The sequence below is a fragment of the Rhipicephalus microplus genome, unplaced genomic scaffold (assembly GCF_043290135.1).
Source record: "Rhipicephalus microplus isolate Deutch F79 unplaced genomic scaffold, USDA_Rmic scaffold_189, whole genome shotgun sequence".
Lineage (NCBI taxonomy): Eukaryota > Metazoa > Arthropoda > Arachnida > Ixodida > Ixodidae > Rhipicephalus > Rhipicephalus microplus.
Window position 1 is genome coordinate 52,657 of NW_027464760.1, and position 144,179 is coordinate 196,835.

The 144,179-nt window shown below is 45.4% G+C and overlaps 2 protein-coding genes across 3 annotated transcripts; one reads left to right on the forward strand and one right to left on the reverse strand.

The window, feature by feature from the left end:
• The first annotated feature begins 10,585 nt into the window (after positions 1–10,585).
• Positions 10,586–60,623, forward strand: LOC142791804 (cytochrome b5 reductase 4-like). Of its 2 annotated transcripts, XM_075885548.1 has the most exons (15): positions 10,586–10,784; positions 12,907–13,071; positions 19,966–20,066; positions 21,906–21,990; positions 25,031–25,099; positions 25,206–25,251; positions 25,499–25,732; positions 28,484–28,638; positions 30,243–30,275; positions 32,307–32,432; positions 42,452–42,592; positions 43,617–43,760; positions 47,370–47,517; positions 53,937–54,023; positions 60,318–60,623. In XM_075885548.1, the coding sequence occupies exons 1-15, from the start codon at positions 10,724–10,726 to the stop codon at positions 60,538–60,540; spliced, it is 1,818 nt and encodes a 605-aa protein (XP_075741663.1). In that variant the 5' UTR covers positions 10,586–10,723; the 3' UTR covers positions 60,541–60,623. The 2 variants fall into 2 exon arrangements, with proteins under 2 accessions (XP_075741663.1, XP_075741664.1); XM_075885549.1 differs by lacking the exon at positions 25,499–25,732.
• A 26,084-nt stretch (positions 60,624–86,707) lies between these two features.
• On the reverse strand, positions 86,708–96,442 carry LOC142791805 (chitotriosidase-1-like). Its single transcript, XM_075885550.1, has 7 exons — positions 96,158–96,442; positions 94,863–95,115; positions 94,489–94,537; positions 91,927–92,335; positions 90,690–91,007; positions 88,229–88,404; positions 86,708–87,674 (listed from the first exon to the last, which is right to left on the reverse strand). Exons 1-7 carry the CDS (start codon positions 96,440–96,442, stop codon positions 87,173–87,175), a joined length of 1,992 nt encoding a protein of 663 aa, XP_075741665.1. The 3' UTR covers positions 86,708–87,172.
• Between the last annotated feature and the right edge of the window lie 47,737 nt (positions 96,443–144,179).

Sequence of the window (144,179 nt, forward strand, 5' to 3'; positions counted from 1 at the left end):
TCGTTTGCAGTTTCAATTTGCGCGGTCGTGTTTCGCTTTTCTAAAGGCTGACTGCCTCTCTGTATAAGCGCCCGTAACTCGCGGCAAAACGTGAAACAATTTGAGAGTTCTGAGATTAGCGTGTCCTTTATTCCCGTGAACAGTCGAGGGACGCTAACACGTGGGCATACGAGCGAACGAGGGTGGTCATTCAATTTTACCCAATTTTATAAACGTTGCATATGTACTCCCATGATACAACCGTCGTGTTGGGCTAATGTCAATTGTAGTTAGGCGCCATCCGCTGTAGTTGAATTTCATAGCATTGTCCAGGGCTACCACCCTCGCGAGCACCAGTGTTTCATATCAGCTTACCACTTATGGTGTTGCTAATATCCATGTTGCTGTTGGCATCGTTGCGCTACCGTAAACAACTTGTTATATAAAACATGTGGCTGTTTAACCTATGCCTGTGCGTGTATTCGTAGATATATTTAGCGCCACCTCGTAACGTGTCGCTTAATAAGAAAAATTACTACACAGTGAGCTTCCATGCACATACTTCGCATAACATCGATTCTGAAGATACGTGGAATCTGCCGATTTTTTTTTTTTTTTTCAGCGGTCGAACGCTTCCATCATTACGCTTGAGCGCTTCGATTTCTGTTGGAGGACAAAAGCGTCTCCCAATGATTCCCAGTTCACCCTATAGACCTGGGGAGCTGGTAGAATTTCATTCCTCTGAGCTTCTTCGCTTCGTCTCTTCACCTAACTCCTCCGCCGCGGTGGTCTAGTTGCTAAGGTACTCGGCCGCTGACCCGCACGTCGCGGGATTGAATCCCGGCTGCGGCGACTGCATTTTCGACGGAGGCGAAAAGGCTGTGGGCCCGTGTGCCCAGACTTGGGTGCATGTTAAAGAACCCCAGGTGGTCGAAATTTCTGGAGCTCTCCCAGAGTCTCTCATAATTATATGGTGGTTGTTGTATGTTAAACCCCACATATCAATCACTTCAATTAACTTGCTGCCGTTCCCGGCTGCGTTTATTTTTCCTTGGTAGCCGTTCCGCTGCTCCAACTGATCCCTGGTGTTCTGGCCTAAGCATCACGCGGTCGTACGTGGTCATTTGTTTCGTAACCTTTAGTCGGCTGGCTTCCGATCTCTTAACGCTCGGCTTGTCATTTCTTGCTTCATTGAGCGCTGTGTGAACCTTGATCATTCTTTATTTTTTCTCAGTTTCTCTTTAATCATCCTGCAACCTTGAGCCGTGCGCTTAAAGCTTTTCTTTTTGTCTCGTTCGCGGTTGAGCGCGGAATGAGAACAGGGCGCACATTTGGACCCATAACCTGTCGCACGAGTATACATAATATACAAGCTATCGATAAGCGTGTTACGTAGATGAGAAAATACGAAAGCGAAGAAGCGCACCGCCGCATCGGCACCGCGCTGTCAACGTTGCTCCTGTATGAAAATTTGCATTTCACGAGCGCCCATATACGCTCAGTGGTTCGCGCTTTTATTTCTCGGTCTCGCCGGTATCTTATCTTTTTGTCTTTAATCGCGTGGCAGGCGTGAGAAATGAGCGCGGGCCATTTTTTCGCCGGCTCAAATTTGATATGTCACAGAACGAACGAAGGGTGAGAGGCGAAACGCGCGCGAAGCCGGAGGGCTTCCCTTGCTTCCATGGAATGAGGTGCTGCTTTCGTGTTGACCTTTCGAGCGAATTGTGAAATTTGTTTGGCGCCGGGACCCATCCATGCGTGAAATTTTTGAACGCCGTGCTTTGATGAAGGAAACGGATATGCATATATGTTTTTTTTTCTTTTCGTTCGCGCCTTTTTCTTCCGCTCGTGTATAATTTATCGTTTGTGTTTGTTTGCTATCGGTCGTATCATTTTCTTGGCTTCGTGCTTACGTTCATGCACACGTTTTGTATTGACGTAGTCCTTTTTCTTTATTTTGTTTTGCTGTTTGTTTGTCGTAGGGGCGCAGTGGCATCACACGCGTTCCACCGCTACACATGCTTTTGGGCTAGTTGTCTTTGTCCTACCGTATGTGTACGCATAGGCTTAACGCAGACAACAAAAGAAAGGAAGGAGAGAGAGAACAACAGAAGGTATACAAGAGGTGAGGAGGCAAGAGAGAGAGAGAGAAAATGAAAAATGAAGGCAATCGGAAGGAAGCCCCCGGGGTGTGAATGACGTTGCGCCGGCGCCAAACCGATGAAGAGAACGACCGAGCGACGAGTGACGCAAGGTTCACTTCCATCAGTGTGCGACAACTCTCGTAGCGCGCGGGGTTCGCGTGCTTGCTGCGCGTTGTACAGGAACGCGAAGGTCTGCCTCGCCGTCCGTGCCGCGATGGGAAAGGATGAAGCCGGGTGTGGTGTTTGTGTAGCGTGAAAAGATTTTTCGGGTGTAGTTTACTTTTTTTTTTCGTTTTTGTGGGTGCCTCGGTTCTTCGCCGCTTCGCGGCGAGGAAGCCTACGTCCGAGTTTCAAGGTGAGGAGAGTCGATTCGATTGTTTTCGTGGTGAAGTTCGTTCTAGCACGCTTGCTTGTGTCAGCGGTGACATAAAGGACGTTTGTAGCTGCACCCTAAGTGGAAATGCGAAGTTGTTTCGTGTTGTTTTTATTCATTTCTTCACGGAAAGAAGTGAATTTTCTTACGTCACGAAATATTTATTACGGGAACGTCTCACTATAATGTACTAGAAAAAAGGGCAAATTAATAATGCGCGTCTTACCTTCGCGTCCTCAGTCGCGGAGCATTTTCACAGTTTCATGCGACCTGTTTCACTTCAGTTAAATAATTTATTTGTTCTCAGGGTGTACTGTTTACTAAGGAATGTGGGGCCGCAACTATACGTAAGCATAAAATACCAGGCTATTCACAAACTAAACAACCACACGTAATATAATCTGTAACGGCTGTCTTCAATGTTATGAATGTTCGGACGGGTTTCATTCGGTGCTTGGATTTGTTACCGATGATTAAGTTACACCTTGATGACATTCCTGAGAAAGCCGCGCCGCGGTGGTCTAGTGGCTAAGGTACTCGGCTGCTGACCCGCAGGTCACGGGTTCGAATCCCGGCTGCGGCGGTTGCATTTCCGATGGAGGCGGAAATGTTGTAGGCCCGTGTGCTCAGATTTGGGTGCACGTTAAAGAACCCCAGGTGGTCGAAATTTCCGGAGCCCTCCACTACGGCGTCTCTCATAATCATATGGTGGTTTTGGGACGTTAAACCCCACATATCAATCAATCGACATTCCTGAGAAAGCCTACCTTTAACTTATGGTCCCCGCGAGAGGAATATTATGGTTGCGGCAAAAATAAATAAGTAATTAAGTTTGAAATTTTCAAGGGCGCTTGAGCTTCGCCTTCAAGAGCAGAATACGATAGCGTAATCGGGCCCCGTGGTCATCGTCTTCTTGATTGCTAGCCTGGTTTAGATTCTCGGTGCATACCTCAACCGTGCCTCAAAGAAGCTAATGTCTGTGTGCATAACATGGGCTGTTTTAGACTAGCAGCCTAGAATTCCAACTTCAAGCACAGTTGTGGATTGCCCTAAACCACAGTACTTTCTCTTGAAAATCAATGAGCGGCCTACTACGGATGCGTACGGTACCATGCGAACCTATACGCATCGGCACCCTTTACAACCTCTGGAACGGCCCAACGAAACGACCATCACGCGGTTCTTCCCTCGCACTGCATGGCTATTTCTGATAGAGGTGGCTGGAACGATTGCGGCCGACTATAGCTTCTGTGCATTGTTACATATGCAGCAGCTCTACGGCTGGCGACCAAGTAGCAACTCGATGAGAGCGATGTGTGACCAACCCATCTGCTCGATTTCGATATTGATTTTATTGGATTGATATGTTGGACTTAACGTCCCAAAACCACCATATGATTATGAGAGACGCCGTAGTGGATGGAGGGCTCCAGAAATTTCGACCACCTGCAGGGGCTCTTTAACGTGCACCCAAATCTGAGCACACGGGCCCATACAGCATTTTCGCCTCACTCAAAAATGCAGCAGACGCAGCCGGAATTCGATCCCGCGACCTGCGGAGATCCATCGGCTAGTTGAAACATCGTGTCGTGAATATGTTTACTTTCACCATCGTCGACTGTTAAAATGGGGAAAAGTACAGCTTTCTAAGCTGCACTTCAAGCCATTTAAAATACACATTTACAAAAATAAATGAATGCTTTGGAATGGTGACCTTCTTATCGGCGTAATTATGAAAATCATAATTGAATAGTGATTGATTACTTGTGTGGACAGCTGAAGTTTAGCTCCTTTGTGTCAGACTCCGCTCTGTAGGCTGTTTTCACTGCTGAAATATTGAAGGCTTCAGAGGTATTAATCTCGATACATCGTCAATGGCAAATACCCGCGGTGATTTCTAGGCGCTTATGGGCAATGCGCTGCTCAGAATAAGGGTGCGGGTTCGATTCTGTGGCAGGCCGCTGCGACTACATTTCTATGGGAAGCAAAACGTTTTGGGGCGAAGCAGTGAATGAAGTCGATACCAACAAAATCGAATGTCGCCCCGCCGTGGTGGTCTAGTAGATAAGGTACTCGGCTGCTGGCCCGCAGGTCGCGGGATCGAATCCCGGTTGCGGCGGCTGCATTTCCGATGGAGGCGGAAATGTTGTAGGCACGTGTGCTCAGATTTGGGTGCACGTTAAAGAACCCCAGGTGGTCGAAATTTCCGGAGCCCTCCACTACGGCGTCTCTCATAATCATATGATGGTTTTGGGACGTTAAACCCCACATATCAATAAATCAATCAATCGAATGTCGTACGAAGTTAGGCCGTCGCAGCGCCCTCATTTAGTGGGCCCGCCTTGCGTAACATTGACAAAACGGTGGCGTGAGGAAACGCGGACACTGCTGCGAGCACCACAAGCTTTCCGATGAGAACACAACAGTAGTGCAAAGATGTGAGCCGGGTTCTTAATTATCACCGTCAACATACGGCTCGCGCAACCGCGGTTGGCTACGCCCGGTCAATCAAAGTATACGCAGCTCCTGTCGTAGCCATTCAGTTATTTTTCCGCGACCTCCGATACGCCTTTCGCGCGACGGCAGTGGTCGGTGCGTTTCCTCTCCGCGATCTTCGGGAACTCCTCTTACGCTTTCAGTCGCACATACGGCAGGCTACACGCGAAGCGATGTTGTGGTCTTGGCCATCATACGGACTCGCATGGCGATGGCTCCGTTTAATCTCCGTGTAATTGCTATCGCGACAATAAATCGTTAACGTGAGTACTGTATACGTTCGCGTGAAACCACAGAAGTCATATATAACCAAGCAAACACTATAGCGGGCGTGTGTTTATGTGCTGTCGGCTGCTGTTGTCGTTCACGTTCGTAACGAGGAGCATAATTTCCAGTTAGGCGTAACGTAAAACATGCTCTAGGTAGTTTGCCATCAGGAGAGCACGTCTTGTTATTCGTTACGCACCTTATGGGCACGTTACATCTAGTGTCGTTTCTTGGCTAATGCTCCGTGAACGCGATACAGATAACAAAGCAAAGAAAGAAAGAAAGAAAGAAAGACGCTTACAAACGATGCCACACGTATAGCCACGTACGACACCCTCGGCACAGACCTTCCATTTATTTAGCCGCGCAGCGTGAAGTAGAATTATGTTCGGACATTTTTCTCCGCCTCTTACGTGTCTCGGGGCTCTGCAAAGTGTCATTTGTCTTCGCACATACGTATCTTCTCTGCACATATACGCAGTAATCCCGAGTCTCGTTCATGCCTGCTCCATTCTTTTGCACGCTGCTGCGGATCAAGGAGAGAAACCTCTTGAGCAGGAAAAATGGTCGCGAACCGTTGTCTTCTCTCTAACATTTCCACATTGCGGGCGTAAAGAAATAGGCCTCATCTAGGGAGCCGGGGAAAGAAGCGGGCGAGTTTTTTCTATTGTCGAGTTCAGCGAAAACGGTACAAATAGCGGTGCTTTTTTTGTTAATATTGTTTTTTATCCTTACTTTGTGCACGTCGCTTCTGAAATAGAATGACCGTCTGTGTCCTGTCCCGCAAGATATATATATGCTGGTGCAGGAGCGTGAAGTTTCTTGTGTCATGTAGACGAAAACAGCGCCTAAATGCGAAAGTGAGGCGCGTTTGATTTGAAAAGTAGTATAAACAAGTAGGACAATAGTAAGTTCTGATGTTGTTCAAGTCAGTAAAAAAGTATATATCGCCGCGAACAAACTGAAGTTTCCGCGGCGTCTCACCATGAGGCTGCATGAGAAAGTGTACATAGGAGGCATACTTTTATGGCACTTGAAGCCCTCATGAGCCCGGCAAGATGATGCGAGATTGCTTTATGCGATTAAGATGATTCAAAGTGCATAAAAAGAACTGAGTTAAAGAGGCGCATAGTTATGCTCAAGCACCGTGTCGCGCTTTTATCTCGTGTCTGTCTGATCCAGGCAAAGCAGTCCTGTTTCTGATATTGCTTATATACGCTATTCAAGCAATCTTTAGACATTCGCGGACTTGATTAAAATAACGAAAAGGTACGGTCGGCATTCAGTATAACGCCGCCATTGTCTGTGACATGTAGTGTTCTCCAGAACATCATGGTGCTGGAAGGGTATTCACGTATCTTATGTGCGCCGACTTTCTCATTTCCGTCACACTTGGGGATTCTCGTACTATCGTGGAATGCGATAGACTTCTCGTAGCAATCGTTCTGCTGTTATAACATACGAACTATAGGTCGTCTGTCTCCCTTTCTAAACTCCCTGCCGTGGTGGCTTAGTGGCTAAGGCGCTCGGCTGCTGATCCGCAGGTCGCGGGATCGAATCCCAGCTGCGACGGCTGCATTTCCGATGGAGGCCGAAATGTTGTAGGCCCGTGTGCTCAGATTTGGGCGCACGTTAAAAAACCTCAAGTAGTCGAAATTTCCGGAGCCCTCTACTACGGCTTCTCTCTTAAACATATGGTGTGTTGGGGAAGTTAAACCCCACATATCAATCAATGTCTTTCTTGCATTCTCTCGGTGTGGTGTATTCTGAAATAAAAAAATGGTGTTCTGCGAGTGGCAGCTATTTACAGTACGAAGTATAGTCTTCGCCGTTGATGTTCTTTATAAAGTCCGAATGCGATAAGATTGTATAATGTGCCTCATGTGCGAGAGTTATCAGTGTATACGTGCAGCATGCCTTACCCTCCAGCTGTAACCCGGCGCCGAGTTTCGATAGGTGGCCTGCTGGCCGTATTTTGAAGTTGATCTGCGGTGAGCGGCGCAAAGGCGTCCATTCGAGCCGTCGAGATGGCTGATGACGTACAGGGTGGCCATCGCGTCGTGTCAATGTTTCAGGTACACTTCCAAGGAACATGCCTTACAACAATCGTCCCTTTCTCCTCTGCCCGGACCGTCAGTCACGCCATGCAGCATTGTGACAGGGATCATTCGCTGTAATTGTGCAAGTTTATTGATTTTCAGTTTTTCCCGTCCGCGCGTGACACAGTGCTAATTAAACAGGTTAGCCAGTACTTGTTTCCACGTATACGGTCGATAAATGCATGAGCGTTATTTCGCAGAGTTGCCCTATATATACTCATTACAACTGCTTCCTGTGCTCTGCCTTTCGGGCTACAATTTGACATTTTTCTCTTAATGGGAACTGTATCTATTAATTACCCCCATTCTCTCTCCGGTTTAATCCACTGTCTCCTGTTCGTTTCTTAACGTCACGCTGAATATTTGTATCCCTATCGCTGTTAGTACGGTAACGAAGCAGGGTAAATGTTCTATCCCCACATAGCCTGTTCCTTTCAGTCCGACGAGGAAATCATTTCGTTTGTCTCGTACCAGCATGCGTGAGATGAGGCACGCCCCTTCATCGTTAAATTCGCGTTCATATATATATAGGCGCTGCTTCTTATCTGTATACAGCGCATTCCATTCTCTGTGTAGTCTTCTGAAGGCGCTATACGTAACAAAAACAGAGCTACTTATGATATCTATGTTTTAAGATCTTACCTCATCTCGCTCGTTTTTGAACTATTCGTTACCATCAGGACAGTATAACAAAAGACAACGCAATAATAATAGAGAATAATTATCTCCATCCGTCGCCTGAATAGCTTCTTCGAGTGTCGATACCGCGAAACCTACGTTTATTTTCCGTCGTGTTGGCGTAAATGAATTCGCTCTTATACGCACCGTGCATTAAACCTCGAACCTAAGCTGGACTTACCCTCTTTTCCATCAGCCTTGAATTCGTTGTCGCATTACGCCTGAGGCGTGCCGTTCTAATACCATGCGCGAGTTCGTAATTAGATATCTGTGTTTGTTTGTGCGTCTCTTTCAGGCGTTAAGCAGCGCATTAGAGTTGTGTTTTGGCAAGGGCCCTGATGTTTGTTTTTGATTAACGGCCTATACACAACTTTCTCAACTTGCACAGCACTAGGACGCCTGTAAACATTCGGACGAAGGACGTGGTCCTAAAGAAGGACGACATGTCTTCCGCAGCCTCCTCAATGCTTTTGTGTTTTTCTGTTTCTCTTCCATCCAATGTACACTCCATTCGGGCCGGGCACATGTTTCGCAGAGATACATTTGCGGCAAGTGCCATGATTTTGGAATTGTGAAAGGGTTATCTACTAATGGGAAAAAAAAATCTTTTTTTTCTCTCTCTCTCTTTAGTGTCCCTTGAAGAGCCGCTGAAGGGGCGTTCGGCCGTGGAAGTTGTGTGCGCTCGTATATTACATTGTACACAACTTCGCACAAGCTTCCGTGATAGGCAGAATGAAAACGCACTGATAAATTCGTACATCCCGCCTAAACTGCCGGCCAGTCAGTCGAGGTCTCATGTTCTCCGCGGCATAGTGACGGCGCGGGCGAATGTGAAGCGTCCCAGCTGGCGGTCTTATAGGGCTATACCGAATTTTTATGAGCGAAGCTCCTCTTATTCTAACATTGTTATGCGTCACGCTTAACCAAGATAAGAAGAGCTAGACGAGAAAGAAAAGAAGGCAGTATATCCCGAACAGTATAATAGACGGTGCTGTCTCATAGAAGTACAAACTGCAGTTGAGTGAGGATATTCTAGATGGCGCTGTACCGCTACTCTCCGATTGATTGCTGCGCGGGCTGTGCCTGGGTACGCAGAGAACGAGTGCCTTTCTGTCTCCTGGATAGTCGCCGTACGTGGCGGGTCGTGGTGGGGCATGAACGAAGCAGAGTGGCGGGCGCGTTGAAAACGCTTGCGCTCAGCTTCCTTGGCTCGCGTCTCGTCGATGTTACCCGTGCGCCGTCTGCATTCTCTAACGCGATCGGACGCATGCACAGGTGGATGGACAGACGACGGACAGAAGGACACTAGCCCCACTCATCACCATTCACTCCGTGGATATTCTGTGATTTTTTTTCAGTACTTGACCGCAATAGGCGCTTAGCTATATACTTTGCTTAGAAGCAACTGGCTATTGATCTTAGAAATGGTATTATTCCGCATATTAATAAATTCGCCATCTTGGCGTGCAGTTCTCGTATTGGTTCAGACAGAGACTGCAACCAGCCTGGTTGATCCAAGTGCCGCCATATTACGGAATTTGACGATATTGTGGAAGTCCACAATATTCATAATAATGCCTCTTGACGTGTTTGATGAGGGTAGGAAGCTTGAATATGTGAATTGTGTGACAATTTCACACTTCGGCTACAGCGAAACGCCCCGTTGAAGAACTTTTGGTCTCTTCATGCTTCGACTGTAATTATTTTGAACGTCAGCCTAATTATAGTTGGTGACAACCTAACAATAAATATAAGCTCCGCCCATAGCTGTCTAAATCCCACCCAGTCTGAATTTGCATATACGTCTCACGGAATATTAATCGGTTATTTACGTGACGTCAGGCAGATTTCCCGGACTTCCCGCATATCACTCGCCCATACAGGCTCGTGTTGATTTCACTAGTTTTCATTCAAAAAGTTTTACTTCTCCACAAATTTCTTTGAAAATTCCTACCGCACAGCTCTGCCAAACACAACTTTTCAACAAAGAACGACTGTCCCGCCGCGGTGGTCTAGTGGCTAAGGTACTCGGCTGCTGACCCGCAGGTCGCGGGTTTGAATCCCAGCTGCATTTCCGATGGAGGCGGAAATGTTGTAGGCCCGTGTGCTCAGATTTGGGTGCACGTTAAAGAACCCCAGGTGGTCTAAATTTCTGGAGCCCTCCACTACGGCGTCTCTCATAATCATATAGTGGTTTTGGGACGTTAAACCCCACATATCAATCAATCAACAAAGAACCACTAACTTTTAACTTATATACCTTATATTATGTGTAGCGTTTGCATGACCAGTGAAAAAGATCTTATGGCTAAAATGTAAATCGCCAATGATTGCCCTGTTGCACAGATGAATGACAGGTGCGTTGCAGAACTGGGGGTAGAGCATATATTATTAGGTTGTAACCGACTATAGTAATATATTGATCTTTCACCTGTCGCCTCTCCATAAAATCGGGGTTCGTTTTAAGTTCTAAAAAAGCTAATAACGAGTTTGTATTGTACCCGCACGCTTAATTGCATACTTTTAATTACACCTTCACACAGCTGGGGTGCAACGAGTCCCGGTGCGTGGCCTGCCCCGGCAAAAGAAAGAACAAAGTTCGCAGCCAGTTACCGCAGGGGGCAAAGGTCGATGGAACGGCATTGCAGCAGCAGCAGCAACTGCAGGGCACCAGGGCGCCAGACCCTATGAGCACCAGTGCCAACAGCCTTGCGCCCGGAAATCCCACCATGTCGGCCACTGGCTCCGGTATGTGGTGACCGATTCTCAGCCGTGTACTTCTCGATTTGCTCAGCACTGCTACCCGTTGTTTTAATAGTGCCTAGGTATTCCTAGGTGCCTTTACATGTGCGTGTTACACTTTGATGGGTTTACGACTGACATTCTTGTTAAGATTAAGAGTTTCCTATGTTTCCGACATTTTCGGAATGGAGGCAGCCGAGTGGGACAGTGCTCCTCCCTCTTCTGTTTTGTGACAAAGAATTTGTCTTTCTTGATAGGGGAGATTGTATTTCTCAAGTGTGATTGGCATCTTGTTTTTGAATTTCCACTTTGCTGTGTCGTAATATGTGTTGGCCGTGTGCAATACATTACTAGATTTTGGGAATACCATGTCTCTGCCTTTTTTCGTGTTACAATTTGCATAACAAACACTTAAAATAACAACTTGCCTAGGTATAATCTGTGCTTCTCATGGCCAACTCTGCACAGGCATTAAAGCGGCTCTGCAACTCTTATTCAGCATGGTCAGTAAAACGCTGCCGATAGGTAGTCGAGGCTCCTGAAAACACGCTACACAAACATTATAGCACTGCACGAGACCTGTAATTTACAATTAATTCTCGAAGTCAGCTGGAAATCGCACTGCCTTCCCTCTACAGATGTCTTAACGGGATGGTGCCATCACATTTTGAGGCTAAAACAAGCCTCTTGTGGGTTTCTTCTGCAGGCAATAGAACAGTCCAGTCGAACGGTCAGACACAGCAAAAGATTAGAATATATTGTAATTCAACTCTAAAGTGTACCTAAACGCTCATTCTCTCGACCGAAGCGCATCGCAAGCGCGTCCAGAACCGCCGTAGCTTTCTAGAAAGGCTAACGAAGTTGCAGTGACGTCTTACCAAATCTGCAGTGAGCGTAGGCGTGCGCAGGTTTCCCCTTCAAAGGGAACAAAGGTTCATCGCTGGCTTTGCTCCCCCTCCCTAAATCGTGGTGCCCCCTTTCTATTATGTCAATGTGTGCGGCTGTGTTCGCACAACCTCCCTTGTAGGTGACTGTTGGAGTGCCCCCCCCCCCTGTCCTGTGCGCACGCCTATTGTAGTAAGGGAAGTGACCTCAGGAGACCTCCGCCACATACGTAGCGGCAAAGTGTCCTTTCTGCGGCACGATTGTTGTGCAGGTGCTTGTGTGGCACGTGTGTGCGCGAAAGCTGCACTGCAGCGTCACATCACAATTCTGCACCCTCAAACCGGAAATGGTCCACTTAAAGAACCGATATTAATTTATTTAGCTAGAATAAAGGAATGTTGGTAACTGTATTGTGCTTACTGGAGCTATAAGTAACGTCTACAGCATATAACGCGCAAGCCACAGAAATGCTGGCACCACTCGTTTAGTCTGAAATTATCACGCGTAAGCAACAAATCAATGGACATTTGCTGATTTGAACATTGTGGGCTGTATGCTTACCGTGACCGCCGCTTGATGGCGCCACGTGGCCACTCGCTCGCTATCACGTTAAAAGTAAGCCGTGAGTTTTAGTAGAAAGTAAAGTGCTCAAGGTCATGACATGCACTGACCAAAGAACGCAGCTTTTTTTCCCTTTCCTCCCAGTCTCTGCATAGCTTCCAGCGCGCTCGCTAGTGCGAAAGGAGAGAGAAAGCGCTTGAAGCGTGCAGCAAGTCCCCGTAGCTTCGTTCGTACTTTACTGGATTCTGAAAATTTTTTCGGCAGTGGATTCGTGAGGCAATTATGTCCGTAAACCAAACATCATCACATTATACAACGGTGTTACATATACAATGGCATAGTATACAATGTTTAATATCGTGTGTTCACTCCCCCACCCGCCAAAAAAATGTTTCGAAATTTTGTGTATTTAGGCCTATACACGTGTACATACAAACACATGCACTCGATCCTACATAAACATGGATCCCCCCCCCCCAAGAAAAATTCTTGCTACGTTCCTGCATTCGTATACGTTGTTTCATGTGGACTGCTCCTTTCAGCTGATGCCATTAGATGTTACATAGGCATCTCTCATAATTATATCATATCATGGTTTGGGGACGTTAAACTTAACATACCATCATCATCAGAGGTTACATAGTGTGTGTGCTTCACGACCGTATACAAATGTCTCTTTTAGGGCGTGTCAAGGTTTCTCTCGGTCCTGGCCGATCACTAATGGACTGGATCCGGTTGACCCATGCCAATCCAAACCTCTCTGGAGTCAACGGCCGCTTTCTCGAGGTCACCTACGAGGAGCTGATGAAGCACAACAAGAAAGACGATGCCTGGATTTGCCTGAAAGGTAAAAACAGTATCCTCATGAAATTGCTAGCTGTGGCACATTGTCGTAGAGTCGTTTATAATATTTACAATAATAATTTAACTGGTTATTTGTTGTAGTGTTTTTTTTTACAAGCACGTACATGAGAAAGGATGTGTAGTTTCTCCGCAATGGCGAAATAATTAACGCAATAGCAATACTTTCAAATATAATACAATGTAAGAACGCCGACTTCAGCGGCTATGTGCATGGTTTGCGCTACAGTACTGTCTAAAACTTTGTTCTGTTATAGATGCCTTCAGGCGAGCAGGAGATAGTGCTTGGGGGGGGGGGGGATGAAAGCAAAAAAAAGACAGGTGTATTGTGCTTCGCAACCCATGCGATTATCTACCGAACGTAGCCTCCAACGTTTAGAATCAGCATGTGTCATGCACAAAAATTTTTGTCTGTCTGTCGGTGTCTGTCCAACGATTCAGCCAGTCAGAGAAAGTTTAACTCCCTTGCTCAACGTCCACCCATTTTGATCTGGTTGCTACGTTCATACTTTTGAACACTGTCAATGAAAATGCAAGCATTACGCATATATCAGGAGCAACATCAACACGTAAGTGTTAGGCAGTGTGTCTTTCTATTTATGAAATTCATAGATACATAATTTTAAAGACTGAAGTGTTCATTGCGCTGCGCTGGTAATGCGGCGATATGAACAAAATGCGGGTGTTTCGTATGCTAAATAATTCAGAAGCTTTAACTGAAATGACCCTGTGCTGCCATCTAACAGTAGCTCTGCATTCTAAAAAACTTTCGTTTCTTCACGTATTACTGCCAGATAGCGCCATATCTTACATAGCGCCTCCAGACTGAACACCGACATCTCTCGACGTCCTTTGCAGCAAGGCACGGAGATACGCGATCAATTTTTTCTTCAGCACGACTAGCGTGAAGTTGCTTTTTGGCCAACATTGAGAGGATATGCGAGGGGCACGTGACGAGCACATACGAAAAGAGAGAGAACTTTGTATTTAAAAATATATATAAGCCAAACATGTGAGAGGGAACCCTTCAAACATGTGCGTGAAATCTGCATGAAATCATCCGCGAGAACCGTTTCGCTGGCAATGGAAAAAAATGATTGATGTTATGAAACATATATTGATGGCCATTTATGCAGTGTCTGTTGGGAAATGCACTGATCATGGGCTTGTAAATAGCCTGTAGCATGTTTAGATAAATTAACATTGACCAGGAATGTGCGAATAGCAAATTATTGGTTCGAAGTGAATGGTGATTTAGTCTAGTAATTATGAATCGTTTGCATGTATCGCATATTATTAAGAAAATTGGCATACTTGTTATGACCCAACTTAACTTCACAATATATTTTAAAATTAAAACAAGGCATGTGCAAATGTCATTCTTTTCGGTTAAGCGGAAGCAACGTTGTGGAAGTAAATGCAGGATTTTACTTTCAGTGGAATGCAAATGATAGCCTAAAAAATGCGTTACGTTTTAAAGTTTGCTTTTGTCTAGAGTATGTAAGTCGGTATAACAAACATAAAAACAAAAAAAGTCACATTTTCACCAAAAGGGCAAAGTAATGAATGCGATAGCAACATATTCGAATGTTTTATGAAGCAAAGCTAGCATTTTTAGAAGAAATAATAATTATAGTAAACATGCGCTTGCTAAGTAACCAAGTTTCCTGTGGCCCGGCCACAGTAGATGACCACAACGAGGCTTGTGCGTAGTGACAGCATTGATGAGAAGCGCCTCCCGTGGGCAGCGCATGTTCGTACTAAGGGCTATACGTCGTGTGTCGCCACTGGTGGCAGGTTGTTATGGGTAGAGTGCATCTATATGTAGACGGCCGCTCCAGGTACACTTTTGGCACCATTTTTTTGTCTTGAGAGCGTAGCCTGTAGAAGCTCCCACATGCTGTGGGGGCAAAAGCCGCACCTTGATTATTGCCGCGATAGTGCAGCTTCCATAAGCGCTCTCCCCCCCCCCCCCCTCTTGTTCGCTCTCGATATAAGTGCGCGCGCACACGACTCGGCCAGACAGACGATGTTCGCAATGTTATATATATATATATATATATATATATATATATATATATATATATATATATATATATATATATATATATATATATATATATATATATATTGAGATCTAACAAAAAATAATGCCATGGAATGTATTGGGGAACCAATGTAATGTGAATAAGAAGAAAGAAAAGTGGGTGAAAAGACAACTTGCCATGAGCAGGAATCTCATTAATATTGTGTCAAAACAAGGAAAAATGAGCCCTTAGGTATACACTTCTTTTTCTTATATATGTATATATATATATATATTTATATTGATACACAACAGCCGGCACAGCCTTGCTGCATGAAAGAGAAAGACCGCATCGGTTGCTGGTTGTTGATGAACTGTGGCCATCTTGTTCTCCGAGCATGGTCCATCGCATATAATTTAATAAATAAGTTACTCGTAACATTATTAGTTAAGGTGGACGACTCGTAACACTATTAGTTAAGGTGGACGACTCCCGTACCTCGATAGAGACGCGCAGTGGTCGCAACGCTGGGGACTCTTCGGCTACTTCAACTGCCAGTGCCTCATCACCACCGACCTCTCTAGCCGAGTCAAGAACCTACGTCATCCTGTTACTTCTGCGGGATCCTGGCGCTTTCTCCGCTGACGGTACCATCGACGTTGACTCCTGGCTGCACTGGTACGAGCGTGTCAGTGCTACCCACCACTGGGATCGCACAATCATGCTCGCCAATGTTGTGTTCTACCTCGACGGCATGCCACGGACATGGTTCAAAACCAATGAAGCAGAAATCACAAGCTGGGATATCTTGAAAATGAAGATCCGTGATCTTGTCGGGGATTCATCTGGTCATCAGCTCACTGCCAAAAAAACTCGCCACTCGAGCCCAGACGTCTACTGAATCGTACGTCTCATACATTCTTGACGTCTTGGCGCTTTGTAGCAAGGTCGACCAGCACATCTCGGAAGACAAAAAAGTTAATCACGTTCTCAAAGGGATTGCTGACGATGCCTTCAACCTGCTGGTTTTTCATAATTTCACAAGCATCAACACAATCCTGACAAAATACCACCTTCTAGAACAGGCTGAAGCCCGTCGCGTCACCCACGGCATCACGTGCCTGCCAAATACAACTGCTTCTTCCTCTTGCGATGACGCCGTCCGCCAAGTTCCCCGATGTGACACGGAGCGTGAGTGTCTTGCTCTTGTGTGTGCAGCCGCCAAGTTTCACCCATACTTATACGGGCGTCCATTCCGGGTAGTCACTGATCACCACGCGCTCTGCTGGCTGGCCTCACTCAAGGATCCCACTGGACGACTCACTCGTTGGTCCCTACGTTTACAAGAATACACATTCACGGTAACGTACAAAACAGGGCGGTTGCATCAAGGTGCAGATTGTTTATCATGCTACCATGTGGAAGAAGCTGCCCATACTGACACGTTTGCAGACCTGTCTGTGACGCAGCTACTCAACTTTGGCCACGAACAATGCCGGGATACTTCCCTGCGAACCATCATTGACAAGCTTGAGTCAATGCCTCGCGATGCATCTCTACAAATGTTCCTGGTCAAAGACGGGATCCTGTATAATCGTTACCTCGATCCATATGGCCATGACTTACTCCCCATCATACTAGCTCATCTTTGTGCGACTGTCCTTAACCAACTTTATGACGCTCCTTTGGCGGGCCACTTGGGCGTTTCTCGCACATACGACCGTATAAGATGTCATTTTTTTTGGCCTGGTCTTGCGCGTTTTGTTCGACACTACGTCGCCGCTTGTGAGCCCTGCCAGCGACGCAAAAAGCCATCCTCCTTACCAGCTGGATTCCTTCAGCGGATCGACATTCCCACTGAATCTTTTTTTTGAGTTAGCCTCGATCTGCTTGGCCTATTCCCGATCTCCAGCTCAGGCAACAAATGGATTGCTGTCGCCACTGACTATGGGACACGGTACACTATCACATGAGCACTTCCGACGAGTTGCGCAACTGATGCGGCGGACTTTCTGGTATATATTATTTTAGTACGCGGAGCTCCACGCCAACTTCTCACAACCGGGGCCGGACCTTCCTATCAGCTGGATGAAGTGGAAAACTTGGGCTTGGCACTCTTGCTCTGCCAAGCACAAGTTTGCCACTTTGTACCACCTGCAAATGAACGGTCTTATGGAGCGCCTCAACCGCACCGTAACCAACATGCTTTCTAAATACGTGGCGGCCGACCACCAGGACTGGGACGTTCATTTGCCATTTGTGACATTCGCATATAATTTGTCACGTCACGAAATTGCCGGCTATTCGCCATTTTATCTTCTATACAGCCGAGAACCCGCCCTACCCTTTGACACCTTGCTGCCCTCGGTCACTGAGTATGCCGGCGAAGCCATCGCGCGAGCTGACCACGCACGCCAACTTGCCCGCAGCCGTCTGCAGGCCTCACAGGAGCACCAAACACAGCTCTACGATTCTCATCATCGAAACATGCACTTTTCACCAGGTTTCCTTGTCTCTCTCTGGTTCCCCACTGGGCGTGTAGGTCTTTCTGAAAAACTGCTGTCACGCTACACTGAACCATACCGCGTCGTTCGCGAGGTGACTGACGTTAAATATGAGATCATTCCAGCCGATCCAACGTCAGCTTCGAGCGACATTGTGCACATAGCTCGACTCAAGCCTTATCACCCTCTTTCTATCGCATACAAGTAGCTCAAGCACCGAAACGGTGCTTATACTGCCGGGGGGTTATGATGCACAACAGCCGGCACAGCCTTGCTGCATGAAAGAGAAAGACGACGTCGGTTGCTAGTTGTTGATGAACTGTCGCCATCTTGTTCGCCGAACACGGTCCATCGTTTAAATTTAATAAATAAGTTACTCATAACACTGTATATATATATATATATATATATATATCTGTGTGTGTGCGTGCTTGTGTATTTTAAATGAAGGCAGCGGCGATGGCAAAAACCATCTGAGAATGTTCCTATAACTGCTATTGCAATAAAATATTATGAACCGATGCGAGCATATCTTCATTTAACGGTAAAGCATCGCTGCATTGCAGTTTTCCTCTGGACAGGTGTAATGATGAGATGGCACACATCTACAGCAGTAAAACTACCTTTACAGGAGGTTACATGCGATTTATATATATGTAAAAAGTAAGCAGTGTTGCGACCGGCCTTTGCGGCGCCGGATATTCAGGATGAAGATGTCGAAGCAGGAGGAAGTGGACTTATTAGAGAGGATTTATATACAATATGTACATGGCGAGCTATCTCTTACATGGCGAGCTCTCAAACAAGGCGCTCCTCTACATGGCTCTCCTTGAAACAAGCCAGTTGGCTCATTATAAAGGGTATGTTCTCCCCAGATCCCTAAATAAGAGAACGCGTGCAGATGGCACTGTCCAATCACGGATCACACATAACCGGCGAGCGTGACATGCATGCATGGCCCACATGGACGTCCAATATTGAGGCAATGTCACTGCACTGCCATGTGTCACTCACGTGGCTCTTCGTCGTCGTGTGTGTGCCGCTGGACGAGGGGTCTTCAGCTCATGACAGCATTCATCAAAACAGCCGTCGCAACCAAGCTCAAAAGCGTCCGCTGCACTGCTCGTTCAATTAGCAGGTCGATTTGCGGCTGCCGCCACTGTCCCTTCCAAGAAAGATGCTGCATTTGTCGTCGTCTCGTGAACAGCTCACGGCATCGTGGCGGCATGACACCTCACCCTCCGGCTAAGAGGGACAATGCCTGGCGGTTATAGGCTGCCAGCCATTCGGCAACTTGTTTGAGGATCAAACGATCGCCGCTCCCTTGTCAGCCTAGGCGCCAGATGCAACAGCAGGCGTTGTGCCCCTCCAGGTGGCAGATTGCCCGCTTGCTCTCTCCCTCTTTTTTCTGTGTCCTTGTCTATCCGTGTATGCAAATCAGATAATAATAATAATAATAGTTTATTTTGAATAACATGAAAGCTTCCATGGACATCCATCTGGTCGGAAAGAATCATTGAATGAAGACTAGGATGCCTACCACAAGATTTATTTTCTCTTGTGGTCGGCATCCTCCTCTTTTTATTCAATTAATTTTAAATACTTCAAAATTTTGAATTATTTGAACTGGTTTTGAAGCGAATTCAAATACCATAGTATTTTCGATTGCATATTCGAACTTCTTGAATATTCGCGCATCTCTTTTATAAACCATGAAAGTGTTAAAGCCATGCTGCATGGATCATTATAGGACTGCATTGTGCAGTGACAGTTAGCCTCATCACAAAATACCCGATGCTGTGGATCATTAATCTTTAGGTTGTGTGTCTACAGCTCAATGTAATGTATATTCCAATTTTATTGAAGTATATCAGTTCTGTGTACATGGCTATAAATCTAGAGGCACTAATTAGGACAAACACAAATTTTTGTAGCCATTGTCCACAATCTAGTCTCCAAGCAAGTACTCTATTCAAAGATTCTATAGGTAGACTTGACTTTTCAGAATTCTGATTTATCAATTTGTCAAATAGTATGGAGAAACTTATCATATATATATCATCATAATATAATAAATTAAAAAGTCTACTTTTTTCATTGGTTGATTTAACTTGTGATACACTGTCATCTGTATGTTCTTATAGAGTTGAGGACAGCCTTTCTCAGTGTCTGAAAATTCGTGCAAAAAATAGCAACTTGGATGACAAATAAGTCTGTATTGAAACAAAGACTAGTGTTTCTTTTTGAGGATGTTGAGATAACTATTTAAAAAATAAGCGCTCAAAAGACAGGTTTAGTTTCATCAGTCATTGTGTAATGTTTGATTGCCATGTTATTTTTTCCTTACAGGTCGTGTGTACAATGTTACTCCTTACATGGAATACCACCCCGGTGGTGTAGACGAGCTACTCAAGGGTGTTGGGAAGGATGCCACTGATTTGTTCAACCAGGTAGTGTTAAAGTAGTGGTTGTGCTCTTTGTATCATTCCTTGCACCTGGAAAAATGAAACAATAGTGTGTGAAGGTGTGTTCATTTCTTCATGTGATGGAACTGTATGACTCTAAATCTGTGGGTGGATGACTGTAAATTTGGTGTGCGGTGCAATAATACGCATTTATAGTTTCTGCTTGCAAGGATATATATATATATATATATATCTGACCCTGATTTTTTAGAAAAACGATCAAAGTAACTTAGGCACTCATGAATATTAAGAAAATATGCAGAAACACTTTTATTCTACTGAAGCTTAGCCTCTCAAAGTTGTGCAGATGCTTTGAGGGACAACATCATGGCTTTCGAGAGGTGCTTCTAGAACAAAAATATCAGCTACATGACTTTTTTTTGCAAATACCTTTGAGTTATTTGAATTATATTGGCAGAATTTTCTTTAAATTATTCGCTCTCAAACATTGACAGTGACTTTGGCAATTATTAAAGGTTTGCACTAAATTACAGTGAGACTGACAACCTTACAATGGCTTCATGAACAAATTCCTCAGGTACTGTGAAAATAGGGCTTACATATACAACACTGAACTGAAGCTGCCCAGCAGAGATAAAGAAGTTTGGATTCATCAAAATCAATTATGATATTGAAAAAAAAAGAGGCAATAGACACAGCCACGTTGATTGTTCCTTTGACATCACGAATATGACCCTTCCTTGATTGTAAAGCTCTTTTTCTTATAAAACGGTTTGCCAACACGTGACATTCCCCATGACTGTTAGCGGCTAAGTCATTGAAATACTGAGTGCAAAGTTGTGCTTCCCAGTTTTGCAAGCTGAATATGAATAGGGCTGATATGCGAAAACACCTATACGCTTAGACTTGAATGCATGGTAAATAACCCTGGATAGCCGAAATTATTCCATAGTTTTCATTACGTACACTGCACGCTACGTTCATTCCTGCTTTTAATTCATGAAAGGTTAGATTTAAACTGAAATGCTCGAGCTATGATGACCAATAAATTCTGGCAATGGCTTCTGTTTGAACACCTTTTTGGGGCAACTTAGGTGAATTTACTTGCTCTTTGGAAAGAGCATTAATTGCACATTCTGAACTTACAGCTCAATTTGAAAGCATCAGTGCAGCCTTCTGAGTTAGTGAAATGTATGCCATAGTATGAATGAAGGAAAGTTTTAATTTAAAAGCTCGTTTTTCTTTGTTATATGCAATATTAATGAGAACTAGCAGACACCTTTGCTGTATTATGGGTGTTTTATGCAGCAACTCTTGCTGTAGGCGGGGCATTGAATTTAGTAGCACCAATACCAGTACTCTTGAAAAGTCTGTATAGATTTGTGGTTTGCAGTGTTCTGCCTTCTATCGTAATGTTTGGGTGCCTGCTTATCGGATTTAGCCTCCTGCAATGGCTTGTTTCTGTAATGTAAATGTTTTGGAGCAATGGGAAACATTTCAATAACCTGATAGTGGCTGAAGCTAGGATATCACATCACCACTGGAGGATGTAAGACGAAAGGATTCTCAAAGATTCCTTCTAGCCGTGGCTGAAGAGTTGATTCAAATTATTTTTTATTCAATTGAGTGATTGACTGACTGATCAATCGATCGATCAATATACTTATTGGAAAACTGTTGTAAAGACGCAATATATTCTTGTGTTAGACAAGGTTTACATGGTTGAACCCCTAAAATTAATATTATTAAAGCTTTACGTAACTTACTGCACAAACTCTTTCAGCACAACTTGTTTGGTTATGCCAAATTGTGACTTTGGTGTTGCCTAATTTTGGTCCTGCTGTTTTTTTCAACACCCTGCAGGTACACAAGTGGGTAAACTTTGAGTCCATGCTCGAGAAGTGCCTCATCGGCAAGGTTGTTGGCCCTGCCGTTCAAGTTCGTAAATGTGAGTGAGCACAAAAATTTCTTGGTGTTCCTTTTTTACTTCCACTCGAGGATTACGGAGTCAGTGTGATGCTTGGCTCAATGCAACTGAATCACAGAAAAAAATATATACAGGGTCGGCCCATGCACTTTGTCGACATGTTACGCTCTGTATAAATTGAAGGCGAAAGCCTACTGCACACTAGATAATGCATGAAGTTGTACAGCCAGAGACTGCACTTCTTGCGAAACAAAGTTTGTCAACATGTTAGGCTCTGTATAATTTGAAGGCGAAAGCCTACTGCGCACTAAGTAATGCATGAGGTTGTACAGTCAGGGACTGCACTTCTTGCAAAATATAATGAGCCACTGCGTGAGAGACATGTAATAAATTACCAAAACATTCTTTGTAATTTGCATTGTTTCTCCCCTCCTGGAGATTTATGTATCTCACGCAGTTTTGTAAAAACCCTGGGATTAGTGCGTGTGGGGATATCATTGTTTAATGCCAGGTTTTATATCACAAGAATGTCATGTTGATTTCACTCATTTACGTCACATGTGAATGATGTCACATGATGAAATCAAAAGGTGACCTCAACGATGGCACAGGCGACATGGGTATTTTTACCACTCCATTCACCGGCTTTATTTTGCTCAAGCGGCCACTCAATGACGCATTTTAAGAGATTACCTTTTATTGATGTCCATTCAAGCAAGTGTAATTTGTGAAGGTGCATAGTGCCGAGAATATAAGTACCAAAACAGCACTGTTAATGAACACTTGGGAAGAAAATCTTACAGCAGAGCTGTTATGGTCGATGTTGGCTTTGTGGTATAGAAAAAGATAGAAGGGAAGAGAAAGAGGGAAATTGGTAGAAAGAAAGGAAAGAAAGACTGAAAAGATGTAGGGCAAGAAAACGACTACAGAGAGATTTCGAGAAAGAAAGGCATTAAAAGAAAGAGAAGACAAGAGTGGAAGGAAGTGAATCAAGAAAAATAGAAAAACAGAGAAGGAAAGAGATAGAAAGACAAAGAAAAGAAAAGATAGAAAGTCAGAGAAAGAAAGAGATAGAAAAACAAGCTTGAAAAAAAAGTTAAAGAGAGCAAGCCTAGGCATTTATGGTATAGTAAAGCAACAATTGGGAAATAAGGAGATGAGAGGATAAAAGCCTAGCCAAGTCCGGACTAGTTAGTAAATACGGTACATGCTCACGAACTCTGCTGTGCATGCGCTTTGTGCAGCTTAGTGCACACATTTTTTCATTCCTTGTATAAATGGCATATCACACGGTGGACAGTCGCTATTTTTACTTTTATCACTTATTTCACCTGCACAATTTATGTGCTGGTAGGCTGTGTGCTGCATGCTGCATTTGACTGTCTGTGCTTTCTCGCTTTAGTGTGCTGGTTATTGAGCTTGTAATCACTTTGGGGAAATTTGTTAATTTAAGCAGAGACAAATGCAGTATGTAGGTGATAACTTCCGCTTATGAAGGTGTGCTGAAAGAGAATTTTGATGTTAGAGCCAGAAAATTATATGTGAAAAAATGATAAGCTATTACAAATGACAGTAAGGGAATGAAATGGGACGGGCATTTTAGAGCATATGAGCAACATGGAAAATTTGGCAAACAGAGATGGATCAACGAAAATTCACTGCATTTAGAAGTAGCAGTGTCAGAATGCACTTGTGAATGCACTACTCTTTAATTCATATAAATATGTAATAGACAGGTGAGTCAACTCTCATTTCTGTGACCTGAATGCAGAGGCGGACATATTTAAGAGACTGAAAGTTAGGATAATTGGCAATCATGAGTAAAAAAAGCAGGCCGTGAAAATGCCATTTGTGTCTTTGTGTGAAGAAGCATGATAGCATGACAAGCTATCAAACTTTACCGAAACTAGCCCTGTTGACAAGAAATTACCTCCTTTAGTTATTTATGCGCAAGCTTTTCTGCCTTCATAAAAATTCCTCTTCACAGCGTACTCATGGCGTTCTACTTATTTAGAATGTGTCCACGAGGTCCCTCGTTTCTAAGTACATGAAGTACGTTCTGCTATTTAGTACATTGGATCTCCGCAATAGCGCTAAAATGACAATGTTTCGGTTGTGTGTTAAACTTCATGAAGAGGACAGAGTCTAGGGAAAGAAAAACCTGCGTTGTGCAGATGTAGGATTATGTTTGTTGTCTAGAAAGAACTCATGTGTGTGGATAGAACAATAACTTGGGGCATTCTACATAACCACCATGAAATCTCGAGCAAGTGTCCCTTCCCCTATTCGGGAGATTCGAAATATGTACCAATAACCGAGCAAGCGCCCTTTCCTCTCACTTTTTTTTTTCCGCCTGATCTTCATCACAGAATCCTACAGCAGCAGTTCTTAGAAACCCAAGTTCTGAGAGTCTCCAGAAATGCACACAAATTCCCAGCACTTATATAGTGTGATGTGTCAGGGTGGCACTCTGAGCTGTTACAGATTGTCGGAAAATTTAAAGAACATCTTTCTTCCTTGTATGGACCTAGTAATGCACATAATAATTATTTCCTCTGTTATCGTAACACATGAAATTTCACACAAGATTTTCTTCACTGCAATGAAAACATTAAGTGCGTGCATATTCGATAAAGCCTTTCTTTAGACACACAGCTGTGCATTCTTCTTAGAGGCTCTTCCACCGACATCTTGAAGTTTGGTTGGTGACCGAGCTAGAGGCTCCCTCAAAATCTTTTCTCATTATCGTTCACCGTAAGGGGTGTGCTTGCTCAGATTTTTATGTTAATCAGGAAAGTTTCTCATATCACCCTCATATGCAATGCCATGGTATTGTGCTATTCTTTGGAGTGTGGTCTCACATAATTTAGAGGTGATCAGTTTAAATACAGTTCAAGTGTATGTCAGTTTGTTTTATTTAGGACTGAAATAGCTTATCTAACCATGTGACTTTTTTGGTGTTATTGTCTTTGACAGGCAGCTCACAATCAACACCAGCACCCTGCATTTTTGGCTAACATTTAAATTAGCTGCATCGCTTTTTTTTGCCCTTCAATTCCAGCTAGTTTCCCAGTGCCAAGGATACCATTTATCAAGAAACTGCAATGGACGGACACAGCAACCTCAGAAGGTAACTCCGAACTAATGTTTGTCTAGCAATAATGTAATGTTTCACAGATAACAAGGTAGCATTAGTAACATTTTTGTTTTTCTCTCGTGTCTTTCATGCCATTCAGATGTTCCCGACATCAGCGAAGGGACGTCACCTAAACCGGCTGTTAGGTGAGCATGTCCGTCATTCGTAACATTTGTTTCCTGTAGAATTCTCACTGACCTCAATGCATCTTGTTGCACGACCAACGGATAGCATGTTTCAAGACCATAACCTTCTAGCTTTCTAGAAATAGAATAATAGTATTTAGCCAGGCTCATAAGGCGTAGTCGAAACGACTCCGAGCAAGTAAGTGCTTATTATTTAATTCCCATATTAATTCAAAATATTTGTTGTGCCATTCTACTTTTGAAACAGTTTAAATGGGCCCCACAACGGTTGTCAGCAGAGTTGTGCAACATACTACTTGGTATTGAAGGGCATCCTTTCTCGAATATCCTCCTGCAAGAAGTATTTGAGCGCTCTGAATATGAGTGGAATCACTGGCGATCAGTGTTTATCCATCAGACCTTCCGCAACATTCCCGCGGTTTCTGCCACAGTGGGGGTGGCTATGGAAAGGCAGGTCTTTGCCCTTGGTGCTCAGTCCACGGTACGTCACCATGCCGCGGTATTTATTATTATTTTTTTCTCTTGCTTGTATTGTCTTTATGTTTGACACTGCCGGCTTGCAGTCAAGAAATGCCACAAAGATTTTGTGGGGTGGCAGCAACTTCGTAGCACATAGGGCATGATTGTTGATAAAAAATGTTGTGATTATTGCAAGGCCTCAAGTGGAAGAATGAATTTCATTTGATATTATTAATGAGTGATAAACATGGGATGGTCATACACACCAAAAAGTACTAAAGCATGAACAGATCTTTTGTTCCTTGTTATATCATATCAAGTAGCTAGAATTGCGAATAGCTACAAGCGCATGTACACTGCCTGATGTTTCCAGAAAAAGCAGAGGGAGAAATGGAGCCAAGAAGCTTGACTTATCATTTGACCTTGCATCTGTACAAAGCCAAACCCAGAAAAAGAAGGAACAAATTAACTTGTTTATTTTTTCTAAATGTATGCATTACATGTAAAGGAGATATCATCGTTCATCAATATAAGATCTGTACAGATCAGATTCAAGATTATGCCACATCTTACACGTTATGTGTAGGAAATGGGTGAAGTGTTGTGCGCATATTAAATAAGCCGTAGCTCAGGTGCTGCCTCTGTAATGCTGCTTACTTGTCTGCTGTGATTTCCTTTTCCTTGTTACTCCTAGACTTCAGTTAAGAACAGCAAATTTCCCAGACATTATTGTGCACAAGCTTCTTCCTACAGAACTCTGAATATTGTGGCACCAAATGTAGAACGTCTAATTTTCTGCAAATAAACACGCAGCGATGTTGTCATTTCAAATTGACACTAAGCACCATGCCTGTTTATGCATGTTTCATAAAACTCTCGCAGTAACTGCACCGAGGCCTATCAAGATTTTATGCGGTGCATCCTAAGTTCACCAACATCTGTCAGACCTTAAATGATGACTGGTGCTCGCAAAAAAATTATTCATATGACATCGAGCACATGAGAAAAAGATGATGAGCAGAACACGAGCATATGTCGCGGTACATGTGCATTAGAGAGTAAAGGAAATACTTGACCAGATAACAACTGAAAGCCACATTTATGAAATAGATGTGTTTTGTGGTGCCTTCAAATACAGTAACTTTTTATGCACCTACTAAGCATTGTGCTAACAAATACAAAAAACCATTTTTGGTGGAAATTGTTCTTCCTGAAAATAAGAATTTCTGTTAGCTTAAGAAGAAATGCTGCCATTGGTTGTGGGTGTATTGAAATGTTTTGGGAATTTATAGGGCGCTAAAGTGAGGCATAAGTGAAATGCTGATTGTCTGCTTTGTGCGACACAATAATACATCTCTCGGGTAAGCACACAGCCTTGTCTTGCACTTACCACGACTTACTCCCATGTTCGAAATGCATTGCAGAGTCCTTGGAATCCATCTAATTTTATGTATGTGCTCAGTGGTTAAGTGAAATTTATGCATAAGTGCAAGAACAGTCATTCTTCACAGTGTGCAGTTGATTTAGTGAATTGTGTAAAGAGATTGAAGGGGTTGAGGTTGGTTTACTGGCAGTCTTGTGAATGTGCAGGGTGCCCGAATGATAAACTTTTTCAGGTAATAATGATGCAATTTAAATGAGTTTAAAGTTTCAAGATAGGTTTGGACCATCATTGTCATTGAGGATATGAACCACTGTTGTGTTTATTATTTATTACCATAAGAAAGCATGTGTTATGCAAAATGCCTAATATGAGGTTCGAGTTTTCAACATTTCTGTTTCCTAATTAGCATTATTGCACAGTACAATGTACAGGTGCATTGGCATTCATGAAAAAAAGCAGCTTGTACCTGTGACTGCAGTGTACTCAGCATCAAAAAAAAGAAAATTTGTCATGCAGTGCAATGCAACGAGTACTGAAGTGCTTCAGCGGGTGTATCGTAATACGTAGCAGGGAGCAATGTCAATCACTGCTGAAGGCTACCAGTACAACAACATTCAAAACATTTATAACGGAAATATGCCATAAATGTACATTGAGGCTTCCATGTTTTTCTTCCCTACAGTGCAGAACGATGCCGTTTTGAGAAAATTATTGAGTCAACTTCAGAAGAGTTGACTGTTGGGCGAGTTGGTGCTTTGACATAGAAACCATCGTGAGGGCCCAACTAAACACAACACACACGAAGAGACAGACGAGGACAGGTGCAAACTACCAACTGACTTTATTCAAGGAACATCGACACCTTTATTATATCAACACCCTGCACAAGGGCACAACCACCAACCACGAAAATTTAAACCAGACGAGAACCAGACGTCTGGTTTAAATTTTCGTGATTGTTGTGGCAGTGCCCCTGCACAGGGTGTTGATATAATAAAGCTGTCGATGTTCCTTGAATAAAGCCAGTTGGTAGTTTGCACCTGTCCTCGTCTGTTTCTTTGTGTGTTGTGTTTAATTGGGCCCTCATGATGGTTTCTATAGGGAATCGCCATCTGTGCCTGGCTGAAACTACTATTTATAGAATAGGCATCAATTACTGGCCTTACATGCTATTTGTATACCAAGTTTTGGTGTTTGCATCAATTACCATTAATTCCCACATAAAGGCTTCACACAATGCTTCATTAACCTAATTTTCTTATCAGTGGTGAAGATAGGTTCATGAAGGTCGTAATGAATCGGTTTAAATTTGAAGTAGCCTTGTTCAAATTGAAATGCGCTTCGTTATATAAAGGTTCTGTGCCTTCATGATGCTCTCGCTTCTTGCAGCTACGAGTGGTTTCAAGACGACTCTACGGTCACCATCACCATCCAGTCCATGGGTGATGCGATCATTGAAGAAGATAAAGTTGTTGCGGACCTATCGGGAAAGACTCTTCGGATACGACTCCGGCTCTCGAAATATTTTTACTTTTTTCATGTTGGTAAGCCACGCGTTCTTTAAGCACATGGTACGAGTTGTGAAGGTAACACTCATTCTTCAGCAGCATATCAGAGGTTTTATGATTATATCTGGCACACTGTGTAAATACATAAAGTCAAACCTCGATAGAACAAATACGGTTATAGTGAATTCTTCATTAAAATGAATTAAACAAAAGAAAAACTTGCCGTTGATGCAGTGGAATGGACATAAATATAAAATGACTTTTTGAATGGAATGAAGGAATTTCTGTGCCCAATGCAACATTGTTGCAATGAGGTTTGATTACTCAAGTTCAAATTATTTCAGCTGTATTAAAAAATTATTATCCTAGACTACGTATTGAGAAGGCTGCCCACAAAAAGATAGAAGGCCTGGCGAGTCAAAGAATGCTGACAGAAGACAGGGCTTGAGAAGAGAGTAAAAAGAGACAAGAAGAGAAGATTTTCCTTGAAATGGATGTCTCCCTCTTACTGCTCAGTTCTTGGAGTTTAAATATTCCTAAAGGGACAATTAGGTGTTGTATCACAACCCTTAGCAGAAGTGTACTCAGCCTTTTAGTATCCATCCCCTGTAAACTCTTTACTGCGCTACATTTTGCCCTTATATGCAACTTGTTGAAACTCGGGTTAACAAATAAATCGTTCACATCAACACTGCCAGCTTACATTAGAAACGTAGCATTTTGGGCATGTTGGTACGTGATACTGTAGTTTTCTAGCCCACGAAAGGCTAAGTTGCCTCATCGGACAAGCAGGAATGCAAAACCAAGCATAAAAATAGGTTTATAGAGTGCAGTGAGGCAGTTGGGTACAAGCTTCCATTGACATGGGGCAAGGATTATGTGGATCAGAGTGGGTGGTGGATCAGTGAATGTTAAAAAGAACACTGCTACCACGTGAAAGAAAAAAAAGGTGGGTTTCTCGATGCCCACTGCAGGCATTGCAATAGTAATTCAAGTGACAATGCCAGTTCCACGTGCATGCGCATTTTTTATGAGTGGTTCAATCATCGGCACGAACAGAGGTCAGCTGACCCACGAAATTGTCAAGGCTGAAATGATTGATAGGCTGGCAGATAACAGCATTTATAAACCATCGACTGCCCTTTCGTGTAAGGATTTAACCTATCTACGTAAGGATATGTGAATTTGTAAAGTGTATGCAGTCATAATGTTTGAAAGGCAATGTTGTCTATATATATATATATATATATATATATATATATATATATGAATAAGGGAAAGAAGTGCATACATAAGGGCTCGTTTTTCCGTGTTTTGACACAATAATAATGAGATCTAACAGACACTCTGTTAGTCTGTTAGATCTTATTAATATATATATATGTATGTAGATATGGTCACCTTTTTCTCGAATAAACATTGTTGCAAGTTAGCGTCTGTCCCCTCTTTCTCTGTCCATGTTTGTTCGTGTGCTACAAAACTAAATCAAGGCTTACATTGAAGCTCTTGCGACAGTTTCTGCAAGATCTTCTTTTCTTAAATATTGTCTCTGTCCTAATATATATGCTGCATTACCTAAAATAAATGAAGGAAGTTTTTATTGCTTGCTTCAACAAAATTGTTCTTATTCTTCTTTTCAGAATTGCAAGATAATGTTTATAGTAGTTATAATGGTAAGTAGTGATGTGCTCCCCTTGCTTGAAGCAGCATTTTATTTGCATACATATTTACTAGTGGCCTTCATAGAATCTTGCCACACTATTGCACATTTGACCAGCGTTATACAACGGGTATACCAGTTTCTTATCGCTTCATGCTTGGGAAGGTTACCTTGAAGGGCGTGTTGCAATCACGACCTTGAAATAGATTGCGCCGAACGCTGGGTTGTACTAAAGGGATGATGTAGCTAAGTTCAGAACTCATAATCTTTCTGTTAATGGCCATAAAACTTAGCATCACTGTTACATCCAACTGATGCCACAGTGCTCTCTCTGTTTCACTATTTGTGCTAAATCAAACCGGCTGATGTAATGTACATATACCTGAGTAGAGAGTTAAAATAAATGTGTCCAAATGTTATCTTTTTAGATGAAACACTTATGAGGTGATTGTACAATCTGTCATGAGCTTAGAAACGCGGTTCAGTACCGGGTGTGTGTTTCAACTTTACATTTCTTGTAGCACTTCCTGATAGGGAAGATTAACATACCATATTGTCAGTATACGTTCCCATTTATAAAGGAACATGTAACTACACTGTGGTCCACGAAACCTCCACAACATTTTGATTGTTGCGATACATTGGCTTGGCAGCTACACTGTTTCACTGCGGAACTTGAGGTCTCGTGTTCATTTCCCAGCTGCCATGGCCCCATTTCAGTGGAAACATGATGTAAAAACACTCGTTTACCTTGACTAGTACGCATAATAAAGAACCTTTGGTGGTAAAACCTTGAAGGAACCATCCACAATGGCATTTATCAAAGCTAGAGTGCTGCATCGAAACACTTGCTGAATCGCTCAATCGATTTCCAAACCTTTCATACATGTCCCAAATTTTATGCTAATTGAATGAAATAGATTTTATTCGAGCCTCATGAGTCGTAACACTCAGAGGACTCCTATCAATTGCCATGTTGGCAGCGTGGGCAGCCTAATACTAGATGTGTGGGATGGCTTATATTGTGGAGACTTGTGGCCATATTCTTCTCATTGCGAGCATTGTCTGATTTGCTTGTCTCATACTGTGCTTCTAAATGATGATGTGCAGAACATAAGAAGCATGTGAATTTTATTTCTATTAACCTGCTTGAAAACAATGCACATCGTGATTGTATTCATCTTTTCTGCATTTTTCTCATCATTGTTATGGTATCCTTCGTGGTACAGTAAAGACAAATATATATTGTACTGAACAACTGGTGGCATCACAAGCAGTTTTTAGTTTCTGTACCAGAGAGCCATGACATCATGGACGTTTGTGGTACCTACTTGGCTCTGTTGGCAAGTAACATTGCATCATGCATTCTATTCTGGAGGAATCAACTGTTCCAACTGAAATAAGCATGCTTTGGTATTTTTTGTCATGCCAGTAAATCATGCTTTAAAAAATTGTTTAGCAATATGGTCGAATGATGAAGATGCATTATTCAAATAAAATCTCCCATTTATGAAATTTTGGTGCTCAATTTTTCATTTAAGAAAAAAAATTCTGGTGCACTACATGCTATTATGTTATTTTAAACCAACAATCATTCTAAACAAGAGGCACATTTTTTTATAATAAGAAATAAAATTTGCGCTAAAATCAAACCGGCTTAGTGATGCAAAAAGTGTAAGCTAGTAGGACAATGCGAACAATATTTCGATATACAATACATATTATTTATACATGCTATACAAAGCTCTCATTATGTAAAAAATTGTATATGATTAACTCCACCTTCTGCATTAGTGCAATATTCTGGACAAATGGTACTAATGAATTACTATACGACGTACCGTCGACATCAAAAGTTTAGATACAACTAGCTCTCAGAAAACTGAATTTTCCCTAAATTTGTTCAATCGTGCTGTGCCATACATGTTTTTAATGCATGCGCTATCGCGTACCACCATTGAAGGTGAAGGTCAAGTGTGCTCTAAATTTTTTATTGTCTTTGAGTGGCCAGTAATGTAACAAACTGTTTTGTGGTGATGTTCAGTCCAGGTAAAGTGCAAGCTAAAATGCCTGGAAATCCAGCTAGTGAAGGAAAAAAATTGCGTCTCTTGGTCCTCCCTGGGCTCATTTTTAGCCGACCACAACAAGCTAGTGCCTTTGAAAAATGCTGGTAAGTTTATTAATAATATTATTTTCAGGCACCAAAGAATGCTATTTGCTGAAAGCGAAGCCTCGGTATGTTGTGTATCAACAATCATTCAAAAGCAAGTTGCTACAGAAAATGTTAGACATTTTTAATGATTTGGTGAGCCTTTTTTTTTGTTGACAATACCGTACCGCTGGCAGGAATGTCAAAAATCATAACATCGACTGTTTCATGTCTAGTGTACTTGGAAAGCTCTCATTTCACCATTTGACGAGTACACTCTATTTGAAACATTGTGCAACGCAAGGCAGACACAGCTACATGGTGGAAAATTGAATGAACAAATGTTGGCTTAAATTTGTTTTACAATAAAAACTCAGGCATACTATTCAATCGGGCAATAAAAATATGCTCAGAAGCATATTGAGATGTTTGTTACACACATTAAATTTTGAGAAGAATTTTATGAAGGCTGTTTTCTTCGTTTGACACAATCTCAATGAAAACCAGCAGACAAGGAAGCAAAGAAAAGTGAGGGGACGTTCATGATACTGTCTTACATGTATTGTCCCTGCTATTGGCATGTTGTCTTTCACTTTCTTCACATCTATATCACAATTATTACAATACACTCGAAGGGCCTGTAAATCACTTCTAATATTTTTTCAAGCATTGCAAGTAAATGCGCACATCGTGTGCACAATGCTGGCGTGATCAACGATTCTGCGCGTGGCAGCACTACGAGCTGTGGGCGCGCCACAAAGAAACAATCCCTCCCCTTTCCGGGCCTTTCGGGCCTCCGCCAAATATGCTAAATATGCCAAATATGCTGTGAGCGGTTGAGCAAGAGCCTACGACTTGCATTCAGTCTGCAAGCAGCTGTCCGCACTGCTTGTTGTTGTTCGTCGTGTTGCCTGCATGCATGTAACACATGCGGAGAACTGGCGCAATGCAGGTTTCGTACCAGCACGATTACGGCAGCCACGTTTCGCCAACAAGCACACAACTGACGGGGTAAACGGTTGGAGTCGCGGCAACTAGGTGTAGACAATGTTTCAAGCAGCGCGTCAGCGATGGCGTATGCCACGCGGGATCGGGAGCGGCGCTCGTCGAGAGGACAAAGCGGCATCGGAAAGGATACCAGCAAAGGGAAGCGCAGGAAAGAGCGAAAGATGTGGTCGTCAGGGTTTTCATAATTAAACGTGTCTAACTTCGCTATTACTGCTTCGTTTCCAAAAATTCTCACGACTCCGTGTTAGTCGTACATTCGTGCACAATTTCCCCACAACTGACTTTCAACCTCTGGGTGGTTTACGGGCCTTTTAAAACAGTACAATTAGCGTCACCTATAGCTTCTTTTGCTTCATTATGTGCCTAATCTTATGAATAATAACTTAGTTATTTTTGTCGTGGTTTTCGTTTTTCAAGAGCTGTCATGATGTGCACAGCTGCCCAAGCAGCTTTCAAAGAATATTTTTATTAATTTTTTAACCATGTTTTCGGGACACAAGTGTACTGCAGAAGCAGTGCAATTTCAAATGCAGTAAAACACTAAAAGACATTACAGGGCATGTTATAAGGTGATTTTGAAATTCCCAGTGTCATTTGTTACATTGATGGAAGCAGAAAGGTGGTTTCACTCGGTATTGGTTCTTGACTCGAAAGAGTCGTACTAAAAACTAAGGTTACAAGTGAAAACTTGCGGGCCCGTTTTCTTTGTTTGACACAATGCTAATGTCAACTCTTGGACAATAATGCCAAGGAAAGTATAGGGAATGCTATTGGAAGTAATCATAACGAATTTGTGAAGAAAGAAAAGTGCACAAAAAAAATAACTTGCTGTCGGAAGAAACCAAACCTGCGACATTCAAATAACGCATCTGATATGCAGATATGGGGTGTGTATTTCGATGATGAGGAAAAGCACCGCAGCTCCTGCAATACTTGGCATTGTTCAATGAGTACTCGCATGCATTTTGGTTCTACCAGATGCACAAGTACGCACTTATGAGTGCAAATAAGCGCAGCCCCTTAGGAGGCTTGGAGAGGACAGAAGGGAGCTGACATTGGGCCCGTTTCGTCAATTGTGATTATTCGCACTCATAATCACATTGCGCCAACAAGACAAATCCTGCAGTCTCCCAAACACATGTTTATTACGTATGGATGGTGCTTTGTTGGCGAATATCAATATTCAAAGCGCTTATCAGGTATCTTAATCTCGCATAAAGTTTCGCTTCTAAATGGCTGCATCGACATTACTGTAAGGTCATGACGTTATTTGCGAATGTGCTGGCATTATTAATCGGGGAGGCATGCATCATGAAATTCTTGTTAAATTCTTTATCGATTGAAATGAAACTCACTGAGTTTATGTAAATTTGTTTGCAGATTTCAAACGTGCAATTACTTTTCTGGTATAGTATTGTCATGGGGTCGTGACGTGGCCGAAGACAGGAGACTTCGTGTTGGGATTTAACTGTTTATTTGGGCGAACCTGTGCCCGGTAAACCGAAAGTCCAATTACAGCAGCAGTCTCGCACACATAGCAGTCTCGGACTGATAGCGGCGAACGGAGCGTCGGCCTTCGATCAACAACTGACAAGCGGCGAAGCGCCTCGGCATTTATACTCTTGCCGTCGAATGTTCTAGCGTTATCGCTGGCGGCGGCGTAGGTTCCAGAACAATCTGTACCGTTCGCACAGTGGGCGTGATCTTATCGAAATGATCTACTACAGTCCGGAACCTTCTCGAAAACTGCAAGCGCGGTTCGCGCTGAGAATGATGTGGTGTTTTAGGACGATAACAAAAACTTGGGAAATAGAACGTGGCATTGCCCCCCTCTGAAAAAAGGCATCGTCCCGATGCTTTAACTAAAGATGAAGGTACAATAATAATGCTAGAAAGTACAATGAATAAATTACGATACAACTATAATACAAAAAAAAAAACACTGTTTCAGTTTGTTAACGCGCATGAAACGGCTTGAGGCGCGCAACATGTACGACTTCAGGTCGCGATCGGCATCGTTGAGAGTTCGTGATGCCGTCGGGGACAACCTCATAATCAAGTGGGCCGAGACGTCGAACCACCCTGTACGGTCCGAAGTACTGTCGCAGAAGCTTTTCACTTAGTCCACGTCGGCGTATCGGCGTCCACACCCAAACACGTTTACCGGGCTGGTATTCCACGAAGCGTCGTCGAAGGTTGTAACGGTGGCTGTCGGTTGTCTGTTGATTCTTGATACGGATACGGGCAAGTTGTCGGGCTTCTTCGGCGCGTTGAAGGTACTCGCTCACATCGAGGTTTTTCTTCGTCGGTGACGTTGGGTAACATGGCATCGAGCGTCGTTGCCGGGCTCCTTCCGTAGACCAATTTGTATGGAGATATCTGCGTCGTCTCCTGCACCGCCGTGTTGTATGCGAAGGTCACATACGGAAGAATGGCGTCCCACGTCTTGTGTTCGACATCGACGTACATTGACAGCATGTCGGCGATCGTCTTGTTAAGCCGCTCGGTGAGGCCGTTGGTCTGTGGGTGGTACGCTGTCGTCCGGCGGTGGTTTGTTTGGCTGTATGCCAAGATCGCTTGAGTTAAGTCGGCAGTGAATGCCGTTCCTCTGTCGGTGATAAGGACCTCCGGGGCGCCGTGACGTAGGACGATATTTTCGACGAAGAACTTAGCTACCTCGGATGCACTGCCTTTTGGCAGGGCTTTTGTCTCGGCGTAGCGGGTGAGGTAGTCGGTAGCTACCACGATCCACTTGTTTCCGAAAGTCGACGTCGGGAACAGCCCCAGTAGGTCCATACCAATCTGCTGGAAAGGTCGGCAAGGTGGATCAATTGGCTGCAGAAGCCCCGCTGGCCTTATCGGCGGTGTCTTGCGTCGCTGACAGTCCCGGCATGTCCTCACATAACGAGTGACGTCGGTGGTAAGACGTGGCCAGTAGTACCTTTCTTGTATCCTCGCGAGCGTGCGAGAAACACCGAGGTGCCCTGCCATCGGATCGTCGTGCGGGGCCTGCAGGAGTTCTGGTCGCAGAGCTGAAGGCACCAGAAGGAGGTACTTAGCTCGAAGCTGTGAAAAGTTTTTCTTTTGTAGAAGACCGTTTCGTAGAAAGAACGACGCAAGTGCGCACTTGAATAATTTCGGGACTTCGGCGGTCCTGCCTTCGAGGTATTCTATTAGGGCCTTAAGTTCCGGGTCGGCCCGCTGTCGTTCAGCGAAGTCGTCGGTAGTTATCGTTCCCAAGAAGTACTCGTCATCCGGGTCATCGTGTAGCGGTTGGTCGACAGGCACACGAGAGAGACAGTCGGCGTCAGAGTGTTTTTTGCCGGACTTGTAAATGACAGTAATGTCATACTCTTGAAGTCTCAGGCTCCATTGTGCGAGGCGACCTGAAAGGTCCTTCAAGGTGGCTAGCCAACACAAGGCGTGGTGGTCGCTCACAACTTTGAAGGGCCTGCCGTAGAGGTAGGGGCGAAATTTCGACGTAACCCAGATGATGGCGAGGCACTCCTTTTCTGTTGTGGAATAATTTGCTTCTGCTTTGGATAGCGATCGGCTGGCGTAACTAATAACCCTTTCAAGTCCGTCAGCCCTCTGCACAAAAACGGCGCCAAGACCTACGCTGCTTGCGTCAGTATGTATTTCTGTCTCGGCGAATTCATCGAAATGGGCTAGTAACGGAGGCGTCTGGAGGCGATGTTTAGGCTCCTGGAAAGCGTGTTCCTGTGGCGTTTCCCACTTGAACTCCACGTCGGCCTTGGTAAGGTTAGTGAGAGGATCGGCGATGCGGGCGAAGTTTTTCACGAACCGCCTATAATAGGCGCACAGGCCCAGAAATCGGCGCACGGCCTTCTTGTCAGTGGGCGGCGGGAAGTCGGCGATGGCGGCTGTTTTCCGTGGATTGGGACGAACTCCAGACTTGCTGATAACGTGTCCCAGAAACAAGAGCTCCTCATACGCAAATCTGCACTTTTCTGGCTTCAGTGTGAGTCCGGACGTCTTGATGGCTTGAAGTACAGCTTCAAGGCGCCGAAGGTGCTCGTCGAAACTCGAAGAAAACACGACGACGTCGTCCAAGTACACAAGGCAAGTTTGCCACTTCAATCCTGCCAGTACTGTATCCATAACGCATTGAAAAGTTGCAGGCGCTGAGCAAAGGCCGAAGGGCATCACCTTAAACTCGAAGAGGTCGTCCGGTGTTATAAACGCCGTCTTCTCTCGGTCTCTTTCGTCGATTTCGATTTGCCAATAGTTAGTCTTGAGGTCCATTGACGAAAAGTACTTGGCGTTATGGAGCCGATCAAGTGCGTCGTCTATTCGTGGGAGAGGATACACGTCCTTTCTTGTGATTTTGTTCAGGCGGCGATAATCGACGCAGAAACGTAGGGTCCCATCCTTTTTCTTCACTAACACCACGGGGGATGCCCATGGGCTCTTGGACGGCTGGATAATGTCATCCCGCAGCATTTCATCAACTTGTCTCTTCATGGCCTCACGTTCTCAAGTCGAAACCCTGTACGAACTCTGACGGAGTGGTCTGGCATTTTCTTCGGTTATGATGCGATGTTTCGTGATTGGGGTCTGCCGAATTTTCGATGACGACGAAAAGCAATCTTCGTATTGCAGGAGCAGGGCCTTGAGCTGTTCTTGCTTATCCTTCGGTAGTCTGGGATTGACGTCGAAAGCTATGGGAGGGGCTTGGTTCCTCTGAGCAGGTTCCGCAGAATCGGCGAGGGCGAAAGCACTGGTGGCTTCGACAATTTCTTCGATGTATGCGACCGTTGTTTCTTTGTTCACATGTTTGTACTCATTGCTGAAATTCGTGAGCATAACCGTTGCTTTGCCTCCCCGCAGCTCTGCTATTCCTCTTGCGACGCAAATATTTCGGGTGACCAACAGATGCTGACTGCCTTCAACGACGCCTTCCAAGTCAGGTGATTTAGGAGCGCCGACTCAAATAATGACGCTTGAGCGAGGCGGAATGGTGACTTGTTCTTCCAGCACATTCAAGGCATGGTGTCCTGACGGCGTGCGCGGTGGTAGTGCTTCTTCTGTGGATAACGTTATCGACTTTGTTTTTAGGTTGATGACAGCACCATGGAGGCATAAGAAGTCCATGCCAAGGATGACATCTCTCGAGCAACGCTGTAGGACTACGAAGTCTGTAGGATAAATACGGCCGTTAATGGTGACTCTCCCTGTGCAGATTCCTGCAGGCGTTACAAGATGACCTCCGGCTGTGCGGATTTCACGGCCTTTCCAAGCTGTCCTAACTTTCTTTAACTTCGCGGCGAACGACCCACTGATGACAGAATAGTCGGCTCCAGTATCGACGAGAGCGGTCACACTGTGGCCGTCAATAAGAACGTCGATGTCGCTAGTTCGCCGTCTCGCATTACAGTTAGGGCGTGGCGTCGGGTCACGGCTGCGTCGGCTTGATCCGCTGCTTCCATGTTGCGTCGTCAGGCCACCTCCGGTAAGTGAGCTTTCGCCGTCAGGGCTTTGCCTGGTTGGCATTGTGTTCAAAAGCTCCGTCGCGGTGTCGTCGTCGGAGGAGGATCTTCGGTAGTTCGTCGCACAGCAACCGCACCTCCACCGGTTGCTGGCCTTAGTTTCCCGGATACGGGCTAGGAGACCGGCCCCGCGTTGGGCCGGAGTACTGCCGGGGGTGCGGTGACATGTGGCGGCTGGGCGACGGCGAACGGGAAGGACTTCGGGGTGTCCATTGAGTTCCTGTCAGGTAGTCGGCGATGTCACGTGGCCGTTCCCCTGGTTGCGGACGTGGTGCATCGACGGCGAAGCCGCGCAGTCCCATCTGTCGGTACTGGCAACGGCGGTAAGTGTGCCCGGCCTCGCCACAGTGGTAGCACAGTGGGCGGTGGTCAGGGGTGCGCCAAACGTCGGTTTTCCTCGGCGCACTGCACTGGCCCGCTGGTGAACGGTAGGTCGTCGGTGGGGGTGGTGGCGGCGGTGGTGTCCGGCGACGGAAGTGCGACGGGGCAGCGTTTTGGCGTGGACGGGGAGGAGCGTTGTGGCGCACTGCAGCGGCGTAGCTCATAGTTTCTGGGCTCGGGCAGCGGTGTTTGGGGAATTCGAAGTGATTGCCGAACTTCTTCTCGCACAATGTCGGCGATCGAATCCACTTGAGGGTGCGCCGAAGGCAACAGTTTGCGCAGCTCTTCCCGCACAATCGCTCGGATCGTTTCACGCAGGTTTTCGGAGTCACTGGTTTGAGCAGCAGCGCATTCTGGAGTCAGGCGACGATTATACTGTATGGTGCGCATGTCAAGGGTTTTTTCGATGGTGGTCGCCTCGGATGCAAATTCTTGGACGGTGTTCGGTGGATTCCTCATTAGTCCTGCGAAGAGCTCCTGTTTGACCCCTCGCATGAGGAAACAAACTTTCTTCTCCTCAGGCATGTCTGGGTCAGCGTGACGAAATAGGCGGGTCATCTCCTCTGTGAAAATTCCAACCTTCTCATTTGGTAGCTGAACCCGGGTCTCTAGTTGAGCAGCGGCCCTTTCTTTGCGAGCGACGTTCGCGAACGTTTGCAGAAATGCGCCGCAGAAGACATCCCACGTTCGGAGCGTGGACTCACGATTCTCTAGCCAGGTCCTTGCGGTGTCTTCCAGGTAGAAGTACACACGACGGAGCTTTTCTTCGTTGTCCCAGTGATTGAGGGCGGTCACACGGTCGTATGTTTCTAGCCAGGACTCCGGGTCTTCGAACGATGACCCATGGAAAATTGGTGGTTCCCTGGGTTGATGCATGACCATCGCGGGCTGGGATGCGGCGGTTGTCATTGTCGCTGCAGTGGCGGTCATGGCCTTGGTCTTCCGCGCCTTGTCTTCTAGAATCCCGTACTCCGGTGGTAGCCCTTGCTGTCGGCGGCTTGTTCGCTGCTCCTGGTTGGCGTGGGTGTCTTCTCCGCGACGTGGGCTGGGTTTACGGCTTGACGGGGGCGTCCGGTACATAAACGAAGCAGCACCTCCACCAGATGTCACGGGGTCGTGACGTGGCCGAAGACAGGAGACTTCGTGTTGGGATTTAACTGTTTATTTGGGCGAACCTGTGCCCGGTAAACCGAAAGTCCAATTACAGCAGCAGTCTCGCACAGATAGCAGTCTCGGACTGATAGCGGCGAACGGAGCGTCGGCCTTCGATCAACAACTGACAAGCGGCGAAGCGCGTCGGCATTTATACTCTTGCCGTCGAATGTTCTAGCGTTATCGCTGGCGGCGGCGTAGGTTCCAGAACAATCTGTACCGTTCGCACAGTGGGCGTGATCTTATCGAAATGATCTACTACAGTCCGGAACCTTCTTGAAAACTGCAGGCGCGGTTCGTGCTGAGAATGGTGTGGTGTTTTGGGACGATAACAAAAACTTGGGAAATAGAACGTGGCAGTATATAGTCTTTAAAATATCACACATTTGATATCTTTTTTTAAAGCTGTAGTTTGCCTAAGCTTTGAGCGTTGCATAGTAATAAACTCTTCAAAATTACTTAAAATGAGTGCTGAATGCAAGAAAACAAATATGGATATTCTAAACACATTTGGACAAAAGTTATGTTATGGGGATTATTCATAAATGAGTCAATATCGAGGAGGAATTTTACTCACAAATGTTAAACATACCAAATCTGTTGTTCAAACAGGCGTTAAACATTCATTATAGTTTTATTGCATACTGTACTCATTCCAGGCTATTTTAATGGGCTTAGTTACATTATAAGGCTTCTAATTTAGGCAGACTATGGCTCCCAGGGGCACTTGAAACATTAAAAGTACTTGTTGTACCAAAAAAATTAAATCAGCATAAAAATATTCAAGAAATGAGTGAGCTTTGCCTAAATTATTGTAGAATAGAAAAAGAGATGCCAAAGTTTGTACGAAGCTACACAAGGCTTGAAATAATGAAAAGAGAAAAATCTGTAGACTATCTGGTTGCTTCTAGGCTGTTTCTTGGCTTTAGCTAGGTCATGCATGTTCTAGATCACTTTTAGGTTGTTGCTATGCTTTAGACAGGTGATCTATATTTAGGCTGTCTCTACGTTGACTCACAGTGTAGAGAGGTTAGAGTCAAACCAGAGGCAAACATTACACAATTGTCCAAGCTCCAGTGAGAGAAACTTGCTCTGAAACCAAGCATCCGCGCCTCTCGTAGACCTTCAAGCACATTGCCTTTTTCATTCCTTGGCAGCCTCTCATATGTACTCGGGTCAGCGCATCACCATTGCTTCGCAGCAATTTGATGGGCTAACTGCGGCCTTGTTCAGTTTTCACTTACTTAGAACCGTGCGAGTGAGTAGGGTCGCTGCTTCTTGCCGTAGTAATCTCTGCCGAAAACACTGGTGGGCTCGTGCCGTGTTGCGGTGTTTTTATTTTGGTTTTAACGGACCCGTAGTGAGTAGCGGAATTCACAGAATATTTGTGGCATATACCCGTTTATGGTTGCAACAGTTTTCTGATGGGCCGCACAGTGGCTCATACCCATTAAGATGATGATCGTTTTGTGATAGGCCACACATATTACAACTAGCTTGAACTCCATTGTTACGAAAGCTTTTAGGCGCCGTGTCGCACCTTAAATAGAATGCTTCATTTACATTAGACTGTCAGTGAACGGGAAGCTCTTAGATGGAATGGCTGTCTAAATAAAGCAATTTCCTTCAATACAGTTGTTGAAGGTGAGATAAACTTTATTTGGTCCTGGAGAACTTTCATCCATGAATACTGCACCTTGGTTGACCTCTTAGTGTAGGGCTTTCCTGTTACACTGAATATATATTCTTGCCCCTTCAGATTGCACTTAATGAGAGTATACTGTGCTATATGTACTATCACAATATATGGGCTCTTCTATCCAACACCTTCTTCATTCTATTCTATTTTTCTACTATCACGTATGTAAAGGTATTTTGTAAGAGGTTGTAAAAGGCATTAAAAAATGTTGGCTTAGACACAAATAAGTATTACAAATGGAAACTGAATGTTTTTGTGAGTGATGCGTGACTTCTTTTCTCTGCTTCCAGAGAGCTTTTCCCGTAGTTGCACTTTAGTGAATAAAGACAGCGTGACGCACGACACAACGTTGTTCACCTTTGCGCTGCCGCAAGGCTCGTATATGTGGGTACCCATTGGGCATCACGTGACACTTGAGCACGATGTGAAAGGTCAGTAAAAGAATGCTTTTTGTGATCATATCTTGCCTTGTGTTCTTCCAAAAATTGGTAAAAACTTCGCTTAACACATGCTTTTTTCTATTATACTAAACGTGATGGAAATAATGGAAAGGACTATGATTATTGCTTTCTTTTTTTTTGCATACATTTTTTATATGCTCAGACCTCAAAATAAAAAAACCAGGATATAACGAAATATCAGTTTTGACGAAGTAAGTGAAAATTAGTTTTGCTATAAATATAGTGATAGGAATATACCTTTATAATAAGTTTTTGGGTATAACAAACTTATTTTCACATAATTAAAGCTATACGCAAAATTATTTTGCATATAGTGACATGAAAAGGCCTCTAGCATAGTATAGGAATTTACTGGTTATAAAATGATAATTCATACTCTGTAACAAGCTCTGTGCATGCAAAGATTTTATTTTGTGGTTTAGAGCTATAATTATGAATACTGTATTAAGATTTCAATGTGGTTTTATAATACAAAAAAATGACTTGAGTATATTGTTGAAAGTATTATATTCTGTATTATTCACTTCTGGCATAGTTGTTTAATGTCATCAACATGCAATTTACTCTCATGTGTCACTATTTCACTGTGCCTACATTATTTTATAGAAATTTCAGCGCAGCTCAAATGTGCCATAAAAAAATGAAAATGCTAGTTTTCTACATTACTGGATGCAAATTTCGCCATCCTTCATTGGGACATGCATAAATGGAAGATGACTCGTAATGTTGTAATTCAAGTTTTCTGTCACTTTGGACATTATAGCACAATCAATGGCAAATTGTAACAAAGCTTAAATTGACCTGTGTTTTTCATGGGGAATGGAGCGAAATCGGTAGTCCAGAGGACGTTAATCATCACACTAGCTTTGTGATTCCTTATAGCACTCAAGTAGGGCTGTGAAGAAGTGTAGCTGATGATGCCTACGATGCATGATTTCTAGGAACTTGCATAGATGTGAAATACTCTTTTGTTCTTTTGTCGACCTTAACGAAGGAATGCGAATATCTCGGAGCTACACCCCGGTCATCCCTGCTCTAAAAGCCGACGAAGAAGCGAGTGATGGGAAGACGGTACACCTGATGATCAAGATCTACCCTGATGGGGCCCTGACTCCCTTGCTGAAAGCCCTAGAAATTGGTATGTGGCAAGAATTCAGCATCCGGGGAAATTATTTTTATGTTTCTCTGATGTGTGAGTAAATATGGTGTGTGAACGCAAACAGTGACTGGATCATGAGGGTTTTGAAAACGTCTGATATGTAGCGGCTTTTTGACAGATTGATAGAAGAAATTTATGAAGTCTGGGCTTTGCATATAGGATCACAACACTTCTATTTGTGCACTAATTCCATGTTTCATCCTGCTGAGCACATAAAAGAAAAATGAGTTTACTAACTGAACAAAATAAGAAATGTCAGCTTATTGAGTGGCCACTTACATACTTTTCACATAAAAGGAAGGGATAAAATGAAAGGGAGGCACAAATATTGACAGGGAGTTGCAAGGAGAGAGGTGTTCTCTTCCTAACTAAGCATCATGTTTGTACACTGCGCATTTCTATGCTAATAACAATGTATGTATTAAGAAAAATCAAACCACGTTCAACAGTTTAGTACAGAAGAAAGAAAAATTAAGCATTAATGAAGTGCCCTTTTTGTCATTCAAACTGTCACAGCAGAGTTGCTGTTGCAGGCTGTGCAGGATGAAGATCATAAAGTGAACTTGTCAGTACTTGTAAAAGAAGGCACAAATAACCACTGATGATGGTGTTGGTTCAAGTGGCAGTTACTAGAGTTAATGTGCTGCCACCTGCACGTACACTTGACATATTGTGACACATTTTGAAAGGCAAGGCTACCGTAAAATTCTGAGCAAGTGACACCCCTCCCCCCCCCCCCCTGCAAGTGGTGATAATGGTCACGGTGAAGAGGAGGGGGTGCTTGTGCGGAAGTGCTTCAAAATTCTAGTTGGCGGCCGATCGGGTTTTTTCTCTTAAAAAATGATAAAGGCTTCTCACAGTGATGTAGAGTGAACAAAAGCTTTATTGGGACATTTTAGATTATTACTTTATTCACTTTCAAATCAGAGTCTATGTCAGCCCCGCCGCGGGGGTCTAGTGGATAAGGTACTCGGCTGCTGATCCGCAGGTCGTGGGCAGAGATATAGTATGTGCGTATCTCCCAAAGAAAACAATTAATGACATAGTCTTGCCACATTGCTTGCATATGCAGCATTATTTTTCCAAGCATGGAATCCCAAAATTTTTAGTGAATTTCATTTAACCAGCAAGTGTCTGCTCCTTCCTGAGCTCTCAGTTCTCGCTATATGAATGGCGTGCATTGTTTTTACAAAAACACAATGTTCTAATCATGGTAATCGAAACAAAATGGAAACAAACTTTTTTGTCATTTTCTCTTTCTATTAGTAAACATTTCAATGCAGATCGACATAGCTGGAAGCATTCTTTATCATGCTCATTACATTTTTACATTTACATTTTTTTATTAATTGTAATTTTGGAGTCTTGTTATATTGTAGGTGGAGTGTCTGATAGAAATATTGCAAAGCCCGTTTGTCTTACTTCCAGCCAGTATTTTTTAAATTTATGTGGTTATTCCTGTTATATATTAAGTTCTGAATCTGTGAAAGTCGTGTTTATTTTATATTAGGTTACTGTATTAATTAGAACTAGTTCTTGTTATAATTGTATCTGACAAAGAAAATTACCCCTTTTCAAAGTGAGAAAAATACCTGTCTGAATTAGGTCGCACATTAGGCTGATTTAGTTTGTAATTTTGAATGCTTGTGGAAACACATATAGTTCAAGTTACTTTGGCATGTACATAGAAACTTTTCTCATTAGCCAACAGAGGTGGCTTAAAAACTCAAAGTTGAATTACTCGAACTGTGTTTGTTAATACACATCATTGAGCTTCAAGTATGTACATATATATATATTGTCTTTTAAGCCCAAGTTCAGCCTTCCTAGACTAGCACTACCAAAAGTCGCACTTTTTGTAGTCTGTATAACTCTTCAATGGCTTTGCAGTGAGACAAGTGCGAAAACATAGTGCGACAGGGAGGCATACAGCTGATAGCTCCATAGAATGTTACCGTGCTATTGCTTTTCTGAGTGGTCACATCAAACTTGAGTTTTGTGTAACAACTAAGGCATTTACGACAAGAGTATTGTTCGAGGGTCTCACTTTTTTGTTAGAAACAACCAATAGAAGCAACGGACTTAATTAAGCCAAGAAAAACATCAGGAACATTATTTGTTTTTAACACTAGTGTAAAGAATTTTACTTGACTGGAAATAAAGTGGACGAAAAATCATCATTTTCATCAGCAAAATCAGAACCCACAACTTTGAAATTGCTCTTCCGGTGCCTTACCAACAGCATGATGGAGGGTGTTCCCTCGTTCAGTTTCTTTTTTGTATTTATGTGCGTCTAATTCGTGCATGTGTTAGGATTACTTGTAGCCGATGCGGCGAATGAGGAACACCCTTTATGCCATAGGGCGTCGCCTTGTACATGATCGTTCGTTTTGAAATGGCAGCCGGCCAATAAGCACTTGCATGCTACGTTAGGCATCGAGTCTGCTGGGTTGAAGCCCTCACCCTGAAATTACAGTAGACTCGCAATAATTCAAACTCTAATGATTCATACTTTCAATGAATTCAAACAAAATTCAATTTTCTGGTCGGCCCTCTATTTTTTCAGTGCATTTAAAAGCCCCTTAATTCAAATTCCATCATTCAGTCAATTCATACTTTTTGTGGTTCCATACCGGAAAATGTCTGCTACTTTCCCACTACTATTTAAAAATGTTTATGCTTTGTATAATAATATGTATAAAAATGAAAAATCAGGGCCTTAGGCCTTCAAGGAAAAAGGCTTTGCTTGTAAACAAATGTTTGAAACGGAGCATATCCATGGTAAACCGTGATGCTTCTCAACTGGTATAGAGAGCTTTGTGCTGAAGGCACGTATAGCAAATAAGCAGTTGGCAATTCCCGATTTCTTTAAAAGGTTTGATCAGCAGGAAATGGCCAATAAGCTTGTGGACCCAACCCTTCTGCTTTATGTTCATTGCATGCAGTTAGGGTTTAAAAACATAAAATCAATGCATAATCATGATGTGTGGTGTCACCTCACCCACCTCTACACTACGGCGTCTCTCATAATCATATGGTGGTTTTGGGAAGTTAAACCTTACATATCAAATCAAATCACCTCACCCACAGTCATATATATGAGAACTTCTAATAATTCAAACAAAATTCAGAGGTTCCTTCGAGTTTAAATTAACGAGAGCCGAATGTAGTACGAAATGAATCTTTTTCGTAGGTGCCTTCTGTGTATGTGCCCTCAAAAACTCCACAACAGTGCCACCCCGAAACTTTTTTGATGGCTCAACGTTTCTGAAACCTCAGAGGCCATGAATGTGAAGGAAAATACAAGTTCTCACGCTGTCACGTCGACCAGAAAGCCATCAACTATGCTTATGGCTCTTGCCGCTCGGAGTATGTAACTATTGGAAAAAAGTTGTATTTGGGCTTTCAGATTGCACCTATGGAAAGCGTTATTTTCATTTACTTTCTTTCCTTTAAATTTAAGTACTAATCTCTACACTGCAGTTAAAAAGAACAAGTAATGTCCCTGATTTTCCTTGTTGGCTGCGTACTAAGGCATATATGAGGATTCAAAGCTGGCCATTGACTGATATTCTTTGCCTGGTGCAGGTGACAAAGTTGACATGAAAGACACCGAAGGGAACTTCGAGCTGTCGACTTTGCAGAGTTGTCAAAACCTCGTTCTCCTTGCCGCTGGGACAGGCTTCACGCCGATGGTGCGGCTACTGCATTGGGGGATCTTTGTCTCCAAGCAAATGTGAGAAAAATACTTCTTCTTATGTCGTAGAGCACACAAAATGCCAGATTTTGTTGCACGTCCTAATGATCTCAAATGGCGGGTGCATTACCCCTACTCAAAATTTTAACTGGTTGATAACAGTTATCTATGTGAAAATAGGAACGCTTAAGACGGCAGCCTTCAGCTGCGTGAAGCAGTGTATGTGAATTGAGCGAATGTGAATTGAGCGGATGGGGCTAAGCTGATACTTCGCTGAAAGCCATGAATTATTCTAAAGTGCATTCAAAGGCAGACATTTTATAGAAGCCAGCTGTAAAGCAGGGTTCTCAAGTGTTTTCTTCTGTTGCAAAGGCAGTTCCAAATCTCTTACAGGCACTAATGGCTTGCATCTACTACATCAGGGCAGTACATATGGCCAGGGCGTAAAAACAAGAAAGAAAATAAATGGCTGTTACAAATTTCTATCATAAAAAATATTCCTCCATGTTTACAGCAGAATGAGAGCACATTGAGGTAACTACATCGATTGCTGTTGGTTTACAAACCTGAAATGCTTCTGCAATGATTGGTGCAGCATTTTTGAATCAGTGTAATTTATCTTTTCAGTAGGTATACGATCCACTATCAGCTAACTCCATCTGCGTAGTTCAAAACACCGTTTAATGAATTCACTAACACTTTGATTTGGGCGGGTTGGTACATACTCGCCCAAGTCAAAAATACAGTGCTCGTCTGGGTTCTGTATGTTTTCTTTGTCTTCGTCTAATTCGCCCTGAAGCCTATCCAAGAATTCACTAACAAACTACAGAACCAATCTGTTAGTGCAATAAATGAAATGTATCATATTTACTCGAGTGTGACGCAAGCTTTTATCCCAAATTTTTTCTATTTAAAGTGAACTTTCGCATTACAGTCAAGTACCTAAAGTGAAGTTGACTAAAAATTAAATGCAATTATTCACATAATTTTTCAATTTTGTTTTATGTTTTTCTTCCTGGACTCAATGAAAAGTCACCCCCCGCGTTACAATGGTGGTCGCAGTACAGTTGAGTAAATTCGGTAGTCGCAAGCCACAATAATCATCAGCAAATACCAAACAACAAACTTTGATGTTTGTTGTTTTGATGTTTGAACTTTGATGTTTGACATTGTGCTGGCCTCCTTACCAATCTTTTGTGAGCCTTTCATGAGTTGTTCAATTCACTCCCTGTCAGATGATCAGTTGGCCACCTGTTATATGCAACTCCATCATGCTGAGGAGGTTACCTGTGCCATATCCATATTAGCAAACACTGGGATTATAGAAGTGTCGCCTTTGTTGTTGGCTAAACTGTACTTTATCGAAGCAAGCACTTTACACAACTGACTTTAGGTGTGATGGAAATTGCTGGAGTCCTTTCAAGCATGCCATGAGCCCCGCCACGGTGGTCTAGTGGCTAAGGTACTCGGCTGCTGACCCGCAGGTTGCGGGATCAAATCCCGGCTGTGATGGCTGCATTTCCGATGGTAGCGGAAATGTTGTAGGCCCGTGTACTCAGATTTGGGTGCACGTTAAAGAACCCCAGGTGGTCAAAATTTCCGGAGCCCTCCACTACGGCGTCTCTCATAATCAAATAGTGGTTTTGGGACGTTAAACCCCACAAATCAATCAATCAAATCAATCATGCATGCCATGAGAATTGTGTCTATGGGTGATTCCACGAGAGATCGACACGGGTCCAAAAGTTGATATTTTAGATTTCATTGAGTATTTTATATTTCGTGCACCTCTCACCAGGTAGCCCGAATGTCAACTTCGTTTTATTATTAACAGCATAACTTACGAGGAAAAAATATCAAACTTCACCAACACGGAGGCACCAACTTCGTCACGTGTCATTTTCGAAAATTGCAGATGCTATAAAAAGACAAATATTTTTGTTTCAAGGAAGACATTTTTTACCTGAAATGTATGTCTAATGAAGAATGAATTCATATGGTTTCAAGTTCGCAGATTTTTAGAAAATAGCTTTTAAAGATGTCTAATTTTGCCACAGTTTAAAATAAGTTACGTATCCCCCATTTTTTTTCTCAGAAAGTAATGCAAGCAGCGTTTTCAAACTTGACACGTTTTAAGGATATAGTGTGTTCATTAGGTACATAAATTAATGCTGCCATAGGGCAAATGTAAATTTTTATATATTGCCTCAAAGTTCTCATAATGGCAAAAGTGTACTCCACTGAAATTTGAATAATGAAAAAACTCCATCTTCGATTTTTCTTAAAATCTCGTAAATAGACAACCGAAGGCCATCATACAGTAATATAGAAAAACATGTTGCATTATTTTGTTTTTAGCGACAATATTCGTGGTACAAATCAGAGCTTTTCGAGAATGCGCTGATAAGTTGAGAAATCTAGAAATCGGAACGGAAAAGCGGGAATAAGCTTCAAAAGCAAGTAAACGTGACCGCATTTGGTGAAGAAAGGCTGTTTTAGCACTGTGACATATACGTACCCATGAAGGCGCACTTATGCTCCTGATAACACAGCTCTAATGGAGGAAATCTTCGACCCTGTAACTCAGTTGCAACACATCCGTCTATATTTGGAGATAAACTCAAACATGAAAATGTTCCAATGCAAGTGTTGGGTCTCGCTAGAAAAAGCATATGCGCTTGAAGTACCCTCACTGGTATTTTGGTGGTGACTGCGTGAAACAAGAGATGCGCTCAAAATGGCTGCATCTTTTGCAGATCACATTTAGCAGTACGTGACGCTAACAAAACACGACCACGATCAGTGCCCTCAGATGTGCTTAGCCAAACATGCCAAGAACGTATGCCTGGAACACGTGGCAACGATTTCCACTGGCTTTTCTTAAACTGACAGAATGTTTCTAGCTCGTCTGCATTTGCACACAGCAGCTTGACATTCTTGAGCTTCGCGCTCATTTGCTCCAGCATTTGGGATGCTGACGTAATCACAGCTGAGCTTGCCGCCCTGAGGTTGTAGAGCGTAGCCTGATGCTTTAGTAGGCCACGAACGCCGTCACAAGAGTTCTTGCCATGTCCTGTGGCCGAAAAAATCCACTTTGTTGATATATGATCTTTCTGACATAACTCAAACAACTGGTACTTGTTTTTGAAGTGACTGCATGCACCATCAGAAACATAAGTAACATGCGTGTCAGGCTTAAGTTGTTCCTTCATATAGTTGTGGATTATTTGTAGAACAAAACAGATATGTGCAGCATCATGGCATGTGTCATCACTGATGACGGCAAAACTTTGAATTGATTGCTTCCTTGTGACGGCACACGTGAATATAGACACCTGTCTTTTGTGCCAGTGATACGACTGTACCTCATTCGGTAAAATGGCTGTCCAATTTTTGGCGAAATCAAAGTAAAAAATGCAAGATTCTTTTTCTTGGTTCTCTTTCGCCTGGCGTATTGCTGATTCTTGAATGTATCTTATGTAATCATGGGTAATCCACTTCACGAACCATAGACTTAGCTCTCCCAGAAAAGCACTTGCCTGGGCTATTTTTTTTTTTTACTAGATCGCCATTTTCCCATACTGCATAGGTTACCTTAATATCTTCAGGGATTCCTAAACATGTGGCTGTCAGAGCGTCCTCCTTGGCACAATAGTCACAATGGCCAAAAAAACAATCACTTGTAGGGGAGCTGCAGACATAGTTCTTTCAAGAAGTCCGCCGTGTAGGCACCATCGGTGACGTCTTGTAGGGCAGAAACACACTCCGTGGCATTAGCACAGTATATACAAAGGCACACTTCTTGGTGTGGTTCAAGAAGAACCCACTTCGGCCTCAGTGAATAAAACTTTGAGAACCTAATAGACGTGTCTGGATTAGCTTCTCTAAAGAGACGGTAAGCCTCTCGCACCGAACGGTTTATAAACCTTTTCGAAACAAGCTCCTTTTTTCCGTCAATGATAACAGATACTACATCTTTTTTGTTGGGACTCTGCCGAGAGCAGCTATACTCATCTTTGGAGTAGTAAGCCATAGCTGCGTGGACGTCCATTGGGTTGAGCCGTGTCCTTTTTACCGCATTTGGTGCTAACCATATCCCGTGTTTCGCGCGCCAGCGTCGAGATCTGTATATCATGTAAGCTGACAAGTTTGGTATAAGCACTCGGAGTTTTTGGCGCTCTATATCGCTCGGTAACAGTGTCAACAAATGCATGCGCTCTTGATACGAAGAACACGCTTCATAGGCTTTCTTGATGTTCTTGAACCACTGGGCACACACACTGCATTTTAGATCTGATGGTTGAAAGTGGCGGTTACACACGTTACGGTGGCATTTCACGGTTACTGTAGAACTGCTGCTAAGGTGTCTTGGCTCTGCATGAACTTTGCTATTTTGCGCATGCAGCTTCTCTAGTCGCATATGTGACAATGCTTCAGGCGTGTTTACACACCGCTCTTGACTTCTGCCTTTTTCTTCTTCCGGCAAAAACTCATCAGCTGTTTCAGCTGAGAAGCCATTAGACGAAGACAGCATATTTCTGAGGCGTCTGAAGCAGTTCTGGCAGACGTGGTCGTTGTTATGTGCATGGCGGGCAGCTTTCAGCAAAAGCTTCTGGAGGGCAAACAGGCCGATTTCTTCGATCTTGCGGAAGTTTCTTTGATAAAGTATTTTCTTTTTATGCAACATGAGGTAATCTGAACAAAAAGCTCTATCCCGGCTGAAGTGGTCAGCCATCGCCACGCTCCTTAAGACTCAAATTACTGGCAATGCAGCTCTACGTGAAACCAGCAGCACGAAAGTGATCTATCTGTCGTCTGTTCCAATGTCTCTCCCTTTTAATGAGAGCAGACGTAAAACAGCGTGCACAAGTATCTGCAGTGCGAATGCAAAACTGAAGTATAGTACGTTAAAATGAATTTCACAATGTTTTTGTCGATAAAATTACGGGAGGCGTAATCTTTGTTCCTACTTTGAACCATATGATCTAAAGCATTGCCTCCGAGATGCGGCGCACAGCAATTCATCTGTAGAGCAGACGACGGATGACAACTTGCCCTAAAGCGTGTTCTTCAGTCTAATGCAGCAGTATTCGTGCCCCAAATGATAAAAATTTGTTATGAATCGTTTATGAACTCATTCAACATTCAATTCTCTTACCCAACGTGTTGCAAACACATGGTCGTCACAGCAGCTCCATCTGTGTGTCTGTAATGGAGAGGCACCACATCTTAGAAGTCTCAGTGCTCTATGTATAAGAGTGAATTCAGATACTGTAAAATATCGTGTTCAAAATTGTTACTCCTATCTGCTAAAACAGCCTTTCTTCACCAAATGCGGTCACGTTTACTCGTGTTTGAAGCTCATTGCCGCTTTTCCGTTCCGATTTCTGGATTTCTCAACTTATCAGCGCATTCTCGAAAAGCTTTGATTTGTACCACGAATATTGTCGCTAAAAACAATATAATGCAACATGTTTTTCTATATTACTGTATGATGGCCTTCGGTTGTCTATTTACGAGATTTTAAGAAAAATCGAAGATGGGGTTTTTTTATTATTCAAATTTCACTGGAGTACACTTTTGCCAATATGAGAACTTTGAGGTAATATATAAAAATTTACATTTGCCCTACGGCAGCAATAATATATGTACCTAATGAACACACTATATCCTTAAAACGTGTCAAGTTTGACAACGCTGCTTGCATTACTTTCGGAGAAAAAAATGGGGAATACATAACTTATTTTAAACTGTCGCAAAATTAGACATTTTGAAAGGCTATTTTCTTAAGGTCTACAAACTTGAAACTGTATGAATTCATTCTTCATTAGACATACAATTCAGGTAAAAAATATCTTCCTTGAAACAAAAATATTTCTCTTTTTATAGCATCTGCAACTTTAGAAAATGACAGGTGACGATATTGGATCCTCCGTGTTGGTGAAGTTTGATATTTTTTTTTTCGTAAGTTATGCCGTTAATCATAAAATGAAGTTGACTTTCGGGCTACCTGGTGAGAAGTGCACAAAATATAAAATACTCAATAAAATTTTATATATCAACTTTTGGACCCGTGTGGATCTCTCGTGGAATCACCCCTATGCAATTTATTGTTTGTGTGCAATGCAATGCATTGACTAGTGATGATGCGTTCATTCCATGACCACACAGCAGCGTACATGTCTGGCAAAATTCATCACGATGGCTTAGATACACTGAGCCTATGACTGCAAGTTCAGAGAAGTATGTTTCTAGAGTGGTTAATAAGATCTGAACCTTAATGATTGGTAGTGGTGTTTGAATTCGTCTGTGTAGTACCTTTCTTATCTTTATGACACTCTTACGTGCTTCTATTTTATGTTTTTTTCTTTGTTCTAGAACCAGTTTCACACCTGTCGTTGTAACGGCTGTAATTTAATGAATGTATGGCATGTTTTGTTTTGTTTTTTTTCTTTCAGTAACATAACTTTGATGACATTCAACAAGACTGTGAGAGACATCATTTGGAAAGAGGAGTTGGATCGTCTACAGGAGCAACATAATCGGTATGCTGCTTTTCTCATTCTACAGCACAGAGAAAACTCTTCCGCCATATAAACCTTAGCTGCCTCTCTCTTTAATCGGGACCACTCGTTTGCCTTTTGTGTGGAGATAGGTTTGCTCAAGAAGTTCACCCTATGAAGCAACTGGGAAGGAATGCGTTCTCCACTGCTGTCGCGCACAGAGACACTGAGGCTGGGTTCGTGAACCAGCCAACATGACCCAGAAAAGGCACACGAGGCACGTCATCAACAAACACGGGTTCATTAACCAAAAATACAGCACAGTGGGACAATCACGAAATTGTGAGCCGTTAGAGTAGCTCCACAGCACTGATCGAGCACACTCCCCTGTGGTGACATGGTTATCATACAAAGGCAAAACCACTGAAATGCACAAACAAGAAGTCGCTCGCAAAGACAGAGCGTCACTTCAACGTTGCAGGTGTGCCAGCATCTCTTATGCAGTGAGCCGCTGCCAGAGAGCAGCAAACTCAAAGTGGAAACTTCACTGGCAGCCAAGGAACATAGACGTGCACAGAGGCATGTCATAGCATGCCGTGCACCTGAAGCAAGCAGGGCCGGTGCATGCGCTAGCGGGGAACAAGGGGCTATGGGAAAAGACACTCTCGCTTCCCACATTCCTTATGTTTGTTAAAAAACTACCTTAAGTCCCATTTCAGCGCTGTGTCGGCAAGTGGACAAACCCGGCCATAGCGACTTTGTGCACGACGGTAGTGGAAAGCATCACGTCCCTTACCTGAAAGACATAAGGGACATGAAACCTGAAAGATAGAGAGGGGTTACCTGAAAGACATACGTCTACGGTAATCCTATGACAGTATGTTTAAACACGAGGCTCCCAAAGAAAAAAAGAAAATTTCTCAGAGGAAAATGTTCTCAAAGTACAAGTGACGAGGGGCTGCAAGTTGCCATTTGAAAATTATGCTAATTAATTTAACTTAATAAAATAGTTCTTCAATTAAATTCATGTCAACACTATATTATTACAAATTATAACTGGTGCATCTGCAAGGTATGTTCACTTTATTGTATTTTCAGGTTTTCACCAGTTTCAACATATATTCATCCCCAAAGTATGTGCCAAAGCACATTGACATCCTAGCTAATTTTGCACTTCTGTGCACAGAGCCATACTTCATCACAAAAGTAGGAGGCAATTGCAACAGAGTGCTTGGTCAATCGCACATATCTCACTATGTCTATGCCACCCTTGAATTTCATTCAATGTCTGTTTACTTTGAAAACTGTCTGGCTTGATTCGACTAATCCTAATTGGAAGACAGTTTGTGTTTTGGTTATTTGCGACAAATTAATGTGGTTTTAGCATTCATGAACGTCCCCTACCCCTGACAGTCACCTTTCGACAAAATGTTCTTACTAACAGCTTAACAGTTTAAACTTGCAATTCGGCTTCAAGATGTGAGCAAAAAGCTGCACCCATCAGTAATGTCATTGCGCAGCTGCACCTAGTGCGTGTAAGGAAACTCAGTCAATGCACGCTCCCTTCGTCCTGTTCTTTGTGTGCTTTGCTCACATAGAAAAAAAAAAACAGAGTGAAAAATAACCAGAATATCAGCTCCGCTGTTTTTTCAGGCTGCTACTGTGAAGCTTCTTTAAGTTTTTTTTTTTTTTGTTAGAAACCATATATAGTTGGAAACTTTAAAAGTGTTATCTTAAGCACTTCATGCACTTGACAACGCTGCTCTACCCATAGAACAAATTATCAGGATGAATCTTAAGCTTTCCCAAGGGAAAATATGCAACTCGGACTGTAACTGGTCCCAACTATTCCCAGTTCAAATGGTTAATGGAGCAATTCCCATTGGGACTAGTTCGTCCCCACTGTAATGGGTCCCAGCTGGGACCCATTGGTTCTAGCTGCTACCTGGTCCCACAAGCTGATACCAGTTGTTTCCCCACTGCAACTGGTAGCAGTTTTCTCCTCTGCAACTGGTCCCAGCTCACCATTGTAGCTGTACCAGCCTACTAGAACTATATTGGTGTATTGGATCTTATTAGCCAGCTGGAACTATACCCATTGAATTAATCTTGCGCAAGTGTTTCATCGGTGTCCCGTTATCATGCAGAAATCCCAAAATGTAGCAGCACCCCTTCATTGATCATAACAGTGAATGAATGAGGCATATGTTCAAATACATTGTCATCAAAACTACATATGCTTCTTCTGGCTCTTTATGATGGTGGGGACCTTGCAGGTGACTATTTTTCCAAGGCAGCTATGACTTGTGTTTATTTCTTTGATGCTGCAGTATCGGCACAATGTTGCAGGAGATGAACTATAGCAAAAGGTCAAGTTAAATATTACACACACATCAACTGTGGCTTATTTCGTTAAAGAAAACGGTATATAGTCAAAATTTTGCGGTAATGAAGGAGCGAAAATATGAGAGGGCAAAATGAAAACACATGGCTAGCGCCTTGTCCTGTTTGCATGCTTGCAGCCTGCACTTGAGCTGTGCCGAAGTATGAACTGCAAACTCGCCCAAGCTTACACCTTGAGTAAATTCTACGAATAGAAGCTTGAGCTGTGCCCAAGTAAGAACTGCAAACTCGCCCAAGCTTACACCTTGGGTAAATTCTACCAATAGAAACTTACCATTTATATTGGGTCAATTCTACCAATAGATAAAGTGCTCTTTTCAGAGTGTTGTATGACTATCATGCTATGCCACTAAATCTCAACTTGAGGATGGTATGAAGTAAATTATGCCTGGTTATATTCTCTTTGAGGCAATCAAAAAGATATAGCACTGTAGAAAACAACCTAAATTCTATATAATTGTAAATCAAACACAGCTAGTAGTCAGGCTGCAGTGTGTTGGATAACACACGTTCAGTCCATTACACGCTTATGCCTATAACAGCATAATATAATAAATACACAAGAAGGCCTCATGATTTATCATGTGGCCTTCTTGTGGCTCTTGTGACTTTATGTAGAACAAGTATATATAAGCCGATTGGTGCTCACTACAAGACCGGAACCGCATCGACTGGGGTGTTTTCTTAGGAGGCGATAAACGCGTTTTTGGCTAAACACGCACGTTGTGCATACAGTACATAAAAGGTTTTCAAGAATTCAACAGCACGCACGAGCAGGGCGCCAGTCCACCTCAAATCTGCACTCATGTCTTTTTGGGTCTTTTTTTTCTGTGCATACTGCGAAACCGAAAACAAACTGCAATGCTACTTGTGCTCAATAATTCAACTCTATCAGAGCGTCTGAACTTGAAGTTGAGGCTTCACTGGTCCTGCTGCCATTACAAGACAAAGGACTGACTTGTTTTGCCAGCATTTCGGTTTCGTCCCACATTTTTAAAACAAAATTAAAGGTGATATCTAACAGGATTTAAATAGAAGGATTTCGTGCACTCAACTCAACAAATAATCGGAGCACATATGCGCCTAGAAGTACCTTGTTGCTTGTCTTGCCATTATTCTTGGAGCCACTTTGTGGAGCTGAAATCCAAGAAATTTGTGGCTGAGTTCTTAATATGGTGTATGCTGAACATAGCGATACTTTTTTGCAGACTAGTTGGTTCATACTTGAAAAATTTAATTGCTGCACAAACTTGAAGAAAAACAAGGGAGACAAGAAAGAGCACACTCTTTCCTGTCTCCCTTGTTTTTCTTCAAGTTTGTGCAGCAATTCAATTTTTCAAGTCTGAACATAGCCTTTTCGTTATCATCGCGGAAGCACAGTAGAGCAAACACCGTGTAAACGGGCTTATGTGATGCATTGAAATTGCACAAAACATGCACTGAGGCTGTAGTGAAGTGGTGAATACTATTTATTTATTTATTTATCACATACTGCGGACCAAGTATGGTCCATGCAGGAGAGGGCAATACAGTACAAAAATCTTCTACATACATACACTTCCGCTGCAGTATACATTCACTGCAGAACAAAATTCATGTACATTAAAAACTCATGAAAAACAATTAAAAACTCATGAAAAACAATACAGAATGTTTCAGCGTAGCTTGACCACAGGCTCAGCTCGTTTTCGTATCAGGCGAGCAAAGGTTGCGCACCGCGCAAACTTCGCTCGCCTGATACGGTCAGCGTGTTTACGGTCAGCTCGCCTAGCTCAGTCAGCACGTTTGCAGATATCCATAATTTTTTCTTGTTTGTTTTTATAGCAGTACTCGGGATGCTTAGCATAAATTGATATAAAATTTAAGTAACATTAAAAGCTTCTTTTAAAGGTTAGTGCATTGCTTATAGCCTGCTGAACCAAGTAATGTGTAAGAAAACAGTTCAAACATGCAGCATTGCCTTTGGGCACTTCCCCCCCCCCCCCCCATTGTCTCACAGTGGCTGAAAATAAGTACACTTGAACTCTGCTACAATGAACACCGCTTCAACAAAATTTCCGCTACAACGAAAAATTCACGATTCCCCGTCAGCAGTTCATAGGAGTCAATGCATAAATATTGTCGCCACAACGAAAACTTTTTCTTGGATCTTCCCGCTTCAACGAAATTTTATGATGCAATTCCGGGCTCAGATACTTGTTGCTATGCAGTACACCCAATCTTTAACGTTTCGATGCATTTTCAGAGCCTGAAAATGCTTCAACGGAGTCTAAAATACGCATTGGCACCTCCAGAAACTGCCGCTGTTCAACAAGTATGGGCGCCGCCATTGCTCGATAGCAATGGCAATGAGACTGCCTTGCTTTTGCCACTGGCTTATTTTGAGCCGCAGACGAACCGAAGCCGAAGCTGAAGCTCAGTCGCTCAGTTCATGGTTTTCTTCATGCAGCTGCTGGATGCAACCGCGGACCGATGCCTATACAGATTCCGATTCTTAGCATTATGTTCGCGCTTGGCTAGTGTGGCAACTAATCAGAGCGTCTGTTCGTCCACATTATCAACAAAATCAGCTAGCTGCGAGTGATGGATAATAATGATGGCACAGAGTAATGCAAGTCGCCGCTCCACGATACCCTGCCTTCATCTCGGCGTTGTAGGATACTTTTGACGACGGACAGCTGCTGGTGTTCATATGTTAATGCAACTGTTTGGTTTTTTTATGAAGGCGGTTTTAGGCATGTCTCAGCGTGCATTTCACCATGGCCTCGCTATGCACGGGTGAGAATGACGTCGTGACGCTGCTGAGAAAGAATAGGAAGCAGCAGACATTTTTCGAATTTTGAGAATAAATGTTCCTATGTGTTGCTAGCTCTGATCAGCTATATTTTTTCGATTTCACTAGAACGAAATTTTTTCCGCGCCCTGTCAGTTTCCTTGTAGCGGGGTTCGACTGTATATCTCCGAGGATATATTTTAAGCTATTTATTTATTCATTTTCTCTGAGGGTCAACAGATATTACAGAGGGGACTGGTAAAAAAAAGAATAAAGACACAAGTTTGTAAGTACAAAGGGGCAATACAATGTTCCTGATAATACAACAACAGATTATCATAAGCAAAAACAAAAAAAATGAAAATGGCATAGATGAAAACAGTAAATAGAAGAATACATTTTTGTAAAGAAAAGTAAAAATAAAGGCAACATTTCTGAATATACAATAATTGCTGTTACAATTCTACACAAGTAGCCATGAAATGTTCTTAATTATACAAATGTATAAGATGAAAACTACTATCATGACATCATCCAGTCATTGAAATGGTTTTTGATAAATGCACTTAGATTGCTGGCCGACCATGAGTCCACTGCTTTAGATATACTGATTAATTTAACTGCTAATCAACCAGGACCAGCTCACTCCTTACTATTCACCACATATACTAAATGTCACTTGACTATGTATACCAGCCGCAAGCAGTTTCTAGCGCAACCGGTTCGAACACAAATGGAATGAGTTGTGTACAGTACAACTTAAAATAGTTCCAGTTAGATGTTTGTTAGATCCAGTAGATTGCTTTAAATGGGGTTTTCAACTAAGACGATTTTTATCAATTCGCTTCCTGTAGAAGTAAGTCATTCCCAACTAGTACCAGTTGCTCCCAGTCAAACGGCAAATATTCCCAGTTCAAACCCAGCTTCAACAAGTGGATCTCTAACCGTGACCAGTCACTTTAGTTAAAATGGAAATTTTCCCAGTTCAACATTAATCTTGAACCAGTTGATCTCCTACTGGGACCAGTTGTTATCTGTTCAACTGCAAATATTTATAATTTAATCTTAACTTGAACCAGTTGATCTCAGTTCATTCTAGCTTAAACCAGTTTCATCCCCAGTTACACATTTTCACCTGAGCTGTGTGTGGCCTTTCACAGGCTGCGTGTGGAGCACATACTCTCGGAGCCTGACGATTCCTGGGAAGGCACCCGAGGCCGCGTGCGGAATGAGCTGCTAGAGCCCCTGATCCCCGAAGACATTCGTCAGAGTGACTCCTTGCTTGTGTGCATATGCGGTCCGTTGCCATTTACCAAAGCCGCAATGAAGTGCCTGGAGGACCTACAGTGCCCTTCGAAGTCCGTGCACGCTTTTCTCGGTTGAAGGACAGCAAGCAGTACGTGCAGAAAAAAAGCTGGTCCGAAATCTCTGCACCATCAACGTGCCATTAAACGCTGAGCTTGAGATTCTCGTGCCACGAAATATGTAACAGCAAGTGAACTCCATAACTTGCACCGTAATGCTAGGAAATGTTTTTAATGTAATTTTTGTACGATTTGTGAATTTTTGCTCATTTCAACTGTCACTTTTGATGCTGAGATTGCAGTTTTGTGTTTTTGTTTTGCACTGTTTTTTTGCAGTACAATTCCCAGTTTTGCCACCAGAAATTCTGCTCGTGAAAGTACAAGTCACACTAGCTTGAATAAGTTGACATCGAAATGCACTCTTGTGCATTGACATGTATTGCAAAAAAGTGTTGCAACAGTGTACAGAGCTGGCCTGTATTTTGCTATATCTGACGTATTCTGTGAGCTGTAGCCTTTTGAAATCTCTGTTATGTGCTAGTACAGACACACATAAACATAACATACATTTCAGAGTTTAATCAAAAACTGCATTGTAAAATATTACAGTGCACAGATTATGATATGCTTCCATGAAGAAGCCTTTTCTGTGTGACACTTTATGCGGGACTTGGTGTAGCAATTGTTTCTGGTAAGAGAATCTCTATCTCAGTATGTAATACTGCACGCAATGTGCTTGTGCAGTAGCATGGCCATATCTTTGCCGGAACACGAAAATGCAAAATTACTTCGTATCACAGCAGAAATTTCTTTTGTACATTGCTCAGCGAATCCGATGACGTACTGCAGGTGTACGTGAACGTGACCCATGCACTGTTATAACAGTTTTAGAAGTATATTTCGAAACCTGTTTCTGTTTGAATTGTGTTGTTTTTCACTGCACAGCTGCTATACTATCATAGCATTGCTGTCCAAAAAGTGACTTCGAGTGGTGCACTGCTGCAAAATTTGGTACTTCTTATACTCACCAGAAACACCGCATCTGTGTGCGTTGTTCCTTATCTCCAGTGTATCCACATAAAAAAACAACTCCTGCAGAAACCATCGATGGTCATCAACGTTAGTTATAAGCTAAAATAAAAAAAGAGTACACCAACTAGCACAGAATCTAGGTACTGTGGCTACTGAAAACAATTAAAAGCAAGCACAGCAACAAACTGTAAATTGCAGTGCTTTACTTTGACAGTTAATAGACGATCTACAACCGCTGAAGTGAGCACAAACACGTGCTGCTTGCCAGATTAGGGCGAAGGGGGCTATGAAAGATCCGTGTGAAACAACTTAGGTGTGCTTGTGAGATATTGCTACAAACTTGACGAGAACTTCACAGACACACGTCAGTTGCCTAGTCAAGCATATGGCAAGGGCTGTATGAATCGCGCACAGTGCTCTGAATGGTTTAGTCAGTTCAAACGCATCAGAATGACCGTCAGTGTTGATCTGAAGCTTCTACTACCTTTCTCATCAACAGGTAGTGACCACAATGCCTGGAGAGTTTATGCTAGGATCCACAGAAATGGTCGTTTAATCTCTGAGAGGTTGCCGACAAACAGCGCATCAACGCAAGATGATGCCACCAAATACGTGATGACAATCTCGAGATGCCTTGTGTAGGTGCGAAATTTTTGTCTTATTTGTTCAATGAAGATGAGAAACATCGCCGTGCTGGAATCAACCAGGTACTTGCCATTGCTGATGAAAATGAATACTTTCATGAGAACATTATAACAAGTGATGAGATACAGGTGTTTGGCATGGTGTTGAAACTAATTTATAGTCATTGCACTGATTAGGCAGTGTCCCCCAGCAGTAGCATAAGTTCATAAACACCACAAGGGGACACACATGTCTTGAAATGACGGCCATTTTGTTTTTATACATACGATTTATTTTTGATCATATAAAATTCAAATGTGTATTCAAATATGGTAATAATAATAATATATGAATAAATAAATAATAATAAGCAAACATGAATGTTGGCACCTGGTTAGAAAATATAGCACTGAGATTCCAACAGTATATACACCACATCACATGGCTGCCTATATTGGTGTTTTCTCTCATGGTTGACGGCACATTCTCTTTCCTTGCAAGCTGGTAGTTCAGCATTCATCACAAAAAGACTGTTTCCATTGTCAACTCGCGCCGTTCATATCGCCAGACAGTGAGCGCTGAGACAGTGGCACCCTTTCTCTTGCTCTCAAGCAAATCAACTGCCACAACAGCAGCAGAAGACGATGCACGCCGACGCACAGAGACCTTGAAGTGTTTTGGCTTTAAAAGCATTGCACGAATTGGTCAAAAATCCAGGTGATTTCGCTTGAATTCTTTTATTTTTGCTGAAAAGCATTTTTCATCATGAATTAATATCATATGGCATCATTACAAGGTTAAATGGTAAACTAGATAGTTAACCAAAAAATTCTAGCACAATTCAGGGTTGTTATGTACTACAAGAGACCTGAATTTTGGGAAAATCAGGCTTGGATGTTGCCTAAGGACACTGCACTAACTCATACACTGCTTCTTGTCTGGAGCTATTTTCCGAACTTATTTCTCTTACCTCGACGCAAAGCACATTACAATGACATCATTCCTAAATCATATGGGAGATTTAGAACAACGCAACAAGAGGCCTGGTCACCATCTCATAAAGTGTATTCCAGGAAGCTTTACAAAAATAGAAGAAATCATGTGGATATCACAGGCGTGCGCAGAAGAATGTGGGGGGGATCATGGAGCATTTACCACCGCCCTAGCCATCTAAGGGGACGGCTTAAGTTCTATGTCTAATGCTGGAATTAGAAACATGCAGCCCGCACATGACCCGCTTCTGTCTTCATCGCACATTTTTAAAGACTACATATTCGTTCTTGAGATAATTGAACACAGAAATGTTGGCCCGTCACACGGTTCAGCCACCTGGCCAAAGTTTATGCACTTGCTCAACACCCAGCCACATTGAACTGGCATGTCCTACATTCATACTTGTGAACATTATTGATCAAAAAGCAAATATTATGCAAATCTGAGGCACAACATTGATACGCAAGTATTTCGTGAGGAATCTCTTTACTATAAAATACACAGATATGCAGTTCTAAAGACCCTATAGTGTTTCTTATGCTGTGCCAAAGATGCGACGCTATGCACAAAAAAAGCGCTCTGCAGACGAAATGGGGCTGCCTAGTTCAGCACGCGTCTACATTGGTGCACCAGTAGTACACACACACAATCATTGACCCTTCCATGCAATAAAATACACGTCTCGCCAGTGGTTTTTCTTTGCAAACTATCATGCTATACAGTACCACACGCGACCAAAATATTGCTGGCATCTCGTGGAGGTACAAACATATTGCGCACCAGCAGTGATAATGCGGTAAAATAAATCTGTTCAAACATCCTTCATTGCATTCATCATGCCAGGAAGGAAGTGCTAGGAGAACAGCATCACAGGTGGCGGCGGATGTGATCAGGAGAAAGAGAGAGAACCACTTTATTAAAAATAAGCAAACCCCAGTCCGTATCCACTAAAATAAATGCCCATCCATCTAGATGCCCATCTATCTAGAAGACAAAGCTAGGAGTTTCAAATGTTGGATCAGTATCTTTATGATGTCTGGGGAGGAGTCTGCTAGGCACTCCTCCAGGATCGCAGGTCTTAGGTGTATAGGTACGTGCCTGAGGCTCTCACCCATGTCTGCGCGACCATCTGGACAGTCCCAGAGAATGTGAGTGTTATCCGGGAAGCCACCACAAGCCATGCAAGCAGGAGACCCGTCTTTGCCTTGTATGTAGTGCTGAATGTGTGGCGTCATTAAAGAGTAAGTTTGGGCTCGCCTTATTAGGGCTGCCTCGCATCTCATCATGGAGTGAGGAGGATCGAAATAAACCCTGTGATTGTTGCGCATTTCATCTAATCGTTCGTGCCTGTCTGCCATGGTAAGTAATTCGGCGCGCTTCAGTGCATTCACAAAGGAGGGCCTGGGAAATTTACGCTGGACATAGAGTGTGCCACTTCATTCCCTCTCAGTGACAAAGTATCCACTGTATACAAACACGTAACGAAGTGCGGTCAGTTAAGTGCTTCGTAAGTTTGCTGTGATGCGCGTCTGGAACGTCACCTGTCGAGAGGGCTCGACAGGCTGCTTTTCTATCTGTGCGTATCGGTAAACTACGGGCATTTGGGTTGGGCATAGTAACTGCTTCTACTATGACATGAAGGTTACTTTCACTGCATTTCTAACCAGAGGAAGTTATTTTCGCTTGGCTCACAAGCCGACGCGGGGCTGTGAGGTGTATTACCTGCTTGCCACGCAAAAGACCTGGGTTCAACCCCCTATCAGACCCAGAATTTCTTATTATTGCATCTTTCGTGTCGTTTCTGTCACCCACAAGATAATTTTTTCCTCGCAACCGATAGCACTGACGCCGGAGTTGCTGCTAAACGAGCTCTTCAACGCATCTGGCGTTAAAATAGGATACACACACTACAGCAGCATGCAACCGTTATTACCCTTAGGTTCTTGTCACCCTTGATAAGGTTCAACTTTTGTCTGACGTCACGGCGTGTCACGTGGGCGGGCGTACTGTACGTTTGTTCCGAGCCTAAGGGTCCTTTGAGAAGTTGGTTCCCCCGCAATGCATGCTCGAAACCAGGGAAAAATTTTGAGGCCCTTATCACCGATGATAAGGCCCAACTTTCGGCTGACGTCACACCTTGTCACGTGGGCACACTGTATGTTTGTTCAGAGCTAAAGGTTCCCCTGATGGCTAGGCTTCGCTGCAATGAATGGTCAAAAACAGTCGAAAAAGTAGGCTTTTGTCACCGATGATAAGGCCCAAATTTTGTCTGACGTCACCCCTTGTCATGTGGGCGTATTAATGGTTTGTTCGGAGTTCGTGGTTCCCCGGAGAAGTTGGCTTCCCCAAAATGCATAGTGGAAATCGGCAAAAAACTGTGAGGTCCCCAATTGTAATAAGGCTCAAGTTTTGTCTGACGTCATGACTTGTCACGTGGCCGAACTGTACGTTTATTCCGAGCTAACAGTTATCCTGAGAAGATGGCTTCCCCGCAATAGATGGTCAAAACTAGCGAAAACTTTTGAGGCCCTTATCACCCATGATAAGGCTCAACTTTTGTCTGACGTCACAACTTGTAAAGACGGGAATACTTTGCTGCGTTTCCTCCGAGCAAATTGATCCCCTGGTGCGTTGGCTTCACTGCAATGAATGGTCAAAAGCAGTCTAAAAAGTTGAGGCCCTTATCACCCTTGATAAGGCACTACATTTGTCTGGCGTCACAATTTTAGTGACAGGCTACTTTGCGTATCTTCCGAGAGAAATGTTCCCCTGATGCATTCGCTTCACCGCAATGCATGGCCAAGAACAGTCGAAAAAGTTGGGGCCCTTATCACCCATGATAAGGCTGAACTTTTGTCTGACATCACAACTTGTATCGACCGGCATATTTCGAGCACCTTCCAAGTAAATGGATCCCCTGATGCAGTGGCTTCACTGAAATGAATGGCCAAAAGCTAAAAAGTTGAGGCTCTTATCACAGATGATAAAGCCCAACTTTCGTCTGACGTTACCCCTTGTCCCGTGAGTTAACTGTATGTTTGCTCGGAGCTAAATGTTCTCCTGAGAAGTTGGCTTCCCTGCAATGAACGATCAAACCTTATCACCACTGATAAGGCTCAACTTTTGTCTGACGTCACAACTTGTCACGTGGGCGTACTGTACGTTTTTTCCGAGCTCAAAGTTCCTCTGAGAAGTTGGCTTTCCCGCAACGCAAGGTCGAAACCAGCGAAAAATTCGGAGGCATTTATCACCCCTGATAATGCTCAACTTTTTCCTGACGTCACAACTTGTAACGCGGGTGTAGTGTATGTTTGTTCCAAGCTAAAGGTTTCCCTGAGAGGATGGCTTCCCTGCAATGCATAGTCAAAACTAGCAAAGCATTTTGAGGATCTTACCACCCATGATAAGGTGTAACTTTTATCTGACGTCACAACTTGCCATGACAGGTACACTTCGCGTACTTTCTAAGCAAATGGAACCCCTGGTGCATTGGCTCCACCGCAATGGTTGTCCAAAAGCAGTCGAAAAACTTGAGGCCTTTATCACCCATGATAAGGCTCAACTTTTGTCTGAGTCTCAACTTCTTAGGCTAGGTACACTTTGCGCTCCCTCCAAGCAAAATGTTCCCCCGAAGGAGTGGGTTTGCCGCAACGGTTCGCCAAAATGTTGTGTATCAACAAGGTTTATTACTGCTTAGTTACATAGTGTGAAGTCACGGAGAGACCGTGTGTAGCATCGCCTCCGGCTCCGATGTTCGAGGCATGACGTACCGTTGTCCCCCCCCCCCCCCCCCTCTGTCGGAACGCGCACTACATTCTCCCAAGGCGGCAGTTCCATCTATCCGAGCACATCACAACTGCATACACAGCACAAAAGCAGTCGAAAAACTTGAGGCTATTATCACCCATGATAAGACTCAACTTCTTTTTTTTTAACGTCACAACCTGTAGCGACAGGCATATTTAGCGAATTCCCGAGCAAATAAGCCCCCTGATGCGTTTACTTCACTGCAATGAATGGCCAAAAGTGGTCAAAAAGTTGAGGCCCTTATCACTTATGATAAGGCTCAGGTTTATGTCTGACGTCCCACTTTCCAGCGATGAGCGTACTACTTGTACCTTCCGAGAAAATGGATCCCCTGATTTGTTGGCTTCAGCGCAATAGTTGGTCAAATACAGTCGAAAAAGTTTAGGCCCTTATCACCCATGATAAGGTTCAACTTTGGTCTGATGCCGCAACTTGTAGTGACAGGCATAGTTCGCGTACCTTCCGAGCAAATGGACCCCCTGATGCGTACGTGCTGTCGCATACCTTGCGGAACTGGACACAAGTAATGCGAAGAACATTGTGGGTTGGCCATATAGACTTACCACCGTATTCACAAACGCTCCTCGACTCGACTTTCACCCTTCACTTGACAGAATTGAGCCCTGCGTCACCACTCGGCTGAAAATGACGCTGCGCTACTCAAGAATCTCAACAGACTATCGCTGATATGCAGTGACTTGCCGCACCTAGAGATGGCACTCGCATCGGCTTTCTCAAGTGAAGGCGAAGCGTTGAGTGAAGAGAGGTTCTAGAATACGGGTGTTAGATTATGCTGAGCGGCCTTTTTTTTCGTAGAAAAGGGGAAAAAAGTAATCGTTTGTTTTTACAGAAACAGGGGACCCACCCTGCAGCGGCACGAAGCTGTGAGGGCCGGGTGTCCTATGCCGCCAAATTGCAACGATGTAGAGGGCCCCACCTGGAGCGATTTATTAAGCAACGTACTGTCGTAGCGCCCCCTCGAAGCGCACTCTTACCTACCGAGGTGCCGTGGTAAGTGAGTACGCATGAAAAACTGAGCCAGGTCTGGGAATTCGATCTCTCTGAATACGGCAGGCTCCGGTCAGCGGTGGGAATCTAACCCGGTACCTCCAACATTGAAAGCAGACGCTCAACCACTTAGCTGCTAACTTTGGTGGGAATGCCAGTGACAAGTGACTATGTGAGTTTTATCAGGGCGACGAAATGTCAGAGACTTAGTTCTTAAAGTCACTGTCGAATTCTTTTCGGCAATGCGGCCGACAGCGGGATTCGAAGCAGCGCCCATTCGGTTAATAGCTTCAAGCCTTTTCGACTCGGCTACTGCCGCGTACTTGAGCACATGGTTTAAAAGTTGATACGTGCATTTTGCAGCCAATTCCATTACTGAATATTGGATTTGTGTATCTGAGCCTTGATACATACAAAGTTTACTGGCCTCCTTCAAGAATTTATAGGTAAATATATAGCTCTCGGAAGTCTTCACTGTTTGGTTATTGATTGATTGATTTGTGGTGTTTCATCATAATCATCATCATCAGCCTGACTACGTCCACTGCAGGACAAAGGCCTCTCCCATGTTCCGCCAGTTTTGTGGGGTTTAACGTCCCAAAGCCACCATAAGATTATGGGGTACCCTGTAGTGGGGGGGCTCCGGAAATTTCGACCACCTGGGGTTCTTTAACGTGCACCCAAATTTGAGTACACGGGCCTACATTTCCGCCACCATCGGATATGCAGCCGCCACAGCCGGGGTTTGATCCCGCGACCTGCGGGTCAGCAGCCGAGTACCTTAGCCACTAGACCACCGTGGCGGGGCAGACTGTTTGGTTATTCTACAATTCTTAGAATGAAGGGAAATATAATTTATTTGCAATTTGGCGTCGAAAAGGTAAGGTCATTGGAAAACTTCAATCTTTCGATTTCATGAAAGTAGCTAGTGGGGTGACATGATTGATTTGCTGACTATATTTTTATCGAAGAAGGTTTGCTTAGAGATAACTTTTTCTTTTTACTCGCGGAGACTGGTATTTCTTGTTGGACTATCGTCTACCGTAACTGATTGCTCATTTTCTTTACGTGTTTTCACTTTTGTCCTTGCTCGTACGGAGGTCTTTGCATGCTCGAAATGAAACAAGTTGCGAGTTTGCACATCACCCTGTGTCGTCTTTCGTTTTCTTCACTTCCTTTATTACCTGGCAATGCATCACAAAATGAAGTCGTTCAAACTAGCCCCCGTAGCAGCTTTTAACGCGAAAGCGATAAAGAGCTCGTATCGCAGAAATTCTCGCATCGGCGAAGGTGTCATTGGTTGTCAGTGAAAAATCATCATCTTATGCGTGACCGCAAAATCAAGAACGATGCAAATAAAATAAATAAAATATTCATGGTTAGAGCAGGGGATCGAACCCGGGTCGTCTGATTAGCAAGCGGAGATTTTACCACAGAACACCTTCTACCACATGGCCGCGCGTCTGCTTGTGAATAAATTGAAGATAGCTTCCTGTGCTTGACAATTCAATGCAAGGAACGCATCCTTTACAAACACACGCGTCCTGTATACATGCTTCACAACATTGCAGTAATATTGCGTGGTACAAGCGCCCATTGCAATCGGACGTCAGAACATGTGATTATCATAATGACTTCGTGGTTCAAAGCCCGTAGCCTCTACAAAAGGCACTCACGCTACTGCGCCTATTTCCTTAAGGCCAAGTAGTGGGTGCATGGCAAGTTCGAAAAGGTTTCGTGCATTAAGTGTTTGTACTACTCTCTAGGAACTAGTATCGCTATCGCGTTCAGCTCCTAAAGGCGAAACTTTAGGGTCCCCTAATTTCATTAACCTTCATTTAGTCTGATGCGTGCTCTGAGTAATGTGGAGGCCATGTTAGTGTACATGCGTATACTCACCTTGCGTATATACGAAGCCGCCCTTCTAAAGGCCCGCCCCGAGTTGTCAACCCCACCTACCTGATGAAGCATTACTTGCGATATCAAAAATAGTCATGTGTTGCTTTAGTCCCAATTTATGTGGTTTCTCAGTCGAAATAAAATCATAACAGGGCTGTATTAGGGGTGAAGCTCCTCGTAGTTTAACCTTGTCGTGCGTCACGCGTAACCGAGAGAAGAAGAGACGATAAAGAAAAAAAAGACAGTATATCCCGAACAATATAATGGACGGCGCTCTCTCATAGAAGTACATACAAACTGCAGCTGACTGAGAGTATTCTAGATGACACTGTACTGCTACTCTCCCATTGACTGTTGCGCGGGCAGTGCGTGAGTACTCGGAGAATACGTAGGAAGGAAAGGTAGAAGAGGCCCTGACGTCACTCGTTGTGAAGCCGCGAAGAAGCCGGAAGTCGGCCATATTGACTGGGCAAATTCTCCTCTCTTGTTTACATCCGAATGTAAAGCAGAAGGCGCGACTCTCTCTCCGGCTCGAAAAGCACGTGGGCTGCGCAGCGCGTGTGTCGTGACGATCCGAAACTAATGGAACGGGGCTCATCACTCTGATCCAGCGGGACACCTTCGGCGAACTCATTTCGTCCGAGTAATAACAGGGAGTAACGGCTCGCTGACAACGAAGCAACTACAAAAGAACGCGCGCTAGATGCACTGACAACGGCGAGTGTTTTCACGTCATTAATTCAGCAACTGTACAGACAACACGATCGGTCGTGCGCCTTCTACGGTTGCACGCGGCCGACGCAGCGTCCGGCCACTGTGTCCGTGTTCCGCGTGAAACTCACCGGCGTCAGCATTCTGCGACCGTGGTAACTTTGAGCACGGTGCAAGTGACACTTGAACGTGGTTGCTGTTACGTTGAGATTACATGGAATGCAGGTGGATAGTGTACGAAGCGGAACAGAAAAGGTTTTTTATAGCGCACATGCAAGTTGTTACTGTACACATAACGCGAAACTACGTATGCGCACATGGTCCTCATGGCGTCTTGCTGAGCTCAACAGCGTCATCCGTTGTCACAAGCAGGAGCACTGCTCAACCGTCACTGACCTGCAAGGCGTTCGTCATCGTTCAGCTTCGTCATGGTGCCCAACACAATTTCGCTGAACACTAACTGCTCCACCCGCGTCATCCGCCGCATGACACATGGATATGCACTCGTTCTACGCACTGTTGAAACCCCGTAATGGACAAATGGATTTGTAAACGTTGCTAAGTGTACAGTAACTGCCAGGAGAACACTGCGTAACCAATAACGCGGCGCAGAGCACGGATATTGTCCGCCACTGCTCAGCACGAGACCTGGGGAGGAGGAGGAGGATACAACTTTATTTGAAAAAAAAAATCAAAGTAAATGTGGTTGGGCCCCTAGACGTCCGGGAGCCCCCTGGCCGACATCTCTAGGCAGGCCTGGTGCACCAGCCACAACTGGTCGTCCGAGCCAGTGACCCCAAGAGCGGCCTCCCACGAGGAAAGGGAAGGGTTAGGGATAGGGTCTACCGCCACGGGCTTTGGGCAGTTCCACAAGCAGTGGAAAAGATCAGCCTGGGGTGCCCCGCAGGTGGTGCAATGTGGTTGGTGAAGAGTGGGGTAAAATAGTTGTGCCAAATAGGGAGAAATCAATGCTTTTGTCAGCAGCTGGCGCCAAACTGAACTCTGATTAGGGGTGAGGGAGAAGTGTGGGGCAGGGAAATCTCGTCTGCCGTTCTGGTAATACTTCGTAATCTCATGGTAGGTGCGGATTCCCTCTTGTGGTTTTCTCACGGGTTCGGGTGAGCGATCCCCCAGGGTCCTGATGGAAAGACCTCGGACATGCACATGAACGCGCTCATTCCCGGGGATACACTCATGGCCAGGCACCCACGTGATAGTCACCGGATGGAGAAGTGAAAAAATGTTGCTCAGTATGCGTGAGACTGTCTTTGCTGCTATGCCTTGACGGAAGTATCGATAAGCGCTCTGGGAATCAGTGCAAATTTCTGTAATGGTAGAATCTGCGGCCGCATGCACCACTGGTAGGGCTAGTGCAACCCCCTCAGCCACGTCGGGGCGTGCCGTTTTAACGGACGCGGAAATGCTAATGCGCCCGTCTTCTGTCATCGCAGCAGCCATGGCCGTTGCTTCAAGTGGGCCTACCGCAGCGTCGACATAGAGGACGTCATCACGATTTTTGTACCTTCGTATGTAATAATCAGCGCGTGCCTTGCGTCGGCCTGGATGGCGTTGTGGATTCATGTTGCACGGCAATGGTTTGAGTTGCATGTGTGCCGCGACCCTTATTGAAATAAGCGACCATGCTTCTTCGTATCGCATCGTGTCGCTTGATTCAAGCCCCAGGGTTCGGAGCAGGTTCCGCCCTGTAGGTGTCCGAGAAAGGCGCAGGAGCTGATTGCTTCTCTGTGCTTCTATTATTTTTTGCACAGTATTATGCAGACCTGTCTCTAGGAGGACAGTAGTTTTGGTGCGCATAGGCAACCTCGATGCGGTTTTAACCGCCCGCCTGATTAGACTGTTAGCTTGTTCCATTTGCTTTTGAGTGAGATGGTGATACGGAAGATGATAAGCGAGGCAACTTACCACCAAAGCTTCAACTATTTGCATGGTGTCCTTTTCAGATAGACCATGATTGCGCGACGCAATCCGGTGGATCAGTGCTGAAATTTGCTTTATCTGCTTATCAAGAATGTTCAAGGTGTAGTTTGCGTCTAAGTTTCAATGTATGTGTAGACCCAATACCCTGATTTTTTGTACTCTTGGCACAGGTTGACCATGCACGTGGAGGTCAATGCTTGGGTCGTGCATGCGGGGTTTGTTTGTAAGTGACTCCGACTTTTCTGGCGAACAGTGGAGGCCCATTCTACTAATATACCGCTCGATGACGTTGATGGCAGTTTGCAGAACGTCTTGTGCCTCCCCAATAGAGCCATGGCACACACACAGAGTTATATCATCGGCGTAAAATGCATGCTGTAATTTAGGAATATCAGCAAGCTCTTTGGCCAATGGGGCCAAGGCTACATTGAATAAGAGTGGCGATGGGACAGCTCCCTGGGGTGTACCCCTTTTTGGGAGAGAAAAAGTGGCGGATGTAAGTGTACCTAATTTAGCCTCGGTGGTGCGGTTTTCCAAAAAAGCTTTGACATAATGCCAGGTCCTACGACCACAGCCAGTTGTGGCCAATGTCCTGAGAATGTGTTCGCGACCTACATTGTCGAAAGCCTTTTGTATGTCTAATGCGAGAATGGCTCTGGTTTGGGCTGTCTGCCGTTTGGAATGAAATAGAGTCTCTTTAACCTGCAGGAGGACATCCTGCGCCGATAGGTTGGGGCGAAAGCCAAACTGGGTGTTGCGAAAGAAATTGCTAGCTTCTAAATGTGGCTGTAGTCGACGGAGAACAACATGCTCAAAAAGTTTACCTACACAGCTCATGAGCGATATGGGTCGTAAATTTTCGAGAAGTAGTGATTTGCCTGATTTCGGAATCAGATTAATCTGTGCATGTTTCCAAACAAAGGGCCGTGTGCCCTTGCTCCAGTGTTCGTTAAAGAGATCCGTGAGCTCCTGTAGAGACACGTCATCTAAGTTTCGGAGGATCTTATATGTTATACGATCCGACTCTGGTGCAGTGTCCCGGGTAATACAAGCAAGGGCCTGTTTTACCTCTGCAAGCATAATATCTGCACCCAAGTTTTCGTCCGGATCAGGGGCTGTTAAAGGGAGTGCGTTCAGATCCGCCGGTAGGGGCTGAGGAATGTAAAGGTTTTTTATGTGTGTCATAATGTCTGTGCCTTTTAGGGGCGAAGCTCCTTAGGGCGTGGGCTGTGCATCCCCTGTAGCCGGTATGTAGCCACCTCTAGTTTAGTTCTTGGAGTGTTCACTAGATGGCGGTACCGTCCCCTGTATGTAGCCACCTCTAGTTTAGTTCTTGCAGTGTTCACTAGATGGCGGTACCGTCTCCTGTATGTAGCCACCTCTCGTTTAGTTCTTGTAGTGTTTACTAGATGGTGGTACTTGTAGCTGATGATGAAAAGATGCAAGATGTTATAAACTAGAAAGCGGTACTTGTAGTTGATGAAAGACGCGAGATCTTATAAAATAGGAATGATGTCACATATGGCGCGTGTCATTGGTTGAAGGCAATCGTTCGATTTAGTGCGGCGACGTACGCTAGGGGGAGCGATGTAATAAAATCGAGTGGGCAAAATGTACAAAGGATTCATGGTTTACCAGGTTTACCTCCGGAGCTTCGCCCACTCATCATCATTCACTTCGTGGATATGGCGGAATTTTTTTGCTTTTCTAGGTAAATGAGCCGTTGGGTAGTGGTGTGAATGTGGTTTTTGGTCGACGTGGGATCTAGAAGGGCCCTTAGGATGTTCCGTGTACGTTTTGTGCCAAGTGTTCCTTTCAGTGTCCCCCAAAAGTTTTCCCAATTGGCTTTCGCTAACTGGGTGGCATACTGTGCGGCTTCGTCTGTGACTGCAGCGATACGTAGGCGAAGTTTGTGGTTTAGCCTCTGACGCTTCCATCGTTTACAAAGGCTTCGTCGGGCCTCCCACAGATGGAGGAGGTGGGGGGTCAACTTGAGGTGCATTTGTCGTGTTCTTAATCTTTTTACCAGACCTATCAACAGCATCTTGTATCCTTTGAGTCCAGGACTCTATAGATTGCGGAGTAGTATCCTCCGCGGCGATTGTCACGGACGGCTATTTTCGGCGACACCGCGTCACGGCAATTAACGGGCGCCGTACTCCCCGACTGACCGTGAGAAACGGCGGCACATGAAAGGGAACCGATAAGTGCAAAATTGGGGTGCTCTCCTTAGAACGTCGCCGCCGACAGTTAATCCTTTTGTAACCGTGGCGACGTCTGCAAGGTCGTAGAAGGCCGCGGTATACCCCGTACAAGGATTAGACTACAAGACGCCCGGCTGAGAGCTAAGTGGTTGACCATTCCCACGGAGAAAAGCGTGGGAAACGCTCTGGTGGCCAAGCCGTATGACAACAACCCGACAGGTTGTCACTCTCGCTAGTTGCGGGCCCTCTCCCTATTAAAAAGGGGTGGGGTCAAAATATTTTGGGGCGGAGTTTCCCCTCAATTAAACGTGCATGATTGGACCCAGGTAGAGATCTCTTGTCCCCAAGGAAGAGAGCGAGGAGACACGAGGGGGATTTAAGCGCAGGATTTTGCCCTGCTAGGCAGACTAGTCGCTGACCAAGATGGTGTAGAAACAGATCAACAAGCATCTCTTCTAGAAGTTTTTAGTGTGGCTCTGTATCGGCTGGCCACCTAAACTTAGCCGTTCGTCTAGTTGTGACGCGATATTAACGTCTGCAACGTAGACATCGGGACTTCGCCTCGAGTTAGCTCAACCTGCTCGAAGTTACCTGCAAGCACTAGCCTCCCGGAGCCACCAGCGTTGCAACACCGCCGACATCGCAGTCGTGCCAGAACTCTCTTCGACTTCTCGCATCCGATCGTCGGGGACACAACGCTGCCGGTCATCACACGTATGCCTTCACCTGTTTATATCTTCGAACTTTCTACTCCGTATTTCTATTGTTGTTAGTTTGTGTAGTTTGTGATAGTTCTCTCGCGTAAGCTGATTTATTGCTTTGTATATATCTTTTAGTTGCATCAAGTGTTGATGTGCTTTGTTAGTTGTATTGAAGTGTTGTATTATATCCCGTGTGCTGCAATATCACTAGAGTAAAGTTGTTTTGTTTTCTCACGTCTCTGATCTCTTCACTGTCTCTGCTTGCGTGCGGAACGAACCAACCTGCTGTCATTCCCGTCGCCGACTTCGCGCTGGCGACGCTTGAGTGGCAGCTTGTAACAAAACTGGCGTCCGCGAGACAGGACGTTCCGTACAAGAGTAGGACAGTGAGGGGTGAACGAGAACCGTGCGGACAGCGTGGTGATAGAGCCGCACAGTTGAAGCGGTTGCATCCTGCAATGATTGCGCTGTTTTTATAGTGGCATTATAGTGACAGTTGCAGCATGGAGTGTATGGATTTTGATAAGTGGATCGCGTACGGTAAACAGTTAGGCCTCGAGAGCGCCGAACTGAGACAATGGGTTAAGGAGCAGCAGGAACAGGCGTTAGCCAGAGAAGAGCGGGCACGGGCCCGGGAGAAAAGAGAAAAAGAAAGGGAGAGAGAGCACCAAGAAAAGGAGAGAGAGCGCAAAGAAAGGGCGAAAGAACGAGAAGCGGCAAGGAAAGCGGCAAGGGAAGCCGGAGAACGGGAAGTGCAGTTACTGCAATTAAAGATTCGCCTCAGTGAGGGTAGCAGGGTGAGCCGATCCAGCAGTGAGCACGGCGAGGCCGGCGAGAAACTGTCATTTCAGCGAGACACATGGTGTCAAGGGCTACTCACGGTTCTGCCTTGCGAGGCAAATGAAGCTGTTGCGCGACTCAGTCAGCAGAACGCGAACAACGAGGTAGTTAAGGCAGATATGCTCCGGATGTTCGGAACTTCTGTCTGGACAAAAGAAGAGCAGCTCAGACAAGAGTCTGAAAGCAAGGCGCGTCGGAAAGCGTTGGACATTGAAGCGCGTCATGAAACGCCAGAACCAGAAATCGCGCTAGAAAAGGGCCCGCATATTCTCGAATGCAGCCATATAAATGATGTAGAGAACGAGGCCTTGGCCGGTCTCGAGGTAGAGACAGTATCAAAAAACGGTCCTAGCGAGGATGAGGTGTGTGCCAGCAGCCCTAATGGACTCAGTAAGCTGGAAACCATCCTCATGCCTCGAGAGGACGTCTCGAGATCGTCACATGCAGATAGGGTTAGCACAGTGGCTAAACACAGCGAGAACGCGACGCTTCAGGAGTGCAGCGATGCCATCGGAGAGGGCCCAGTTAATGATTCTATCAGCGTTAACAAAGATAATTTGGCCCGGCAGTCCGTCATGACACCGAGTTCAAAATGTTTGAGCGTGGGGAAAAATGTAGCACAAGCTCCAACGAGCTTCCCAACCCCTCAGTTCCCGACGCGACTTGGTGATGGCATCGAGAGAAAGGGGGCAAGCAAACATCGCCGAAAACGAAAGAAGCGGAAGCGCACTGCGCTGCGCAGGTCTAGGACAGGTCCCTCTCAGTCGCAAGAAAGACGAGAGGGTAGGCCATTAGTCCGTTTCAAGCAACGTCAATGGTGGCGTTCAGGGAAGCACAAGCGGCGAGCCAGGTGTAGAGGGAGGAAACGAGGTACGCCACCCCAACGCAGCGTGCGGTTCAGTTCGACAAATTCGGGAAAGCGGCCTTTGCCGAAGGGTCAGAGTCGAAAGGGCAGAGTGGCTAAATACCGCATAGGGGAGAACACAAAAGAAAAATGGCACAGGCTTCCCCCCTGCTTCTCGTACCCCTTTCACATTACCGAAGAAAGCCGGCCGAAGTGCAGAATGAGGCGTGACGGCAAAACACAGCCTAACGTTCGTGTGTTTAGTAGCCTCAGGCCTGATGGAAAACCGCCGGGACCGCGACCTCATCGTGTGCGATTCAAAAGAATCTAGTTGAGAAAGGGGGAACGGTCAGTTCTAGTAACTTTTGCACAGGCGTGTTAAATATTGTTACTCAGTTGTACGCCAAGATGTGTATTCAAGTCTTTTAAATTTTGGAAGTTACGTGATGCGGTGTAATTTTTTTTAAAAGGGAAATCGCCGAACCAAAGGCTGAAAAATAGCATCGAAGTAATTTAATCATTGTGCGAAAATTTGCATAAAGGTAAAAACGAAGAAAATGTGTTATTTTTCTAGTGTTCATAGGTTTAGTGTTATGTCGCATGCCTTCACTGTCATGTGGATATGGCGTGAATTGGCATTTAAGGAGGAAGATGTTAGCATAAACCGAATGATTTCGTAAATTGATTAAGATTGGCGTGACCCGGTACAGTTGTCGTTGCGCGCATAGTTCTTGAGGTCTATGATCATGTTTTTTTTTTTCCTTTCGTCGGTTGTTTTCTGTTTGTATGTACGTATTTCATTGTATAAGAAGTGTATTTTGAGTTATTTTCTTGTTGCTTGGTGCATTGGTTGTTTTTACTTGCTGTAATGCACATTGAAGGATTGCACTACAGTTGAGGAGCGCACCTGTTCCGTTTTATTTGGTAGTATACATTCGTGCAGTGTATTCTGTATTGATCGCTGCCGTACACGGCTATTTCCTCTTCTTGTTTGTATGGCGCATTGATATTGTTGCGTGTAAATGAAGCTGGTACTCTAACCATTGTTTGTTTTTCCTTTTGTTGTTACTTTGATGCACTCTGCCTATTTATGTTGTGTATGAGAGGGACAGTCCTCATGCCTCCCTTGTTGGTGGTGTTTTGTTCCTTGTTGTCGGAAAAATTCCCCTCCGTGCGAGCAAATGTTATGAATAACATTCTGAAAGTGGGGGGCAATGTCACGGACGGCTATTTTCGGCGACACCGCGTCACGGCAATTAACGGGCGCCGTACTCCCCGACTGACCGTGAGAAACGGCGGCACATGAAAGGGAACCGATAAGTGCAAAATTGGGGTGCTCTCCTTAGAACGTCGCCGCCGACAGTTAATCCTTTTGTAACCGTGGCGACGTCTGCAAGGTCGTAGAAGGCCGCGGTATACCCCGTACAAGGATTAGACTACAAGACGCCCGGCTGAGAGCTAAGTGGTTGACCATTCCCACGGAGAAAAGCGTGGGAAACGCTCTGGTGGCCAAGCCGTATGACAACAACCCGACAGGTTGTCACTCTCGCTAGTTGCGGGCCCTCTCCCTATTAAAAAGGGGTGGGGTCAAAATATTTTGGGGCGGAGTTTCCCCTCAATTAAACGTGCATGATTGGACCCAGGTAGAGATCTCTTGTCCCCAAGGAAGAGAGCGAGGAGACACGAGGGGGATTTAAGCGCAGGATTTTGCCCTGCTAGGCAGACTAGTCGCTGACCAAGATGGTGTAGAAACAGATCAACAAGCATCTCTTCTAGAAGTTTTTAGTGTGGCTCTGTATCGGCTGGCCACCTAAACTTAGCCGTTCGTCTAGTTGTGACGCGATATTAACGTCTGCAACGTAGACATCGGGACTTCGCCTCGAGTTAGCTCAACCTGCTCGAAGTTACCTGCAAGCACTAGCCTCCCGGAGCCACCAGCGTTGCAACACCGCCGACATCGCAGTCGTGCCAGAACTCTCTTCGACTTCTCGCATCCGATCGTCGGGGACACAACGCTGCCGGTCATCACACGTATGCCTTCACCTGTTTATATCTTCGAACTTTCTACTCCGTATTTCTATTGTTGTTAGTTTGTGTAGTTTGTGATAGTTCTCTCGCGTAAGCTGATTTATTGCTTTGTATATATTTTTTAGTTGCATCAAGTGTTGATGTGCTTTGTTAGTTGTATTGAAGTGTTGTATTATATCCCGTGTGCTGCAATATCACTAGAGTAAAGTTGTTTTGTTTTCTCACGTCTCTGATCTCTTCACTGTCTCTGCTTGCGTGCGGAACGAACCAACCTGCTGTCATTCCCGTCGCCGACTTCGCGCTGGCGACGCTTGAGTGGCAGCTTGTAACAGCGATATATGTGCGGAGTTTATCCCAGTCAACGAGGTTCTGCATTTTAGGTCAGAAAATTTTAGAATTTTGCGTTATGACAGTCCGAATCACATGGTGGTCGCTATCTAATGTATCCGGCAGAACCTCATGTGTTTTTACTATTACATGTGCACTAACCATCGTGAGGTCAGGCGTGGTATCCCTGGCGGTGCTAGTGCCTACTCGCGTTGGCACAGTAGGATCAGTAATTAAGTTAAGTGCGTGGTGCATCATGGCGCTATGTACAAGGTTACCTTTCGGTGAGTTACTTATCTAACCCCATGCGATATGGCGTGCATTAAAGTCACCTACTATAATGCGATGTGTGGACTGCGTTTGAGCAAGAATTTCGGGTATGCCAGTGCCCTTATCTTTAGGGGTGCTGTATATGTTGATTACCAATAGTCCTTTACCCGATGTGTGATTTGACGGGTTTACCTCAAGAGCAGTGTACTCAGTTCCATTCTCTGCTGAGCTTTTCGTAGGAGTCCGACCTATGTATGGAAGGGTTTTATGAATAAGAATAGTGGTGCGCGATGTTACCGATGCCACCTGATATCCTTGCAGGGAGAAAGGGACAGACCCCGTCTCCTGCAGAGACACTATGTGAGGTGGTTCAGTGGAGTGTTGAATGTAGGCGGCCAATTGAGAGTGTTTTTTTTTCTGATGCTTCTACAGTTCCACTGCCATATGTTGATATCAGATGAATTTTGATTTCTGATGGAGAAAGCAAGCCTGCTCTTCCGGGATTTTGTCAATTACTAGAATTCGCCATGTTGAATCGTTGTGGGAGTGGAAACTCCCGATTGTGGGCTGTTCGCCTGCGCCGTCTGCTGAGAGGAAGTGGCGGAAGATTTGCGTTGTTTATGCTTACAGGTTGGTGATGATTGAGCTTCCATATCGTACAGGTGATTAATTGCAGCCTCAACTTTTTCCATGCGGTGACTAAACGTAGTCTCCATTCTCTGGAGGGCCTGTTCTTGTTCGTTAATCAGTTGTGTTTTAACAGCCTCGAGGCTATCACTAACGAACTTTAGAACTAGTTGTGTGAGGGCTTTAGTGAATTCTCGGGTTTGGAAATACTGGGCACACGTCTGTTGAACGAGCGCTGGTGAATGGGGTGGTGTTGGTCACGAAGGATTTTGGGAAGCCTGCTCAAAGGGTGACTTACCAGGGACGGCCAGGGGGTCCTGCCGTCGCTGTAGCTGCGACTGTGGGGCTTGATCTAGGCGACCTCCTGCAGCCAAGCCAGATGAACTCGAGGCCGCTTCCCTGGCCTCCAAGCCAGGTGCATGGGTGGGCTCTCGTTGCGGGAGTGCTGGCCACGTATTGTAGCTTTTAGCACTGCACTGCGAAGAAAGCGGTGGGTAGTTCCTGGATAAATGCGCAGATGCCTGGATAGGTGGAGGAGCTCCGGGTTGAATAGGTTGCGAGGTCTGCTTTCCATGCTTTGGGGTTTTTGAGCGCTTGGATTGAGCACTCCTACCATGGCCTTCGCTGCTGGCGTGCTAAGGACGGCTGCGAGTTTGGTTGTTTGGTGGCAACTGTTCAGAAAGTTGTTTCAGTGGAGGATCATTGGGCTTTTCTAGGAGCTGGCGTCTATGTCCATCTCTAAGAACACGGGGACCAGGTCTCTTTTGTCGGGCTGGGCAACCCAGGTCGATGGTGGTGTGTTCGTCGGAGCCACTGGTTAAACACCGCGGGACGCAACCATCGTGGTGTTCACTTGGCTTGAGAATGCCACAATTTCCACACCGGCGTACCTGTGGATATGGGCAGATGTCGTGTCAGTGGCCAGTTCTGAGGCAGCAGTGGCACACTTGGGTGACTGGTCGTAAAGGTCTGCATCGAAATTCCACGCCTTGGAAGTAAACGTATCGGCGAACACGCTTTCTCTCGAAGGTGTAGAGGCATGCTCCATTCGTCCCGAATGGTCGCGCTTGGATAATATTGATACTTTGGAGATAAGTGACGGTGTCATTCATGAGGGCGTCCTCTGTGGGTATAGGGAGGGCTCCTGTGATTACTCCCTTGCAGGAATTATCTGGGGAAGCCACGTAAGCAGAGACTTCATACGATCTTCTGCCGAGCTTGAGCGTCTGCACATGGCACCGCTGTACCGCGAGGTCTGGGTCGGAGGTGCTGACTAGGGCAATGTTCTGCTCCTTGCGTACTCGTATCCACGCACTCATGGGCAAGGGGGCTCGGAGCGCGGTTTGTAAAGCAGCGCGCAAGGGTAAAACCGCTTCTTGTTGTAGAGACATGCCTCCTCTTATACGAAATATCACCTTGTGGTCCTCTACGGGAAGGCGTGGCAGGCGGGGCCGGCCGGTTCCATGTCGGTGCTCGTGTTTGTGGAATGTGGCTGGTGGCGTCGCGGTAGCCTTCTCGGCAACAACCTTCTTTCGGCGAGCGTCGATCACCTGAAACCACGGAGTGTGAGGCACGGATGGCAGCAGGTATGTATTGTTGGACGCTTCGGCAACGCCGCTCGGACCGGGGGTAGAGTCTCTGGGCCCGACATTGTCCATGGGTTCGAAGTCGTCAGCATCCATGCAGTCCAGTTGGCCTGGTGAGTCAGAATTGATGGTGGTCGTCTCCGCGAATCGGGCCCCTGCCCAGTTCGCTGCGTTGCGAGGCGCGTTGCAGGGCGCGTCGCCTGTAAGGTGGAGAGAGTGACACGGGAATCAGACCTGGGGAAGCACACACTCCGCCGCCAGCCGCGGCCGCTCACTGCTAGACCAGCTCCGCTGCGCAACACGTAACCATAGCAGCGCCGCCATTGTGCCCAGTGAATATGGCCGCCGTGATGTCACTTCCACCACACTTTTCACGCCACGCGCCGGCTGGGCAATCCCTCCTCTACCTTTCCTTCCTCCGTTGAGAACGAGCGCCTCTCTCAGTCTCCTGGATAGTCGCCGTGCGTGGCGGATCATCGGTGGAGCATGGACGAAGCAGAGCGGCGGGTGCGTTAAAGACGCTTGCGCAAGGCTTTCTTGGCTCGCGTCTCGTCGGTGTTACCCAGGCACCGTCTGCATTTTCGAACGCGACCGGACGCATGGACGCATGCACGGTCAGATGGACACATGGACGGATGGACGCTTTACCCCACTCATCATAATTCACTCCGTGGATATGCTGTGATTTTTTTTTCAGTTGTAACTTGCACAAAGACAACGGCCCATTCCACAGTTCCAGAAGAAGCAATGAAAACAACACGCTTAGTTTTCGTCACCGGTCTCTTTTAACTGCTGACCAGTGCAGCCCGGGACGGCAGCTTTTGCTGCATACTATTCACTACAAGTACTAAGTGCCACTTTACAACAGGTCAGGAAGCTTGTTCGAGCGCAGTCGAAACCGCTTGTGTATTGTACATAGGTATTTTGAAAAAGCGCAACGATGACGTTACAAAATGCAATGTTCATATTTAATGCTAAAAAATGTTCATCCACGCGCGGACAAAAAGAAAATGCGAGGGACAAACGACAGCGCTTACTCTCAACTAAATATTTATTAACGCGATAGCGTTAACTAGCTCGTTACACAGAAATGCTGGCGTCGGCTTGGGCGGTAATGGTTGTGAGCAAAAAATCATGATCTTGTCGGAGACCAAAAACTCGAGAAAGATGCCAATAGAACAAGCAATACAAATTTTTGGGTGCGAGTAAGAATGGAACCCACTGCAGGCTGTCAAGCAAGTGTTATACTACACAGCCAAGCATCTGCTTGTAAATACAATAAAAATAACTTCATCTGCTTGTGAATACAGTTTTAAAAAACTTTCAGGCTTTACAAACACACGTGTCTTGTATACAAACTTCACATTACAGTATGCAATATCAAAGTAATATTGCATGGTAAAACCATACATTGTCATCGGGCGCCAGAACGCTGTATTATCATTACCGCTTCGTTGTTTGAAGCTGGCCACCCATCACAAAAGACACATACGTTACTGCGCGTGTTCATTGAAGACCACGTTGTGGGTGCGTAGCAAGTTCCAAAAAGAAAGCTGGTACGTTAAAGCATGCTACTCATTATACAGAATGTAGCCATATGTGAAACCTCCCCCATATTTTCCGCTATCGCGTTCAACTCCTAAAAGTGGTTGTTTAGCTTAATTCTCTGCACGATTACGCTTCTCGAGACGTGCCGATCGTCCTTCCTCCGTCTGCTCGGCTCGCTGCCTGCTCTCGGCTTCGTTTTGACGACAAAGCATGGTTGCTTTCAGACTCTCCGATTCACTTTCCATATGGGCCAACGAATTTCACCGAGGCGGCTCCTCCCCTGTTGCAAGGCAGTTTCATCGGCTCCTCCTTTGACGTCATGCCAGATGGCTTGGTGGGGGTGCTGCCAGCTGCAGCGGTTGCTAGGCAACAGCTCAGCTCGTGGTATGGCCAATATAGCTCTCGCTACAAAAGTTTGCTGGCCCCAAAGGACCCTTTACGAATAGGGTGGGTGCTTATCTTGGAACCCCACTGGACAAAGCTCCTACCCACACACTTACGTCTCGACGTACGCGCAAGTATTTGGGTCGTAGAACTCACCCATAGATAGCACTTCCAAAGTACTCTCATTCGTCAACTATTCATACGCATTCACAGCTCTCAATTTAGCTTTCTTTTGGAGGGGGGGGGGGGGTGAGAAGAGCTCGACATACAGGGCCCGCTTGTGGAAAACACCGGCAGAAATTCTGAGACACTCGAAAAACTGGAGGGCTGTGCTACCAACATTGCGGCTGATAATAAGAATCACCAAGAAACACGCTGACATGAATGAAGCGATCCTGCACCGATCGCTTCATGTGCTCAGCATTCTTACCTACACGCTACCATGCATTCGCTTACTACCGTCAGAGAAGCCTAAAATCGAAGCTTCACATCGAAATGTGTGCAAGTAGCCACAGGACTCCCGATGCGCTGTCAACAACCAACCTATTCGGCGTATAGGTTTACGCAATGCCCTTGACGAGATGACAGCAGCATACGTACCATGCAGCTCAATACGAAATGCTCTCGCAAACAGCGGTGGGCCCGTTTCCCTCCATAGCAGAAATGGGCTTCAGGTACATAGGAACAATGAATCCCCAAGTAGACATTCATGGAACAGCGGCAACACCTTAAGATAACGTCATTGCCTCGCAATATGCACCCTGCCCGCCATGCAGACAAAAGAGCCCTCCACACGCTAATATTGTCGATGAAGAGCTAAACGGGAGTGTTCAATGAAAGGTTAACGCCCGTATCAATCAAACGCTCGTTGACTTTCCCCCGCTTTCAATGTAGCACAAACGCGCTTCGAGCGCGCTGTTCATATGCGGCGCCAAGGCACCACAAGCACGTTTTAAACACGCTGCCTTGAGGAGGTAGCAAGTCAATTCAAGAAGTATTTCTGACTACAGCAGTTGCTCTTGGTGTCCCTAATGAAGTACCTAGGGCCCCTCAAAATTTGTAACATGAAAGTGTTTGAAGCCGGGCTCCACCACGGATGCACTGACGTACTTCCTCCACGGAAGTGACGTTAAAAATTATATACTAAGAGATTGCAAACAAAAAAAAACCTAGAAGCCAGCATTCGTCACGCGGAATCAAACCGACAACCTATGGATTCTGAGCGTGATGCTAACCACTCCGCCAAAGAGCATACATTAGCTAGGGATCTAATGGCAAACCATTTATATACACCATGTACCGTTTGGAAGTCCTCAGAGCTGTGAAACTTTAGAGTGTTTTTGTTAGCAGTGGCGAGATGGCGCTACGGGCTCGCGTTGGGCGCGCTCTAAAGGTCATCCATCACCTTCACGAAGCGTTGCCTGCACGGAGCAAGATCTCTCCTGCGCGCGCTTATAAAAGTCGTCATTCAGGATAGGACGAAGGTCAGTTCGCACGCTGCCGCGGCCCCGTTTACAAAAAGAGCTCGCTGATGACACGGGACGCAGGAAGAATTGCGACACTTGTCCGCGCTTGTCCAGTTTACACTTCTGCGCTCGTTCCGCGCGTCTTTGAATGCGCTTTAGATATCAAGCTGCGTCAGTTGTTAGTGTGCTCGTCCTATGTGCGTTAATTTCGTGCGTGCTTTCTGCTTCAGGTGTGTGCTGCAAGTTTCGAGCTGCTTGCCGTTTTTAACGTGACGTTACACTTTGTTGCCGTTGCTGAAACAATGCACAATGAAACGCCCAACTACCTCTGTAAGCACACGTTTTAATTTCGTGTTATACCGATTCCTATACGGGGGATCAGTCACACTTTCTTTTTATTTTTAATCGGCAGATGTTGATGTTCGTATTGCATGCGAAAACGTCATTTTAAAGACAAAGTGCCTTATGGCCTAGGGCAGTCCCGTTTACTTCGGGCGTAGCCAGCTCAGCATATCCACAGACAGACAGACGGACAGACGCTTCACCCCACCTCGTGAATCAATATCGGCTCCGATTGATATTGATATGTGGGGTTTAACGTCCCAAAACCAGCATACGATTACGAGAGACACCGTAGTGAAGGGCTCCGGAAATTTCGACCACCTGGCGTTCTTTAACATGCACCCAATTCTGAGCACACGGGCCTAAATCATTTCCGCCTCCATCGGAAATGCAGACGCCGCAGTTGGAATTCAATCCCAACCCCTGTGGTTCAGCAGCCGGGTACCCTAGCCACTGTACCACCGCGGCGGGGCAATATCGGCTCTGTGCATCCTCTTGCCTGGCATCAACATTGCTGAACAATATATTCCGCAGCTGAAGGAAGCCTAAAATAGTTCCACGCGCCGATTTGATGGGTTCATGCATGCCAAAGAAAGAGACGCATGGGGGGAAAATAAAGACGAAGCTAAACTAGAGGAACTCTCCGGTTTGCTACGTCATGGTGTACCTTGTACTTGAAGGGTAAAGGGTGGGTGAAAGATAAAAGAAATGAAAGTCTCGGCAACCACGCTAAAAGCGTGACTAGAGTAGCAGTGCTTATGCCGACCTTCAAACCACAGCCTTGTCGATTTTTCTTACCTGAAGAAGTCGGCGTTACCAGCATGCGAAGGCAGTCGGCGGCAGCGAGTTAAAAACTACTCGCAATTATTTTACTTGCTCAGAGGTCGTACGCTTGGTCCATGGCTACTGCATTTGACGACTATAGGATGTGCCCACGTGTGCGTGCTCTTTCCATTTGGTTAGCGACCAAATTGAACAGCTAAAACAAAGCGAAGCAATTCGATTTGAAATTGCTCACAATCGCTGCGTAGTCCTGCATTCTTAGTACTCTATAATTGTTCCGCCTTGGGTGATAAAGACACGCGTATGCGTAACACCTCATCAATTTCGAAAATAAGATGTAAGGTGGGCGAGTTGGTTGAAGCTGTTGAAGTTTATTTCGACGGAAAAGTGCCTTATTGAACGAGGGGCGAGAAAAGTGGTGCAAAGGACATGCTCTAAATTCATGTGCCCTTCTCTCGTAATTTATTCAGTAACGCGCTTTTTCAACAAAATTAACTTCAACCAACTCGCCTTTCTAACCATTTATGTGTACACCATATATTGCAGCAGAGCACCAGGTTCATCAAACAATTGACACGGGGTACGGGGCCTCGATGGGCATGGCTTAATTGACAACTACGCACCCACTTTTCCAAGTTCGTTAGCAAACGAGGAAAAGCGAACTTGCTCGCTACACAAATGCGAGCACAACGATGACGTCGTTACGACATACAACGTTTGTAGCCGTCCGGGGCTTGAGACGACTATGGTCATTTGCCGGCGGCGGTGCCTCTCGGAATGACGAAGACCTTTCTCGAGCTGAGCGCCCTGTGTATGGCCCGGAGTAAGGGCGACCGCGAGTTGCCGCAGTCGCCTCGGAAGTCGTCGAAAGCAAGGTCCCAGACGGCGACGCATAGGCCCGGCGTGCCCATGTCCCTGCGCATGCGCGACAGCTTGATCGGAAGTGACTGAACGCCCTCGTAGGCGACCCAGTCGCGGAAGCGCACAGCGTAGCTACACATGCCGTCCGGGTCGACGCTGTCGCGCAGCAGGTACTGGCACACGAGCGGGTACTCGAGCACGCCTCGGGCCTGGCTGTCCCCGGCGGCCGGGCCCGCTCGGCTGGCGGCGCTGCCCGCGTGGAAGGAGCCCGACGAGCGCAGCGTCCACCGGTGGCCCATGAGCGAGACGCTGAAGCACAGCCGCTGGCGGTGCTCGCGCGGCACTTCGTACTTTAGCGCACGCATAACTTCATGCATCGTGGGGCTGTTCCTGCGCCGGAGAGAGAGAGAGAGAGAAGCTGCACTCTATATGTCATAGTGAATAAAAATTCTATGGGGGAGGAGGTAGGCACAGGCCTGTTGTGCAATCCCCTGGCTGCGCTGCTGAACGTAGTCTCTGCGCTGGTGCGTCATGTAGAGGATATCTTACTAGTTCCCTCCTATTAGGCGCCAATAAGCCCCAGGAGCGTAGCCGGAAATTTTTTTCCGATGTGTGGGTGGGGGGGGGGGGCATCTATTTTATTTCGGGGAGGGCATTCTTTGAAATGGTCATTTTTTGTTCTGACTCCTTGGCGAACACAAAATGTAAGGGGGAGGGCACAGGCACAGTGTGCCACCCCCTGCCACCCCTTGCCAAGCCCAGGGAACAATGCCCACGCGATAATATTAAATATACTACAAGGGTTTACCAAAAGAAAATCAGGTGAACAGGAAAATTATTTTTTTTTCTTCACTTGAGTTCGTGTTTGCATGCCCCTCATCTTCTAAGGTAGAGTGCATTATTACTGTGTCTTTGAAATGGAGAGCGAGTGATGTTTACGCTACCCAGGTGCTTTGATCTTGGAGCGGCCAGTCGTCTGGTTTTTAGACGGCGTGGTGTACGGGCTGGGACACTGCGCGTACTTCTCGCTGGCGTCGTGGAAGCCGTGCGTGGTGGCCAGCAGGAAATCAGCCTGGTCAGCTATTCCAGGCAGGTGATAACCGCGGTGGCGATATTCCTCCTGCCGACGCGAAATCACAATTAGCATCAGTGATTGAGTCAAATTATCAGCAAGACACTGTGTGAAGTGTTCCCGGCTCCGCACGCACCAAGGCCGATAACAATGAGACTCATGTATTGCGTCCGCGTTCACAACAAATACACTTCTGCACTATAGCCACGAAGCTTTATTTGCTAAACAAAGCAGACGAAAACTTTCAATTATCTTTTCCCCAATCTGCGCGCTACACTCCATGCGCCTATCCTTCGTGACCTGGAATAACTAGCGAGGCAGTGCCTAAGTATATACATGCATGTAACGGAAATTGTGGCGTTTTTTTTTCTAGAAGAGCAAAATTCCGAAACTGAAACTGGGCTCAATTTCGAGAGTGCGTAAAACAACCCTATGTATTTTTCTCTTTCGAAATACCTGTAATCAATATACGTCAATTTTCGATTGTAACGTTAGCTGAGAAAAGCAGGTTCGATTAAAAGTGAGCGAAATTGCCTATCTCTTTGAATCAAACTGAACCAGATTCGTTAAACTATCATTGTGTGCACAATAAATAAATAAATAAACCAGCGTGGCTGCATGCAATCTGTTTCATTTGTGCCCCAGTTGCATTGCTATAGTAGCTTCGTTCCACAATTACTTTTTGTTGGGCGAGTTACTGAAAGACATGGTGAATGAGTAAGGCCGAATATAATGAGTAAGAGGCAGACTTTCCTACTTCCTTCAGTCTATTACTTATAATAACAGCCAATAATGCCAAGTGCGGTGTGGGAATTGTCTTTTTAGTATATTCATGTAAATGTGAAGAAAGTATTCGCCACTGGCAAGAACGGAACCTGCGACCTTCAAATAACGCGTCCAATACGTTACCACAGAGCTACACCGCCCCGCCGCGGTGGTCTAGTGGCTAAGGTACTCGGCTGCTGACCCGCAGGCCGCGGGTTCGAATCCCGGCTGCGGCGGCTGCATTTCCGATGAAGGCGGAAATGTTGTAGGCCCGTGTGCTCAGCTTTGGGTGCACGTTAAAGAACCCCAGGGTGGTCGAAATTTCTGGAGCCCTCCACTACGGCGTCTCTCATAATCATATGGTGGTTTAGGGACGTTAAACCCCACATATCAATCAATCAATCAATCAACCACAGAGCTACAGTGGCGGTCATCCCTCCGACCAGTATATTGGGTGTATATGTGCATTTAAGCGAGAAAACAACAGCCAACGCCACCTGCTGCTATGACGGCGAGTGTCGAACACACTTTTCTGCCTGTTGGCGTTTCTTCCTGACCAATAATCCTTCACATATACCTGAAGGCATCAAGCCTGCCAGAACAAGAGCCTCGCTGTTTCTTTCATCACATTTACATTACAATCATTCCTAATAGCATCCCCTATACTTTCTTCGGCATCATTGTCTGTTATCATCAAGACTGTGTCTAACAAAGAAAACGTGCCCTTAAATCTATATTTCTTTCCTTCTGCCAATTCGTACTTCCTGTTGAGGTTTTCACTATAGTATCATTTGGTGTCATGTCCGGCTTTAGCTCCGAGATGGCACACATGAAACGTCAGCGCAAGGCTACTGAATTGAAAACATTAGGCACCGATATATTTCTTGATGAAGAAATGATTAACCTGAAAAGAAGAAGCTATGAGGATGAAGAAGAGCTGAAGCATATTACGAAGGCCCATGTGCAAAGAATCAACAAAACTCTGCCGACCGTCCACATTATTGTGCCTGCTTCTTGGAAGCAGCCCTCGCCCTGAAAGTTTCGCCATTACGTCTGTGCAACACAGGTGTATATCGGCGAAAGCCCAATGAAGATGTTGATTTTGTCACAAAATATTGATTTATTGTTTCCTGCCAATTAGACTTTTTCGCATAGCCAATTAAAGCCCAAATGGTGAATGTGCAAGACCGAATATAATGAGTAAGAGACTCTAATGAGTTCTTATCTATATTTATCTATCCTAAATGCTGACAATAATGAGAAATATAAATTTTTGTCACAATATAGGCCTAAAGTATTTTGGTGACAGGGGCAGCTTGATAAAAAAAATGGTTGGATCAGGCTCGACCATATTGACAGCAACAAAAAAAAACGGCATTTTTATGTTTCACTTGAAAAAAATGGTTCATTTGAAACTTAAAAAAACATTTATACCGCAATCCCGTAAATCGTCATTATAGAAGGTCAAATCCCAAGGGTGAAAGCTTTTTGGCAAACATTGTGACACAAACCAAGTATATACTTGTTGTGGGGCCTCGTGCAAAGAATGGAGAAACGCTTATATATACCTGGTACGGCACTCCGACGGTGATGACGTAGCGAAGCCCGAAACGCTCGCGCAGTGTCTCGATTAACACGAGGAAGTTCTGCTTGTCGGCCGGGGATCCGCAGTGGCCGCCGGGCTGTCGCCAGTCCAGGTGGAGGCCGTCGAATCCCCGGTTGACGAGCCACCAGTAGGCCTTGTCGGCGAAAGCGCGCGTCCTGTTCAGGAGGCCGGTCACGCTGGAAAACTGAAAGGTGTCCCGCTCGTCGGGCCCGCCACCCAGCGCCAGGAGCACCTTCAGGTGCGTGTAGACGCCCTTCAGCTCTGCAGCCTGCCGGAAGCCCTGCGCTCAAGAGAGCAGCAAAGCTAGGAACTACTCTGCTGATTACTCTGCCGCATTCAATTTCGCGTTGGTTCCCGTAATTATTTATATAGAAATAATACTAGCTCAAGATTTAAGTCTCAATCCACCTGACGAAGGACGTTGCAGCGAAGGACTACAGTAATTACGACCGCCTGTGGTTCTATACAACGTGCGCCTAAATGTAAGTGCACAAGCCTGAATAGCACTTCACCTCCATCGAAAATGTGACTGCCATGGCCGGGAAGTATTATAAGCACATGACCACCATGGCCGAACGTAATAAGCTCGGGTTCCACTCTGTAAGGCAGGACAAGGCTACATATGACTCACGTAGTACACTGTGACATCTAGAAACTACACGAGTCATCACGTTATTCAATACAGCTAACCAATTAAGTGACCCCAGTTTTATGTTTCAGCAGACCTTACGGGAAGCTGTGGCTCGACGATTACCTATCGTCAGTTTTGCTGCAGCCTTTTCAAACCAATCTTAGTATACCATTTTAATTAGCCCAAAGAAAAAGTATTCTACAAGTAATAATGTGTTGTGCCAGTTATCACTATGTGTACTGATTTCCTTGTTTCACACAATCACGTAGTTGCTTATCTTTGCCGACAGCTCTCTTATCACTCGCATACACTTTATATCTAAAGTACGCCGAATTCATCATATCTATACACTTCACATAAAACTTTTAACATATAGACGATGCATGACGAATAAGGTTAACAGCCAACACAAAGACTCACTCACAAATGTGTTGTCGTGCATCGCCTGTTTTGGCTCAAAGTTTTATGAAAACACAATACTGGCTTGCCGACCTGACTATACAAGTTAGACGGACTATTCTCCCACTTTCTTAAGTTTACTGTCAGTTTTAACACGGGCTGTCCCTGCCTGGTACGTCTCGTCGAACGTGGGGTCCTTGCTGTAGATGGAGCCGTCGGCCGTGACACCGGCCGCGTGGTAGATGAGGTGGGTGCAGAAGGCGCCCGGCACGTCGACCACGCGGTAGTGCAGCTTGGGAAAACGCAGAAACACGTCGTGCTGGTACACGCAGAATATGGGGTTCGTGCTGACGACCCGGGTGCGGTAGGGCACGAAGCCCTCCGCGTCGATGGAAGGCGGCGAAGCGTGCACGCTACTGCCGTCCACCAGCGGATGGAAGTCCTTGCAAGTGGCTGGGTCGAAGCCCCGCTGGATGCTGATGCTGAGGCTGCCGTTCGGGAACAACATCCCCTTCTGATGCATGCCTGCCGGTAAATAAAACATGTCATCAGAGTGAGTGATTTGCCAGATAAATAGCCTTCACGGAGATATTGCCATTAAATCTAACATCGTCATTAATAGCAGGCTCTGAATGCACATGTTTTAGTGCGCTTGAGGACAACTTAAAAGAACAAACGCCCACATCCAGCAGACATTCGCAGCAGGAGGAGGGAGGGCTACAGCCTGCCCTCGACCCCGCAAGACAAAAAAAAAATGAGTGGAAGGGGATGTTTTACCGACATAAGTAATAATAAATATTCTCAAAGACTTCAACAAGTGCCCTCCCAACAAAAATTATTCCTGGTTACGGGCCTGATTCGCAGCATATCAATTCCTTTCTGAGTTAAGCAAGTTATTCTAGGCCCGACACGAAATTTAATGTGTGGCATTAAAGGGGCCCTGCCACACTTTTTGAGTATGGTCAGAGAGCGCTGCCGATCGGTAGTAGAGGCTTCCGACAACCTGTGAGCCAAATATTCTATCGCAGCACGTGCCCTGGAAGTCACAATAAATTATCGGTCAGCTGAAAATTGCTTTCTCTTCTCTCAACAAATCACGGAATAAGCCCAAAAATCACTCGTAGTAAGCTCATCTATCAGGCATTGGCTGATTTGAACATGGCGCGCTCGGTCCTTACAAAGATCGCCATGGGAGGCCGCGACTTGTCCACGCGTGCGCGCACGATCACACCGAAAAAACCTCGCATTCGAAGGGAAAAAAATTGGCAGCGTATCCACGGAGTGAATGCTGGAGAGTGGGGCGAAGCATTCGCCCGTCCATTCGTTCTTGCTTCCGTCCGTCCATGCGTCCGTCTGTGTGACCGTCCATGCGTCCATCCGCCCGTCCGTGCGTGCGTCTGTTTGTGCGTCCGTCCCTGCGTTCGTCCATGCATCCACCCCTGCGTCCGTTCATGCGTCCATCCATGCATCTGTCTGTGTGTCTGTTCGGCCATCTATTCAACACTCCAAGTACCACCATCTCGCATCATTTCATCATATATTCCCCACATAGAAGCACCGCCATTCAGCGGACATTCCAAGGACTAAACGAGAGGTGGCACACGCACACTTCCTTACGGCTTGCGGTTCGGGTCTACTTCCCGTCTTTGACCACCTCGAGTTCATGGTATATACTAGTTCACTAGTATTCATGGTCCTGCGGCCCAACGCTCGCTAAACCTTTCTAAAAGCAAGGAGGTTACGCCCAGCGAGTATACACATTTTCACAGGAAGGAAAAAAAACACCGCCATGATGGGCTGTGCGCGGGAGTACAAAGGCTAAGGGGGCAGCGTTTCGAGTGCATTTTCGAGGGTACGCGCCAATTTGCACAGCCCAAGGAGGGCTATGGCGGCGCCCAGGGAGGCGTTTATGAAAAGGTGAATAACGTAGCCACCCTTTCTTGTTATATAGTGCTCAAAGTACATGCCAATGGCTGCTAATGGGAAAGGAGAGACAGGAGAATTCGGCTTTTACTTTCTTACGGCTTGCGCTTCGTATCTACTTCCCATTTTTAACCACCTCGAGTTCATTCATGGTATATACAAGTTCATTGTATTCATGGCACTGCGGTTCAACGCTCGCTAAACCTTTCTAAAGCTAAGGAGGTTACACCCAGCGAGTATAACGTAGCAACCCTTTCTTGTCAGATAGTGCTCAATGTACATGCCAATGGTTGCTAGTGGGGATCGCAGAGTGCACGTTAACTAAAAGCCGAATGCTCCTGTTTCTCTTTCCTCATTAGCAGCCATTGGCATGTACATTAAGCATTGTTTTGTATTGTTCAACGACGCACAGAAGAAATCTCTCACCGGCACCACCTCGGAAGTCAAAATGTTATACTTGTTACATACTACAGCGGCTACGAGGGACGAACAAGTAGCGTTATAGGGAGCTTCGCCCCTAAAAAGCCAAAGTGCTGATGGTCACGAAGCGCGCGTGACGTTTTTCTTTGCGCCTGTCATCCCTCCCTGCTTAGCTCCCAGTGCTTTCGTCAGGATTTTAAAATTTTTTGCGCCGTTTAATTCGTGAAGCATTAAGCTCTTCCAGACAGTTCATTCCATACTTACTTGAAAAAGTATTTCGGGGTCCCTTTAAAATGACGATGGCGTCGTCCCGAATTGTAGTGCTGGAATTTAGATCTGGCTTCGCCGTTTGTATATTGTTGTACTCGTCTTCCAGCATCGCACTCACCAAAATTCAACGCAGCTCGATTCACCAAAATTCTTGGTTGGGTTTAAATCTGAATGAATGAGTGAGTGCTTCAACTCGCAAGTTTACGGAAGGCCAGCCTTCTTCCATTGAGAATATAAGCGAGAGCTGAGGCATTTATTTCAATATTTTTATGTGATACAAGGTTAATACGTGGCACCCTAACGCACGTGTAACACGTGAGCTATAGGGTGCCGTTAGTGACCCATTAGAACGTTGTATATATAGAAATTTACTTCCAGTGTTTTCTCGTGATTTGTAGGGTTGCTGATTTATGACTCTCGAAATACGAGCGCGTAATTTAAACAGAGATTTAGGTAGGCAGGAACAATATTGTTTTGTATTGCCCTAAATACCTGCGGCCATGGTTCCCGCCTTGTAGTAGAGCACGCACAGGGGTAACAGCAGCAACACCGTTGTCAAAGCCACGCACGTCGTGAACAGGTTGGTGTTGTTTCGGCGTGCGAACGACACCAGCCGGTCTCTCCGGGACAAAACAGTCGGCCCGACATTGTGCACTCGCGGCCGTAAATGAAGCTGTTCCCGCAATGTGGCGGCCAGACTTGCTAGTCTCGCCGAATAGCCTTCGCCGTGCAAGGTACCCGGCTGCTGCAACAGGTAACGTGACACAACGCATCATTGCTGCTGCAAGGTGGAGGTACTTTACATATTTGCATGCATGGGTACCAGCAAGGGGGTGCAAAAGGGGGCACTTGTACCCCATATTACGTGCGCTCCAACCGTACTAACTCCACTAAGGAAAAAGCCTGCCCATAATGTACGCATACAGGGTGTATGAAGGTATACATTTTGTGTCCTGAAAACTCTGAAACCATTAGTGACCCATGTTGTCCTTAAACATTAGAAAGTTTTCTAATAGCGTACGTTAAGTTAGCGGGCTTTGCGGGCGTAGGATTACTTAAGGGTACCAAAAGAGTTACCGATCAGTGTTTGTCCCCAGCAAACGCTGACGCTTGCTCAAGCCACCGCAAAGAGACTTTGCGGACCGAATGCTATTTCGAAAGATCTTTGTGGGTGGACCACAAACGCTAACGGCGGTTAGCGTTATGACACATTCGCAGTGGCAGCGACCAGAACAAATGGCTCTTGCGTACGCTATTCGAAAACTCGCTAATTACCATCAGGATTTCTCCGTATACACTCACTTTCTTTACCGTTGAGCGCTCAATGCCTTTTATTAATAATGAGGTTTCAGACTACTAATTTGCCTGCCATTTGTGACAGACTATTGGGCACGCAGCGATAAGGGAAATAAATGTGAGCACTGTGGATGACGACTGTCGTTCGCTAAGAAGACGAGTGCCAAAGGGCGCAAGTTTCTTTCGATTGGTGTAAAGGAATAATACCGACAAGGATATTTTTAATGCCCTTGCATCTGCAATGTGAGCAGTCTTACATTTCGGTATAAAAGCTCTTATAAAGCGCTTCCACAGAGTATCTGTTTGAACGAACTTATTTTATTTTAGACTCAATGGGTATCGTTTTTGCACGAATATTGCATTACCATTTGACAGTCTTAAAAGTAATGACGCTAAAATGGCCCAGTTGACATGAGTGTTATAGCTGAACGCTGAACAACAGCGACCATGCGTCGTAGTTACATTTAGGGAGTCGCGTTTTATTGCCTTACGTCAGCGGAATCTTCCAGCTGGCTCTCCAACTCCATGACGCGCCGTTGCGGTGGATCGTGGGTGCCCAGCGTGGCCTCCGTAGTGAACTGGCTGTCGATGGTCGTTGGCTGGGAGCGCAGGACGTCGTCGTCACCATCCCCTGCGCGACAGCGGCTTGAGTCCGAGCTGTCGTCAAAGTCGTAGACGTCGGTCTCGGGCGCAGTGGTCGTGTCGACGTGAGAACTCTCAACGTGGAGTCTTCCGCGTGTGCGCTTCGGCAGGATTCTGTGGTGCGTCCTCGGCATTTCTCGTGGTCAGCAGCTTTTGACTAAGACTCCGTGGAACGACGCGTCGAAACCTGCCGCTGGCCAACGGCGTCCTCTTCTTCTTTGTGCTCGTGCTCCCATAAGCGCGTGACCCCCGAGAATGTCAACGTCGACGACGAACGCGCACTCTCATTGTAAGGAATTGGTTATGGTAACGATGAAGAGCCGTCTTTGACAAAAAGGACTATAAAAAAATGTACAGGTGGAAATTATTGCCCAAGAATGAAGCCGTGCCTACGGCAAGACGGTGGCTGCGGCTGCCATCTTACTAGGGGTATGATAAAGTATCACCGTTATTGCAGTGTCTAGTAATAGTATATTTCTAGACACTGTACCGTTATGAACGGAGCGTTTCCCTCGCACGCCCAACGAGTTTGATATGAAAACTTTTTCCGGTCACATGGGGCTCCAAGTGCGTCCTACTAAGTGTTACTGATTTTGCCTATAATTAGAGGCAAAGCTCTTTGAAGATTCAGTCACCCATACTCATTTCTGTGTGTTATTTCGTCGGGAACAATTACCTTTTAATGTAAAACTAACTTAGCATTCACCTTAACATATCAAAGCCACTTGATCATTAAGTGGACACTACCAGAAAAGAGCATGCTTCCGCCATCTTGGCTGTGGTAAAAGCTGGCTTCTACTAAGTGGTTCTGAGAGAGAAAGGAAGACAAAAGTAAGCCCCGTAACTGTCTGCTTCAGGGAGCGACACCTCAACAGTAGCTCACAAGAGATGGGGTTTGGGAGGGATTAAAAGGATAGGAATAAAGGTGTAGAAAGAGAGGGAAACAGTATGCCAGAGAGCGAGCGTGACAACATATCGAGGGGATAGGAGAGATAGGAAAGATGGAAACACGGTCAAAGGAGTCCAAGGACGGGGCACCACTTGCGAGAGCTCTTGTCGGCGTCAGTAGTTGGCGTATAGCAAGTCCAGTCGGTCAGAGTTACACTGTCGTCGAAGGTCGTCGGCGTCAGGAGATGACGTAGGGCGAGCCCATTCGGGCAGAGCTACGCTGACGTCGGAGATCGCGAGGGCACAACCAGTCGGCACAGAATCCAGCAAGCGAGTCCAAAGCTGGCTTCTCTTCTGCTTGCAAGGCATTGCGGGAGCTTCCACTCCAGCAATTTCTTTCTAATCCTCCTTGGTATTTAATAATATCTGTTGGGTTTTTACGTCCCAAAACTACGACATTATAATGAGGGTTGCCGTTATGGAGGGCTCCAGAAATGACGACCCCCTGGTGTTCTTTAGCGCGCGCCCATATCTAAGTACACGGCTTCTAGCACTTCGCCTCTATCGAAATATGGTCGTCGCGGCCAGGATTCAACTTCACAACTCTCGGACCAGCACTCGAGCATCATAACCACTATAGTCCATGGTTGCGGGTAATGATCAATATTAGGTGCGAAGCAGCTTATGGTGGACTTCAATCCGGTGTGCGGCGTGACCGCCATTACTGCGCATGCGCAATAGGTGGTCCAATCACTGCCCTCACGCGCTAGCGCATTCCAGCCTGTGTAAGGGGCTTGGTAAGACGCCATGGCCTCTCCCCCTTGCACTCTCCCAGCAATCACGTGATGACGTCGGGGAACGAGATTCTGCAGACGCGCAATGAACCCACGTGCGTTCCCACGTGGCGTGGCGATGCACCCGAGTGACGTGCTCCAAAAGTTCAGGACAACTATAACAGCAAAAGAAATAACAGCGAATTCATGGTGTGCTCCACTTGCAAGGACGCGTTAGCATCGGGCATGCTACGAGTGGTTCCCTTTAGTGGGAGATGTAATTTTAAGGGCGAAGTTCCTTATAGCATCACCTGCTCGGTCGTCCTTCCACCCTGCGTAGCCAGCACATCCACGGAGTGAATGATGAAGGGGCTAAGCGTCCGTCCGATGCGTGCTCTAGTGTGATAGAAGTGGACAGACAGATGGACGGACGATTGGCCCTACTCATCATAACTCGCTCCGTGGCATATGCTGTCATTTTAGGGGCGAAACAGGGAAGTTTATTGCAAACTGGTAACCACTTTCAGGTGAGTACAACTGCCTGGTGTAACAAAATCACTTCACGGGCGTGTACAAACAAGAGAACATAGACAGGATGTAACATACAGCACTTCCAATATTCTCACAAATCACGAATGACTCAAGAAAACAAAGAGAAAAGAAACGCAAAAAACAGTAAATTGGAACAGATTCACATATTACGTGCGACGAGAAGCAATTTTTTCTGCCGAGTTAAAACGGCAGTAAAGGAAGTTCAATATTCCCGTTCGAAACTCCAAAAAAAAAAACGCGTATGCCACCTTCTGATAAATGCTTCTTCACCCTGAGTTTCTATCTGTTCAGTAAGGTACCAAGCCATGATCATTCTAATCTTCTGTAACTCTGGGTATGCAGCCCGTTGGGGTCGTCGCCATGCTGCGGCCATACAGCGGCGACGCCACAAGACTAACATTGTGACTTACAGTATGAGTTGTTCAAATAAGCCCCTTCTGCGCCATTGGCTCGAAGGAATCGACACTCCGAATTGACGACACACGACGTGCCACACGCCTTTGGCCGCTACGCATCCAAACATCGTGTGGCGGATCGTTTCTCTTTTCCCGCAGTTGGGGCAGTGGTCATTGGGAACGACGCCTCACTTCAACAGTCTCTGACAAGTGGGCAACGCGTCCCATCGCCGCAGCCAATTTTCTATTTCCGGTACGTGGTTGTTGCGCCATTTATTCCACTTGCTGGGCCTCCATCTCTGTTTTTCCTCGTGAGTAATTGAGCGACTGATTAACATTTCGCTAATGCGTGCGGCTGCGAGCTTTGCAAAGTATTCTTCGGTGGCGTCGCCGTCAACCGAACGCTTGAGGCCCTCTGCTGCCTTATAAAAGGCATGTGGGTGTTCTGCTTGAGGTCCCCGGTACCTTCCCGACGGGAATGCGGCTCCAAGAGTTCCGGTCCAATATAGCAATGAGCTACGGCCAGGATAGTCATTGTCCTGAAACAATTTGTGAACTGTTTTAGCTGCAAGTGCCTTTGTGAATGTCGCAACATCTGGCAGGCTGAGTCCTCCACAACTTTTTGGGAGCTTCAGGAACTTTTGTTGAACTTTTCGTGTCATCTCGTCCCATAGGAAGGCTCCAACCAATGACGCAAGGCGGCTCGCAAAAAGTTTGGGTATGAGTGCAATGTGCCCGATATAAAAAGCATATGCGTATGCTTTGGTTTTCACCACCGTCACTTTGGCGTCAAGTGACAAATTTAAGTCAGTGGCATAGTACGCGAAGACCTGCGTGGCTCGATGCACGGCGTCCTCCCAATTTCTTTTGGCCACCTCCCCGTCTTGAAAGTATACTTCGAGGACTTTTACGACACCCACGTATTGAATACCACCCAGCAAAGAGCCGTGGTAGCTACCGAAACGAAGGGGTTTGCTTTTTTCCGCATTCGGGAAAGCACTCATACTCCTCGAACAGCTCCAAGAAAGCGCGGTAACTGGCTTGGGTTCGCACGAACACAAAGATGTCATCCGCATAAGCGGTGATGCTGACTCCAGACCTGTCATTGGAAAGCCCAGAATATTAGGGCACTTAACCACTTTCCTAAGGAGAGGATCTATGCAAAGAACGAAGAGCACTGGTACGATTGGGCATCCCTGGCGAACACCTCTTGTTAGTGGAAAGCTTGCTGTTTTCATGCCGTTGATGAGAAGTCGGCTGGTCATGTTGGTGTATAGAAGCTTTATACAGCGAACGTACTGCACAGGCAAACCAAACTTTCTAAGTACGCAGTATAGGTAGTCATTTTCGACCCTGTCAAAGGCCTTAGCTTGATCCAATGACACGAAAGCACCGGTAACTTTTTTGGCGTTGGCATAGTAGAACAAATCCCTTATCACAGTAAGTGTTCGAAAAATTGATTTACCCGGCATTGCACACGTTTGCGTGGGTGACACTTTATCGGGCAGAAAAGGTTTTAGCCTCAAGCCAAGGACCATAGCTACGAGTTTGTAGACCGTGTTAAGGAGGGTAATCGGCCTCCATGACCGTGGATCGTCAGGATCCATGCCCTCCTTTGGCAGCAATACTACACAGCCCTCACTGAAAGACCTCGGTTTTTGCCCATCAACAATGAACCCGTTAACCATGTCAGTAAGTGCGTCGCCTAGGATGTAGAAGAAAGTTATATAAAACCCCGTCAGTATTCCGTCTCGACCTGGAGCCGTGGTAGTGTTCATTTTCCTCAAGGCTTGCCAAACTTCATCTTTCGTCGCCTAAGCGCAGAGCATATCAGACGCCTCAGGACACAGCGTGGGCAAGCCTTCGCAAAATTCTGCGATTCTTTGATGCTGGTTGCTGTCTTTGGAGAGATGATCTGCAGAAGAGAGCCTTTCAAAATGCGCCATAAAGACCTCCTCGATTGATTTGATATATGTGGCGATGCTCCCACACTCTGTCCGTGCTGCACCGATAATACTTGGCTGGTGTTTCCTTACCCCTACTCGCTGTGCGTATGCCAAGTTACCTAGTTCATCCGTAGGCAGGTGCAGTTCCTCTGCGCGTTTAAAAGCCCCGGACGTTGCCCTCAACAAGAGGTCGTATTTAGCCTTTTTAGCCGCAATGTACTCCTGAATTGCACCGGTCAGATTACCTGCGTGCTCAAAGATTTGATTACGCCTCATTGTTTCATTCATTTGTGATGTTAGACGTGCATGGCGCATTTTCCCGTCCTCTTGCGCAATCACACGCCATCTGGCCTTCAAGAGATCCCATGCTATCCGCGTAATTTGTGGTGTGTCTTCCAAAGACGCATAGATATTCATGCGCAATTCAGATACCGAAACTTCATCATTTAAAATTGATGAATCCATTCGCCACAACTTGGAGCTATGCCTTCCCAGCTGGGCCTTCAAGGTGAACAGCACTGGCATGTGGTCGCTGAGCTCGCGTTGCCCAGGCGCTAAAGAAATGACATCGCATGTCTCTAAATTTTCAACGAGCTCGTTATGGATATAGACTCTGTCAATTCTGCTCTGAAACGTACCCTGAACGCGCGTGGCTCCAAAGGTGTTCCCGTGAAGCGTTGTCCATGCATCGACCAGCTTCAACTCTCTACATATTTTCTGCAACTCTTTCGAATGGCATGTGCTTTGTCCTTGACGAGGGCCTCGGACATCTCGAATTGAATCAAAAACACGGTTGAAATCACCTAACAACACGCATGGTGCTGAATTTAGGAGGAATGACCTGGCACCTCTAAAAAATTCATTGGCAAGAGACCTATTCACGGGCGCGTAAAAGTTGGTGAATCGGATTTTCTAGTCGTTTATCCACATGTCCACCGCAATAACGCGGCCTTCTGCATCGAAGAGGCAATGCGCACCCCGCCTGAACCTCGGATTGAGAAACACGACACCGGTGCCATGCGACTGCATCTGCGTTAAGGAGAAGAAGTACGGAAGGTCATGATGTCGTGCCGCGTTCGAAAGTTGCAGGAAAAGCACGTCGACCCCGAGCGAGCGCACAAGGTTCATTATCTCCTGTTCTGTTACAAGATCGTTGAAACCATGAACGTTGAAAGTCATGAAAGATAGTCTATCCATTTAAAATAAATTTGGGGGAAACGAAACAATCGTTATTCCCCTTTTGTTAACAGCGATGCGTAAGTGGACGGCACGGCTTCTTTTGTGTCAAGCGGCATTGTGGATGAAGTCAACGTGATGATACTCGAAGGACTGGCGCTGAGATTTACTCACGCGAACAGATAGAACAGACCCAGTAAGCGACACCAATAATAACAGAAATAGTACACGCAGCATGCAACGTAACTCACATGATGCAATTACTGTAACAGGGCATAGCCACCACAGCATAGATCTCACAAATCGGCACATGAAGGTTTCATCGTGAATGACAATAACATATGGAATACTAAACAGTTTGAATGCATCAGAGACAACAAATGCATAGTGGTTGTACGGCTGGGAAGCAAGCATTGCAACAGTAAAGACAACAGGAAGCGGGAAGAATGGCTGTGGGCAGCACAAATTAAAAAAAAAACATTGAGTCCTCACCCGCATCAGGTGATGGATCTCGGTTTGGCGAATCCACTCGGGGCTTTTTGGATGTTCCGGAGGTGGTGACATCACTTCCACTGCTTGAACTACCAGGCTTGGTGCAGCGCTGAGAGTTTGTAGCTCTAGACAACTTGTCGGGAGAACACGTATTTTCAGGAGACAAAGATACCGATCGTGAGGCTTGCGAAAATCTGTCACTCCTTAATTTCCGTGATGGTGACCGGCTCCTACGATGTCTGGATGTCTTGTTGGATGCTTCTTTTTGGGCATGTACAGTGTATGTGCGAGGCGTGTTGGGTTTCCTTGAAGACGTGGTCTTTACTTCTTTCGTGGGCGTCGTCTTCACGCTACCTTCCAGGCCCACAGGTGGCCGTTCATGGAGCTCGTCACTTGCACCTGTTGCCTCAGAAGGTCAGAGCGATTTTCCCGGTTGGCCAGCGCTCCGAGATGCTTGGGACGCTTCCTCCAGCGGTGATGCGTTCGAGGATTGTTCGTTTTCTGTGGCCTTGAGTTCATCTGATGAAGACTTAGCAGACACACTCGGCGTCTCCACAGTGTTGCTGGGATCCTGTGACGACGTTGTGGGAGAAGACAACGCTGCGGTGTCCCCAGTCAGCGCAGAAACATCGTTGCCACTCGTTGTGCATGGCGACGCGGCATCAACGCCGCTGGCGTCTTCTGTCTTGGCGTCAAAGAATTCTGTGTCTGTTGCGCTGTCTTCATACCAATAATTTGGAATCTTCTATGGCCGTGGCTTTGTTTTGCGTTGCAAAACCTCTATGTGCTTGGAGGTTCCAATTTGGGTTGTTCTCTTCGACGCACTCTCTCCAAGTTCTGGGAATTCTTTCAGTGACTGTGAGGTGCTCTGCGCTGCGTCTGCGTTTGACTTGGGACGGAAGCAATCTTTCTCGCGTGGCCCCCACTACAGCGCTTACACGTGGACACACAATCCTCAGATGTATGGCCGAAGGTGCCACATCGTTGACAGAAGGGTGTTGTGCAAGTAGCCGCAACATGACCTTCTCTGCTGCAGCGCGCGCATACTTTGCGCATACCACGATACTCGAGCATCACGCGGTGACCTTGAATTGATAGGAAGTTTGGGGTGGGCTTGGCCATCTCGATTCGGACGATGCGGGTACCAGTGTACGTTGATTGATGCCTTTGAAAGGTAACAAATGTGATACCCTTCACTTTTCTGTATGGCTGAAGAGCTGAAATAACTGCGGCATCTGACACCTACGGCGGGAGGCGGAACACACTGACTTGTACGCTTGGTGCCCCGACTGCTTACACTTGTACCTTGTGACCTTGTAACTTGAATCCTTGGTTCACCATCAACTTGGTTGCTTGTGCGGCCGACCGAGCCGCAACTAGGAAGTTCGAAGCTCCGAGGTGTTGCAGGAACAGCACCCCTTCACTCCCCATGACGTCTTCGAGGCCATCGATGATCTCGTCGACGGACGCCGTCCCCTGCGGGACGGTGAAGTTAAAGCTGTGCTCCTTGAGCGGGAGTGCCGCAGGCCTTGACGCCATCCTCGCTGGTGCCAGCAGGGGCCGACGACGATGAGATCAGGCCTCGAAAAAACTGGCTGGCAAAGTCGCGAGTGGACACCCGGGAGCAACGCCGCCGGAACGCTGACCGCGTTGAAGACTGGAACGCCGAAGCTCCTTATAGCGGCTCCCGTTCGTTACTCGTAGTCGTAGTAGCAGTCGTAGTGTGTAACCATAATCACATTTTGACCTCCAAGGTGGTGTCGGTGAGAGATTTCTTCTGTGCGTTGTTTAACAATAAAAGATAGTGCTCAATGTACATTCCAATGGCTGCTAAGGGGGAATGAGAGACAGGAGAATTGGGCTTTAAGTTAACACGCACTCTGCGAATTTCTTATTGTTCAACAACGCACAGAAGACAAGAAAGGGTTGCTACGTTATACTTGCTGAGCGTAACCTCCTATGTTTTAGAAAGGTTTAGCGAGCGTTGGGCCGCAGTGCCATGAATATAGTGAAATAGTATATACCATGAACTCGAGGTGGTTAAAGGTTGGAAGTAGACACGAAGCTCAAGCCGTAAGAAAGTGTGCGTGTGCCTCCTCTCGTTCAGTCCTTGAAATGTCCGCTGGATGGCAATGCTTCTATATGAGGAATATATGATGAAAAGATGCAAGATGGTAGTACTTGGAGTGTTGAATAGGTGGACGAACGGACACACAGACAGATGCATAGACGGACGCGCGGATGGTTGCACGGACGGATGGACGCATGAACGGACGCAGGAGCGGATGCATGGACGAACGCAGGGACGGACGCACAGATGGACGTGCGGACGCACGAACAGACGCACGCACGGACGGGCGGACGGACGCACGGGCGGCCACATAGGCGCACGCATGGACGGACGGAAGCAAGAACGAGTGGACGGATGGATGCTTCGGCCCACTCTCCATCATTCACTCCGTGGATATGCTTGACGATAGTTATAGTGCGAGAACAAAACGATGACACAGAGACAAGAAGGACACGAAGACACGTCTCTGTGTCGTCGTTTTGTTCTCGCGCTATAACTATCGTCGTGCCATACCAACTAGCCCAAGCTGCCACACTTCTATGGATATGCTGCCATTTTTTATTGCACGTGTAACCATTAGGTCTAGACGAGCCAAGAATTATGAGGTGAAACATAATAAATTGTTTCGTTCATATCCAGGCAATAGTTAAATGTGGTAATCTTAAATAACAAGAAATTTCGATAAAAGATCAGGCATCCGTAATAGAAATGACTGATCTCCAACAAGTTGACAATTAAAAAAGCATCTATTTTCGGAACATGCTGCATAATAATACGCACATAACCGGTGTGCTTTCGAGGGCCAAATTTCTGTATGCTGTCAGTGCCGAATATGTCGCATACGACAACGTGGTCCCGTAAACGTTGAGCTCAGAGTTTCCCCGTTGCTGAGGGCGCGCCAGGGACGGCATTCAGCCCTCCCATAGTAGAGTACCGAGTACTGAAATCGTTAAACTGTTCTTCTGAACACAGTTTCCCTCGACAGCAACTACCATCAAAGAATCACAGACTTTTGTGAAGGCTTGCCCACGCTTTGTCCTGAGGCGTCTGATATGCTCTGCGATGACGAGACAAAAGACGATTTGCGAGCCCCGTGGAAAATGAACACTTCCGCGGCTCCAGGTCGAGACGGAATACTGACGGGGTTTTATATATCCTTCTTCAACGTCCTAGGCGACGCACTTACTGATATGGTTAACGGGTTCATTGTTGATGGGCAAAAGCCGAGGTCTTTCAGTGAGGGCCGTGTAGTCTTGCTGCCAAAGGAGAGCATGGATCATGATGATTCACGGCCGTGGAGGCCGATTACCCTCCTTAACACGGATTACAAACTTGTAGCTACGATCCTTGGCTTGAGACTAAAACCTTTTTTGCCTGATATAGTGTCACCCACGCAAACGTTTGCAGTGCCGAGTGGGTCGATTTTCCAAACGCTTACTCTGATAAAAGATTTGTTCTACTATGCCAACGCCAAAAACGTTACCGGTGCTTTCGTGTTGTTGGATAAACCTAAGGCCTTCGACAGAGTCGAACATGACTACCTATACTGCGTACTTAGAAAGTTTGGTTTGCCTGAGCAGTACATTCGCTGTATAAAGCTTCTATACACCAACATGACCAGCCGACTTCCCATCAACGTCATGGAGACAACAAGCTTTCCAGTAACAAGAGGTGTTCGCCAGTGATGCCCAATCGCACCGGTGCTCTTTGTTCTTTCCCTAGATCCTCTCCTTAGGAAAGTGGTGAGGTGCCCTAATGTTCAGGGCTTTCCAATGACAGGTCTAGGGTCAGTTAGCATCACCGCTTATGCCAACGACATCTCTGTGTTCGTGCGAAACCAAGCCAGTTACCACGCTTTCTTGGCGCTGTTTGAAGAGTATGCCAGTTTATCGGGTGCTTTCCTGAATGTGGAGAAAAGGAAACCCCTTCGTTTCGGTTGCTTCCACGGCTCTTTGCCGGGTGCTATTCAATACGTGGATGCCGTAAGAGTTCTCGGGGTATACTTTCAAGTAGGGAAGGAGGGAGGTAGCCAAAAGAAATTGGGATGACGCCGTACATAGACCCACGCAAATCTTCGCGTATGCCACTGACTTCAATTTGTCACTTGACGCCAAAGTGACGGTGGTGAAAAGCAAAGCATGCGCATATGCTCTTTATATATGGCACATTGCACTCATACCCAAACGGTTTGCGAGCCGCCTCGCTTATTGATTGGAGCCTTCCTACGGGACAGGAAGATGCAAAAGTTTAACAAAAGTTCCTGAAGCTCCCAAAAAGTTGTGGAGTACTCAGTCTGCCAGATGTTGCGACCTACACAAAGGCACTTGCGCTAAAACAGTTTACAAATGGTTTCAGGACAATGACTATCCTGGTCGTAGCTTATTACTATATTGGACCGGAACTCTTGGAGCTCCATTCACGTCGGAAAGGTACCGGGGACCTCAAGCAGAACACGCACATGCCTTTTATAAAGCATGCAGCAGAGGGCCTCAAGCGGTCGGTTGACGGCGACACCGCCGAAGAATACTTTGCAAAGCTCGCACACACACGCATTTGCGAAATGTTAATCAGTCGCTCGATTACTGAAGAGGAAAGACAGAGATGGAGGCCCAGCAAGTAGAAGAAATGGCGGAACAACCACGTACCAGAAATAGTAAGAGAATTTGATTGGCTGCGGCGGTGGGACGCGTTTCCCACTCATCAGAGACGTTGCCCACTCGTCAAAGTGGGGCTTCGTTCCGAATGACCACTGCCCCTACTGCGGGAAAAGAGAAATGATCCGCCACACGATGTTTGAATGCGTAGCGGCCAAAGGTGTGTGGCACGTCGTGCGTCGTCAATTCGGAGTGTCAATTCCTTCGGGCCGACAGCGCAGAATTTGAACAACTCGTACTGTACGTCACAATGTTCGTCTTGTGGCGTCCCCGCTGTATGGCCGAAGCACGGCGGCGACCCCAACGAACTGCATACACAGGGTTACAGAAGATTAGAATGATCATGTTTCGGTACCTTACCGATCAGATTGAAACTCAGGGTGAAGAAGCCTTCATCAGAAGATGGTATACACGTTTTTTTTTTTGGAGTTCGAAATGGGAATATTGAATTTCCTTTACTGCCGTTTTAACTTAGAAAAGGAAAAAAAATGCTTCTTGTCGCACGTAATATGTGAATCTGTTCCAACTTAGTGCTTTTTGCGTTTCTTTATCTCTTTGTTTTCTTGAGTGATTCGTGATCTGCGAGAATGTTGAAGTGCTGTGTGTTACATCCTGCCTATGTTCTCTTAATTGTTTGTACACGCCACTGAAGTGATTTTGTTACACCAGACAGTTGTACTCACCTAAAATGTCGTTACCAGTTTGCAATAAACTTCCTTGTCTCACACGTCCCTGGGTGCATGGGAGGAAGTGACAGGACAGACGGACGTATGATAATGGGTTGATGAGCGACTTGAGACTCTGGGACAAAGCGCCTTGGCGCTGCGTCTCCTTCCTAGCTGAGAATTAACGGCACAACATAGATGCGCCAACGTCTATGTGCCCTTTATTTATAGATTGATATATTTTTTTTGTTTTTGTACATAGCGTAAATAAACTTGTTTCTCTAAACGGTGTTTAGAGACATCGTACTTATCACCCGTAGTAGAGTACATAAGGTGCCGTAAATTGTCAAACCATTTTCCCATACGCGCACAAGCTACGAGTAAAAAAATGTATATCTGTGGGTTGGTCTGCTTACTTGTGTAGGAATGAAAAGGAGCTCCTACGACCACCATTGTTGTAAGAGCGAGATGCTCTCGTCTATATTATCCGGCGCACATTCTTTAGCATGACCAATCAAACTAAATGATAGCCATGCGATCCCTGTAGCAACCCTATGCCCAGTAAAAGTGTGGGAACATGGCGATGTTATACAGCAGCCCAGAATTTGCTAAATGACAGCTGTTGTACGGCATATATAATCACCTATAAACAACCGAAAGTCCGTGCGAGGCGGGCATAAGGTATCGCGAGAGAAAAAGCCATCTCGCAGACGGGCGCACTTTCCCTATGGCAACGTTGCCTCTATTTCGGGGCGACTCACTGATTGGCAACGGACACGATTTTGTCGGCCTAAAGGCGACGCGCGAAGCCTTGGTCGCATGCGGAGGAAGCAATTTGCTCGGTATTTATGACCAATTCCGACGAGACTAGGTATCAAATGCGCAACACCCCGACGACACTGGTCGCTCTGTACGCAATTACACAGAGATGCCTGGCACCGCAGTTACTAGATATCGCTGCTGGTAAGCATTTTTTACGGCTGTTTCAGGCGATAAATTTCACTGGCGCGTCTTGCCGATCCGAATGTTGGCGCCTCTAGATATGTCTGCGATGCTGATGGCTAAAAACATGCAGCACCATAGATATTGTGGAACCGGATACTAGGAGCTAACAACGTTGTTCAGCGTGTTTTCAGGAAAGCACATGTGTCGGGACAGGTAACGAGCCCGCTCCGAACCGTTCAGTTCTCTGACCATGGCCTGAGAAGTAACTTTCTACCACGTCGCGGTGGTCTAGTGGCTAAGGTACTCGTCTGCTGACCCGCAGGTCGTGGGATCAAATCCCGGCTGTGGTGGCTGCATTTTCGATGGAGGCGAAAATGCTGTTGGCCGGTGTGCTCAGATTTGGGTGCACGTTAAAGAACCCTTCAGGGGATAGACATTTCGGGATGCCTCCACTACGGTGTCTCTGATAATCATGTGGTGGCTTTGGGATGTCAAACCCCCGCATATCAATCAAACAGAAGCAGCATTTTATTAAAAAGCTGTGTTTTGGAAGCAACAAATTGTTTGCAAGTATTTCAGGTACATACACCTTCCTGTTTGAAAAGGAAGAAAACTGGCATAACACCAAAGTAAAACCTGCCTTTACAGAGGTGGTTGAGCGTTTATTGTGCATTTTTTCAGCAACAGCAACACATTGAAAAATCCCGTGAAGAATGGCAAGCAGCTCGAAACTTGCAGCGCACACCTAAAGCAGAAAGCTCGCACGAAATTGGCATACACAGGACGAGCGCGGACTAACAACTGTCACAGTTCGACAATTAAAGCGCGCTGTTCGAACAGAAAGACTTGTGAAACGAGTGCACAAGTATACACAGAACACGCGCGAACAACTGTCACAATTTGTCCTGCGTCGTGTGTCAGCAGCATGCTCCTTTCTAACCCCCCGTATTCACAAACGCACCTGGACTCGACTTTCACCCTTCACTCGACAGAGGAGGTGAGCACTGCGCCACAGCTCGTATCAAAATGACCCTGCGCTGCTCAAGCATCGCAGCAGACGATCGCTGATATACAGTGACATGCTGTGCCTAGAGATGGTGCTCCCATCGGTTTTCTCAAGTGAAGGTGAAGCGTTGAGTGAAGGGACGTTCTAGAGTACGGGGGTAATACGCGGCCGCGGCAGCGGGTCAAGTGACCTTCGTCCTCTTTTGAATTGCGAGTCTGATAAGCGCGCACACAGGAAAGACCACGCTCCGTGGGGGTGGCGCTTAGTGAAGGTGACGAGCTTTAGAGCACGCCCAACGAGAGCCACTTGCGCCATCTCTCCACTGATAACAAAAGCGCGCTAATGTGTTGAAGCTCTGAGGACTTCGAAACAGTATACTGCGTAAATAAGTGTCTTTACGTTAGCACTCCTGACAACGTACGCTCCATGGCATAGTGGTTGGCAGAATCGAGAGGTGGCTGGTTCCGTTCCGCGCGACGAATGCTTGCCTTCTGTTTTTTTTTAAGACGATAGTCTTTCTTGGGGACCTTCGATGGAAAAAAATATAAACTGTCTGTCTGTCTGTACATTTGTTTATTTGTTCGCCCTTACCGATAACTTAAATGGCACCAAACGGCCAACCCTATCCGCAATGCCCACCAATATTGCTCAAGCTTCAGCGTTCATACTTGTGCGATTGTCAATTAAAAAGCGATTATTGCGCATATCTGTGGCACCATAACAACACCTTCATGTTTTGTACGTGTGCCTTTATACTAGAGAAGGCACACACAAGTAATTCTAAGGACCGCAGCGTTTATCACGCTGCGCTGACAGTGCAACGCGATGCTCAATAAGGTAAGTGCTTGCAACACTTTGCTAAGACGACACGGTGGTGGCACCTGCCCGTCGCTTTGCGTTCTACACCTTATCACCTCCGAGACAAGCGCGCATCTTTCTTCGCGGGCGCGCACGCCTTCCCTTCGTTTTTGAACTGCCAGATGGCGCTCGTGTCTAACGTACCTCGATGTGCTCGTTCGCCTCCGCTACATGCTCGAGGCACTAACGCAGTGCCTCCAGAATACCATTCACCAATTTTATTGCGCAGAACATCAAATAAGCGTTTTGTTCCCTCTCTTTAGACGCAAGACTATCTTGTTTCGACGACATTTGCAGGGTAACATGCAGATTCGGGGCCAATTTTTTTTTTTGCAATTTCTTGGTATATATTTTTCAACGCCTCTTCCGTGATGTAAGTACGTCAGTGGAACCATGGTGGATCCCGGTATAAAACACTTTCACGTTAAAAATTATCTTACTCTAAATGGTAAAATATAGCTTGAGTACTCATCTGAATAAAAACGATCACATTTGGGCAAAAAACTGAATATTATGCGCCTGGTTGAGACCACCACCATTCTAAAATGATTGCTCGTACTTGTCTTGTAACCGAGCAAAATAATATTTTTATTGTGTGAAAGGGGACCCGCCACAGTAGTTTAGTGGTGATAATACTCGACTGCTCAACCGAAGTTTCTGTTATTGGGTCTACGCTTAAGATGCACGATAAGGAACCCCAGGTGGTAGAACTTTCCGGAGCCTTCCAAAACGGTGTCCCTTATAATCATACCGTGGTCTTGGGACGTTAAACCGCAACTTTTCTTGATATGATGAGTTAAATGTGGGCACACTACTGGAGCATAGTGATGCGCTTGGTGCAGTCATTCCGTCCGTTTTTACTTTTCTTATATTTTGTTTTGCGCTCTTTGCACACTTCTTTCATACGGCTGTCGTCAAGTGAACAAGCAAGTTTTTCTATCAAATGAGTCACAGGCGCAAGGCCAAAGCGGCATGCCGACTCAGCTTGCATTGACAGCCGGGGGCCAGGAGTTGCTGCAGAGACATGTCATGGGTCCAGAGAGTAGGGAACCACCCCGTCTTGTGCAAGCACGCACCATCGAATCTTTGAGCAGTTGATTCTCTCTCTCTGTTAAGAATAAAGAAAAACAAACAGAAAACCATACATTAATTACAACCAAAGCTAAAACTGCTATGAAACAAACGGATAAATTTAATTCTACAAGCTGATTAACTTCATTAGACCGTGTCATTCAAACGATTTGTGAAGTGGTCGCAAGTTTTGCCTTCCATAGACAGCACATTCCCAAAGTAGAAGCTTATAGATAATCTATAGTGACAGAAACGTGGTTCGTCCTGGTACTATAGCATCGGCTCAAGATTGCATGCATTATCGTGTACTCGGCCTTCCTGCGACCGATGCATGCGTCACTCTCCGCAGCACTGCATGCATTTGGCTGTGAGCGGCATATACGCCTGCCTCGTTTGTGCTTGTGCGCTGTATACACTTGCCTCCTCACCGTACTTGAGGCAATGGAGGACGCTTACGCCCAGCCGTTTGTTGGTATGTCGTGATTGCATGTTTCCGTCGTGTAGATCGCAAGCTGCTTCCTTCAGGCGCGAGCTAACAGGTCAAGCAACTTTCTGGTCCTGCGCAGCAGATGTCTCTGACTGAGTGACGCGATTCGCTTGCTGGACATCGCAACTCGTTTCATTTAGTATCTGCCAAACCGTCACTTGTCTGCCCGGGTTGATACCCGTTGCATGACCCATACTTTTTCCTTCCCTTTTAATTACGCAATTTCAGTTTCACGTAGGCAAGGACTTCACGTACGCAAACGTGAAAAATACGCGTACGTCTCGTGCACGCCATCTTAAAAGCTTTTAGCAACACGTTCGCGACGCTTGATGCGAGCTACCACGTAGCTCAATCAGCTGGGAACCATGAACACTGCGGTAGCCAACTCTCGAAATGCTATCTATAGTTATGGCACTCGACACGCTATCTTGTCTGAGCGCCGGCGCGAATCTGCCTTCGTGCGCAAGAAACGCACGCAGAGAATCGAATCTCACGCATTTACGTCCGTGAGACCAGCGCGCGGCTGCTATGTTCTGTGCACGTGCACTTCTCACACGTAGAAGAACAATGTACGCAAAGCATCTACGTACGTAAAAGAAAACTGTTTAATAACTTGATCCCTCACTAGGCGTGGTGTTCAAGTTGCGCGAAGCATATATTGAAGCCTATTGAAGGATGTAAGTGAACCTTTCAGACATGAATGTGCATACGAACGTTCACGAACGTGAACGTGAACGCTTATACGCCTCCTCTTTCCCGCTAGCCACAGCGTATAGCTAAAGGCAGCTTACTGCATGATTGTACAGCGTGATCGTACAGTTCTGAGAAGTAACTTTTAATAAGAAGGAAAAGGTTATCACTAGCTGCAAACTTCTGCCACACTCGAAGGTTGACTTTTCGTCGAAAGTGTTTTACATTAGAAAAACATTACTTATATGTTGATTGTGTCCGAAATATGAACGGCTCGTCGCGTATCTGATTACCTAATGCCCTATTATTTACCGTGTTTGTGAAGAAATGTGCTCTGTCTCAAAAATAACGGACATCAAGCCCCCCCCCCTTTCTTTTTTTTTTTCGCGACAAGGAATAATGTCTTGGGCTTGAGGCGTTGTGCCTAAATTGCACATTGGAACCTTCAGTATAGCTTAACATCAGCACTTCATCATAGACGAGGCCGCACAGAAATAACGGGTTAGAAAGAAAGAAAGAAAGAAAGAAAAAAAGAAAAAAGAAAGAAAGAGAGAGAGAGAAAGAAAGAAAGAAAGAAAGGAAGAAAGAAAGAAAGAAAGAAAGAAGGAAAGAAAGAAAGAAAGAAAGAAATGCGAGGCACGGCGGTGAGGCTGTGAGAAGGAAGGATGAAGTTATTTCCTGCCACCTCAATTACACGATGATTAGAGCGTCTAAACAACTAGTTAACACTCCGCGTCCTGTCAGAGTAACATTTAGCGGTGGGAATATTCCAGCGAGAGTACTGAGAGTGCTATAACTAAGCTCGCATGCACGCGTGACCATAATTTGCCGAGTAAGATGTCAGGCCTCGAATTGCCATTCTCCATGGGGGTGTGGTGCAGAGGTCCCAACATCCGCGTTGTCCCGCAGAACAGATACCTCTACGTTGCACGTTGTTGCTTGTGGAGAAAGGGAAAGCAGTAATTTTGCATGTTCCCTCGAGGCGATGTACAGCAGCACTGCAGTAACACGTAGCTCTTATATCCGCACAAGAAATGATATGCCTTAGCAAGCGCAAATCCAGATTCACTCTCGCAAGAAAGAGACAAGCAAACAGGATGACCACTAGCACCCGTCCCCTTTATGTGTCGCTTTCTTGGGGGATTGTAGGTTTGTGCTTGTAAGATATATGTAGAGAGAGCGAGATAGAGAGATAGATTATGATGCAAGAAAAGACAGGGAGGTTAACCAGACACACATCCGGTTTGCTACCCTGCACTGGGGAAGGGATGAAGGGGAGAAAAGAGGTTGCATGTAAGTTCAGTTAAAACCAGCTAGCCTGAATATCTGTGTTGAATAGTTCCCTTAATAAAACCTCGCTCTTTTTAGCGCGCAATGCATGGAACGTTCTGCTCATGAATCCCGCATGAATAGATATTGCAGTAGCATATGAGGTCACTAAACCTATGTGCTTGCTAATAAAGCGTGTTTGTTAAACGTGTGCATATTCGCGTAGTCCCTACAATTTTCCTAGTTTGCGCTGCGTACTGCACTTTTGGTGTACGCAAACCCATCTCAGTTTAACATTGGTTCTTTTTCGTAGCCTTTCTGTCGTGTTGAGCTTTACATTGCGCACTAGATTATCCACCGTGATGGTAGTGACTACAAGTCCTCCGCGGTGGTGTAAAACGGTTACGGTGTTCAGCTGCTTACTCGATGGGCACTGTTTCGATCATGGCCGCGCACGCAGTTCCATTTAGAGGGAGCCGAAAAGCTACGGGCCAGTGTACTTTGCGATTTCAGTGCACAGTACCCATAACACTACACGGTCCCTGTTTCCGCAGTCCTCCACGGCGTCGCTCGTATTGTTACAGGGAATAAAGTAAACACTGGCGAGCAAATGCGTACTGGCGAATATACTGGCGATCTAATGCGTACAACGCTGCTGCAGTCCGAGCACGGTCACGTTCAGCACTTCGTCGACGTCATCTTCAGGCATCTACTTAGCCCGTGACATTACCCGACGGCGGCAGAAGCACCGTCCCGGTGCGATCAATTCTCGAGGCGTGAGTAGTATGGTTTAAGCCGCGAGACGTGCACTATATCGGTCGAGACTGAAGCTGGTACTGACGTGGTATGGAGTGGAGCTATCTCATGGGTCACGCTGGTGACCTTGCATATGACGCGGTAGGGGCCAACGTAACGGGACATCAGTTTTTCGCAGAGACCAACACGACGTGATGGTAACCACAGCAAGACGAGTGACCCCGGAGAGTACTGTACGTCGCAGTGCCGGCGATCGTAAGCACTCTTTTGGTTAAGCTGCGAGGCACATAAACGATCTCGGGCGACTTGGCGGGCGATGTCAGCTCGGGCCAGGGCATCACGAGCATAAGCAGTCGATGAGGAGGCGTCACATTGGAGCATGGTGTCCATGGGCAAAGGCGGGTCGTAACCAAACAGTAGGTAAAAAGGTGAAAATGCAGCTGTATCATGACGTGAACTGTTGTATGCAAGATCCAGCTCGTTGGGCTGTATAGCGAGTGGTACCCGGCACCTTCCACCAATGATGTTACGGAGAATAAAGTATACACTGGCGAGCTAATGCGTACTGGCGAACATACTGGCGAGCTAATGCGTACAACGCTGCTGCAGTCCGAGCACGGTCACGTTCAGCACTTCGCCGTCGTCATCCTCAGGCATATACTTAGCCCGTGACAATATTCATATATAGTTTTGTGTCATAAAACTCTAGCTATTGTTAGTAAATGTTAAAAAAAGAACTTGCAGCACGCTTGAGCCTCGCTTTCAAGAGAAGAGCGTGATAGCGCAATGAAACTGTGCTCGTACCGCCTTTCCAGTCCCTATAGCGTCGCTTCGCTTCTCGGTCGACACCGAAACGACTCCGCTAGGAAAGCCAATGTGCGGACGCGCGCTGGCTCCGATATTGTCACCGGGTCAGCGTCGCTTCGCTTCTCGGTCGACACCGAAACGACTCCGCTAGGAAAGCCAATGTGCGGACGCGCGCTGGCTCCGATATTGTCACCGGGTCAGCGTCGCTTCGCTTCTCGGTCGACACCGAAACGACTCCGCTAGGAAAGCCAATGTGCGGACGCGCGCTGGCTCCGATATTGTCACCGGGTCATGACGTGGACGAAAAGAGAAGTCGTCGTCTTCAAGGTGAGACTCTTATTTGGCCCAATCCTTGGCCGGGAAAATAGACACTCAAATTATAGCAGGAGATGCACGATGTGCACTCATACTGGCGCGCACAGCGTCGCTCGGTAGATAAAGTGACATGTGGTCAAGCAGCGTCGGCATTTACACATGTCGCTAGCAGCCATGTAAGTTCCAGAAGAAACTGTAACGTTGGCGTTGTGCGCGTTATTGCATCTGAAGGTTTAACGATTATCTGAATGGTGATAGTGAATCGAATCAGTTCGCACAAGGCAGCACTTACACGTGTATTGGAGCTATAACAAAACTTAAGAAAGGAGCGTGGCAATACTTTTGCATGTTACACGACGGAACACGAAAAGAACAACCGCAGATCCTATGCACCATCTCGCTGGATTTCTGTCGATCCGCTGAACAAACCCAGAGATGAGCGTATAGCACGCAGGATAAAGGGCGTATACGCATAAATAACCCGGTGTATGACTGGCGTATGAGCGGCTGTAGGCGCATCGCGCAACAAAGCCAAGGGTCCGAGGTTCGAATCATCCCTCCCACTGGAACCAAACATTGTTTTTTTGTTTTTTATTTGCATCTGCCTCAAATTTTCGCTCCCAGACAACGTTTATTTTTCAATCACAACCAAAGACGCACCCGCAGAAGACCCTGTTTGCAGGTGAGATTCTTAGACGTGCAAACATATTGTTTGCTCCCACTAGCGCAATAATATATCCGACGCTGGCAATGTTGACGTCAAATTCATTAATTTAAGAATTTTAAGCGCTATTTTGTTTACCGACAGAACATGATTATTCAAATAAATTTACTCAACAAGCTTATGAAATTATCGAGCGTCTACAGTGTTAACCCTTTCAAAAGTTTTTCATTTCTGCAATCAGCACGCGTTCGCCCTGCTGCGTGCGGAAAGATAAATTTGCCGTGTGCATTTTGTCGCCATATAAGAACGGCCTTTAGTTCCGGAGATCATTGAAAGTACAGGGCTCGCGTATTGGAACGAGCCATCCAAAAATTTATCCAAGTTTTTCGCAGTTGCTAAAAAATAATTGCCAGTGTTGGCTGTCATGTAAGTGTTAGGGTCAAGATTACGCTTATATGACTCTGGCGAAACGAAAGCTTGACCCTAAATTATCTCTTCTCACCCCGTGAGCAGTGTACATGCATGCCTCATGGGCAGAGGTGATTGAAGTTAACGTAGACAGTTTATTTGCTTTTGTTTGCACTCCTTTCATCTTATAATAACATATATCATTTAATTATCAACTGCAGGTACACCCGCATACCTATACCGCATGACTGGAATGCAATTCATGACGACGCACTCGACTTGGAATGTTTTGCAAAACGGTTTGCACAGCAGGCTTCATAAATGACATCGCCTTTATACACGAGGTGAACTTTCAAAGTTGTAGGCACAGCAACTTCGTTCAAGAGCATGGTACTGAAACTAAAACGCGCATAGATAGAACTACGTGCCCGGTTTTAAAAGCTTCTCAAGACGTGTCAGGAAGTGTCGCAGCCGCACCGCGCGCATGGCATTTTTGGCCATCGTTTAATGCGAGCAGACAAGCTGTCAAGTCGATAAGAGGTTCGCGTGTCTCTCGCTGCTCGTCTTCCGAGTCCTGAGTGCCCGTTGAAGAGCGGAATGTCCTGCGGCTACAGATAATAACTGAAGCTCAGCCGACAGATGGCACGCAGCAGTCGACAGAACGCACATGTCTTTTCTTGAGGGGATGAAAAGAAGTATCAACAAAACAAAATATCTGATCTAAGAAATGCGTGGGTGAGTGCAGGAACTGACGATGATAAACGTATGAATGTATTCAAAATTTATTTTGTCATTTTTTTTTCGCCTTGAGGCATTGTGGCACAGTTTTACCCGCGCAGTTTACTGTACGACATGAACAACAGGCATTGTGTCTTGACTCGACCCGCCCTGTAGACCAACGCACTTGAACGCGCAGACTAGTCGCAGCCTACACCCTCCTTCGTAATAAATCAGAGCCATGCGTCAACCTCTTCTAACCTTCCGGTAAACCTAACGTCTGAGCTCTGCGTTGACCCCTGTGGGTCTAAGTCACCTGGCGGCGTTTCTCAAGCAACTTAGAAAAGTAGTGGTGGCTGGATTGAGGTTGATGTAGAACACAGCTCTAAGTAGGATCATTTAGTTTAGCGGCATTCATGTAGACTCATAAATGAATGACAGTTCAAGTAATAAACAGGTATGTGACACGTGGCAGTGGCACTGGTGGGATGTATAGACTTATTCCATGTTTGTAAACACGGTAGGCACCGAGTGACGTCACGGCGCGTTGGCTCCGCCCAGTCGTGTCAGTTGAAGGCGCACCACCAGCCACTATGAACACGTGACGACGAGCGGAGCAGGTGCGCAAGCTACCTTCGAAAACAGCACGTCGGGACGCCTCTGGCATGTTTACAAGCTGCGGCCAACAGAGGATGTTGCAGTCGCTGTGAAGGGGTTCTGAAATGAACATATGAGCTATGTTGACGTGTAGCTGTATCTTTGAGAACCTCATCAAACATATGAGGTACTTTAACTGCGGAAATGTAGCTCATTTGCGAAATATCATCGTCGTCGCAGCAGCCTGTCACATGTGCACACTTCAATTTGTACTAATGCAAGGACAGACCCAGTACTGCAAGAGGCTCTAGAGTACAATATGCAAATGCGCGGTGTAAAAATACGTGGCCATGAATCGTTACGGTGAATCCTCGCATATAATAAATGTGCCAGAGAAGTTATTCACGTCGATGACGAGAACAACCTCGGCGGCACTTTCATCCGCAACACGCTTGCGATAATGCTTCAATTACATGCTGTGGACAATGCTTTACGTACTTGTTAGGTTCTCGGCTCAATTCATACGCTCAAGCCGACGCTGCGAAATGCGTGCGACTGGGCAATTTTCTTGCGTGATGTTTTTCTGTGACTTCACACCGACTTGAAAATCTAGTGAAGAGCACCAGAGCCAGAACAGGGCTCGTGTGTCAGGTGTGTCATCGCAGCTGCATGTAATCATAAAAAAAACATAGTCTAAGTTGTCCTTTCGTTCACTGCCACTTTAATGAACCGTACCCACGCAGAAACAAACACATGCTCGATCGTTGGCTCGATGATCGAGTGACACCTTAGTTCACGTCAGTATGGCGATATCATTTTGACGTGTCAAAGACTTTTGCAGTTATATGAACAATGGCAACCGTGAAAAATACTTCGCATTTGACAATGCTATCCCGAACATCAACGTGCTTTGAGGTAAACGTGCTCGATACGCCTCCACGGCTTCTTAAAAATAGCGTAATTTCATGGCTTATTCAAACGCTTGAGAGAGCCAATCGCTTTTTATGGGAAAGCGGCTCCAAAACATAACCGGTGAATCGGTGTCGAAGGTAAGTTCTCACGTTTCACAGCTGTGGCTGATTGGCGACGGTTTTCGTCAAAAGAAAACTGAAAAAAAAATAAAAAGACCTGGTCCATCTTTTTCGTACCTTCCCTTGCAAATCACTGCGAAACTTCGTCGGTACAACACTCTTTTTTATTTGCATGGCCACCAACAGCGCACGCACCAGCGAAAACACAGCAGAAACTGCGGTATAGGCGCCGCGGCTTTTGCCTACCATGGCGAAACCAAACGCCTGACAACAGCGCCACCGCATTTTCATGAGATGTTTCCGGAGGAATTTGTCTATACCTTAGGTAACTGAAGCGCACAAGTTTTCGCGACGTTCATTATCCTAAATATAGTTTCTAACCATTACCACACACCTCGAACACTTATGCAGTTTCAGTTGACACGTTTTTATTGGGCGCTGGAGGCGTGGCGAAGTGATCCTATTCAAAGCACAGAACAATATCAAGATGTGTCGCTATACAATCGAAAATGACAAAGCATTCCATGCAATAATGATCCTGTACAAATGATGAAGAAGTGCTTGATAAATGGCCCCAATATCGCAAGCACTTTTATTGCGTGGATTGGATGCCGGATATTCATTCCCTGCGGCTTTCTATGCAAAAGTGCCACGCGGAGTTGCTGGAATTACTGTGACGTATCATTTCGGTACCTCGTGATGAAAGATGCGTTTGTATAGCACCGAACATTCGCAGGGCACACTCGCCGCTCTTCCAACCTCCCATCAAAAAAAAAAGGAAGATAAAAAAAGTGAAAATGCATGGGAACACCTCTGACGGAGCCCTTCAGGGTTGTTGTTCGGACAGACAAAGTAAATCAAGGGCAAAGCTGTGTGAAGGAGGCGGAGTGACATCTCAATGCTCACGAAACATAATTGCCCTCTGGGGGTAAGAGATATCACATATAGTCTACGCTCTACGTAGTACCTTATATGACACACCAGAAGTCAGTCAAGGAGAAACGCCCTCTCAAGAGAGACGTCCTGCTTTTGCTACAAACGGGCAATCGGAACGTGTACGGCCATTTCTGCCCAAACACGATGACACCCACCGAGAAATTAAGGCTCACTCGTATACTTGCCGTGTACCCACGTTCACTCCATATGCGCGATGGGGAGTGACTGAAAGGGTTACGTGCAATTTCTGCACGCCCACAATGCGCCTTCTTTTGGCACACCTATAGGATGGTCTCGAGAAAAACATCCGTTGGCTTCATAATACTAGTTCAGTGCAGAAGGTTAGAGACGAGCTTTTGATTGTCGGTTCGTCTCACGCAACGCTCTATAGAACCGATCAATGGTCCGTGCCCCGAGGAGCCGGAGTCGGTGCCTTTTCGATTGATGTGTGGTCCGAAATGCCACGTTCAGCTCGTAATAGACACGTCACCACACGGGTGCACGAGCTAAGCGCAGGACTGACCTGAAGGGAACGCTCCAAGAGTTACGCGTATAAGTATGACATTGCTACAGCCGCTCCAGCATGATTACACGGTGGCCGTCCGCAGAAATGTTATAATCCCTCTTATAGGCTGCATGTGCTGAGAACAGCTGGTAAAGTGAGTATAGGAGGAGTGAGTGTATGGCAGTGCAGAGGCGTATATAGAGTACTGCGTGAGTAGGTAAGTCATTGGTTGGGAGGAAGGAATGACGGAAGAAGGCTCAAGCGAGCTGCCGGGTACATCCTGAACTTGAAGCTCGCTTTATATGTACATTCAATGCACAAAATAGTTGTTGAAACACGTTTGGTGCAGTACCACAGCAATAGGTTTTGTTTGTTCAACTCCACCGAAGTTATCAACCATGTAGGGAAGACTGACACACCAAGGTGAAAGAAATTTAGCGAGGAAGTATAGAGTGTATATTTAAATGGAGCAGGGCAACACAGGAGTTACCTGCTGTACGGCGACGGCGCAGGCTACAGATGGGAAATACGCGTTGGGATGACAGCCCCACGCAATAAACGCGGATCGACACCCTATATACTTATATTCACTTTGTATGCATGTATGATATCATTGAAATGACTACATGTAATATCGGTGCGCCGCGAAGTCGATGCATTCTCACTGCGGTGTTATTTTGACATACCCGCTCCGCACAACGGCCGGTCACCTAATAGCACCCCAAGTTGAGTATTATACTCGATAGAACATGTTTCCCAACCCTTCGATAAGCGATTGCTTAAGTGAAACAATACCTCGCTACTGTTATTTTCTTTTTATTTACCCATTTATTTTTTCTGACCGCAGGAATGCCCGGCTACCACGAGCTCATAAAAATGTGTGACTCGAAGGTGCGCCGGTGGCATGCGTGTTTACTTGTATTAATAAATTTTCCTATCTTTATGGTCCCTCGATTGCCAGCTTGTGAGCGATCAGCCATTTCTGATACGCCAATCAGAACTTCTATTGATGTTATTGAGGTGTCTTGTCATTTATCGTTTCCGCATTTCATTGTTACCAGTATATGAAGACATGACTGTCGTTGTTGCTCGAAGCAAGTGAAGTGTTGCGCTGCCAACTACTTTAATGAAAGTCTGTTTTCAGACGTGGAAAAAGGATGCAGTTAGAAGGCAGCGTTGAGCGATGGAACATACATACATACATACATACATACATACATACATACATACATACATACATACATACATACATACATACATACATACATACATACATACATACATACATACATACATACATACATACATACATACATACATACATACATACATACATACATACATACGTACGTACGTACGTACATACATACATACATACATACATACGGAAAAAAAGAAAGGAAGGAAAGAACGAAAAACAGGAATAAAGGAAGAAAGAAATTAAAGAACGCGTTACGTTTGCTTTATACTTGCAAATGAACGATGACCACTGACCTAACCTACTGATTTAAATAAGAACATCTCTTCACAAGGGGACTCTGCAAAAAAGAAGCTATTTTGCAGTCAAATGCATGTAGTTGCGGACCGGTGTTGTTGGGCGTACAAAAGCGTACAAAATGTACAAAAGTGCAAAAGCGAACTCAGCCGTGGTCAAGCAAAGGTTGCTGAAGATAGCGCCGCCTTCTTCCTTGAGGAAACACTTCATGTTGAGCTTGGAGCACGCAGAGCCGCTTAATGGCACTTCTTATAGAGCGGCCTGCACGTCAAGTTGGCCCATCGCGCATATGGTGAGGTCAGGATCGATTGGATGGCCAAATATCAGTTCAAAAGTAGCGATAGTCAAGTCTCACCAATTAAGACGATGTTGATGATACCTTTCTTTCATTCAATACTAGCTGCGGGTCGACTTTTCATTAATAATGCCTTTTTCGTCATGCCTAATAAAATTTCCACGATGCTGTAAAAGGAGCACAATCAACTAAGATTCAAGTTAGATTAGTAGAGTACACAAGTCCAAACTGATGAGTCACGGTTTGAAAATTCCCCAAGGATGTAAATATGACAGCACCAATTAAGAAGTGTTTCTTTCAATGACCGGAGGGCTGCTTTCCAGAAACGCAGTTCGCCGGGTCGAATTCCTACAGCAATAAGGGCGGCACTTAGTGCTACAGAAAAGTTGACACTTCTTCCACTGACAGTCAACATACCCGGTAGTGAAACAACAACTCTTCTCCTTTCATTTCCGGCTCTGAAGTGATTTTGCCCATCAATTGGCAACGTTGTTGCTGTTTCAACACCTTAATTTTTATTCCTTTTAATCACTGACTCATGCGAAAAGAAAATGTAATAAGCAGCGCAGTCGAGTGGTGTGCAAGCGGGAATTCAAGAGGACACTGCCGTCAGTGGCTGTCCGTACCTAGGCATTAGTCACCATTTCAACCATTAGTTTCGCTCAGTGCGCATGCGCTCTCTTATGTACAGCGAGCACGAAGAAGTGAAGGATCAAAGGACCCAGTCAAGGCAATAAAAGGGGGAGAGTGTAACTAAGGACAAAACGGCACGTCTATAATAACGGAGAGCAAGGAGAAAGAGGGTGGCTGTTGCAGTTCGTATGGAGGAAACGGAAATGGTGAACGTGCAGAGGTTGTGTAATGCAAGCGCCCCATTACGTCCCTCGGGGCCACAGAGTCACGAAGAGAATTGCAGTCAATTAAGTCACCCAAATGTTACGGCACAGCGTTGGCTGCAAAGGGATTGTGTTTCCTGAAGAGAGTGGAAGGAGGAAAGAAGGGAGAGGAGAGGGCAGCGGTGCACGAAGTGCCGCCGCCCCTCCAAAGGCAATACGGCCGATGCGAATGACCCTTCCGGTCTGTTGTGCTGAGAGCAGCTTCTGTTTCTGTTGGTTGCAGCTGACCACGACTCGGCGTGTCTAGCGGCTGTGACCTTGGCAGCAAGGCAGCCCGTTTGGATTCCGTGCACGTGACATTGCTTCAACTTAGCGGCCGTGACATTCAGCGTGGCTTTTTCTTTTTTTTTTTTTTGTAGGACAGGATAGCAGCGTCGCGAAGGCCGTAATTGCAAGAACGCGTGTACAAACTTGACTTGAGAAAGCGCAAGCACCACGCCACATGAAGGAATGTTGTCAAATAATTCCATTCATTTCTGACCACGTGAAAATTGTTATGGGTGTCATTTCGTGAAAAAAAAAATTGAACGTGCAGAAACATGTAATTTTTGGTAAAAAATATTTAGATCACATAGATTACTTAACCTGAAGTTGCTTTTCTGGATTTACTTCCATTGAAATATCACTCCATCATTTATGTATATCAGGAGCGCTTGCTTGGTACTGTTTGAATAACTTTAGCGCACAGAGAGTGCAATTTTGAGGTCAAACTTGGAGTATGCAAGATGCTACATTCAGTCGTAAGTGTACAACAAAGGATGGAGCTGTTGCAAGCGGTATTTTAACAATTTATACACGTTTAATGGGCAAGCGAAGACAAGAAGTTTGTCGCAGGTGTGAACGGTCACTATAACATCGAGTGCTCTTGATAGTCACGGTCGGTAGTGTAAAAGAGCAATCATACAGCCAAGCAGTTTATGAGGAAGCACGCAAATAACGATTACAAAACGCTCATGGGGTAGAAAACATTTTGCATGAAACTATGTTTTCCCGTGTGGACTCGTTACATAACCACGAGCAAAATACTCCTGCCGGAGCAAGAGTGCGGAGGAAGATGCAAATGGCATGCGGTCAGTGACACGACGTCAAACTGCTCGCGTTAGTCGAAACAGGAAAGGTTATGCTCTGCGTCGGCGTCGCCCCAGAATAAACATCCATAACTAACCACACGGAAACACTCCAACGTACGACCCACGCTGCGCATAATGCATTGCGGACGCTTAGCTTTGACGTGCATGTGGGGAAGAGCTCATTCGCAGTGTCTTTTTTTATGAGGTCTTGAACCCCCCGAAAGAACTACGAATGCGGCCTCAGCCGATTCGTTGGAATGAAACGTTCTGGTCGATCGTACACAAGTATACCTTTTGAATACACCGACGCATGTGCGATTTATACTCGCGTGGAAGATTGCGCACGTTCTACGCAGCGGCAGCGATAAACGTCTTTGCCAAGACGCTTGTTGTTGCTCCAGCCACGCAGTGAAATACTCTCGCTCATTTTTCGTGTACGCTGTCCAAAGATGGGGGCATGATCGGCGCCACGCGTACATTTCGTACGTTGCTCGTATACCAGTGGTAGCAACACTCGCTTGTCTGTTGACCGAAGGCTGCGCATACAACGAACGAAGGGAGATAAATTTTTTGCGCAGCATCTCGCGTGACGTTTAGCGAAGTCCGCATTGAGTTGTCGCAGCAAAGCATATGACGCTGTGGTTGGGGCGTCTTGACGCAAGGGTTGGCTGTGCGCGCCGTATGCGGAATCTCGCAACAGACGCGATGCTTCGTCAGAACGAACAGAGGACATCTTCCCATGCCTTCTCGTGTGCATGAAAGGCGAACAATGCTCATCATAAATAATTGAACCTCTTTTCAAGCTGCGGCTCATGAACCTGTTGCACAGTGCAGCTCGTACGCTTTGTCCCCTGTAAGGGAGAAAAAATTAAAAAAGTAGAAGAAAGGGCACGGGCAGGTGACCGAAAAATGGCCTTAACCAGTTGACTACACTGGCAAACAAGAAAGGTAGAAAAGTAGGCAAGAAATGCGCTGGGAAGGTGTCCAAAGGCTATAGAAGGAGCAAACGTATCTTACAACCGTACAGGGCGATGAAAATAAGCGCGAACAGCGCGGTGCACTGTTCATCGCGCTCTGATCCCAGAGGCAATAAAAGATGATATAGATGCTTGCTGTTTGTGTCACGGGTCATGTTACTACCATCCCAGGTTACAAGCGCCCCGCCGTGGTGGTCTAGTGGCTAAGTTACTCGGCTGCTGACCCGCAGGGCGCGGGTTCGAATCCCGGCTGCGGCGGCTGCATTTCTGATGGATGCGGAATTGTTGTAGGCCCGAGTGCTCAGATTTGGGTGCACGTTAAAGAACCCCAAGTGGTCGAAATTTCCGGAGCCCTCCACTACGGCGTCTCTCATAATTGTATAGTGGTATTGGGACATTAAACCCCACATATCAATCAATCAGGTTACAAGCGCTACAAAATAAACACGAAACAGCGCAGATTGCACATACTGCATGTCCGCGCTTCTTTTTGTCCCCACAGTACAATTTGCTTTAATGCAAATGTAATCTTATCTTACGTTGAGTATCTTCCGGCGCTCTTACAAGGCTGCTGAGCGCGTAAAGCTATACTGTAAGTTCAAGAGCGGACTTTTTTTTTCCTACGGGGCCTGCTGGGAGGGACACTGCGTATATGTTCATCCTCAAACCGGCCAGCTATAGATGTGCGTTGCGGTGCAAATGGCACGTAATGCGGATCGTGCGTCACGTGCCCGGAAAAAGCAAGAGTGCACCGATGGCGCGCAACCCGGAACGGGCGAGCTACTCGTGTGTGTAAACGCCGCGGAAGTCTCCTTGCGCGGGTGTGGAACGTGACCGACGTGTGAGCCGTCGAAGAAGTATATACCTTGGGAATCCGAGGAAAGCGCGCGGGCATACATTAAGTTTTGTCGAGGATGTAGTGTATGCTGCCGCCTCCTCCGCAACTCGCCTGTTGCGTGCCAGGGTGAACCCAGCTCTACACTGTCAAGCTGTCGTCTTCCAAGCAGTCAAGCTTCGAAGCAGTCAACATTCTAAGTGTCGTCTTTGAAGCAGTCGAGCTGTCGTCTTCTAAAAGTAACATTACGCTGGCCCGCTTATAGACGATGCGAAGTGAGAAGCGGAGGAAGATATGGAAACATTAACAGGTGAACAAGGCTCGCTGGGTGCGCACACTGGAATTTGCGGGAACGCCGCGCCAGCACTAAAACGTGCATGGCACGCACAACCGATGCGTGTGCACGTAAAGCCGCTATCGAGTGCAAACACCTATACCGCCCCCTTTTGCAAAGCGGCCTTCACCGCATTTCTGGAAACGGGTTTCGCACGGCACAGCTTAACCGAGACTGAACTGCGTGCTGTACTTCATTGAACGGCTTAAGATAGGATTAATCAGGATGCTCTACTTGCTACGTCTCGTGTTTCATCCTTGCGGCAACGGCACGTGGTCCCCTTATCCCTTCCAATCGAGGCGCTCCGGCACGTGCAACGGAATGCGCCCGTTTGACCGAGCGCCCGTGCATGACTGCGCCGACTGCAAATGTGCCGACACTTGTTTAAAGCAGTAATCCGCGTAGAAAACTGGTTTGGAGATTCGAAGCAATCAAGCTCCTTCGCGATCGACCGAATGAGCTTATTAGATACACCTCATCGAGCGCGCACGCGCGCCTTTATCTTTGTCCTTAGTTCAAGTCTATTTACTGCGTCTCGCGGTTGCGTGAGTATATGTGTGAAGGACGCGCTCAGTCTGTGCGGTTGGCTCTATTATACATTACGGCGTCTGTGGAAGCGATTAGGGCTGTTCGGTTGTAGGTGGTTTGCACGTGCGTGACCACGCATAAGTCTTATTATTTAAGGAAGCATTAGCGGACAAAACTTCAAAGACTAGTACAACCGCGCAAATTGAGTAAAGAATACAAAGAACGAAACTGATTCCGTTTGATATCTTCACGCGAGCTTTTATAAGCTTTGAAAAAGGAAGTTGCATACCGTGGCTTGAAAATTGTTAAATGTATATTCGTGTGTATCGACCAGTATGCACTAAACCTCTACTGTGGGCTGATGGAGCCCGCAAGAAAAAGGAAAAAAACTGGAAACTTAAAACAAGAATTGAGTTTGTACTAATGAATCATCTCCATCATTGTTATTTCCCAAAGGGTTTGTCTGGTTTACGGATTAGAGACTCCTTTACATATGATGTCTGCGCAATAGCATGAATAATAGTTTGGGTTATATTTTAACTGAATTTTCAGGAAAATGTTTATTATTTTTTTGTTTTTCTTCCTGCTCTTTTTTTCATGCAGAGAATTGTCATTCCAGGCAAAGCCACCTCTGTCTAACCATAAGAGCCATAAAAAACATAGGCTTTCTTCTATATAAAATGCTATCCCACGCACATAACAAATCGACGTAACAAACACGAGAGAGTTCAACACTGTACACAATACATATTTTACGCCATGAGGTTTACCAATAAATGGTGACGTTTGTATATAATTACTTACAGTGGCGCTATTGCTTCTTTTTACATTACATCTATTGATATTGATTAAATACAATAGAATCATCATGAATGCTAACTTACCAACATAGCAAGGCGTTTTTTTTAAATGTGGACATCTGCAACTAGAAAAAAAATAGCTTAGAGCAGCATCACAATTGATGATCATGAACTGAATTAGTACGCAGTGCATTTTGTGGAAGGGTGTAGAAAAAATATCTAAAAAAAAGATGGGTACACCAAGTGACACGTCATACGTCGAACAGCAACCAACCTCAACAACTACGAGCAGATAACAAAAAGCAAATGCTAGAATAACAAGATATGAGTAAACAATTTAATGGTAAACAAAAATATGCGGAAAATGGCATTCATAGGATTGCGCTGATTCCTCGGAGCTATAGTATGCTGCGTGGAAGCAGGACTCGTTCCTAATGTTAAACGACCATCAGTGGCGCGCGTTTGAACGCAATAAAAAGGACCTGCGGGAACCGTTCGAGAAAAGCCGCTATCTGCGACGGTGAGCAAAAAAAGAAAATAAATACAGCAAAAGTAATCCCGTCGCCAGCCGATCCGCTTCGTTCTTTGTGCTTTGAAGCAAGCACCGTCCTGAGTCCCCGCCACGACTCCATCGCCACTATGCGATGCGAGGTTGGCGACCGTACATCCGCCATGCTATTTGTTGAATCTGGCTGCGAACAGGAACATAAACAGTGCTTGGTACTATAATGCGTGAAGTAACATAGATGTGTCGCGTTTTTTGTTTGTATCTTGCTATTTTCGCTTTAGAACGGGTTCCTGAAAAGCGCCTCACAATTCGCGTGTCCGACATGCAAACCATGTATTTACCGTTATTGCTTTTTTCACTCCTTTTGTGATAGCTGTGTCAAAATGAATGTTTGCTAGGTTTTTGCACAAACAAACGTGTTCTTGTTGCGTGTGCGTATGCGCTTCTCCACGTATTTAACAGTGATTGATTGATTTGTGGGGTTTGACGTCCCAAAACCACCATTTGATTATGAGAGACGCCGTAGTGGAGGGCTCCGGAAATTTTGACCACCTGGGGTTCTTTAACGTACACCCAAATCTGAGTACGCGGGCCTACAATATTTCCGCCTCCATCGGAAATGCAGCCACCGCAGCCGGGAATCGAACCCGCGACCTGCGGGTCAGCAGCCGAGTACCTTAGCCACTAAACCACCGCGGCGGGGCGCATTTAACAGCGAAACTTTATGCTGCTTGCCTAACCTAAACTTGTGCGCAAAAACCTGAAGCGAGTACGCGTCCCAAAAATTAGGTATACGCTCCAGAACTCATCCCTAGTTCACTGAGAACGAAGAAGTCATCCACGAGCAAGAAAGTATGTGAAGCAAAACTGTCGCCCGACTAACTAGTCACCATTGGTCCGCTAACAATGAAGAATGGGACACACGGCTGGCAAACACCAATTCAAATTACCGGAAAGGTGTAACTAATATTTGACAAAGACTTCAATTAGCCGCTGTAAATGAACTCACTGATTATCACAGGCGCAACATGTATCAGCTTCGTCGCTTACCTCTATATATCCTAGCATTGACATGAGTGAACATGACCTATAAACAAATTGGGATTCAGTTAGCCGAACACCTTCCCTTAAGAACTATTTCAAATGATGGTACCACACCTGCCTGATGTAATTCCAGTATTTCAAGTAACTTTTAAGGCAATGAGTTGCTCAGCTTGAGGAGAATTTGTTAATATGTTGTGTGCACATATGGACGCTTGAGCTGCAATTCTATTATTACTTTTAATGGTTTAGTTATCGAGTTCACGGTGTTATAACTCATCAATTTGTCATGTGACATAAAGCGACGAATCAGAAACAATGTCACCAATTTCGAGGCACCTTATGTCATTTTCTACTTCAAGGCTTCATGGCAGCACTCCTAAAAATCCGTACGAAAGATAGTAAGCTTCAGTAACTAAAATATCAGCGGGCTCTGACGGTGATTCCTTATCGTGTTCACCGACTATATCACCACCTATTTCAAAAACTTGGATTGGGTTCAGTCCTATCGTTTTTTTTTAGCAGTATATACTGGTAGTGGTCTGAAATGACCACTCAAAGTATCAAGTACATAGCGCGCGTCTGCAAAGACGCAGTAGGCGTTACGTATATAGAACATATAGAATATGGCACACGAGGAGAACTGCAAGATAATGACAATACTAAAACACAAATGAACAAAATAGCATTAATCAAGGGTGGTGTTTGAGAGCACAGAAGATATTATCACGCAACAACACGCTTCTTGGCTATGCTTTAGAGCAATATATCAAATAGTCACCTCTCTTTCTGCTCGTGGAGCTGATACAGTTGTTTCAACAACTCCACTCACATATATAATACCGTATCTGTGAAAGGCCTCATTACCCAAACACCTTCGCATCTACAAACATCTTAATGAAGCTGTCAGAGAGGCGACTGATAACGTGTATTAAGTATGGACCGAAGATAGGCAATAGCAAACAAGAACTGCCCTCGGGATGAAGATGCGGCCGCGCCCGTTCTCCGCGGAAGACCGTTATCTGGGTTGCCATAGGCTTGGCCGGCCAAGCAAACGAGATTTACTGCCAGTGCACAACGTGCGTTATTCTAGAATAAATGAGGATCGGGGTATGAGGTACGCGCCCGTTCTATTCCCGTTTTCGTTATATCCTCACATCGTATTAGAAGGAGCACGAAAGCTCGTGAATTACTGTGGGCACAAAATGCTTGTGCGTGTTAGGGAAGTTCCCGCGCGAGTACGGCACTGAATGCGTTCCCCGAACGCGAAGTACATGCCTTACATGCCTTTTAAGAGAGTGTATCGATGAATCTCAATGAAGCGACCTTTATCCACGGAATCGACAAAAAAATCTTTACGGCATGATATTAAACGACGGAGCTTATGAAGGCTTATCACTCGAGTATTAACGGATCAACATGCTTGCTGTACGAACGACGCTGGACCAGTCTAAGGTGTTTCAATTGTTTCCTGTGCGCAGCGTTTTCCTATATTACAGAATGCTCAATAAAAAGCATGCTCTCATAAGGTCATGACTCGTCCTCCGTCGACGTGCGCGTTCGGACCATCGTTTGATTCAGATCACCGATAATTGAAAATAGCCAGAAGTCTCCCGCCAGGAGCGACGTTCTGTCAGTACATATCCTCAATGAGTTCCAAATAACTGCTGAGGTGGCCCCTGTTAGCCCGTTTTCTGTCGCCGTATTGCTGTGTTCTGTTCTGCAAGAATGAGAAATACCGACACGCCCAAAGCTTGACTTTGTTAAATAAGCAAATATACCTATACTGCGTGAGTTATTTTGTCGCATACACTGAAAACATGTACGACTAAAATAAAGTAACTGTCGGTGGTTGTCGTCGTATAGATACTGCGAAGGTCATGCAGATTAGGTTCTGTGAGAAACGTGTAGAGGAAACGGTATGCAATCAATTGTGGTTACTAATACAGTGAATGAAGAAAGTGGATTGTTCACGACCTGAACGGCAATCGGACCTTGTGCGTATAGTAATTAAATTGACAGACTAGAGTACCTCTGTTCAATATTTATGTAATGGTGCTAAATGGTTCAATGCACGATGCGTAAAAGAACTTGTAAATGATGAATTAGGTCTGAAAATGAACTGGACAGCAGTTTGACCCAACACGTTTTATGAACACGTACTTATAATTTCGATTCACTGGACATTTGTTCCCAAAAAATGGACCTAATTATGATTTGCCGGAGTCTCACGCTATGAATTTCACATGTTGAATAATAAAGTAGATCTTATGTTCTATTCAGTACAACTCTGAAACCGTTCTAACAATTTTGGCCCTGATATTTGTTATTGGGGTGTATAGCGCTCACTCATCAAAGAAGACAGATTGAAATTTTTTCGTTCGGATTTTGTACTGTTTTGTGTCCGCTCATGAGTACAAACAGTGAAAATATTACCTTTCTTGTAGTGTACATTTAAATATTATCAATAAATGCACAAAAAGAGAAAAATAATCATTACTTACATTTATGTTTAGGAGTACGATAAGAACAGCAAGTCTGCCTTAGCGCAAGAAATTGGCTTCCATTAGGCCAAGTTCTCTTTACTATATAAATATATATCCCACAGGGCGGGTTTTTCCAGGCGAAATAGCAGAAAGTCGCCTAAACACGTCTCAGACGAACGCTTCGCAGCCTTCCCTTGTTTCTGTAGTTGTAGCTTTGAAAAACACCAATCGCCCTCTCTAGAACTTTTTGCCTACTTTCTCAATACCGTTTAGTAAAACAAGGCTAAAAAAGTCATCCTTGTGGAGCGCTACGGAAGCGATATTCCTGGTTTCTAAAAGTGGGCCAAGTACATCAGCACAATCAGCTCGCTGTCTCCAGCGTCAAGAGTCTATCCTATCGTTCTCATTCTACCATGGAACGTCAGTGTCGTTCTGAACTGACAGCCACGATGAGCTCGTCATACATATTTCCGAAGTATCAAGAGGCGTTCGATGCACTCGAACAAGCGCACGAACGTGTATTCCTAGAGTGCACGTTTGGGACGGGGTGCAGTGGCATTCAAAAAGCTGTCGTACTTATGGTGAAACCGTGGTTTGTTTCGGCCTTGCATGTCCTGCTTCTCATAACTCCTGCACGGAAAAAGTCTGGCGCTTTGTGCAATACTCGCAGCGTGTGTCATCATCATTATCATCATCTACATCGTCATCACCATCAGCCTAACTACGCCCACTTTAGGGCAAGGGCCTCTCTCATGCTACGCCAATCAACGTGGTCCCGTGCTTTCTGCTGCCACGTTATACCTGCAAATTTCTTAATCCCCTTTGCCCACCTAACTTTCTGTTTCCCTCTCACGCATTGGCGTTTTCGTAGAATCCAGTCAGTTGCGCTTAATAGTCAGTCGTCATCCTGCCTACGCGCTACGGGCCCGGCTCATGACTATTTGTTCTGCTTCAACTCAACTAAGATATCCTTAACCTTCATTTGTTCCCCGACCCCTTCTGCTCTCTCCCTGTCTCTCAAGGTTACACCTGCAATTTTCTTTTCCATCGCTTGCTGTGTTGTCCTCAATTTAGGTTGAACCCTCTTTGTAAGCATCCAAGTTTCTGCTCCGTAGGTAAGTACGAGCAAGATATAGTAACAGGTCTTGGTAAGCACTTGCAAAGTTTGGTATAGCTTGTGCCAACTCGCTTTCTGTATATGCGCTGGTTGCTAACTACAAAAAAAAAAAGAGCGATTCGGTGTTATTAACATTCGCCCGACGACGACGCGGAGGCGAGATTCTTCTGCTTGTTTCTTTTTTAACAAAAGCCTTAAGTATCTAATCCACTGTGAAAATTGGCCATCCGCTTCAGCACGAGCAATGCCGAAATTCCCCTTCACATGGTAACGTCACTACATCACATATGATCAAGTTTTGTGATGCCATATGATGTCACTATGAAACCACATAACTTGACGTCTCGTGATGACGCCATCAGGCAATGTCGGCACTTGGTAAATTAGGACCGATCACAGAGGCATTGTGAAAACGAGGTCAAGTGCAGAGTTCTTGAATTGGCTCAGGTCGTCTTATGCAGATGCAGAAGAGATCCTGAGAATTTTCTGTTCTTCTCAGACGATTATATGCATCCTGTCCACTGCGTGGATTGCGCACGTATGACGGCTTCCCGCTATGATTCAAATTCTATTCGCAGACGCACAATTAAAGAGGCTGAATAAATGAGGTTACACGTGCATGACATTCATGTGTGAATAGAAGCTGGCTTTTTTTTCGCTGCAAGCTTCCGTATCTGCCCGGCCAGAATATATTCTGCAGCAGACACCTCATGTGCCACGCTATAATACGGCTGTAATAAAGTGTTCACACTTCCCCACCCAGCTTTTCTTCGCATTAATCGCTCAAATTGAGTCATCGTAGAAACAGGGCTCGTACGTTGCGATATTTATCAAAATGTGCAAGACACGCTGACCACGCCCATAATTAGTTTTTTCTCTCTCCCGAGTCAGACACTTAAAAAAATATTTGATAATAAAAAAGCTCTCGAGATATACCTTTAACTCGCAAACTACATAAATCTTGGAAGTAGGGCATCTTGCTCTGAAAAGTACAGAATATAGTAGCCAGCCTATATAACAAGCCCCACGTGGAGACCTGAAATTCAAGAATTCGCCACGCGGTGTCGCCTGTGAGATACGCCCACCGATTCATCTTTGGACGTATCTGTACTTGACGTCTCCTGCGCCTCCCGCATAAGTCCATAAGGATACGTGCATTGAGTTATAACGACCAGTAGCACTACGGCCTAAAAATGTTCCGCAGGTAGATGAGCGACACAGTTATGCCTCGCTTGAGTTTTTCAGTGTAAGAGTACGTACAATACGCGATAAGCAGTTTCACCGCCGCGACCGAAAGATTATAGCCTGAAGCCACTGTGCATGTACCATCCAAGTAACGACTCGCTTGACATGGAGCACCTGCTTTTTATGGGCAACAATTTCGTGCTGGCACCCTGAAATGTGCTTTATGGGCGTTGCTGGCTCAAAGCGATGGCCATTCTGCGGGCTACGTCGTAGACCATTTTATAAATGGGCTCAAATCACACTCGGCGTGGTACGCTTTTTTTTGAGCAGTTTGCGCATAAATTTTAGGCCACTCTAGCTAACCGGATGGCCTAGTTGTTTGGTGGTGGGCATAAGTTTTACTTCTGTTAGTTCATTTTCGCCTAACGGAAATCGAACGTGGCGGGCGAGACATAAACGCCTGCGAGGATTATGTATAGTACGTTTGTAAAATTCTACGATCATTACAGCTTATTTTCAGGAAATTACACAGTGACGAGAGCAACATTACTATGTTAATCTCACATGCTCGATGAACTGTGCATAATGTGAACTTTGATGCTGGGACCTATGGGGCAAGCCTGCGATAACTTTATAATTAAATGATTTTTTTTTCGAATGAAGAAATATTTAAGGCCGTGTCTCTAATAAGGTATAGTGTTATGTGAAAGCACCTACTCAGCTTCTGTTCTGTGAACTGTGCTCGAGCTGAGCTTAATGCTATCACCTTTATGCTGGTCAATAAGGGTAACTAACTGGATTCCCAGAGAAAGCAAGCGGGTTATGGGGAGACAGAAGGTTAGGTATGCAGATGATATCAGGAAGTTTGCGGGTATAAATCGGCAGCAGAAAGCACAAGACCGAGTTGACTGGCGGAACATGGGAGGGGCCTTTGTCCTGCAGTGGACGTAGTTGGAATGATGATGATGATGATGCGCGCATTATTGTGTTATTTTTTTGTTTTGGAGACGAAACTCTCTAAGCCGTGGGTCGTGCGTCCACGATGTATATAGCGGTCGTAGTGGTAGGTAGCCACCTCCAGGGTCGGACTAGAGGAGCGGCACGCGCGCACCCTTTTCAATTGAGGAGGAAACCCACACACGTTAATCATAATTAAAAAGATAGTTGTTTCTGATAAAATAACTTACAAACACCAGTATTGCTGACCTAATTTTCAATAAAATTTGCCTTGAATTCGATGCTTACAAAAAAAAAAACTAGTATCAGAAGGACGCACTTCGAGCACATTCTGACCAGAGAGGGTTGCCTCGTTAAACTCGCCGAGCGTAACCTCCTTGGCCTAAGCAAGGTTTAGCGCAGTACCATGGGTATAGTGAACTAGTATATAGCTTTGAAATAAAGGTGGTGAACGGTGGGAAGTGTCTATAGACACGAAGTGGAAGCCGTAAAAATGTGCGCGGGTGCCACCGTTCGTTTAGACTTTGCAATGTCCGCTGGATGGCGATACTTCTATATGCTGAATATATGATGAAAAGATGTTGCATGGCTGTACTAGGAGTGTTCACTAGATGGGCGCACGGATGGACGGGCGGGCAGACACACAGATGCACGGACGGACGAACCGAAGCAAGAACGAGCGGATGGACAGACGCTTTGCCCCACTCATCATTATGCACTCTGTGGATATGCTGTGATTGTTTTGTTCTTTTGTTTTGTGTTTTATAAGATTTTTTCTTTTCTCTATACAAAGAAAGGTAGAAACCCTGCTCACCCTTTCTCCAGTGCAGGGTAGCAAACCGAGAAATTTTTGTCTGGTTAGTCTCCCGGCCTCTCACATAACTTTTCCTTTTATCCCTCTCTCGCGCATGTGCACTACGACGTGCTCACATCATAATATCTAGTAGTATGAACAGACATCAAGTGAATGCTTAATTATTTGGTTTTGTTAAACATTTTACTTTTACTTTCATTTTTGTTTTGCTAATTTTTTTCTTTATTATTGACCAATTTCTTGGTATTTTGCTGTATTGTCAAACAAACAGAATGCCCGAGCTACTCTTTGCCTATTCCTATTTCAACCAGTATACATCGGGTTGTGCATTGCAGCATTGATATATCAGACAGGACGTACCGTGTGTGAAGAAGATTTAGAATGTGCTGAGGGTGAATGGGATGTACTCCTCTGAATATTTACATTTGCAGGCGTCTTAATTCACTGAGATATCAAAGGTTCAATTACTAACACTGTTCTCGAAACTGCTTACTCCAAATATAGCTTCGAGAGAGAACATTAACTGATGGGCGATTTCGCGTTGGCTTCAGCGCGGTGTACATTTGTCCTATATAGCGATTTAAGATGAAATACGAGGAACTTAAAACCGAGTGAGTTAAGTGAGGGAATGCAGAAGTGCAGCAATTATACTCTGTTTCCTAAAGTGACGTGAGGAAAAAAATCGGAGTGTGTCGAAAGAGGTGAGCGAACTCTATTGCTTTTCTTCTTTTCTTTTTTTTTATTCTGGGCAATTTTCGGACGGCCACTCAGGCTTTCCGGTCTACAATCACATGCACATAGTGCACATAATACCACCTGCTAGGACTTTTCTTTAACATATGATTTTGCCTATATTTCTACGTGCGTTTGCATCACTATTTTTATGTGACCGAGCTTCGCTCACTCAATCAGTCATACGCGTTACCACTCAGCCAAGGCTACCATACGCTGTAAAATTTTTTTCTGAAAAAAAAAGCAGGAATTTTCTGGGAGCTGGCGTGCCAGAAAATTTCTGTTTGCTTCTGTTTTCTCTTTTTATGCTTTCAATATTTTTACATAGCTCTTATGTTCTTGCCTTGCCTTGTTCTTGTTGATTTTTTGTTTTTTTTGTTTCTACTTTGTTTTTAATCTCAAACATTTTGGTATTTTGCACATTTTTTTCTGTTCTGAGTAACAGAAATTGTTTGTGATTTCGCATTAATTGTTTGTTATAAGTAAGAGAAAACTTTTGTTACTTTAAGTAGACTTTTCTGTTCGGACTAACAGCGATTTTACGTAACATTACTACACTTTTTTAATTTGCAGTACAGATATCTTTTGTGCTTTCAAAAGTTATTAGTCTTTAGCACAGGAAGTATCTGTCGATATAACAGGTTTTCTGTTCTATTATGTAACAAGAAGTTTTAGAAATTGTATTTCTTTTCGCCTGCAGCAACGTCAGTTTTCTAATATTCCGTAACGTTATCGGTTAGGCACAATTAAAATGTCTGTGGTGCAAGAACAGAAAATCTCGAAACAACTATTTTTTACATCGGCACTTTCCCCTTCATATAGCGTGTATGCTCTCCCGGAAATTCGTTAATTCAGTACATCATAAAGTGAAATGCATACATGTTGATTGAAGTAGACCATAAAAGTTCAGGCACTTGCGAACGTGCAGACCTAGGAGAACGAGAGATTTGTACTATGTGGGGCGGAGCGTTTGGTCCACGACAAATGAAAATGGAAAAAAAAACTGGCTGTTATGGCTGTTTTGGAACATTTGTGGGATATTTTCTCAAACTCCCAAGGGACCCAGATGCAGGCATCAATCAAACTGAGCGAGTTGGCTGGCACGGATGGCCAAAATTTGTAGTCCTTGAGGGTGCTAATCAATGAAGTCACTTTCGGGTTCAGGTTGTGTTGTTTCTCGCGTGTCCGCTCAACCTTTGTGCCCCTTCCGGGATCGATAGTGGCAATTGACCTAAAAAGAAGAGGCCTGTGCTTAGCAGTGCAGATTTACCAGAATATTGTTAGATACGGTGTACCTACAAAGGCACCCTCTTGCTCTTCATTAAGAATATACCTTTCTGCATACATAGTTCTTTTCTTCAAATACCTCCACTTTAAATGGGATATCGCCATATCTGTGTAAAATTAAGCTCCTAACCTCTCTAGTACTAAAGGTTGGATTAGAAGCTTCTAATGTCTATGCACCGACAGCCAGTATACTTGCGTTTCTCGCAACCAGTATATCTTAAAACAGGAAGCATATCAATAAACAGTCATGATTCAATGCTACTAATTTTCTTCCAAAATGCTTTGTTTTCCTTTTAACCAAATGAAGCCATCTCAATGAATGTAGGCAGTTCAGGTGACTAATGTAACAAATTAAAAAAAATGTTACCAGAAACCTAGCGTTATTGGCTAAATACTGTGTCAAAGATTTAGCTTCACTCTCACCTCTGAGTGAACTCCAAGGTGAGACTTGTCTGTTTTGTGTAGGCAACGTTGAATGCGTAGTGTGCCAGGACTAACACTTTGAACGCCTTTCTCAGACTCGATGCGGGCATTAGAGGAACGTTGTCAATGCAAACGGTAAAGGACTTCGCTGTTGGGAAACCACCACCTGCAGGTTGAAAATGTATGTTTAAAACTTACTCAGATTTAGATGGAAGATATAGCATACCTTTAGCAAATATGAAAGGCCAACGCGGCATTTCTTCAAGGTCGTCATCACAGGTAGATTCCTTGAATAAAAAAACGAGTATTGATCGAATTATTCTTTAGTGGCCTGTAAAAACTAGGAAAGCCAAGATACATTGGTCCACAAATTCTGTCTAAAAGGTTACACTGTCAGCTCCTAAAATGTTCAACTGAAGTAAAAGTGCATTGAAAAAGTATGGGCTGCTTTTCAAGAGTTGGACGCATGACAAAATGTAACCATTACAATTTATTTTAGAATCCATCACATTTTCTAGTTAATCCATTGAATGATTAACAAAAATGCAGAAACATAATGGAATACTTCTACGCCTAATTCCCACCTACCTATTTGCCATTGCACATGCACGGTAAATAGAAGCAGCTGGTATGGCTATCTAACAGGCTCCTTCGGAGCTCTTCAAGCTCTCTTTGTAAACACTAGCATTTTATGTTTTCTTTTTCAGTTATCTTCTGCTTTTTAAAACAGAAGCACTAACACTGAAAGCTTTATTATGTGCGCACTAGGAATGAGCGCTTTTAATGTCCGTCCACATCTAGTAGAGCATTATTCTAAGTTTGCGAGAGTGCCTGCACGTGCGAAAAGGTGGCTTGGAGTTTAATTTTAACTGTTCAAGGTACTTTCCGGTAAACGCAAGTTCTTAATAGAGCGTTGCCTGTTACACCTTCTCGGTGAGGGATGTAACTTACTGCGCACAAAAAAGTTGAATTCTGTGTTTCAACTAGCAAGAACTTATTTTATCATTTGCAAACCCAGTAAATATGTAATTCATAACAGATAATGACAAGCTATTCATTATGTACGTTTCTTAAATAATTTATTGAAATTCGTCCTTCATTGCAGCTCAGACACCTGTAAATCGTTTGTGCAGCTCCTTACAAAACTAGGAGTATTTACCTATTCCGTTTACGTTACTTATGACCCCTTCGAATGTGCAACGAAAATTGGTATAACTGTACGACTTCTGTTGTTTTCGTTTTGCAGACACTTTTTCAGTGCACTACTGCGTGACGTAGTCTCATCTCGCAGTACAGTACTCACGGATTCAAGTGTGACATCATATTTTTAAGTGTAGCGACTTGTATGTGCGATTGCTCGAGATAACGACCTCATGCCGCAACGAATTTGATCCCTAAAATAATTGTGAGTTTGATATACGCTTTCAAGTTGAAATTACGCCAACATGACCCGAGCTGAAGACGGTGTAAACGAAATAATGAGCGTTCTTTACCGCTAAGTTTCCTCCTTTCGATCCGTGAGTACTGCACATTATTAAGCGGACAGCAAAACTACATTTAAAAAATTAGTTCCGCTTCGTTGCCTCAGTTACTCCGTAGAGCAAGCCCTTGTCTTCATTGAAAATGGCAAGAAGTAGAAGAGGAGCTGCCTCATACTCAGCAGCTGCAGACTTCGTACGAACCTTGGCACTTTCTAACTCTTGTAGACAGCTCTTCACATGCTGGCTTTTTACTAGGGTATGGGCATACCAGTATATTTGTTTTCCAATGGTCTCGATACATCTGTCGAATGTGCGTGCCACATCAAATCCAAACATTGTGTTCACATGTGAATACACGCGGTGTGCAACAAACAAGAATGGCTAGTTCCGCTTCACTATCGTGATGCCTCTGGACACGTTGATAAGGGCTCGGCTGCGATGCATAGGTCTGAGACATGAGCTGCACCACAAGCGCCTCGTTTGGTGACGCCAGGTGGTATACTCTGCTAGCATTCAACTCTTTTTGCTGTCTTGCGTTTCCCCCGTTTCTCCATCTGGTATTTCAGGCTTCTAGGCAACGCAACCATACGAGTCTCTGTTCATGGTTCGATGCCTATCGCTTGCATCACCTTCGTCATCGGACACTCTTCGTTTAGCACGCTGTACGCTCTGTCTTGTTTTATTATTTATGCAGTTTTCAATCTTCCACAGCAGTGTTTCAACACCCCTGCCAATCATATTACTATTAAAGCTGTCTTGAAAGGTGTTTGGGTTCTGATTCACTATTTCTCCTGCAATTGCCCTCAGTAAGGTGCGTCCTGGCTTCTGACTAAACGTTAGCACCTCATTGCTTAGTGACCTCACCATTTCATTGAGGACACGCTTCTCTGGGTGCTTGCCTTTCTTGCAAGCCTTTATCAGTGAAGGTGGAAATTAATTCCACGGAACCGTGAAGGTTGTGGGGGCTTAACTGCTTTCGGGGTGATTGATTGATTGATATGTGGGGTTTAACGTCCCAAAACCACCATATGATTATGAGAGACGCCGTAGTGGAGGGCTCCGGAAATTTCGACCACCTGGGATTCTTTAACGTGCACCAAAATCTGAGCACACGGGCCTAGAAGATTTCCGCCTCCATGCAAAATCCAGCCGCCGCAGCCGGGATTTGATCCCGTGACCTGCGGGTCAGCAGCCGAGTACCTTAGCCACTAGACCACCGCGGCGGGGCGGCTTTAGGGGTGTTGCCATGTTCAATATATAATGTGTTCAATATATCATATGTACAAGCTATCGAAGCCCACCACATCAGTGTGATTTTACAACTGTTCGACATACACAACAATTACAGTGGTCCGATATATGCGGGTTCAAATGAATAATCTCGACAAATACTGTTCATGCAGTTGAGGATACACAATCAATGCGGTAGTATGAACGAGTCGAGGCATACCTCATACGAGACACTGCATAGCGTCATTTTTTTTAATGCTTATATTATCGAACAAAATCTCTAACGACACCATTCAAGACATAGGCGTTGCGGTGTTCAGGGCCCTTCATAATCCTACACAAAGTCGACGCGCGTGCATGTTCGGTGTGCAGCCGCGACTGTCGCGTCCGCGACCTGCTGCATTCCGCGCCGGCAACGTCACTCAGAGACGCTGTCGCCACCGCGTCTCTTCATTCTCCGCGACGAAGGGGCGCCATGGCAGGCGTGCTCAAATGCGCGTGCGTCAAGGCAATGAGAACGGCCGGCGCGGCGCAGGACGAAGCTCGCGTAGCCAACTGCCGGTGACGCTGGCTGAAGCGAATGCGAGCCCTTACAACGAGTCGATTACACCGGTAAAGAAAAATTTTAAAAATACACTTCATAGGCGGATAAGAGCACGCGCGATCAACACAAATGGGTCTCCTACATTGCCACATGGCGCGCGCACAATCTTTGAACGCAACGATTTGTGGGGTTTAACGTCCCAAAACCACCATATATGATTATGCGAGACGCCGTAGTGGAGGGCTCCGGTAATTTTCACCACCTGGGGTTTTTAACGTGCACCCAAATCTGAGCACACGGGCCTACGACATTTCCGCCTCCATCGGAAATGCAGTCTTTGAATGCAATGTTAGCGGTGCACAAGCGTCGGCGCGCCTCAACTGGTTCTTTACAGATGAGACAACGGTCGAAAATTGCAGTGTGACGCAATCTCACGCACTGAATGCCTCAACTGAGCTGACATGATAGTAAGCCTATGCTCTACGCGGTAACAGCAAAGCAAACTGCGCAGAACGTGGGACCCGCTCGCCACATTTCAAATGAGAATACTGCTTTGAATACACATCCTGCCAGCATTTACACCACCTGCCGCACGGCTAAGCGCAGCCGCACAGCTAAAAAATGGCAGCATATCCACGGAGTGAATGATGGAGAGTGGGGCGAAGCATTCGTCCGTCCATGCGTCCGTCTGTGTGACCGTCCATGCGTCTGTTTGTGCGCCCGTCCCTGCGTTCTTTCATGCATCCGCCCCTGCGTCCGTGCATGCGTCCATCCATGCATCTGTTTGTGTGTCCGTTCGTTCATCTATTCAACACTCCAAGTCCCACCATCTCGCATCTTTTTATCATATATTCCCCATATAGAAGCACCGCCATCCAGCGGAAATTCCAAGGACTAAACGAGAGGTGGCACACGCACACTTTCTTACGGCCTGCACTTTGGGTCCACTTCCCACCTTTAACCACCTCGAGTTCATGGTATATTCTAGTTCACTGTATTCATGGCACTGCGACCAAACGCTCGCTAAACCTTCCGAAAACCAAGGAGGTTACGCCCAGCGAGTATAACGTAGCAACCTTTCCCTGTCAGATAGGGCTCAATTTACATGCCAATGGCTGCTAATGAGAAATGAGAGACAGGAGAATTCGGCTTTTACTTTCTTACGGCTTGCGCTTCGTATCTACTTCTCATTTTTAACCACCTTGAGTTCATTCATGGTATATACAAGTTCATTGTATTTATGGCACTGCGGCTCAACGCTCGCTAAACCTTTCTAAATCTAAGGAGGTTACACTCAGCGAGTATAATGTAGCATCCCTTTCTTGTCCGATAGTGCTCAATGTACATGCCAATGGCTGCTAATGGGGGTCGCAGCGTGCGCGTTGACTAAAAGCCGAATGCTCATGTCTCTCATTCCCCATTAGCAGCCATTGGCATGTACATTGAGCACTATTTTTTATTGGTAAACAACGCACAGAAGAAATCTCTCACTGGCACCACCGTGGAGGTCAAGTGTTATACCTATTTCGGGTATGTGCCACTGGTGGCTACATACGAGGGACGCATACGAGGGCTACATACGAGGGCTACATACGAGGCACCATCAAACATTTTGAACCATCCTCAGGATGCTTCGCCCCTAAAAGCCACTTCTGGCGTGTACGTTGGCCTCTTAACTAGCTAAGGACGTCCCTGATCGTTCTACGTCAGGGGCGTCCGTCAGTACGAGTCATGGTGCCCGTCGCGTCTTGGACGCCTTCGAAGGCGCTTGTCTTCGACGTTGTTGTCCCTACGGGGACTAGTGCCGAGACCGTCGTTGATGCGACGGCCTCAATAGTCGGCCTCTCAGAGGTATACTGCGTGCAGCATCAGGGAGCTCGAAACTTCCAAGTCACCGTTAAGAGCATGGCCTCCATGTCTCTAATCGTCAATGCTGGCTGCCTGGTGATCGGCGGCGAGCGTGTTCAAGTCGTTCCCGTTGGCCCACAAGTGACCAACGTCGCCTGCCTGTTCCTGCCATCGTTCGTCTCAAACGAAGCTCTCGTCCAAGCGTTATCCCCATATGGCAAGGTGCTCACTGTCACCAGTGGTTTGATGAGCGGGCGACGCGGCGTACTCACTGGAACGCGGTATGTTCGAATGGAGATGAACGCCGCTAATCC

Coding starts and splice junctions, on each gene's coding strand:
- LOC142791805 (XM_075885550.1), bottom strand. CDS start 96,442: ATGCCGAGGACGCACCACAGAATCCTGCCGAAGCGCACACGCGGAAGA. Junction 92,336..94,488: donor TCGAGCTGCGTTGAATTTTG/GTGAGTGCGATG, acceptor ATCTCCGTGAAG/GCTATTTATCTGGCAAATCA. Junction 87,675..88,228: donor TCCAAGATCAAAGCACCTGG/GTAGCGTAAACA, acceptor TCTCCGGCGCAG/GAACAGCCCCACGATGCATG.
- LOC142791804 (XM_075885548.1), top strand. CDS start 10,724: ATGAGCACCAGTGCCAACAGCCTTGCGCCCGGAAATCCCACCATGTCG. Junction 10,785..12,906: donor CATGTCGGCCACTGGCTCCG/GTATGTGGTGAC, acceptor TGTCTCTTTTAG/GGCGTGTCAAGGTTTCTCTC. Junction 25,252..25,498: donor TCACCTAAACCGGCTGTTAG/GTGAGCATGTCC, acceptor CTTTTGAAACAG/TTTAAATGGGCCCCACAACG.